Raw genomic sequence first — 116,245 nt, 5'->3', positions numbered from 1 at the left:
CAATTTCCAGGTTCTTAAAAACTTGTCTGGAGTCTTTCCCTTGTTGTTGATTCCTTTGCAGCAGCTTGTGAGGTGGCTCTGGTGGCAAGGAGCTTTCTGCACAAGCCCTAGTGACCTGCACTTAATCCCCAGAATGCAGAGAAGCTGGAGGAAAGAGCATCCTTTGCAAAACTGTTCTCTGACCTACACGAGCATGGTGTGACATGTATGCTCTTCTCTCTCTCTCTTTCTCTCTTACACACACACACAAATAAATAAATAAATAAAGATAATGTCCTAGTATCTCAAATTTATTGAAATATATATTATAGCCCAATATACCATCTGTGTTTTATTAACATTTTTTTTCAAACTTGAAAAAAAAAAAAAAAAAAGCCCAAGTATTCTCTACTTGTTCAGTGTAATTTTGGGATAAATTTTAATTAGATCAATGTGGCTGATGGTGTGGCTGAAATGCTTTATATTACTATCGATCTTTTTTGAAGCTCAAGGACAATTTTATTAGTGTCTAAAGGAAAACCCTCCAGGGCAGGCAGGCTGTAAATCTTGGCAGCTGCTGGTAGAAGAATGGAAAAGAGAAGGGAAAAGATCCATGCAGTTTAAACTAGCATGGATGTCAGACGGTAAGGCAAGGGGCAGGGTGCTAGAGAGAGCGAGGAAACCCAGAAAGCTGTGTTAGGGAAAGCCTGCTTATAGAAGAGGCAGGAGAGAGAGAGAGAGAGAGAGAGAGAGAGAGAGAGAGAGAGAGGGAGGGAGGGAGGGAGGGAGGGAGGGAGAGAGTTACATTGTTCTGAGTAACTTAGAGAAGTGGCTGAGCCTGGAAAGAGACACAAGAGAAGGATAAAGGCAAGAGTTTATCATTACAAGCCCTAGGCAGAGACTCAGCAAAACCCCACACTAGTGTTTTGAAAGTGCCCAAATCTAAGTCCATTAGTCCAGTGGGCTAATGTGAGCATCCATCCACTGGGCTTCTCCCTTTGACATTCAAGTCTAGACTGGAGAAAGGTGACCCCAGGACACTTTCAGGGTCTTGGATTGTTTTTGGAATGACAAAAATTACAGTATGAGGTCCCTCCTAGATGGCTTTTAGAGAGAGAGAAGCTATAAAGCATCATGAATTTCTTAGGTTAAGTCACTAGTGGGCATGTCTCTCTTGGCTCTAGAGCAGTGCTGTTGTGTTGAATTGAACCAACATCTGATGCTTTTATCTGGGCCAATGATTTTCTTCTTAGGGAGGAAAATTCTGCCAACTCAGTGACTTCTGACGCACTGAGAAGACACACACCACCTTGTGGCTCTTAAGTGTGTCATAGGTCATTTGCCATTTCAGGCTTCTTTTGTTTACCGTTCATTGACTTGTGTGAGTGTGTGTAGTATGTGCACAAGGGTGCATGCACACGGAGGCCAGAGGAGGATGCTGAGTGTCCTGCTGCATCACTCTTCACTTTATTCCTTGGAGAGGTCTCTCTGAATCTGGAGCTTGGCAGGCCGCCAACAAGCTCCAGCAAGTCTTATGTCTCTACTCAGTATAATACTGGGTTTGTAGGTTCATGCTGCTTTTGCTCAACATTTTACATGAATGATTAGGATTTGAATTTGTGTGCTTATGCTTGCATGACAAGTGCTCTTACCATTTAACAAACTTCTCAGCCCTGTACAGTAAATATTTTATAATCTATTTTGTCACCTAGTGACATTCATTACATATTACCCAGGCTCCCCCCATCCCTATGAATGTGTGTGTGTGTGTGTGTGTGTGTGTGTGTGTATGTGTGCATGTAGAGGCCAAAGGTTGATGTTATGTGTCTTCTGAAATCATCATCATTATCATAATAATAAATTATTAATAAATGATTGTGAGACCAAGTCTCTCCCAGTACCTGTAGCTCATCAGTTTAGCTAGGCTGGTTGGCCCTAAGAGCCCTGGGGACCCTTCTGTCTCTACTGTCCTAGTGCAGGATTGCAGATGCATGCCACCATGACTGGCTTTTTATGTGGGTGCTGGGGATCTGAACTCAGGCCCTTACACTTGTATGCACTTTACTGACGAAGCCATCTCCCCAACCTTGGTATTATACACAGGTTCTTCATGTTCATTGATCTTTCCTTCTGAATGTTCCAATTTGCTATTAACTATATCTAATTATTTTTTAAAGATTATTAATATTATTCCCCAGAACATTTGATTTATTCTTTTTTGATGAGATTCTTCAGCTTTTTATTCATTCTGACCCTACCTTTTTTCTAAACATTTGAAAATATTTCTATAATTATTACAGTTCTTTTTTGCTGATTCTGGTCTCCTCAGATAATGGTTTATAAGTGTTATGCCAGAGTGTCAACTTGTCAAAGGGCAGGTCTGTGATGGTTAACGATTGTCAACTTGACAGGATCTAGAACAGTAGTTCTTAACCTGTGGGTGTGACACCACAGAGTTCACATATCAGATATTTACATTACAATTCATAATAACAGAAAAATTGCAATTACAGCATGATAAACTGGATTAAAGAGCTCAGCTTTTGGAAGGTTGGGAACCACTGCTGATTTTCCCCTAGAAGACAAACATCCTGTAATGTCTGTGAGCGAGTTCCTAAATTGAGTTACTGAGGTGGGAGGATCCACTCAAAATGTGGGCAGCACTGTCAACAAAATGTGGTCCTCAACTCCAAAAGAAAAACACAGCTCGTGACTATCTTAGATTTCTATTGCTGTGATAAACCATCACGACCAAAAGCTGCTTGGGGAGGAAAGGGTTTATTCCATCTCACTTCCTGTAACAGTCCATCCCTGGAGGGAGTCAGGGTGGGAATCCCAACAGGTCAGGAAGCTGCCTGGATGCAGGAGCTGAGGTACAGGAGTGCTGCTTTCTATCTTGCCTCTCCTACCTTGCTCAGCCTGCCTTGTTTGTTTGTTTCTGTTTTTTGTTTTGTTTTTTTTTTGAGACAGAGTTTCTCCATGTAGCCCTGGATGTCCCGGAACTCACTCTGTAGACCAGGCTGGCCTCAAACTCAGAGATCCATTGGCCTCTGCCTGGATTAAAAGTCGTGCACCACCACCTTCCAGCTAAGAAACCTGCTTTCTTATACACCCCAGGACCACCCATTCACAATGGGCTGGGTCCTCCCATATCCATCACTAATTAAGAAAACACCAATGAACTTGTCTATAGGCCAATCTTATGGAGGCAGTTTCTCAGTTGAGAATCCCCTTTCCCAAGTGACTCTGGCCTGTGTCAAGTTGACAATAAACTAAGCAGGACAATGACCTCATCTGTTTTTCAATTCCTATGTTTTCCTTACTTGAGTTTTTATTAGTTTTTTAAAAGTTATTTTTATTTTCTCGTACTAGAAATCAATTGCTGACACTTCATTAGTGTTTGCTTTTCTTTGTAATTGTCTTTGCAAAGAAGGAAAAACAATGAGGAAAGGTCATGGTGTATTTGCCACTGTGAGGCATTAATGTGAGCACATGCCTGGAGGGATGCTCTGAGCACACTTGAAAAGACATGGGAATCAGTTTCTTCCACGATCCAGACCCAGGTGGCCAGCAGCCCATCACACAAGCATTCTCCCGACTCAGAAGGCCTTCGAGATGATGACGTCAGCTTTAGCTGGTGTCTGTCTCTTTTAGAAGGTAAGGACACTCTGGGATGAGGTCCAGGAACCCCTTGCTTTTATCACAGCAGAGCAGGGTGAGCACCCGGAGTCACCGAGGGCCTGATGAGCACCCAAGGAGTGTGCTCCAGTTACACTTAAAGAGCCATCTGAATATTTAGCTCTACGACAGCCCTAGAACTTCAACCGTTTCCTGAGAAACTTGCTTCTGCTTCTGTCAAGTTTCCTGCTGCTGTTTTACAGGATGGGCTGTTTCCTCGCTGATGCTGCTTCTCACTCTGCTCTCTCTCACTCAACCCTCCCCACTGCGTGTGAAAGGCGTTTGGTAGAGATGGCTGACGGCGATATTTATTGCACATTAGAGCTGCCTGCTACACCTCAAGTCCAAGAAGACTCCAGATCGAAGCTCAGAGGTGAGTTAACCACACCAGCACCAAACACTGGGCCAACAGTGAGTTGAGAGAACTATTGGACTTTCGAGTGCAGAAAACTGAGGGCAACTTGAGGCAATACTTTTGGGCTCAGTTTGCAGTGCTGATGTAGGATATGGACTTCTGGCATGGAGTGCATCTGTGGTCTGGGGCTCAGATAAGTCTTTTCTAGGCTCCTCTGAGATCAAAGCTAATGCCAAGCAATGGCAATGACATCTTTTTGTTGCTGTTGTTAAGTTTTCTTTATTCGTAAGGATTTTATACATGTAGACAAGCATGCTATTCTTTGTTGATCCCGACCTAAAGGAAGAGCTGTACAAGAGAATTTTGTTTGCAGCAAGGCTTCGAGCAGTTAGTTGACTTTAACTGTTGAAATCTTGCCATCTCTGCTTCTCTAGCCATGGCATAAAGAAAGCAACAGCTTTATTGAGGGGTAATGATAAGACTTTTTGAGATGAGAAATGGATCCATATATGGAGATTTGTTTCCTGTTCTCCACCTCCTTCTCATATTGCAACTGAATGGTGATGGGGGATAAAAATGCTGAACTGTATAGACTGCTGGCCCTGTGATCTAGGGGGTCAGGGGACACCAACAGTAACACCAATAAAAACCATTTTCTGTGCAGATTCCCATCTGAGACAGGGAACAATGTAAATGCCAAAATTAATACTTGATTTCATATCTCAAGCAGGTAACTCCCAGAAGATACACCCTCTTCTGTAGTTCTGTTTGTTATGTAATCCTGCCATCATGTTTTCCTTTTTTGGTTGCAATGTTTAATGCTGTCTTTGGACAACATTGCCATGTTTTCTAAATCATGGGTATTTCTGTTTCTATAAACTATATAGAACTATGCATCTTTGTATGTGAACTATGCATCTTTATATGTGAACTATGCATCTTTATATGTGTGATGCTTTTCTTTATTACATCTACTCTAATTTGTAAGGAATAGAAAAATATTAAATCAAAAGGAATGTATATTTGAAGTATAGCACTTAATATTGTATGTTATATACAATACTATATACTAAGTAAAGAACCTAAGCCGGGCAGTGGTGGTTCACACCTTTCATCACTTAGGAGGCAGAGGATCTCTATGAGTTTGGGGCCATCCTGGTCTAAGAGCAAGTTCCAGTGTAGCCAGGGCCACACAGAGAAACCCTGTCTCAGGGTTGGGGTGAGGGGTGAGATAACCATTTTTTTTTTTAAAAAATTCATCTGTGCCACAAATCTGGTGTACTTGTTATTTTTTATATTTATTTATTTATTTGAGACAGGGTCTCACTATATAACCCTGGCTGTTCTAGAACTTACTATATAGACCAAGCTGTCCTTGAACTCATAGAGATTCACCTGCCCCTGCCTCCTGAGTGCTGGGATTAAAGGTGAAATCTATTTGTTGTAGATTGTTTCATAGAGTGCTAGTGATTTGGGATTTACGAGTCAAAATATTTGCCATGCTGAACTCTTACGATACCTCTTCATTACAAAATTGCTTTAAAGAAATTGAGACTTTTCCATAGGTACAAATGTATAAGAGTAATTTATCTAAAATTTGAATAGGTACATGAGACTAAATTAGGAAAATTAAATTCTCTTTCTTTCTTTATTCCTTTCTCTATCTTTCTCCCTTCCTCTCTCTCTCTCTTTCTTTCTCCCTTTCTCTCCCTCTTTCTGAGACAGAGTCTCATGTGGACCAAAGTGACCTCAAATTTTCTGCGTAGCAAGGATGACCTTGAACTACTGGTTATAGTCTCGGGCCACCATATTCAGATTCAAACTAATTGTTTCATTTAAAAATAACTAAAGAGATAAAACACTTCGCAATTTTTCTTTACACATACTTTCCATACCATCAGACTGTAAGATACCTGTGATTTTTAAACAAAAATCTGAGAAAATCCATTCATTTTCAAACAGAAACACAGTGTTCTTAGAGGGTATGTGCCACATAGTATGACACAATGCTCCATCCTTAAACACAAGGCCAACCTAGACTATACTTCCAATAGTTACACGCAAAAAAAAAAAAAAAAAAAAAAAAAAAAGTGGATTTTATCATCTACTTCTGAGATGAAGGTTATTTTGGTTCAGTTTAAATTTTACATTCATTTAAAATTTGGAGGATACATAAGGAAACATGAGGAAGAATCTCGCTTTTGTTTCTTCTCTTAGACACGTATTTCCTCTTGAAAGAGGAAACACTGTGGAATGCCGGGATGGACTTCCACGCTTGATGGTAGAAAAAAGGCAGAGAAGTGATCTTGGATAGACTTCAGTGATATTAACTGTTCCCTGTTCTGAGGAATATGTCTTTCTCTTAGTTATGTATGTAAAAATCACTTCATATTGGCTTAAAAAAATCCTTCAGAAGCTACACATTTCTTTTTTTCTTTCTTTTTTTTTTTTTTTTGACTTAAATAATTTATTTTAAAAAAGAAAAGGGTGGTTATTTTAGTAGTTGCCATGGTTGTAGCATAAAGGGACAGCATCATCTCCTTTCCTTAAAACCATGTTTGGTTTTTCTTTTGCACAAAGGAAGCTACCTATTTCATGGATATAAATTGTGGTGATGTATTGTTTGTCTGAATATCAGAAAAGCAAAGCAGCCAGCCACTAGCTCTTACCTCTTCCTTAGTCTGAAAGGGTGACCCTGGCTCCATGAATCCTCAGCATGGCTGGAGACTGAATGCCTTCCTGTCCTCAACATGACTGGAGACTATATCTCCCCCGGAACCCTTTGCTTCTTCCTTATATACCTCTGTAGTGCTGGGATTAAAGGTGTGAGCTCTGTTTGACTTTTAGACTGTTTCACTTTAATGTAGCACTGGGTGGCCTTGAACTCACAGAGATCCATCTGCTTCTGTCTCCTGAGTCCTGGGATTAAAGGTGTGTACCACCACTGCCCAGCTTCTATGGTTGTCTAGTGTGGTTGCCTTTGTATTCTGATCTTCAATGGCTTTATTAAATCATAAACAATATTATCACAGTTCCCCTTTTTGTCTAATACAAAAAAAAGAAGGCATAACTAATTATCTTCAGGCTAGCTTTATTAAATCATAAACAATATATTACCACAATAAGTAGATTTGGCTGGTCTTTTGCTGATAAAAATTTAGATTTTTTAGCTGATAAATTTAGACTTTCAGCTTTTTCTTCCTGTAGATGTTGCTGTCTTATAAGTATGATATTTTACACATGTATGAATATCTATAGAAAAATGTTTTTTGAGGAGAAATTGCAGGGCCAAAAGGCAAATGCTTTGCAATTCTGGTAAATAATGCAAAATTGTCCTTCAGTGCCCAAAAGGCAGGGGCTGTCTATCCACTATCTCACTGTCCAAGTGTGTGAGCATACAAATCACAGCCGCAAAGGCAAGAGTTTCCTTTAACGTGAGAGTCAGTGCCATACCGAACCAGGAAAGGAACCTGTGTGGCCTGAGTCTCTGGCCCTCCGGGCAGAGTTGCTTTAGGATACCAGAGTTTCTTGCCTGAGCTTCTATGTGTGCCTCAGGATTTTGCTTTGGGTTGTGCCTCTGCAGCTGACTTCCGCAGGCTCCGTCCTTCCTGCCTTGTGACAGTGGCTTTGGGGCTTTTGACTGTGATTCTCGTGGGTTCATTGATGTGCCAACGGACCCTGTGCTGTGGTAAGTGCTGACTTCATTCCAGATCAACCTTTCGTTTTATGTTATAAAACAAGATGACTGTCTGTGGCCACGGTTTTACAGACTTTAGTAGAGAATTCTAAGGATTCAGCCCCACTCCCCACGTTGTGTACAAGCCCCAGCTTTCTTCAGAGGAACTCCCAGGGAGCTGGGACTTTCTGATCCAAGCTGATTATGCCACAGTTGTCTGGAAAAGGTGCAAGTCCACAAAATGAAATTAACACCTCAGTCTGCAGACCCCTGGCACCACATGCAGCCGTCCCACAGGAAGCTATCTAATCCTTATGCGATGAGGAAAACTTTCTCCACTTTCTAGTTCCCAATCTGGAATGTGTAGTCTGTCTGTCTGTGCTCCTGTGGTCCTGTGATGGAATGGCTTGTGGTGATTTTATGCACATGTGCCTCACGGAAGGAGAAAACCCACTAGCCTGTGAAACCTTATTTGAAACTGCGATGTTTCCACAGTACCCAATCATTTCAAATACTTTAAAGAAGCGAGAATTTTATCTTCTAGAAGAACCCAGCAAGGAGAATTCTAGCACTTTTCACTTTAGTGTCTGATGTGCTTTTCTGTTAAAAAAAAAAATATTATATTCAGGTAGGTCAATCTTGCTGAGTATAAAAATCCTTTCCAATTTCTATTGGCTTCAGATGACCACATCTGTTGGTTCTTTCTGGCTTGTTTCCTTTTCCAGTACACATCATGGCATGTCATCTTGAGGCTGGACATCGTGCATGATTCTGCCCATGTAGCTAGCTTTACATTGGAGATGTACAGGTAGTTCTTAGATATGTGCCATGCAGATGCACACATCCTTTATGCAGTGTGTGTATATCACATGCATATAGATGATATTCAGTGTTATGTGCACTCCACAGTCCTCAGGCAGATCAGATTTTGGTCAGAGTCCAAGCTTGCCTAGTGCTGTGTACACCGGAAGTGATGAATTGGGTATTGTAGACCATTCATTCCGAGGCCATGTGCTTAGGTTAGGATTTCCCAAAAACTTAGTTTGAGAAAGAGTAGGACAAGATAGACACTGGAGATGCCATGTTTTCTTATTCCTCCCTTTTACTTCCCAGGACCATTTGGTCCACAAAGATGTGAATTGTGTCCTCTTCCTTCTAGGCTCCAAGCAGTGTACCCACTGCCCCAGCTGCCCCAACCTCTGGATGAGGAATGGTAGCCACTGTTACTTCTTCTCAATAGAGAAAAAGGATTGGAATTCTAGTCTGGAATTCTGTGCAGACAAAGGGTCACATCTCCTTACGTTTCTGGACAACGAGGAAGTGGTAAGTAAAAATGCGTAGAAGACATCAAACTCTTTTCCCCTCCCCCTTCTTTCCTCTCCCCTCCCCCATTCCTTCCCTCCTTCTAGATGAGATCTTGTTATGCAGTTCAGGCTTTGAACCCCTGGTCTTCCTGCCTCAGCCTTCTAGCTCTTGTGTGTATGTTTATGCATTTAAACATTTATTTATTGGCATTTGTATGTATGTGTGTGTATGTTTTTATAAACATTTATTTATTTGTGTGTATATTCAAATGTGTGTGTGTGTGTGTGTGTGTGTGTGTGTTTGTGTGTGTGTATTGGAGGTGAGAAGGTGGTGGGCATTGCAGTGAAGGACTAGGCCCTGAGTTAGTTAAAGGCCTTAGGCCCTGAAACATACAGGCCAAGAAAGAAGCAGTGGTTTCTATGGTGACAGTGGAACTCGGGAGGGAGGGAAAGGAGAAGGACCCCAAGGACAAAAGGGCCACACATAGGGACTTAATGTCTTCGGTGAGTGCCTTCCTTTTATTCATTGGAATTCAGTAGGCTATAACTTGGGACAATGTCCAGAGCTTGAGTTAAGAAGGAGAGAAAACTGTGGGAGTTCTGTTTCCTAAGTTCCCTCTCCATGCCTCTGCTGATCCTAGAGGAGGTCAGCATTGTGACAGGTTGACATGCTGGCACAAACTTACCCAAACTCAATTACAGTTCACATATAAAAATAAAGTAAGGAATCTTGTTGGTTTTTACTGTTAATTTCTTGTTTTTTTTTTTGTTTTTGTTTTGACATTGCTGTTTGTTTTAATTTGGGGGGATAAAATTAAATCACAGAGAATAGTTTATTAACAATTGAGAGATGGGGGTTTTGTAGCCCAGGCTGGTTTCAAATTCATGATTTTCTGGACTCAGCCTTCTACTCATATTAATCTATTGGGATTGAAGGACTCCACTACACACCTGGTTTGCCAATTCCTATTCTGAGAAAAGATGAGGTATTAGCTTATTTTCTCTCAAAAGAACACTTAGACACTTGAAATTCTGGAAGGATCTGAACTCTAAACCATTCCTCAGAAATTTGATTTTTCCTTCATCCCTTCTCTGAGCCAAGGTGGAAGAAATACATGGGATCTCTTCACAGCACAGGGAAAGAATAACCTTGGCTTCCGGAACTTTTGTAGCAGCTAGCTTCATTTTGCTATAGCTGTTTTGAGGTTCTCACTGAAGTCAATAGTAAAAGTAAGCAATTAGCTTGCAAAGTTTGCCCCCAGGTCTGTAGACACAGCAGCATCAGTGAGTCATAACACAGACAATTGGCAGCTGGCCACAGAGAATTAGTTCTAGCAGCAACATAAATTACACATGAGCCACGGAGTTCAGAAATAGATATGATGCGGAGTATTTGGGAGTTGGCACTATCTCTGTTTCTGCCCAGAGGAAGAGGGGGTTCTAGAGGGATTTTGTCTTTCTCTCCTTATGTTTCCTGGATCTTGTACCCACTGTGGAGAACACTCAATAGAGTTAAGTTAGCTGCATTTCCAAAATGAGACTGTTTTCTCTTAACCCCAGAGCCCTGGGCTCCAGTCAGCACTGGAGGGTATAGAGTGCCTCTGATGGATTAGTAACAGCTACCGATAAGTTACTTTCCACATTCTTGTGCATTCTTGCTTGATTTTTCCCCCTTTCTCCACCTTTTGTCAAAGTCTATAACAAAATGATCTGTATGGATCGGTAGAATGCTTTTGTTTTCAAGGCAAGACTTGCTTACTACATTATGGTATGAGCAATATTCCCATGGTCATACACGGGTCTGGGAAACTACCAAAAGGCCATATTTAAAAATAAAAACCTGGGCCTGGTGCCACATGCCTGTAATTCCACCACTCAGTGGGCTCAGGCAGGAGAAGTCTGTGCTCTGGGCCATCCTGGGCTACAGAGGGGAGACTCTACGCAGCTATACAAAACTGAAGACTTCCAGGGCAGCCAAATGGTTCAGTGAGTAACGGTGTTTGCCACCAAACCTGACAACCCGAGTTCGCTCCCTGCAACCCATACGGTAGAGGGACAGGACGGACACCTGCATGCTGTCCTCTGATCTCCACGTGTGCTTCGTCTTACCCCACTCCCCTAACATACAAGAGTAGATAAACGTAATAAAAAAACTTGGAAGCTTTAAACTGGCATTCCCTTGGTGTAAAATACAACTTCAGAATTAATTTGCTGAAAACAAAGGCTATATGGTTACTATTAAAAACAAACTTAGTTAACGCTTTTCCGCTGTGTCCTGAGCCTGGTTACAATTATTTCAGATCATGTGACTAAGGCAGGTTTTCTTTTTTTGACCCCTTAATGTCCTTTTGAATTTATTTAAGGATCCCCTAAAGCAGCAAATCCAGTTGTTGTTAGACCTCGGGAAACAATGTCTTTCAGGTTAATACTTCTATGCATTGTTTTAAGTGCTTTACATGTTTTTCTTCATCTCAAATGAAGAAGAAATTCTTACATTTTTGAAAACAGGAGACCTTCAGTTTAAAAACACACATTTGTATGTCTAGGGTGTGTTGTTACCTTGTGTTTTATGCTGTGTTGTTAGCATATAACACTATTTCATTTATTTTCTTCCATTAATTGTTCAAATTTGTGAAATACTTTATTTTTAGACATTATTTAAGATTCTGATTTATTCTAATATTGCTTAAATCTTTCCAAATTCTTAAGATAAGATTCTGCCTATGTTTAATTATTATGAGCCATGGCATCAGTTAGTTTTTCTTCGGGTAACTTGATTATGTTTTAGTCATTAAAACTGTGTTGATTCATCAGAACAACTAACTGTATTTAATAGTTCTGATGCATGACTTTCCTCCATATGTATTAAAAAGCTCAGATGCCTTCCATTGAACACAGTAATTTGGAAATTTAAAAAGTATACTTTTGTGCCTTAGTGATGTTTTATTTTAATTAAAAATATTACCTATATGTACATATATTTACATACAGTATAGAATAGATTATATATGTAATATACATGGGTTTTTTTTAAAGTTCGTTTGTTTGGTTTTGAGATAGGATTTCTCTTTGGGGGGTGCAAGTCGTGAGTATGATTCTTGGGTGTATTTTCATGCTGCTTCTTCAGTTAGACATGTGTACAAATGTCTGCACACCCCAATCAACCAACCAGAGGACAGAAGAATTTTATCTGTGTTTGAAGGCGTTTTCCACATGGGATGTCCTTCATCTACCCCGAGTGGCATGGTGAAAATTTTAATTATCTGGGTTCATCTTGAGTAGAAAGGGCTGGCCAAGTGGCTTAGCTTCATGTGGGTCTTGAGCACACTAAACCAGCACAAGTAGGGATTTACTGAAAGTGCCCTTTACTACCCATCTTTGTGCCTTATCAACTCTAGTTCGTCCTTTGGAAATGATGAGAAAATGCAGTGAATATTTTTCTTCTCTCTGGTGCTGAGGGAGACTGATCCAGAGCCTTGTATATACTAGATAATCGCTTTACCACTGAACCCCAGCCCCAGCCCGAGAAATGTAAGGTTGTCTTAGAAAGTCAGGGCAGGAAGCAGACAACACACGTTTCTCTTTTAATTTAAGCAATCTTTTTAGCCAGTGGGCTTAGAAACGCATGAAATTCCAAACCACCCTGAATACTGTCATGTCACTTCCTCCCAGTCTTTTTCTTCTTCCTTCTTCCTTGCTACCCCAGAATGCACACTCAGGACTCTGGTGAGGCGAAAGGGGTGGAGACTTATATTTAGGAAGCTCTTGCTCCTCGTAGCACGATACCCGACTCCACAAGTGTCCTGCTCCAGAAATATCTCCTGGATAGAGTTTCCTATATTTCCTCAAGGTATTGGGAAGATTGTAAGCAAGAGTTCTTGCCAATACAGTATTTTAGTGAGAAGAGACAAAGTCATGAAGAAATATGTTAATTCGAGCGTTGGAGACAACGCACAGTTTGATTTAACAGTGACCGTGGGCTCTGTTTTACATGGACCCCTCAGACAAGGGACTGAGGCCTGCACGGTGACAGCCATGTGAAATTCTCAGGGAAAGGTGTCACAGGGAGATGTAGAAGCTGTGCAAAGAGCTAAAGAAAGAATGTCCTTGGCCCTGTCACAAAAACCAGAAAGGAGGTTGATGAGGCTGGAAGTTGGTGGAGAGGTGGTTGGCAGGGTCCAGATCATGCAAGTCTTCGTGTGTGTAGCAACAATTTTAGGTTTTAAAACTTGAAACCCAGTGAAGAGAAACTAGAGGTGATTTTGGCCTGGTAAACAACACAGAAGCGTTTTCAGAGGTCTGCCATCCCTGGGCATGCAGAGTTTATTCTTCATTCGACTCTGAGTGGAGCACTTTCTTCTCGCCCGCCAGGCTGCAGTCAGGCAAAGGAAGGCCATCAAAGCCAAGCCCACACATTCCTTCTCTTCAGCCATCATCTTCCAGGAATAGGACAAAAATGACAGCCAAACGGGACATTTAGTAGCATCGAGAGACATAACAATCGAGTTGGAATTTCACTGGGCTTTCTTGACTCCTATAAAAGACTATTTTCTCCAAAAGCTGTCACTGGAAATTATTGAAAATGCATTTATTCATTATGTGAATGCCCAACCTTCCAGCAAGATGAATCTTCTTGGATTTATTCTTTGTTCTGTTTAATGTATTGGGCAGTTCCTTAGGGCACAAACATCTTCACTTGATTGTACCCCTGTATATAGCAAAGCATCATTTATCTTGGTCCCAGTGGGTAGCACAGCATACAGACCTGGTATATTTAGTTTAACTCTACTTTTAAAGCCCATTGCCTTACCGTACTTCCACCCCCCCCCTTGTTAAATGCAAGATTAAGGATTTGGAAAAAAGAGTCTAGAGCGGGAACACACAAGCATATGGCATTGAGTTTGATCACAGTGGAGCATTGGATGAGTAAGACAGCACTTGTGCAGGAGGGTTGAGCTTTTTTTTCTGTTGGATACTATCAGGCTCCATCTAATCAGAAAGGAAGTAGCGATGGGAGGCGGGGCTTCGACAGTATCTTATCTGCTGCACTGTAAGAATGTGCTTATAAACTAAAGGTCAGTGCTGGGAAGTGGCTCCTTGCAGTAGGCAGATTTCTGTTAGCACTGAGAGTCCCATTTGAATTAGAAGCTAAAAGAGGGAACCAGTTGTCCCATAGGGAGGATGGCTTAGTCACCAGACTCAGCTTTGGAGACCAGCATGGCTCCAAAACTCAAGGCCCCTGCTGAGAGCCCCTTTCAGCTCATCCAAAGGTGTCTTTATTTGGTCCCTTCTTCTTTTAAGGCCACAGAACCCTGTCATGGGAGCACCTCACATAAGTGTAATTAACTCGGATGCCATCACACTGGAAGTTAGGGTTTCAACACTTGAATTTCAGGGTACACAGGCACCCCGTCCTCACCCACTTCTGAGAGGGTGGATGATGGTATGGTTCACTCCGGGGGGTCTCTGGTGTTCTGTGTCTTTGTCATCTTTATTCACCATCTTCAATCTCTCGCTCAGATCCCCTTCCGAGAGTACTTGGGCACTGACTTTTACTGGATCGGCTTGAGGAAAAGTGATATGTGGAGGTGGGAAGATGGCCCCGTTCTAAGCTTAAGGTAAAATCTTTGAAGGGTGAGGGCAGTGAAGAAAGAGGAAGGAAGGAAAAACCTGGGGCTTAGGACACAGGAGGGAAACACCACAGACAGCAGAGTGTGGAAATGCAGACTGGGATGAGCAGAGGCGATCACATGAAGGCAGATAAAAACCGGATAAAGCCATTTATTCTCCCGCTGTTTTGGGACCTAAAGGATCAGAGAAGAAAACAGATTCACTACCCCCCCCCCCATGCCTTCCAAGTCTTTACTGTGCCTGTTACCCAAAGTGACTGACACCTCTGATTTCTTACAGGATTTTTTCTAACAGCTTGATACAGAGATGCGGTACCATCCACAGTAGTGGCCTTCAAGCCTCTAGTTGTGAAGTTCCTTTGCGGTGGATCTGTAAGAAGGCCATAAACTGATGGATGCCACCGTGTCCCGAGCCTCGGCTCTACCACGTGTCTTTAAAAAGAGGGAACTGGCCCTGGAAATCTTTGTTCACAAATGTATGTTTAACAAACGCCAAACCTGCTATGCTACGCCATCAGGCAGAGGATTAGCATAGCCTCCTGGGGGTTGGCATTTTCCTGCTGGTCTTTCTTGGATACTATTTAAGAAAGTATGTTAGCCCTTTAAAGCCTAGCTCTGGGCAAATGAAATGACAGAGTTTGTTTTAATGGCTCTCACTGTTCCCTCATTCCCATCTCTGCCATTTCTGTCAAAGATATGTCAAAACTATTACTCCACAAGGAAGAATGAAGCCCTGCCATGTTCAGTGCCTGTTACATGGAGATGAGCTAGACAGAAAAGCATACACCTCATGTTCGCTCGTGGTTGAAGCTAAACGAGTTTGTGCCAGAGTTTCAGGGAGAAGTGTGGTGGGCACAGAGTCCACGGAGGAATGGGGGAAGAGGTGGGCTGATGGCGTGCCTGCCGTGCCCTGTAGCCGTGCGGTGACAATAATGACCAATAATTCTTGTATGGCTGCCAACTTATTGTGAATTTCAAAACAGATAAATGAAAGGACTATGGGGTTTCCAAGTGCCTGAGAGGATGGATGTACTGACCCCTCTGACTGGGCATTGACCTCTTTTACCTGCATTGAAATATCATGCTGTATCCCACAAATGTGCACGGTTATTATGTATCGTTTAAAAACTGAAATCAAATAAGTCACAATTAAAATGAAGAAAAAAAACCATTCTGTTACATTTCTATTTTATATTCTGATCCAATGTGAAGAACCATTTGCACGTATTTCGGTGAGGTGCTTTTCTGTGTCCTGGCACGAAACATACAGAATACACGAGATAACGTGTGTCCTGCCACTGTGCATTCTGTCTTACTGGTGGCTCTTGGTACATGAAGTTTTCGTTTAAAACACTGCTTGCTGCAAGAGTACATGACTGCAAGGCGTGGGAAGTGGCCGAGGCCAGCCTGCCGCCTTCTGCTGCCTAGCTCTTCACACTTACAATGACCTGTGCTTAATTTGCCTTTTCAAATAAGCTTGCATGAGTGTGGTTGAAGGGACCAATGTGTGACAGTTTCTATTCTGTGTGGTGAATGTGTGCTTTGCATGTTAGCTCAGTGATGGCCCTTAATCTCACAGTGGGTTTTTACAGAGAAAACTTGACAGAAGTCATTCATGTGGTTGAGTCCTGTCCTGACGCCTTGAAAGTGAGAAGACTTCATTTTTTCTTCTTGGGAGAGTTTGGGCATAGGTGAGGCGGGAAGGTACCCATACACCACCAAACTGAAGTAAATCTTTGTCTTTTGATGATGCTGGGTTGCCATTTTTGTTTTCTTGGTTCACTCTTCTACCACTTTGTTTTAGCATCTGAGCTAGTACTGATATTCAGAAAATATTTAATAAGCAAACTGGTGAATAAAATAAGAGAAGTTAAAAATATTTCTTCGGGTTGTTTCTGTTAGGCCATGAGTTAGAGGGATTAAAGTCAAGAAAAAGAGTGTATTCTGCCCCTTCTAGCCCACCCAAGTGAGTAGTAAGTAGCTAACACCCCAAAGCTAATTTAATTCGGATTTTCTGTTTATAGAAGGAAGTGGTGGAGACATGTGCCCATCTTCCTACAATCTCTCAACTTTGCTCCTGGATGAGGACTCTCATAACTTATGGGCATGGTGGCATTTTCTCCCACTTTGTTGGGGTAATAATGATGGCACCATTTGGACCATGGCTTGACTGCTAGAAGATGTGCAATTTCAGTTGTATTCAAAGATAAATGAAGGGGGGGGGCAGCAGGCAGGATGTGTACCGTTTCCATCACAAAGAGTTTAGTTGATGCGTAAGGATTTCTCATGGTTACCAGTACTGGGTGTCATCTTGTGCTCCAGAAGTGTTAGTATAGAAATTGCTCATTTAGTCTCTCTCGTGACATCCCCTCCCCTACTAAATCTGAACACGATTTATTTGGCATTATAGACTGCATCTTTTTGGGGAGCAGAGTCTCATTTTGTGGATCAGTCTTGCCTTGAACTCATGATCTTCATGAGTAAATGTCTCAGCCTTCTGAGTACTGGACTACAGGCTGTGCGTGTTACCAGATTTGGCCTGATGGGAAATGTCACCCTGTAAATATGTTTCTCTTATTGGTTAATGAATAAATCACTGTTGGCAAATAGGAAAGCAAGATAGGTGGGACTAGGAGACAAGGAGGATTCTGGGAGATGTAGTAGGAGAGTAAACATGTAGGGACTTGAGAAGAAGGTCTGGACCATCTCTCTTGTAAGATGAGACCATGTAGAAATACTTAGATTGATAGAAATGGGTTAATATTTAGACAGAGCTAGCCAATAAGAAATGCTAGTAACTGGCCAACATCGTGGCTGTGTGTTATTTGGGGCTGACGTAGCACTGGGACCAGGCTAGCGGGAAAAACTGCTAGTAACAAAATGGTGCCTACAACATGGGGCCTGGGAACTTTCACTTAAAACTTAACCAAAGCTTAAAAAGGGGTTTTAGAAACAAAAGAACAGAGTCGAGCAAGGCTTCATGGTAGTGGCATTTTTCTCAGTTGGGCTGTTTTTCTAGAGACAAGCAGAGATTTGCATGGCTCCTCTAAGGGAGGTTTCCTGACTCAGCATAAGAGGCAACCCCCCCCCCCCAACAACTTAATGGTGTGTATGAGAGCTGGCAGTGGCAGCATGCTGCTGCATGGTAGCATGCTGCTGGATGGTAGCATAGACCAAGATGGTGAGCACAGCTCTCAGTGCTGGTGCTAAATGTACCCCCGCCATCTTGGCTTTCATTTTAGCAATGTTGTCTAGCAGATAAAAAACTCGTGGCCAGAGGGAGATAAAGACTTCACATTAAGGAAAAACCTCTAAAGGTTTACAATGTGTTTAAAAATATATGTAGACTTGGGTGAGAGAAAGAAATAGGATAAAATGGTTTAAAAAATAAATAAAAAGAAAGAGAGTAGCTGGGTGTGGTGGCACACGCCTTTAATTCCAGCACTTGGGAGACGGAGGCAAGAAGATCTCTGTGATTTCAAAGTAAACCTGATATACAGAGTTAATTCCAGGACAGGCAAAGTTACACAGAGAAACCCTGTCTCAATAAATGAAAAAATAGAAGTAAAAGAGATAGACTAATAAAAAAAGCCACGTAAAAATGGAAAATATATAGAGTCTGGGTACTGTATGCTATTGTGTTGTCTTTGAATTGCTCAATTGCTAAGGAAGGACAACAATTGCTACAATATACTTGATTATCAATTCTGCTGAACTAATCCAATTAATATATTTTTAAAAATGCTTGACTTCAAAACTTAAGTCTAAGGACAGGTTACTGGGGAAAAGAATTTCTATTTTTGTTTCCACAGAAAATAAAAAGCTATGGATTCCTTCCAGACTAACATGGTTTGATCAAGTAAGACACCCTGAAGCAGTATCCCAGGTAATCCAACATTCAAAACAGCTGGGACAAGGCAGCCTTGCAGACCACTAACTATAGCCACGATTTCTGCTTCTGTTCAAATCTTTTGTCTGTCGTTGGAGATTTTGTTATTTCTTTTTGTTGTTGTTGTTTGTTTTTTCTTCATCCTCTTGAGCTAGAGTATCCTGTGGCTCAGGTTGTCCTTGAAGTCACTATGCAGCAGAATGTGACCGTGAACTCCTAATGGCTTTTCTGTACAGCCCTTCTCAGACAGACTTTGTAAATGCACTCTGTCTGGGTCTTGCCCTTTTATTCTCCTAACTGGTTCAAAAACAATGTTGTCTGCTTTTAATCCCAGCACTTGGGAGGCAGAGGCATTGCAGATCCTTGTGAGTTTGAGGACAGTCTGGTCTACAGAGTTCCAGGGAGGCCATGGCTGTTACATAGGGAAACCCTGTCTTGAAAAACCAAATAAAACCCATAAAGTGGAAACAAAAAACTTTATGGATGTCTGTGTTCCATATGTGTGCAGGACCCATGGAGGCAGGAAGAGGGCATTGGATTCCCAGGAACAGAAGCTCCAGACTATTGGGAGCAGCCATGTGAATGCTGGGAACTAGACATGGGTCCTCTGGAAAAGCAGTCAATGCTCTTAACTGCTGAGCCATATCTCCAGCTTATCTCTCACTTATCAATGTATTTTAGAAAATGTATTTGATCACGTTTTTTTTTTTTTTTTTCTTCTTCTTATAATTTTGTCATCTCTGGGGTGATGTCATTTGTGTAGCAATTTGATTACTGGTGGCTCCTAGGTAGCTTTAGGCTTCAGGGTTTCTGCTTTGGTCTGTTCTCCAAAACAATGGGGTTGGGACCTTGAACTCCACTGTCCCACCTCTGGAGGGGCTGGAGATTGATTTGATTACCACAGGCCAATTATTTAATAATTGTGTAAAGGAAGCAGAAGGCCACAGTTCTGAAGAGTACACACCCTGTGTGGGTATGAGTGCTCACCACTCCTTTCTACACGACTTTCCACCTGGGGGTTCATCTGTATCCTTTATAGCATCCTTTATAACCAATGAGCACATGTAAGGAAGTGTTTTCCTAAGTTCTGTAGGTCAGTAACAGATTGGAAGCTGCCTGAGGAGGGGATCCTGGGACCCTGCACTTAAAGTCAGCTAATCAGAAGTTTAGGGCACAAACTGCTTGTAACTGTCAACTGTGACATCATCCGAAGTTGGTAACTGTCATGGGACTGGGACATCAACCTGTGATGCTGTTTTTGGGTGGGTAATATCAGAATTAAGTTAGATAATACACAGCTAGTCTCTACCAAAGAATCTTCTACAAGACCAATTCCTTGCTTGGTTCATGGGTGTCTGAATTAAAGTCACAGAACATTGTACACGTTTTGGCTTTGTTCTTTTTCTCTTTCTTTCTTTCTTTCTTTCTTTCTTTCTTTCTTTCTTCCTATTGCCCTTTCTTTCTTTCTTCCTTTCTTTTTTGCAGTTGGCCTTTTTTATTGTAGCTTGTGGTTTTGCCTAGTCCAGTATCACAAAGATCACATTGATGTTTTCTTCTAACTTCTAAAAATCATTTTAGGTTTTGTATTTAAGAATGGGTTGAATTACTTTTTTTTTTTCTTATAGATGCCTAATTATTTCAGTGTCATTTTAGTTTTCACGTGCTATCCTGTGTATTTGATATATCTACCCATGTGTGTAGGTGTGGTAGTTTAAATAGGAATAGTCCCCATATATTCATATATTGGAATAGTTGGTCTCCAGTTTGTGGAACTGTTTAGGAAGGATTAGGAGGTGTGGCCTTGTTGGAGGAGATGTGTCACTGGGGATGGGCTTTGAGATTTCAGAAGCTCATGCCATTCTCTGGTAGCTCTTTCTGCCTCATGGCTGTGTCTTAGGATGTGACATCTCAGCTACCATTCCAGCGTCATGTCTGTTTGCCATGCTCCCCATCTATAAAGATGGGTTCTGACTTTTTGAAGCTATAAGCCCCAAATTAAATAGTTTCTTTTTAATAAATAGATAGAGAAATAAACAAATAAATAAGTTTTGAGGCAGGGTGTCTCTGTGTAGCCCAGGCTATTCTGGAACTCACTATGTAGACTAGGCTGGTCTCAAACTCACAGAAATATACCTGTTTTTGTCTCCCAAGTGCTGCAATTAAAGGCATGTTTTCTTGTATAAGTTGCCTTGGTCATGATGTTTTATCACAGCAATATAAAGCCATGACAGTAGGGATGTGCATGTGTGTAGTGTATGTGGTTGCATATGTACATATGTGTATATATGTATAGAGGCCAGAGGTAGGCATTAGGTTTTTTTTTTTTTTTTTTTCTCAATTGTTCTCCATCTTTCTTTTCAAAACACAGTATCTTATTGAATGTGTGGTTGGTCCATCAGTTCACTAGGCTACCTGGCCAATGAGATCCAGAGATCTTCCTGTCTCTGCCCACCTCTCTCCATTGATGGAGTTACAGGCATTCACTACTGTGCTGGCTTTTCCCATGGGTTCTAGGGATGAGCTCAGGCTCTCTTGCTTGTGCATCAGATATTTTACCAACTGAGCTGTCTCTTCAGCCCTCAGCACTGTTTGTTGAAGTAACTATTCTTTTTTTGGTGACTTAGTGCTTTGTTCAAAATCAGTGAAAACACACACACACACACACACACACACACACACACACACACACACGTCAGTTTCTGTATTTCTCAGTTGCATTTGACTGTTCCTTTTACACTTATTCATAATAGCTTTAGCAATCTTGAAATCAGGTCCTCTGTCACTTTCTTAAAAAAAAAAATGTTTTGGCTGTTGTAGGCCCTATTCTCCTTCCTGTAGATTTTAGGTAACTATCCTTTAAATTTTATTGTTTTTCATATGAATATTTCAGAGAATATGTACTTGAAGTTTGGTTATAGAGTCTTCCAAATGTCCTACCAACTCCAACTTCCCAGCACTGTGAATCAAAGTACCTGTTTTTATTCTCACAAGGCAAAGGGAATGCAGACCACAGACTCCTCAAGCTCACCTGGCTCTGTCTTGAAGGGCAGTGGTGAGTTTTTGCTAGATGGAGATGCTCTGGATCTTTTGCATCAGAACCGCGATATGTTCTGAGCTGGCAGTCATCCCTCTGAGAGCACAGCTTTGATGATGATCAAGTCTTTTGTTTCCATGTTAGTACTGAGGCATAGAAAGAAATGAAGAGGAGGGGAGAGCACTTTAGTTCTGGCATACAGGCGAGTATTGAAGGCAAGTCTGGGAAGCCAAGGACGGAGTCACTTTCAAAGCAAGAGAGAAACCATTAGTATGAAGTGTTAATGAGCCGTAACATGGATTAATGAAAGAGAACTCAGTGAATTTGACAATAGGGAGGCTATTGTTCATTATTCTTTATTGGTGGGTTGGTGACAGATGTACAATTTCAGTGAGTTGGCAGATGAAAGGTAGGTAAGTGAGTGGAAACAGCTCATGAAATAGCTGGTGACAGGAAGGAAGGAGATAATATCTAAGTAGTCACAAGTGAGGTCAATCGTGGATAAGAAAGAACAGCACACATTCACCACTGGAGGTGAAAAATTCAGTTAAAAGGAGGAGATTAAAAGTGCACACAAGAGGAAGAATGCCTCATGCTTGGGCTTTTGAGGCATTGAAATAATGTGAATCCCAACAGATAACTGAAGAATTGAACTATGTAGAAAAACAACAACAAAACCCACCCATTTTCCCATTGAGGGAGAAGACCAAATGACTGGAAAAAGAGAATACACTCATCTCCTAGCGAATTTATCTTCTCCATGAAATGGATGATGAAATCATGTTCCGAGAACAAGGGAGGAAATGGTAGGCTTGGAATAATTAGATCAGGAGAAGATAGACATTTGCTCAGAGGCAGCATCGCTGAGTGGTGGTGACAGCCAGAAGAAGCAGGGGCCTGTGCCTTCTAGTGTCACCAGCTTGCTCTATGGCATAGTTTGGGCAGTGGCCACCATCACTGGGTTGTGGTAACTGACAAGTTTGATGACAGTAGTATTGGTGGACTGTGGAGAGCTTACAGGGTGGTTTAGAGGGAGGAAAAGAAGTCTAAGAAATCTAAAGAGACAGAGGTGGACAAGAAACCCAAACAGTAGGAGGCTGGGAGGGAGGGATGTGCTGGGTAGGAAAAGGTTTGTGTGTAGGACATGAAGCAAAACCACTTCCTACACATGTCCTATTTCTCTATAAGATATTTCTTTTATTTTTTATCCCTTTAAAATTATATTTTAAGGTTAGTACACAAAGTAATGATTTCACCATAGTTTTTTTTTTTGTTGTTGTTGTTGTTGTTGCTTTGAGACAGAATTTTTTTGTATAACCCTGGCTGTCCTGGAACTTGCTATGTAGATCAAGCTGGCCTTGAACTCAAAGATCACCTGCCTCTGCCTCCTGAGTGCTGGGATTAAAAGCCTGTGCTGCCTACACATGTCATTAACCTTTATTCGTTCTCCTCTCTGCTTCTCTCCCCTCCCCCTTTCCAGCTGGTTCTTTCTCTTCCCCCAACATTCCCTCTAGTCCCCTTCCTTGCTTTATCATCACATGCACCTCATCTGTAATGTTTCTTTGAAGTTTTTCACTCTCTCTCTCTCTCTCTCTCTCTCTCTCTCTCTCTGTGTGTGTGTGTGTGTGTGTGTGTGTGTGTGCATGCCACAGCACACATGTGAAAGTCAGAGGACAACTTGTGTTGCACATTTCTCTCCTTCCACCATGTAGATCCCATGAGTCAAACTCAAGTCATCAGGCTTGGAGATGGCGATGGCCTTTAACCGCCAAATCATCTTGTGGGCCTGTAATATGTTTTTAAAAGTGGAACTGAAGATTGAAAATACACTGAATTAAAAATGTTAATAGATACTACTAGCCCTTTCTGAAAAGCTTGTTCTCTCACTAGGGTCCTCCCCAACTCTCAGCTCCATAAATGTTTCACATTTAAAATTTTAGACATTTGTTCTTTTTTTAATTCTTATAGTCCTAGAAATTGAACCAAGCGCCTTGTATATGCTTGGCAATGATCTAACACTGAGATATATCCCCCACCAAATTTTGGCTTCTTATTATTATGATTTCTGCATTGAGGGCAATGGTACATGATGTATTTGTGTCACAGTTTGTGTTGTTCTGACTGTCTTGAGTTATTTATATTTTCTCTGAGTTATGTGTTCATATCCTTTCTTTGGTATTAGTTACTTTTCTTATTGCTGTGACCAAATACCTGGCAGGAGATAACTTATGGAAGAAAAGATTTATCACAGCTTATGGTTTTGGAAGGCATGGTCCATTACAGTACGCTACCTAAGTCTCCCCAAACAGAGCTCCAACTGGGGATATTTCATTTAAACCACTACCGTTAGGAAAGGGATGCTCTCATGGTTTCATGCCCATTGCTGTATAAAATATCCCCATAAAAAGTAACAGGGAGGAGAAGGCTTGCTTTATCATAGTTCCAGGGCACAGTCCATTACCTGGGGGAAGTCAGAGCAGCTGGAGGCTGAGATGTCACATTGTACCCACACTCAAGAGCAGCCAGAAATGAATGTGTGCATCCTTGGCCCTCAGCTAACTTTCTCTACTCTTATCCAGTCTAGGACCCCAAACTGGGGAATGGTGCTGAGGTTCAGGCTGGGGCTTCCCATAGCAGTTAGTAATCAAGATAATGGCACATAGACATTCCCATAGCCAACCTGATCTAGAGAGTTCCTTCCTGGGACTCCCTTACCACTTGACTCTAGGTTGTGTCAAGTTGACAATTAGAACTATCATAGATGTCAACAGGCATAAGAGGTATTTAGGACAACAAATAGACAAGAACCAAACCAGAAAGGGACATTAAACATTCATAAGAAAGTATATTGAAAATGGCAAGAGATAAATACTAAGTCACAAACCCCCCAAAATAATGACAGATCAAAACTTTAAAATCCATGAGGGCATAGAAAGATATATTTAAAGTTCTGAAAGATACTGGCAACCCAGACTACTATACTCAGCAAAACTTTCATATTGGAGGAAAAGCAAACATTTTCCATCATAAAAATAGGCTAAGAGTATTCATGACCACAAAACTAGTTCTGTAGAAGGCATTTGAAGGAATCCATCCATGAGGCTACAGGAAAGAATAAATCACTCTAGAATAATTGTTGAGCATGAGAGGAAGAGAAAAAAACAAACACTATCAAATTAACAAAATGACAGGAAGCAATAAATACCTTTCAGCAATAACTCAAAATAGTAATTGTCTCCACTTGTCTATCACAAGATGCATACTGGATTAAAAACAAACCAAAACAGTAACCACCTATTTGTTGACTGAGAAATAGACACTACCTTAAGATGAAAGGATGGAAAAGGCTACTGAAGGCAAATGGACCTAGGTCACCTACTGCTATGCAATAGAATAGAATTCAAATAAAAACTAGTGAGAGGAGAAGAAGAATGTCACATGATACTGATTAAAAGAACAATCTACCAAGAGGGCATTATAGTTCTACCCATTTGCCCCAAACACGGTGCATAAAAAAATAGCATTAGATGTAAAGTCGCCAATTAAGCCAAAGCACGAAGCATTAGGTGATTTCAATACCCTATGCTCAGCAAGTGGGTTGTTTCACAACACAAAAGAAACAGGGATAGAAGTTGGTCCAGCAGGTAAATGTCCTTGCTGTGCTGAGTAACCTGACTTTGATCTCTGGTACACAGGGTTCCAGATAAAGGTGGAAGGAAAGAAGTGACTCCACAAAATTGTCCTCTAGATTCCTTCCACTCATGTCATGGCATGTATGTATCCACACATATTACACATGCTTTCACACACACTATTAACAAGTAAAAATAAAGTTAAACAAATAACTCTCTCCAAATGAACAGAGAGATATACAAATTAAATTATATCATAGAGCAAATGAACTCAACTGACATCTATAAAACATTTTATGTAAGCCCTGCAGGATGCACAGCTTTTGCATTTCATGCACTTTGTCATGTACTAGGACATAAAACAAATCTCAACAAATACAGGCAACTTGAAACAAGTCCTAAGTTCTGTCTGATCACAATACAATCATTCAACAAGTTAACAGCAAGAGAAACACTAGATCATACACAGTACTAGATGAGGAATATGCTCTTTAAGACATCAAGAAGGAATTAAGACTTTTTTTTTTATAACCAAGTGAAAATGAAAGAACAGCATGTTAAAACCATGGGGTGAATGAAAGCTGACCTAAGAGAAAGGCCTTTGTATCGAATGAATCTGGGAGGTATCAAATCAATAACTTCACGATTAACTTAGAGTCCTTTAAAGAGAAGAACATGCCAAATCTCAGCTCACAATGGAAAGAAATTCAGACCAGAAAACAACAAAAAAGAAACAAAACAAGAATAAAAAGAAATATAAAGAATCAGTGAAAGAAAGAGTTGGCTCTTTGAAAAGGTAAATGAGATTAACAAACCCTCAGCCATAACAGAGAGAAAGCGGTGGAGGGAAATCACAAAATAAAGATGGAGAAACAGCAACAACAGATACCAATGGAATTCAGAAAAAAAAAAAAAAAAAAAAAAAAAAACATGAGATAGCTTTAAAGTTCATATTCCCCAAATTGGAAAAATCTAAAAGACGTGACCAAAATGAGAGAAATAAACATATCTATAGCAAGAAGTAAGATTGAAACAATAATTTAAAACCTCACAATTAAAACAAGCCCAGGCTAGCTGTTTACACAGTGAATTCTATCAGCCCCTTTAAGAAGAACTAAAAACACTTCCCAAACTAGTTCATAAAATAGAAAAGGAAGGGACATTCCCAAACTCTTTAAATGAAGCTATTGTTATTCTAATTCCAAAGCCAAAGATGTTAAAAGGGGGTGGGGGGAAAGGAAATTACAGACTAGACTCCTTGATAAATACAGATGCAAAAATTACCCACAAAAGATCTGCAAATCAAATTCAACAGTACATCAAAAGGATCATTGATGGTGATCAAAATGTCTTTAATTCAAAGATAGGAGGATGGCTCAATGCATGTTAATTAATAAAAGTTGCATATTACACAAAAGAACTCAAGGGCAGAAGAAAAGAATCAAACATACTTTATGTTAAAAGTCCTGAAGAACATACTAGAAGGAACGTATCTCAGTAAAAGCTGTACATGACAAGCCTGTAGTTAGCATGATGTTAGGTGGAGGAAAACTCAGAGCATTTCCACTAAAATCAGGAGGAAGGCAAGGCTGTCAGCCTCCCCATCCTTCTTCAGTACAGTGCTAGCATTCTTACCTATAGCAATAAGACAAGAGAAGCAAGTAAAATTAGTACGAATAGGAAAGAAATCAAGATGTATCTACTTTCAGTTGATCTGATCCTGAAGACTCCAGCAGAAAACACTTAGACCTGGAAAGCACATTCAGCAAGATATAAAATTAACACACAAAGATCAGCAGCCTTCCCATATTCTAATGACAAATACATAGAGAAAATAGGGAAATAATTTCATTCATGAGAACCTTAAAAACAACCACAAAAATAACAACAGTCAAAACCAACTTTGGAATAAACCTAACCAAAGGGGTGAGAACTCTCCATGATGAAAACTTCAAAACACGGAAGAAGCTGAGGAAGATACTAGAATACGGAAAGATCCCCACGCCCCATGAGCATAGATTAGAGGAATTACTATTGTGAAAATAGTCTTTTTACCAAAACCAACCAACCAAACAACCAACCAACCAACCAAACCAAATAAAACAAAAACCTCTAAAGATTCAATGCAATTTCAACCATAGTCCTAGGGAGACATTAAAAAAAAAAATATATATATGATTCTTAGGGAAACACAGAAGACCTGGAAAACCAAAGCAATCCTGAGCAAAAAATAATACTGCTGAAGGTATCACATCATTGATTTGCTATACTTTGGAGCCAAGTAATAATAACAGACATGTAGCCAGGTGATGGTGGTGGTGCACACCTTTAATCCTACCGGGGAGGCAGAGGTAGGCGGATCTCTATAAGTTTGAGACCAGCCTGGTCTACAGAGCAAGTTCCAGGACAGCTTCCAAAGCTACAGAGAAACCCTGTCTTGAAAAACCAAAAGGAAAAAAAAAGAAAAAAAAAAAAAACAAACCAAACCCAAAACCCCAAAACAAAACAAAACAAAACACAGGCATATAGATCAGTGAATTACAACAGAGGATCTAGATACAAGGTCACACAACTATAGCCACCTGGTTTGAACAAAAATACACACTGGAAAAAAAGGTAGTGGTTCTCAACAAATATCTTTGGACAAAAGAATGAAACTAGATTATTATTATTATTTTTTTTTGACAGGATTTCTCTGTGTAGCCCAGGCTGGAACTCACTCTCTAGAACAAGCTGGCCTAGAGCTAGGACATCCACCTGCCTCTGCCACCAGAGTGCTGGGATTAAAGGCCTGTACCACCACTGCCTGGCTGAAGCTAGAGTCTTATCTCTCATTCTACACAAAAATAAACTCCAAGTGGATAAGGACTTCAGTCCTTTGAGAGTGCTCTAGGAAAAAGGCACTTGGGACTGATGAGATGGCTCAGTAGGTAGAGATGCATGCTTCCAAGCCTGACAACCTGTGTTTGACCCCTGGGTCCCACACAGTGGAAGGGAAAAACTGACTTCTGCAAGCTGTCCTCTGACTTCCTCATGCAGGCTGGGGCACCTGTACACACACACACACACACACACACACACACACACACACAGGAGAGAATGGACAATGGCATGGGACTGTATAAAATATCTGTACTTCATCATCAAGGATGAAGACACACTCCATCCTGCTTCTATAAACAGCCCTAATGAAACCCATTGGGACACACACACATACACACACCAAAGGGAATTGACAATAACTGATTGGAAAGAAGGGATTAATGGGAGTGGGATGGGGACAGGAAAGGGTAACAGGGCTGTGTGACTATGGTTGGAATACAGTATATACACTTATAAAAATGTCATAATGAAACCTATTATTATGTAAAGTTAATGTATACTAGTAAGACATTAAAAAGAAGAGAAAGTGCATGAAAACAGAGAGATGATGGTTATATATTGTAGTTGTTATGGTTCAGAAGGATGCTGACAATGTTTTGAACATATTATCATTTATATACATTAAAACTGTCAATTTGTAAAAGAAGATTTGCTAGTTTGTAAATATGCTGTCTTATAAAGTGTACTCCTAGGCATGAAAAGCTTATTGTAAAGTAGCACAGTTTTATTTTCTTTTTGCCAGGAGCAGTCTAAAACACCTGTTTACCGTGTTTGAAAACACTTCAGTAGGGCAAGATGGTGGAAGAGAGACACCGAGAGCTCGTCACCTTTTTAGTAAGGCAGAGCAGGTGTGTGGAAGCATGTAAATGTGGTCACTGGTGGTGAGCCCTGAAACTGTACCACAGAAAGGTAGACATGTGGTCAAGGACTGGCCATATTTACATAGTGAGAGTATTTCAACAGTCCCAGCACCTGTCACCTAGCCATGGCTGTGACTGAAGGAGAGACTTCTCACTGACGGTATAAGGATGAAAGAGGAAGCATCCCAGATTGTCACAGAAGCCTGGGTGTTACTTAGAGTCATACAGCCCAAATAATGGGATCTAGAGTTCACAGGAAGTTAGCACTTTACTGCATCTCCCACCAGAGCCTGGGGACTTCCTGTGGACAGTTCTGTTGCCTGAGTCCTCACAGCTCTAGGTGCTTCCATCTTGGGGACCCATGGATATTCCACTGGGGCCTCGTAGGATAATCTTTGCATGGGGAGTGGCTTTGACAAAAATCTTCTGAGAGTTTGTTGACATGGGGAGTGGAGGACACCACGCCCTGGAACTGGTGGAGAGAGAGAACGCCCTCCAGAGGTGTAGGGAGGAAGTGGTGAGGTAAAGGTAGGATTTGAGGCCATTTGCCCGTGGTTTTATGGCACAATGCTGAGGAGGATCTGGCCCTCTCGACACCACAGTTCCTTGTGGTTCGATTGCACTCCTCAGCAGAATTTAGAAGACGCCTGTCCTGTGCTCCATAAAAGTTCTGGAGAGATATGTCTGGAGTGAGTGGACCTTCTGTCTGTGCTCTCTTGCCCGGGTCAGAAACCTAGCTGAGAGGAATTTCATGTAGCTGCCGCCCGGTCAGTCCTGAAATACTCAATGGGCACAAGAGCTGGAAGAATTTAGTGTTCAAAACTCTTGAATGACTCACAGCCTTGGAGGAACATAATCCAGGAGGATCCAGGGAGAGGTATTGAGGTTTAATAAGGATCAGGAGAAACAAATAGGCTGAATAGATGTTTATTCATGGAGAAATAACTTACAACGTAGATGAACATCAGCAGGTTCCTGGTTCCAAGGATGCCTCCGGATGCTTTTCTGTCCCCGTGCTGCAAGCAAGAGAGCTCCTGGAGCCCCTTTCTCAGACTTAGTTCCCCCAAGTAACATCTGCCCCTGTCCCCACCCAATGGACGTGGTCTGTGCCACAGGTGCGGACAAAGTGAATATCTCACTACAGAGAGGCTTCACTTAATAGAGCTTGAGGTTATCCCACCTCCCTCTTCTGAGAACCTTCCTTTGCTGGGAGAAAACTCTATTTATTTGTATTGTTAAACGTTCATTCTATTTTTATTTATGCATGCTTTGTTATGGAACTATATTTGTTAGGTCTCAGATAGCCCATATATCCAGAAATGAGCTCAAGCTGGACTATAGGATTTCTGGTGGTTAGATAAAAGCCAGCATCCCTTGGGGAAAATAGTGAAACAGGTTTCCATTCCCCCAAAGGAGTCATTTCCCTTATTTGTGGCAGAAGGGACATATGGCTTTCTAGTTGATATATACCTATGGTGCCTGTTAATGTGTTACAGCCCACACTGGTCCCCAGGCTCCCTCAGTATCACAAGACTGGTTATACAAGTCAACGTCTGTGCTTATATCCTAGCCCTTCTTACCTCCTCCTTTACCCTAAACTCCCTCCAGCTCAAGGCTTCCTTCCTCACAGCTGCGCATCCTCCTTATAACCCAGCTGCTGGCACTATTCTGTGTCTTGCTCTCCCTGTATCTTCTCACTATGCTCTGTTCTCTCTCATTATCTCGCCAACTACACTATTCTCTCCTTCTATGTCCTCTCCCCTCTCCTGCTTCCTCAGCCCTGGCAATGTCCAGTATGTTTTCTTTTCTCTCTGCGCTAGACTTTTCTAGATGCACACACATCTACCACAAAAACCTTCCTCTAGTACTGGAGTGGTTAAGTTGGCAGTTTCTTTACTGAGCCCTCTTGAATACAATATTCCCTTAATTTTTTTTTTTTTTTTTGAGGTCTAGTTGATGAAACCCAGGCTTGCGTGGAACTTGTGATTATACTCCCTGCTTTATGCACGATGGTGCTATAGTCATGTACCATGACACCTTTTCCAGCCCATCTGATAGACTTCATCTGGCTGTATCACAGTTAGGACTGTGTGTGTCTCTGGATAGGTACTGGTGGCTTTGGCCATGGTACAGGAGGTCCAGAGGCATGACTCTTCCATCAGACAGACATCCCTCTCAGCTCTCTTATGGACTCAACAAGCCTGCCTCATCACGTTCAGCTCTGCAAACAGGGGAGAAATATTGCCAATAAACCCGGAGATCTTGTCAGGATTTCTTTCTTTTCTTTTCAAATAAAGTAGCTGAAATCTCTATTCTTGAGATATGTTTGGAATCCTTTTACAAGACTTTGAAGATGAAAATAAAATCTTCATGGCATACAGAAAATGAAAAGATGTGGATTCCTTCCAGACTAATGTGGTTTGATCATGCCAGACTGCCTGAAACAGAGTACAAGGTGATCCTACATTCAAAACAGCTGGACAAAGCAGCCCTACAGACTACAGCCAGGATTTCTGAATCTTCTTCGAATCCCCCATGACAGCGCCCCTTACCAGCAGGAAGTAGTTTGGAAAGAACGACGCCCAAATTCCCAAATATTGTGTATAAATGTTTGTTTTCATTTAATTGGACTTTGTTATATAAAATAAAATAATAAAAAAAAAATCTTCATGGCATGCAGCTCAGAACGAGGCCTCCCTCCCTACCCCCTTTGCTAGTTCTGTAGCTGCTGTGCCTAGGAACCAGATGTCTGACTTCTGGTCTTAACCACCTCGGGGTACCACCCAGAAGGATGTACCCAAGAAAGTTCTCCTTTCTATCTGGGTATCTGTCACCTGACCAGCCATTCCCAATTCTCCAGCTTCACTTTAGTGTTGAGACAGCAGAATATTGGCCTCTTTAATACCTCTATGGATTTTCTTTGGTAAAGGTAGCCATGTCCTTTAGGTATTTCTCTTAATGTGGTAGTGATATATATGGTCTAGGGACTAGTTTCTGTAGATCCTCCGCCAGATATTTAATTATGCACTACAAATTAGTGTCCTTCAGATGGAACTACATATAGACCACTATGCTGATAGCCAGTGATTTCTCGGGCGGTGTCTCCCTGTCTCACCTCTAGCTTCTTTTGGTCAATATTGCTTTAGACTCCTGTCATCAGTGTTTTTGAACACTTTGCTGGAAGTCTTTTTCAGTTTTCCTCTAGCCTGGTGAGAAGTTCCTTGGTGTCTACTTCTAGGTTCTGTTATGACCTGCCCCGGGAAGGAAACTACCGAGTTCAGAATAACCACTTCCTGGTCACAGATGGCCAGGTCACAGCAGATGGAAATCTACACAGCTGTTCATAGTTCTGGAGTAGTGGTGTCAGATGATGTCTGAGGTCATCACATACCAGGAACCCTGGCCAGCAGTGGTCTGTGGTGGTGGTGGGTGTCTGGGTCTCTACATACCAGGCTAGGGGGAAGAGCAGAGATCTGGGGCCTTGTGTGCACACCAGAACTGCTGTGCTCTGCTAGAGTCAGGTGCTTCTGCTTGTTCTGACCACCTGGAACTGGACTTGGCATGCAGAGCTGACCAAACTGCTGATTCTTACTACAGATCTGATACAAACATCCAGGAAGATGCCACCACCTGAATGATGTGCAACTGTGACGTTTTGCACTGTTGCTTTCATTCAATGCAGTAGTAGAAACTTTATTCAGAACAATTAAATAATAAAAAATGAATGGAAGGAGCTGAATGGCCCCTGTTTGCAGATCTAATGCTTCTACAGATATAAAAGCCGTAGAAGTCTATTGAGTCTATTAGAACCAATAGCTTAGTCCAGCTGGATACAGAATCCATCTATCAAATTAAGTATACTCCTAAATCACCAAGACAGAAAAGGAAAGTAAGTCACGCTCATAATACAACAATTAATTCCTAGGAATAAACATCTCTAAGAATGTAGAAGTCCTCTGCAATGAGAACAGCGTGACACTGAAGAGAGAAATTGAAGGAGATACTAATAGAGGACAGACTTCTCACATTCCTGGGTTGGGAGCACTAACAGTTGTACATAGCGTCAGTAGGAGGGAGGCTAATTTTTCTTCAGTAGCCACTGGTGAGTTACTATGCTCCACACTCTACACCCCTGCTCAGTAACCTTAATTAAATTAAATAGATCATTAAAAAAGGGGGGCACAGAAGTAGGAGGGTATTTGTTAGGAAGGGGAGGGGGTCTAGGAATGAATGGGAGAGGATAAGAGAGGGTAATGGAGTGTAGCAGTCTCTCTCCCTTTGTGGGACTGCCAGCTCCCCAATAATGACAAAGAGACTTATTATTGTGAACGCCTGGCCTTTAGCTTAGGCTTGTTTACAATTAGCTCCTATAACTTAATTAACCCATATTTTTAATCTACATTCTGCCACATGGCTTGGTTGCCTCTCCTCAGTGTGACATATCTGACTTGCTCTGAGTTTGCTAGTGAAATCCATGTACCTAGTTTCCTCCTCCTCTCTCCCTCCCCAGAAGTCCCATCTATCTTCTGCCTACTTACTGGCCATGCAGTTCTTTATTCAACCAACTAGAAGGGGCCTTGGCAAAGACACATCTTTACAGTGTACAAAAAGACTTTCCCATAATGATGGGAGGCTTTGGTATGATTAAAAAACTATATACACATATGATATGGTTAAAGAAAAATTAAAAATATTAAAAAATTCATACTACCCAGCAGGATTACAGATCATAATTGCTGTATTGAAAATATTGATATACTAATACGCTCTTCAAAGAACTAGACAAAACAATCCCTGAAACTCATACAAAAGCACAAAGACCTCCAATATGCAAATATGTTTTGCTCAAAAGTAGTAAATCTAATGGCATTATAATGCTGACTTCATTATAATACTGACCTCAGGACAATACAGAATCACAGAAACAAAACCAGAACGATAAAAACAGACCCAAGGACCAATGGAACTGAAGACTCAGACATAATGCCAACAGCTTTCAACAAACTTATTTTAATAGAATTTTCAAAAGTATGCTTTGCATCAAGGACAGTTTGTTCACTAAATGCATACTGGTAGGAAAGCTGGATATCCACATGCTAAAGTGACTTCTCTCATCCTGCAAAGAAACCAAACAAAATGTATCAAAGATTTGAATGTAGGACCTGAAAATTTGGATCTGCTGGAGGAAAACATTGAAGGGAACACTTCCAGTCAACGAGTTCCTGGACTCCAAGAGCAGAGGAAACAAAAACAGTCAACAAATGGGAGTGTATCAGATGACTAGCTGCACAGAAAGGAGGCAGCCAGCCAGCAGAGTCCTCGAAGACAGCCTACGGGTGGCAGAAAGTCTTTGCCAGTTGTTCATTCCAGAGAAGAGGAGCATCCTTGATAGGAGATGTCATTCTGTAAATATGTTTCTCATACTGGTTAATTGGCCAATAGGAAAGGAAGATAGGAGGAGACAAGGAGGAAAGAGGATGTAGTAAGGAGGAGTCAGCATGTAGAGACTGGGAGAGCACAACACCAGCTCCTCTCCGGTAAGGTGAGACCACGGGGAAATACTCAGATTAATAGAAATAGGTTAATACTTAAGACAGAGCTAGCAAATAAGAAACAAATACCTGGCCAACAGCATTATATCTAATACAGAGTCTCGGTGTGTTAATTGAGGCTGGCTGGCGCGGCGGTGGGACAAGATCTTACATATGGCGCCGCAACGTGGCTAATAAGAACTTCCACTTCAAATTTAACAAAAGCTTAAAAAAGGGTTTTAGAAACAAAAGAACAGAGACAAGTAAGGTTTCTTGCTAACAACATTTTTTTGGGTTGGACTGTTTTGTGAGAGACAAGCAAAGATTTACGCGGCTCCTTTAAGGGAGGTTTCCTGCCTCAGCATAAGCAGCAAAAAACCGCACGACTTTTAAGAAACTCTGCTAACAATTTATTGGTGTGTATCAGAGCTGGCAATGGCAGTGACCACATCTCCAAGCCGGCAACATACTGCTGGATGGCAGCACAGACCAAGGCAGTGAGCGCAGCTCTCAGTTCTGGCGGTGAAGGTACCCGCCGCCATCTTGGATAGACCGTGGCTAACACAGCCATGATTTTCATTTTAGCAATGTTGTTTGCCAGACAAAGACTGTGACCAGAAAAAGATAAAGATTTCCAGTAAAGACAGATTCACATTAAGAAAAAGCACTAAAGGCTTACAGTGTGTTCTAAAATATATGTAGGCTTGGGAGAGAAAAGGAATAAAATGGTTTTAAAAATACAGTGAGGAGCTGGGTAGGGTGGCACATGCCTTTAATCCCAGCACTCGGGAGACAGAGGCAAGCAGATCTCTGTGATTGCAATGTAAACCTGGTTTGCAGAGTAAATTCCAGGACAGATAAAAGTTACACAGAGAAACCCTGTCTCAATAAATGAGAAAATAAAAAGTAAAAGAAACAGAGTAATAAAAAAGCCACGTAAAGATGGAAAGCACAGAAAAACTGTGGATACTATAAACTATTCTATTGTTTGACTGCTGAGGAAATAACAACCACTGATAAAAGAAATGCTGCTGGATTAATTCAATTTATATATTTTAAAAATGCTTTGACTCCAAAATTTAAGTTCAAGGACAAGTTACTGGGGAAAAGGATTTCTATTTTTGTTTCCACAGAAAATGAAAAGCTGTGAATTCCTTCCAGACTAACATGATTTGATCAAGCCAGACCCCCTGAAACAGTGTTCCTGGTGATCCAACATTCAAACAGCTTGAACAAGGCAGTCTTGCAGACTACAGCCAGGATTTCTGCATCTTCTTAGGATCCCCATGACAGCGCCCCCTTATCAGCAGGAAGCAGTTTGGAAAGAACGACACCCAAATTCCCAAATATTGTTTATAAATGTTTATTTTCATTTAAATGGGGCTGGTTATAAATGGTTAATGACAACAACCAATCTCTTTTTAAAGGTAAAAAGGGAATTATGGTATAGATATGAATACTTTGTGTTGGAATGGATTTTCATTTATTGATACAATTTAAGGTCAATTTTGTGATGTGTATATTTCTCCTTTTGTTTAGGTGTTTATATAGCTCAGTTAGAAATGTAATGCAGATTATAGATAATTATCTATAATAGTCAAAACTTATAGTTAGATGAGTTAGTCCTTCTAGATATATAGAGATGTATTTGAAATGAATAGGCATTCTTCAAACCTTTCAAAGACCTACAGAGTATGGCATTTAAAATGGTTTAGGGTTTTTCTTGACAGTGAGACATAAATGCTCCTGGCAACACCACCTGTGTCAGAAAGGAAGATGGATATTAAAGAAACGTGTTATGAAGTTTATTTCCAATATGGCAAGACTAGCCATTTGGACAAGATACTGCTCTTGTCTGGACTGTTTGACTTTGTGCTGTATAAACTGGACATGCAGGACCCACAGAAAAGTGACTGCTGATTCAAGATGGACATTGCTACAGAGTTCCTGCTTCATGGAAGAGTCTGCCAGATAGTCTGCAGGACACAAAGAAAAGTGACTGACAAACTGCCAATACATGAAGACAGTTTAAAGTTTCTTGCTTTGCTGAAGAGTCTGCCAGACACACTATGGCCTGTGGGCTGAAGATGGAAGATTACAGAAGAACTTCGGGTGACTGACCAGGAAGTGAATTGTCTCTGTCATTTCTAGAGTTTACATATTATCCTTCTGTGGTCTTTGAAGGAGTTAAAGACAAATAGTTATGGTTATAGTTTTCCTTAGTTAGGATTAAAGATAAGGTACATATAGGACTTTAGACTCAAAAAGATAGGATAGATGATGAAATATTTTCTTTAAATCTTGTTAAATGTTAATGGACTAAATATTGTTAACTGTGATTTTTATTTGATAACTGTTGTGTGATATATTTTGCTATGCTAAGGTTAAAACCCTTCTTTTTATTTAGACAGAAAAGAGGAGATGATGGGAGATGTCATTCTGTAAATATGTTTCTCATACTGGTTAATGAATAAGCACTGTTGGCCAATAGGAAAGCAAGATAGGCAGGGCTAGGAGACAAGGAGGATTCGAGGAAGTAGTAGGGAGGAGTCAGCATGTAGAGAGTGGGGAGAACAGAGGTCTGGGCCCACTCTCTGGTAAGATGAGACCATGTGGAAATACTTAGATTAATAGAAATGGGTTAATACTTAAGACAGAGCTAGCCGATAAGAAACAAGTAACTGGCCAAAAGCATTATATTAAATGCAGAGTCTCTCTGTGTTATTTGAGGCTGGTGCGGCTGTGGGACCTGTGGCGGGGGGAAAATCCTTACTTCTTACACATCCTAAATATGCAAAGGAACAAACAGTAGCAACAATAAACCAACCAGTGTAATCCAACCAAAAAAAAAAAAAAAAATGGATGAATGAGCTGAATAGATAACTTCTCAGGAGAACAAATACAAGTGGCCAAAAGTACCTGAAAATATTTTCAGTACCTCTTAGCTGCCTGGGAATTGCAAAACTATTGCCTGTATAGTATGTATGTATATCTTATGCATGCCTGGTGTCAACAGAGGCCAGAAGATTGTGTTGGAGTCCCTCAAATTGGAGTTACAGATGATTGTGAACCTCCATGTGGGCGCTGGGAATGAACTTGAGTCCTTGACAAGAGGAACAAATGATCTTAGTTGCTGAGCCATCTCTCAAGCCCATATTGTTGCATTGTTAATAATGACCAAATAATAAGGCATCTGCCTAGATGCTATAACACATAAATAAAGAAAATACAACACACACACACACACACACATACACACACACACACACACACCCAGTGCTGTTCTGCTGTGAAGAGGAATGAAATCCTGTGCCTTGTAGGAAAATGGGTAAAACTGAATGTCATGACGGAAAGCACAGTAAGCCAGATGCAGAAGAAACACAACTGTGATGTGTTTCTTTTCATATGTGGAAGATAAAGAAAAATCATGGTGGGCTGGAAGTGGAAGAGAGTCTAAGAACCAGAAGAGGAGGCTATGCAGAGGGGATAGAGAAGGAAGGAAGAGGGGGAGGGAGGGAGGGAGTAAGGGAAGGAGAGAGGGAGGGAGGGAGGGAAGGAGGGAAGGAGGTGGAAACAGCATGGGTGGGTATAATCAACTGAATCCTACTAATTTTTACAATTAGCATGCATTAACAATTACAATTACAGAGGCCACAGAGAGTGTTTGACCTGTAACATGGGCATTTGCCTAAGTATACACTGTAATGCTTGGTTAAGGATGAAATCAAAACCCTTCAACGAAGGAGTTCTCATAATGTGTCCCCTTCTCTAAGTGACATATGACTATATTTGTTTATATTTATATATGAATTTGTTTATTTGTTGAGTTTTCTTTAGAAAATGCCTTGTTGCTTTTTTGAGAGCAGCTGAGACAGTGCAGTCAGCACCATATTGGGTTCAATAAGGGAGTTTCTGGGGAGGGGCTGGCAATGTAGCTCAGTGATAGCATGTGGAGGTCATGGGATCAGTACCCACACTGCAAAACAAACTAAAAACCTCAAACCAAAAGGCAAAACCACAAGCCTTAAAAAAACAACAACAAACTCTTCTCCCCCACCCAAACAACCAAACCTGTTGTTTGTAACTAAGCAAAATGGTTAACATCTTTAAGACTATCTGTGGGCATGCATCGCCTAGTTCCTTGAACATTTGTCAGGGTATTTTCTATGCTCATAACTATTAAAATAGCTTTATTTCATTTTGTTTTGTCACTTTGCTGTGGAGTCTTGCTATATTCCCCAAGCTGGTCTCTTGGCCTCAAGATATCCCCCTACCTCAGCCTCCCACATAAGTGAGATTATAATACTATGCCTTGCTAATTCTTTTATGTGGCTGGATTGAAGTATATTGTATGGGTTTACCAATCTCTTCATCTCTCAGCAGAGGCTTAGATCCCTTCCTCTTTCACGTTATAGAGAGGCTTGTTAGGACTCCATTTCCCAGCATGTGCTTTTGTAGAGTTTTAGTGCTTGTATACGTTGCTAAGTTGTTCTCTGTAAATCAAGCTTACACCAACAATGAATGAGAACTCATTTTTATCCACCTTCTTATACACAGTGTAAAATTATTTCATTTTTAACCCCACCCCACATTTACGTTGCAAAATTTTCCCTCTGGAAGGGACTAAGCAACACCTTTTTCCCTCTTCCTTTGATTCATGACTGAGAATCAAACTTTCCTTCCATCAAGTTTCTCCTGGGAATTGATGACTTTTGGGGCTTATGGAGCCTGAGTAAAGGGTTACTGAGAGGACCATGATGAGCCTAGTGCGGCGGCAGTGGCGGCATCATCATCATCAGCAGCAGCACAGGAAAGCTTGTGCTCAGCATGATGATGGCTTACACATGGCTGTGCAGATGAAGTCTCTTCCCCTGGTCATTCCCAGCCTACATCCTCTTCCTGGCCACTAATACCCTGAAACCGTGTACAGTTAGGGCAGAACTGGAAACAACTGGTTGGAATGAGTGGCTGAATGTTCAAGTGAGGATCCCACGATCATCCTTGTCCTCTCTTTCTATGAGGAAACTTTAACACTCAAGAAGGCCTGCTGAAATCGTCTATTGCAAGCAGGCACAGCTGAACTCCTGAAGATGGTGATTGTTTGGCTGGGAAGAGAGTTCTGTACATCAGTGTGTGTGTGTGTGTGTGTGTGTGTGTGTGTGTGTGTGATGTGCACATGTGTGTGGGGTATCTGATGTAGGTATTGTTTGTGTGGTGTGGTTTGTGATATGTGTGTGGTGTGTATGTGGTATGGTTTGTGATGTATGTGTATGGTATGTGTGGGGTGTGTGTGTGTGTGTGTGGTGGCTTGTGATCTGTATATGTGGTATGTGGGGGGTGGGTGTGTGCACAGGAGTGCCGTGCCTGCAGAAGGCAGAAAAGGGCATCAGAGCCCCTGAGCCAGAATTACAGGCAGTATGAGCTGCCTAAGGTGGGTGCTTGGAACCAAACTTAAGTTCTGTGTAAGAGCTGCCCCAGCTCTTAATGATTGGCTCACTTCTCCAGCCCTCCAGCAGTTTTTCTTTAAAAACAGATTTTTATTAATTAAGCTTGTCTGTAGACAATACATACTGACCTCACCTTGCTTCTTCCTATGGCCTCTTAATATATTCATTTTGTTAGTTTTGCTCTGTGACTCACAGAGGATAACTAGGGCCAGTTGTGACTATGGGACTATCTGTTGGAACCTGGTGGGCTTAGCACAGAAACTAACAGTGCTAACACCCCTCCCAGACTCTGTCAATGGGCTGAGCTCGCCCCATGTCCTCTCCCCTTCCTCGACTGATTTTTGGTGGAGCTTTTTGCAGGAAGCTAAGGCCTGCAAGACAGAGATGAGCCAACCTGGAGTCTGCCTGGCGCTGTCAGAGGGGAACCACTGAGGGAGGCCATGAGATGTCAGTGGATCAGAGGCATCTGGGTGCTGGGAGGGTATGTAAGGTTCCCACCATTGCTAAACAAAAGAATGCTCTTTCCCTGTCACGACGTCCAGTGTTTGTGCCATTAACCCTGTGCCTTCTCTCTCCCTCCTGTTTGGATGCTGCCACAGGGCTTGTCTCATGTAGGCCCAAACAGAATAGTTTTTAGTCAAATATTCAATCTTTGCTAAAGAGGCTAAAAAATGGTTTCTCAGGCTGGGTGTTAGTGGCTCATACCTTTCATCCCAGTACTCGGGAGGCAGAAACAGACACCCACAGCTAAACACTGAGCCAAACTGGAATCCAGATGCAGAGAGGGAGGACAAGACCAGGCTACAGAAACTCACAGAGACAGCTGACCTGAACAAGGAGGAGCTAACGGGCCCCCAGATTGATAGCTGGGAATCCAGAATGGGACTGACTCAGACCCCCTGAACGTGGGTCTCAGTTAGAAGGCTTGGGCAGTCTAAGGGACCTCAGACAGTGGAGCCGGGATGGATCCCTGGTGCATGGAAGGACACATTCCCCATGGAGGGATACTCCCTTAGCCTAAAGACACAAGGGAAGGCCTAGACCCTACCCCTAATGACTTGATAGATTTTGATGATACCTCCTGGAAGGCCTCACCCTCTCTGGGGAGTGGATTGGGGGGGGGAACGCAGAGGGTGGGAGGGAGAGGGAACTGGGATAGATACATAAAATAAGAAAAAATTTTTTCCTAAAGACAAACAAACAAACAAAACTGTCCATCATGTTTCCTTATTAGAATTCACCTGTTTCTTCTTTGCTCATTTTTTCCTACTTGTGTGTTAGAATCGTACTGGCAGACTTGAGTTTTCATACTGACTTGCTATTTCTTATGTGAAAGTGAGTAGCACTCATTGTGGCTTTCAGTAGTGTTTTATTCGGTTATTTCCTTAAGGCATGTAGTTTATGATCATATTTCCCTTCTGTTTCCCTGCCTCACACCCACTTCCTTCTCTTTCCTTTTCCTTTCCATGCTCCTATTGGTCCTCTTTTTTCTTTCATGGCCCCCCTTCCCCCTAAACTCTATGCTTGAGAAAAAATATGTGATACTTGCGTTTGCAAGGCTGACTTGTTTTGCTTATATGATGACAGAATTCCATGCAATTGCGGGCAAATGACATAATTTCATTTTTATAACGGATGAACAAAGGTCCATTGTGTACATGCACTACACTTGTAAAGACTCCTCCATCCATCCATGGGCATTTGGGGGGTGATTCTGTGCTTGGCTGTGGGGAGCAGTGCTGTGATGAACATGGGTGCAGTTATTTCGACACAGTAAGTCGACTACGAATCTTTTGGATTAAAGAAGTAATGTGCTGGAGTTATCTGAAAGGAGGAAACCTCAATTGAGAAAATGCCTCTATACGATCCAGCTGTAGGTAGGCCTATAGGACCCCTTGTGGGTGGTGCCGTCCCTGGGCTGGTGGTCTTGGGTTCTATAGGAAAGCAGGCTGAGCAAGCCAGTAGGCAGCACCCCTCCATGGCCTCTGCATCAGCTCCTGCCTCCAGGTTCCTGCCCTGCTTGAGTTCTGTCCTGACTTCCTTCAGAGATGGACTAGGATGTGGAAATGTGAGCCAATTAAACCCTTTTCTACCCAACTTGCTTTCAGGTCTTCTTACGGTGAAGAAACACCAGATTTTGTCAAACGCTTTTAGTGTATTAACATAATCACGTGCTTCAGTGCACTAAAGTTGTCAAGCCATCCTTGCATCCGAGAACAAGGGACAACTTAATCTTAGTGCATGATATTTGAAAAGTGAAACTAAATTTGTGAAGTTTTGAGAAATTGGGTTTTAGCATCGTTACCTTTTGTGTGTGTCTTTGTCTGGTTTTGGTGTCAGGGTAATGCTGATTGTAGAAGCATTTTATCTGAGCTTTTCCTTCCATTCACAGGAGTTAAGAAACACTGTGGTATGGAATAGTGTGAGAAATATTTGTTAGTTTTTTTTTTTCTTTTTTGTTTTTCTTTTTTTCTTTTTTTTAGAATTCAGAAGTGGATCCAATTGGTCTCTAGCTATTCTTATTAGGAGATTATTACAACTTCAGTTTCATTGCTCACTATAGTGAAATGGCTAAGGTGACGCCATTTTGTCCTGTTTTGTTTCTGCCTCCACACTCCTCTCAGCCTTCCATACCCCACCCCCATGGCCACATCCTCCTTGGCAATGCTTTTGAGAATGTGACCCTGACCACAGTCCAGACCTATTAACCAAAATAATTGATGACTGAGCAGGCTAAAACATAAAACTAAAATAACTAAGAGGAAGTATAAGTCAAAAATAATTGTCATGTGGTGTCTGGAAAATACCACTAAGCCCTACAAGAAGACAGATGTTGCTCCAACACCCTTCAAACACTGATGTAATTGTGGTTTTTGCTGTGCCCCGAGCTTTGGCACCAAGAGACTTTGAGGCATGAGTTTGCTCTTGGTCACCCACTAATAAAAGGATTCATAAGTTTTAATCAGCGTAATTAGCATGGCTGTCAATAACTATCTCCTGTGGATCATTTCATTAGATCTGTTTACATTGTTGATGTCTTGGTAAGTCATGTGTATTCCTAGAAATGTATATACTTTATCAGTCGTGTACATACTTAGAAATTTATTGTTTCCTCTAGACTTTCCGATTTACCGGAGTTTAATCTTTTAAAATAATTCCTAACTACCGTCCCCCAGCCATATACCCCCTCCTTTGGCTGGAGGGCTACAGTGATAGTTTATGTTTCCTGGAATAATGTCATGTTATAGTCTGTGTTCAGCTGTTCCTTATGGACCTATGGACTTCTCCTCAATGGACACTAACACTGATAAAGGTCCTTTCAGAGAAGGAGCCATTGGCTGTGTGCCTGTTTGGTGTCACCAGGGTGTTTCCTCGAGGAAGTCAACTTCCCTTCTCTGTAAACTGGCTGTCTGGGAATTGGCTTTGATGGTTTTTATATACTTGACCTGAAACTTTTCTGTTTATAAAAATCAAGTGAAGAGTCGTGAGGATTGTTTATATTATTTGTAGACATCAACATTAATTAGACAATCCAGTGGGTCTATGGGAGTCACATTCTTCTGCCACTTTGACTCTGCTGTTGATTATGATAACTGCATTGTCATAGATTCAGTGGTTCTGATCCTTCAATATTGGAAGTCTTAATTCCAAACATAGTGCTATTGAGGACCTTTGGGAAATTATTAGGTCATGAGGGTGGAGCTTTCACTCCCATAACTGGTGTTCTTTTACTAAGCCCAGAGACCTAGTTTGAAAACTATGTCTACATTTCAGAAGATCAACTCGTCAACAAAAGTCATGGAGCGAGGAGGCATTTTCTGAAGCTCTGGGGCCTGACTCCTGTCCAGCAATGCCATGGGCTGGACCACAGTTCCAGTGTGGAATTGAACCCTCTGTCCACACGGGTCTGCCCTGGAAGGCAGGACTGCAGCTTTGGTAGCTTAAATAGAATTGAATATAATGCTAGATACTTTATTGCTGTATTTTGTCATTTTATATTCCCATAGTTATTTTCCTTTCCTTGTCTTGCTTCCTTTTGGCCATTTTATTTTATTCATTCTTTGAGAATTTCATGTATTTATACAATATGTAACTATATTTGTACAATGGTACTTTGATGTCACCCATGTCATGTTCCTCTCCCAACTTCATCTTCTCCTTCCCCTCTTCCTCCTCTTCATCTTGATTTTCCTCTTCTATAACCTACTGAGTCCAGTTAGAGCTGTTTGTTTGCATGTGGGTGTAGGGCCATCCCCTGGAGCCTGTTCTCCAGTTTCTTACTTTTCGCATGGTGTTAATAAAAGAGCAGCACTTATATTTTTAACAGTTGCTGCCACCATGTGGTAATCTTTCATTACTGTACTGGGGGGGGGGAATGATTCAACTACTGATCCCAACAGTAGCAAAACAGGGAACACACACTAAACTACAAACAAGGATGCAGAGACTCTGAGATATGCATCCAGCATAGCTCATATGTGTCTTATAATAGCATTTATTCTTTAAAATCTCATTCATCTACACGTAATCTAATTTCAGTAGTTTCCTATTCCTGATTCCACCTCAAAGTGAGACACATAACAACTCTGGGAACATTGCTGACCCTGTCTCTTTACTGAAGTGGATTCCAGAAAAAAAAAAAAAAAAAAAAAAAATTGCACAGGAAGCTGAGCCTAATCTCCAAAAAAAGTTCCATTGTAAAAATTTCCCAGGAGACTTTAATTTTGTTCTAGAACCTCCTGTATTGGCCCAAACAGTTTTGGCTTTCCCTAAAAATCAAATAAAAAACATTTTAAGAAGTGGAAGTTTGTTTGAGACAGACCTGTTGTAACGTTCCCACCATATCTCTGTTCCCATTTGTTGCCATTCTATCCCACACCTGCTTACACTACCACTGTTTTTGTTGTTGTCTGTTTGTTTGTTTGTTTTTTGAGACTGTGTTTCTCTGTGTAGCCCTGGCTGTCCTGGAACTCAGTCTGTAGACCAGGTTGCCTCAAACATAAGAGATCCACCTGCCTCTGCCTCTGAGAGATGGGACTAAAAGCATGGGCCACCATGCCTGCATCACCACCACTGTTTTTTATACGACCCCACCAGCTTCTACAATAAAATAAGACCCTTGATAAATTAATCTCAACTCGTATCTCCAGTCTCACAGTGGCATAAATAAACACTGCCATCATGTTTTTTTTGTTTTTGTTTTTGTTTTTTATTAAGACAGCCCTTTGTTTACTGCAGCAATTATCTGCCACAATCAACTTAGATGGGGATACAGCCTATTGTGGTCACTTGGCCATCATCTGGTGGTTCCCAGGTTGAGGGGATACAGCCCATTGTGGCAGAGAAAGCATAGTGGCTAGGAATGTTTAGGTCCAAGGATGCAAGAACTTGTGAAATGGATTCCTCATATTTCATGGATCAAGAAGCAGAGATAACTTGGCTGGGTTAGAGTTCTCAGGCTTCACCCCTACTACCATCTAGGACCCATATCCAAAACATTTCAAAGCCTCGAAGAACAATACCAGCTTGGGACTGACCAGTTGCTCAAACACCAGAGCCTGTGGGGGAGATTTTACATTAAAAACCACAATACCTTCCTTAACATAACTTAACAGATTTATCATTACTGTTGTCAACAAGGAAATCCTGTCAGTCAGGATAGCCATTTTAATGATACTAAAGGCTCCTTTTTTTTTTTTTTTCCTTTTCAAAAAGGTGGAGAATGGGAACCACTGGATTTTCTACCGTAAGCTATGATCTACCCAGATGCATTATATCTTTTTGTTTTTTTTTTTCCTATGTTGGGAATTGAATCCACAGACTTGAAAATGCAGGTCACAATGCACATATGACTTCTTAGACTGTGGCAGCGTGTGCAGGGCCTGTGTGGGTCTGAACCAGTCACTGTGGTGTCCTAGGGATGAAAGCAGAAGTGTGGACTCATGCCTCTGACCCTAACCCAGAAGCGATTTCAGATTAAAAACTACCTGCAAATGAAAACGTAGTCACTGGGGAAGCAGACCACTCTAAAGAGTTGGCTGCACATCCAGCAGTAGGTAGACAGCCACTAGGAAGTGGACACAATAGCATCCTTGGTGTTTCCTTATCACAAGGTCATGTCGGGACTCTCCCTTTTTTCTCTTTTAAATTTTCTCTTATTTTTACTTTTTGTTTTTTTGAGGGAGGGTTTCTCTGTGTAGCCCTGGATGTTCTGGAACTTTCTTTGTAAGGAACCAGGCTGGTCTCAAATTCACAGAGATCCACCTCCCTCTCTGCTGGGATTAAAGGCGTGCACCACCACTGCCAGGATGCTGCTTGCTTTCTCCTGAGAGACAAGAAATGAGGTGGATCTAGATAGGAGAGGAGGTGGGAAGGGGACCTGGGAAGAGTGGAGAGGGGAGAAACTCTAACAGCACATATTATGTGAGGCAAAAAAAAAAAAAAAAAAAAAAAAAAAAAAAAATTCTGGTCAAGTATTCTACTATGAGTCATAATTCTTGCCTTTTGATTTTTTTAGACAGCCTGGTTATGAAGCCCAGGCTCACCTAAGTTGTTCTTGAATGTACAATCCTCCTGCCTCACCCTCCAGAAATGCACTTCCTGATTGCTTCATAGTGGTTTCGCTAATACAGCCATTGTGATTTTTGGTATGGAGGAAAGGCTGCCATGTGTTTCTCTTCATGTTCTGAGGGTCTGTGTTATTGAGACAGTTGTGCAGTGTCCCCATTTCCACAGTGCACATTCTTCTGTTTGAGTACCATGTCTGTTCATTGCAAATGTGGGGTAGGGTACAAGGCACTGAATGAGCATGGAGTAAATTGGATTAAGTGAAGAAAGGACCAAAGGCAGAGACTCTCTAGAAGTGTGCGTTTATTCATCATGCTTGTTCAGCATTAGTTTTGCAGAGACATTCAAAAATCTCCATCTTGAAGGGGTTTGGGGATCCTAGCAATGGCTTGTCCTCAGATATGAGCTTCAAAAATTTTGTTTCTCTGTGTGTGGAGAGAAGAAACAACACATCAGATAATTCTAACTGGGTATGGACAGCAGGGTTTTCTGCGGGGAAGCAAATTGGTCATGGTGGAGAATGGGAACCATTGGATTTTCTACCGTAAGCTATGATATACTTTGGTTAGTGTGCCAATCCCAAGGTGTACATTTCTGTGTTTTCACACAGTGAGAGTGCTCTGAGCTCATCTACCAAAAGTTCTGGGTAGTTTTGTAGGGAAGGAAGTCAGAGGAAGGCTTGTAGCAAGGAATGCTAGGCACTCACCTGAGCTGCAGGGGGCGCTGTATTGGGCAAAGACCACTTCATCTGAAAGGCATGAAGAAAAAATTGAGAATGAGAGTTTTGTTGCAAGAGGGTTTTTTGGGGCGCAGTTGATGTCTTAGGACTGACCAATTCCCTCAGGACCTGGGTGATTGCTGAAAAATCATCTCTCTGGGGATATCAGACAAACCAAGCATAGGAATCTTTCCCCTTGAAGCCACTGGTTGACACCTTTGTCCTGGGCCGGCAAGATGGCTCAGTGGGGAAAAGTGTTGGTTGCTATGCCTGAGCGCCATAGTGAGTTCAGTCCTCGGGAACCACACACAAAAGGCAAGAGCCCATTCCCCCAAATTGCCCTCTGACCTCCAGGGGCACCATGGCATGCCTTCTTCTCACAAAATAGACAAATGTGCAACACCACAGAATAATTCACCCTCTTGAGAAAATCAGAGTGTGTTTATCCTACAGTGTTTGAGCCGAGTACTAGGAGTGGTCTGTGTAGAAGTGTACCCCATCAGGCACCTTTCTCTAGTTATGATTTTCTCCTTCAATATTCCCCGAACTCTTCCATTCTGAAACATTTGGCACAGAAAACTCCCATTTAATTCTCCAGCTCTGGCTTTGCCCCCTTTCTTTGGTCATCAATGACCACTCAGGCTACATTTCCCTCTCATTTTTTTTATTCCTACTGTAATTATTTGTATAATTCTTCATCTTTGCATTACTAGATTCAGAAGAAGATTTGTGTGTCTTCCAGCCTATAGATACTTCTTTGTAAAACGTTTGGTCCCCTAGGTTATTTGGACATGTTCAGTCCCACATGACTGTTTGGACAAACAGGTAGAAACAAGACATCAGTGGCTGAATAAATTGGAAGGAAATCTTATGTTTGTTACATTCATATTATTTTATTAACTGATGTGGCCAGTCTGGCCTATGTAATGTGTCACTGTCTCAAAAATAATTATTTTAAAAACTGGGTGTGATGGTATATGCCTAGAATAGCATTTGGGAGGCTGAGTCAGGAGGATTGAGAGTTTGAGGCCAGCCTGGGCTGCATATTGAGAAGCTGTCTTTAGAAAAGAAAAGAAGAAAAAAGGAAAGAAAAAAATCAAGTTGCTCTAGGGTCTTTCCTAATCTCTTGCTGACCTGTCTCATAGTAGTCATAGACTTTCACAATGGCAGGCTGCAGGTTCCTTACTGGGATGTCTTGTTCAATGACGAAGGAGAAGGTCAGTATCTGATTGGTTACCTGCAAAGAGAGAAAAATAAGTTCAGAATTACAGAGGTGGCCACGGTTTTTCTTCAGCATCACTCAGTCCTTGGCATTTGAGAAAGAGTTATACATTGGATAGCATTTAACCCTCACAGTGCTTGTAATTGCTCACATATGTGGATGATGATATGGATTTTAGAGCAGTGGCCCAGTGAACTGAATTAGAGGCTCCTGGGAGTACATGAAACTTTTCTAGTCTATTGAACTATTCCCAAAATCCATACTTCTCCTTGATGTGTGACCTAGTATTTTGTCCATTGAGTTAAGTCCTTTGACCTGCTGACTTGGGACCCAATGGTAAGTCCCAGGATATCCAGCAAAGAGAAAAGGGAATTTAAAGATTATCATCATCATTATCATTATTTGTGTGTGTGTGCTTACATACTAGTGAGGGCCAAACAAGGGCATCAGATCCCTTGGAACTGGAGTTACAGGCAGTTGTGAGGTTGTGTGGGTTCTGGGAATTGAACTGTGGTCTTTTGTAAGAGTAGTACGTGCTCTTAACTGCTTAGCTGTGTCTCCAGGCCAGTGAAAGAGAATATAAACATCATCTAGTATGAACAGAGGGAAGGTGTCTCTCCAAAACACTTTAGAATTGCTTTTCTCCTCTCTTATGTGTAGGGAGTCAGGAAGGACCTTCTCCTGACCACCATAGATCAAGGACTGTCCACCTAGACATGTTTGGGGAGGCAGGAAGGACCCTCACCTGATCCACATATAACAAGACCTTGTTGTTGCTCACTTCTGTTCTGCTCACATGCTGTGATCGCTCAAGCTGAAGAAGAGATAAAACACCTGTGTTACTGAAAAAGCAAAGGCCTTGGGGCTGAAGAAGGCAAATGAACTGTGCAATTGAAGGTGTCAAAAAAGGAGCTGTCACCAACTCATTTAAATGAATTGGAAGAAACTTTCCTGATAAAAGCAAATATATTCAGAAAATTGTGAATGCCACTCTACTAGAGGCCTGACTTAGTAATTGGTGGTTTTGACTTTTGTTTGAAGATGAAATAGTTCTGCATTTGATAGTACTAACTTATCTCATACTCTCTGTGCAATTATCTTTCTCTTACTATGTTATTGACCTTAGCTTATTCTTAATTTTCATAGTTCTTAAAACACCACATTTACAATTTTGGTACTTAATATTTTCCCCTGAATTCCTTACACTTTAAAAACTATTGTTAACTAGATTGTGTACTTATATTTATTCTGCTGGCTGTTATCACAGCATTACATAAATTCAATTTTGTGAAATTAATACTGATGTTGCTTTGATACAGGTTGGCATTATCATGATGGTGTTGGCGTGCTTCTAGTCTGAGGATACAGAAAATCCAAACATCTTGTCTACCTACCTTTTTCACTGTTGGTTTCAATGGAATGAAACCAGATACCATCTTCACATCAACAATCACCATGTTGGAGGCTGGACGGCTCCCTATGTAACTGCAGACCAGAGAAGTGGATGGAAGGAGTAATGTAATTTTAATACTTTGAATCTTGCCGCCTTTGAGGTCCAGCAGTAATTCCTGATATGCCCTGAATGTTTTTTCCCCTGTATCTTAAAATATATAGCCTTTACTGTCAATATAAATAGTTATGAAAATAGGCTGTATAACAATATCATCTGCAGAGTTCATCAAAAATAGATGAATCAATGAGGCATGCTGGCCAGCCAGCATAGTCTGCTTAGCAAGCCCCCAGGCAGTAAGAGACCTTATCTCAAAACCCCAGTATGTATAGAACCTGAGGACTGATGGCGAGGTCTCTCTCTCTCTCTCTCTCTCTCTCTCTTCTTCTCTTTCTCTCTCTCACACACACACTACTATTGTGGAATATTAGTTTAATGATACAAAATGTGTTGCATTCCTTTATGTTGCATTTGTTTAACTCTGTAAGACTGTTGCTTTGCCTGTCTAAAACACATGATTGGTCTAATAAAGTGCTGAATGGCCAATAGCTAGACAGGAGAGAGGGATAGGCGGGGCTGCTGGGCAGAGAGAATAAACGGGAGGAGAAATCTAGGCTTGAGAAGAAGCATGAGGAACAAGAAAAGGAGAGGACACCAGGGACCAGCTATTGGCCAGTCATGGATTAAGAAGGAAAGCAAGATATGTAGAACAAAGAAAGATAAAAAGCCTAAAGGCAAAACATAGTTAAAGAGATTTAACTATAAAGATTTAAGTTAAGTTAGAAAAGCTGGCTTGAAATAAGCCAAGCTAAGGCCAGGCATTCATAAAGTAAGAATAAGTCTCTATGTATTTATTTGGGAGCTGGGTGGCAGGCCCCCAAAGAGTAAACAGTCCAACCACACCCCATACCACTGTGGGAAACAAGATGATAGGTCACACTGTGCATGTCTTCTTTCCATCCAAGAGTCCTCCAGTTTTTGAAGTTAGACACCATTACTGGTTATATTTTATATGAAGCTTTTGACAAGTGTCAGAAGAACAGAATATCTTTTTCCCCCCTCTAGAAAAATGGAATCTTAAAAGACAAGGAAGGCTTGCCTTGGTAGGTGAAGAAGAATAGCTTACATTAAGGTGTCATGGAAAAGAATAATCTATATTTTACTATGGTAGTTATTGAGAAAGGACACCCCAAAGTAGACTAATTTGAGATTATAATTCTACAATCCTTCATTGTTCACTTTGTTGAAGCCAAGTGTTTTTTTTTTTTTTTAATTTTTGTTTAATAGACAAAGCAAAAACTTTTTTTTTTTTTTTTTTTTTTTTTTTGAGACAGGGTTTCTCTGTAGCTTTGGAGCCTGTCCTGGAACTCACTCTGTAGACCAGGCTGTCCTCAAACTCACAGAGTGCTGGGATTAAAGCTGTGTAACACCACTACCAGGCAGACAAAGCAAAATCTTCATGAAGAGACTTGCGTTAGAACCTATTCTGTGAAGAGTTCTAGGAAGACAACACTGTAGTATGCAATAGAGACAGAGGTGCATACCTGATTTCTAGTGAGATCTGGAAGCTGTTGTGGCCTTTGGGGTTATCACAAGTCAGAGGTGCTGTCTGCACCCGGAGAGCAAACGCAGACTCCTGTTTCTCCAAGTGCACACTGTATCTCAGCGTTGTCTGATAAGTAGTGGATAGAAATACTTCACCTCCATTGCTCTGGGTCCTTGGATTGAATTCTCCCATTTTGAGCATAACGTGGGCAGGTAGGCAAAGGGAGACTTTCCGTCTTGGGGAAGGAGGCCCACAGATGTATACCTACAACTTCCCCAGAATCTTACCTGAGCATACACACATCCTTCCCCTGTCAAACTGATGTCATAGCTCCCAGGGAGGTCTGGTAGTGAGACCTGCTGCAGTAACAGCCGATTACTGTCTTCTATTTGGAACTTTCTGGAAAATGTCCCTGAAGATCGGATGGTCACTGAAGGGGTTTTCTGACTTTTGGCAAAAGTAACTGCCCCATACTTGGACAGAGCATGGAGAGCCACCACAGTGTCCTGCGAGAAATGAGTGTAAAAGTTCAGGGTGATATCGGTGTGGAAGGGCTTGGGCTCTTCCTGAAGCTGGGACAAAAGTGTCATGAGGTTTTTGTTTCTAGTTATTTGATCTCTAAACTTTAATTTAGAAAATATTTTGAGAATCAAGAACATTCACATGATTTCCCTCCTTACACAGAGTGCCCTAGCAAATGCAGATTCCTTTTTGGCCAGTGAAAAGTATAAATACAAATTAGATTTTTCTCCTAGCATTTGCTGGTTTCCTTCTTTTGTCCCTGATTCCCATGATGATGTCCCACCATCTTCCAATAAAATTGCATTCCTGCTCTCATCATCAAACTTTCTTCTGCATTTGAACAGTCAAGAGACATCAACATCAGGGCCAAGTGCTAGTCACAGTTCAGTCTTGTCAAATAGAAAGGAGAACTATGATCTAGTGTCATCCTTTGTCGCCTTGCTCCTGGGTGGCATACTCTATGGGGTCGAACTTTATGCTCTAGAGAGGATCTCTCCCACAGGATCCCTCCTCATCCCAAGACAGTTCTAGAGGCTGTCCTGGCTGCAAAGTCCATCAAAAGAACAGAAAGTTTTAGTGAGGGTTTTACTATTAAAATGCAGACTGCCTATTGAAATGAAAGCATAAGAATCAGATTGCAAAGCAGGATGGCTAGTGTCATGGGAGATTCCTCTTGTACATTTTATTTCTTCTTTAGAGGAACTGACCATCTTACTACACTTCTCTGGAGAGAAATTCTGCCACCTATGCCCAGGATACCCAGAGTATAATTTATAGATATTATGGTAGATGTGTATTTTTTTGGAAAATATTACCCCATGAGAATTATGCTGTCTAGATGATAAAATGGTTTACAGTCTTGATTGTTTCCAACTATCGAGAGGTTAAGGTGGGCAGCAGGAGCTCCTACTTGTAGTGACGTAGTCCTTCTGTAGCACTGACCACGCCCATTGGGGGGTGGAGCGATGGGCGGAGGTGACCTGAGGAAGGAGGTCGGAGGGGGCCAGGAAGGCGCTCTTTTTTCTGGCGTGACTCGGACAGGAGAGGATCGGGTTGAATTTCCTGGTGTTCATCTGTCTAGGTTGTAAGTTATTTCTCCCTGAATAAACATCTATTCGGCCTATTTGTTTATCCTGATCCTTATTTACCGCAATACTTACTAGCTTGGAGAAAACCTGAGGGCAATCTCTCTATACATAAGATTAGGCGAGTCTGTTAGGAGAAGGGAAATGGCCACACCTAAGGGCATCAGGATGATAAAGATGTCAGTTTGGTTCAAGTAGCATCTTTTAAGTACTCCACATGCTATTCTAGGGTGAGAGATTATGTCTAGGATTCTGGACAAGCCAGGGTTTTTGCCATTGTTTTCTATCAAGGTTTGGGTCTGGGTTAGAAGTTCTCAGCAACGTAGGTCTGTCTGTTTCAGGGAATGTGGTATGAATAGATCTCTATGTCTGAACACAGGAACTAGAAAAAATTATTATGAGATGTATCATCCCCCACCCTCTATGTCCTTGTTTTTTCTCTCCTCTTCCCCTGTTTATTGTTCCTGCATCTCTTGTTCAAATCCCCTCAGTGCATGGGGACTCTGAGGAAAGTCACTGACCTGTGTGGAGGAGAAGCCACCATGGGAATTCTGCTGCTTTGTGAGCCACTTCACAATGTGCATGGCCAAAGTCAGGTCCTCAGAGGTTGGCGCTGGCTGGGCAGTGAGGAGGGTGAGGAGGATGTAGGCATTCATCTCCACTTCAGCAGAGGGAGCCTGTGGTTTGTACAGAGACCTCTCTGATTTCTTGGGTTCCTGAGATCTTTCCCAGTGGATGGAGTTTTCTTAGGGTAAAAATAAAGAAATAATTAAAAGTATGAGTAGTCAATGTATGTCTTACATCTACATCTAGAAGAAGGAAATATAAAAGGTTGTATGTAGTAGGTTTTAAGTTTTTCACTCACAATATCCCCAGATTTATTAATCTTTCATAAAATTCTGCAGTTGGTATGATAGGGTGTGTTTGAAAAAGATATCAAGGTATTAACTAAACTACATCTTCAACAATGCTCTAGCAGAGTTGATGAGAAGACCACAGCAGACAAGATTCTTTCACTCATTAACTCCCTCACACCCAACAAAACATCACTTGTTCAGGGTTCAATCCAAATGACTTAGGAACGTTTCCCATGGGTTTCAGAGTTGCAGCTGAAACAGCAAAACCTCGAGCAAAGTTTCTTTTTTTTCTTTTTTTGGTGTGTGTTCTTCATAGTCTTTGTTCTTCCTGATTGGGTATATGTGTATCAGAGAGCAAAGTTAAGTTTTAACTACATTTACCTTTGCAATGATAGTTGGGACTGTATACATTCTACTGTGATATTACATTTGTTGATTTGGGTAACACTATGAGAAAATACTGAAGAGAAGTTGTTTGTGTATAGAAGACTAATTTCCTAATGCATCAGTCCAAGGAGAAACTGTAGTGTGTCATAGAAACAGAACCAACATATACTATTTTGACACTGTATACTCTCCTGTTTCCCTTCACTGGAGCTGGATGGAGACAAATACGATAACACACGTCTTTTACCTTCTTTTATAGCTTCATTATCAAGTGATTTCAGGATTTCATTTCTTTTATCCTGGTTCCCTGCCAGAGCAAAAGCATAGGCTAGCAGTGCCTTGGTGTACACAAAGTTGCCATTTCCCCCTTGCTGTATTGTCTTCCAGGATGACTCTAGGCAGGTCAGGGCTTTGGAGACAACAGCATGCTGTTGAAGAAACATAAAACCTGAGCAATGTGAAAAAAGGTCCTAGCAGGCCCTGGAGCAAACATGGAGGATATAGACATGTATGCTCTTCAAATCCCTCCCTCTCTGCCCCCTTCCCTCCCTCCGTCCCTCCCTCCCTCTGTCCCTCCTTCCGCCCCTCCCTTCCTTCGTCTCTCCCTCCCTCTTTTTGGGACCCATTCCTTTTTATAAACTATATTCTATTTAAATACAGACAGATAGGGACAGGGTTAGAGGTCGGGTTTTCGGTTTGACTTTTGGAACACAACCAGGATTTAATTGAGCAGGTGGATGCTCATTAATGTAATCTGACAAATGCAAAAGTTTTGTAAAAGAAAAAAAAAAAAAAGAAGCTGTCACTTGGCTTTGGAGAGGGTAGGAAGCCATAGGCTTTACACCAGTTTGGGAAGCTGGAGAGGCAATGTTGGCACCTACTGTGTCTGGGAGTGAACTCTCCAGAAGGGCGATGGTTATATAGGCAGAGAGGGTCACTTTATCTTCTACTCCACCCTGAAAACCAAAAGGAATGAAATAGATGAAATATACAGCAAGCAACCCATCAAAGATGTCTTCCTCACTCATGGCCAATCCTCTGTATTCAATGGAAGTTTTCATTTACATCCCCATTTGGAAAAAGTACATTCCCAACCTAGTGGCTTATCTGTCACCATGGTAAATAGTATGGCCTGACTTTCAAACGCTATCATTAGGTCACCATTCTTATACGTAGTTCAGAACAGGTCACCTTCATGGCATTGTTGAACAGCAATCCAGAGCTCCTAAAACAGCCATTGCCCCGCTGCTGCCTGGAGAGCCAGGTGAAGGCATGGGTGATGTGCATTGCATCGATGAAGATGAAGTCTCGAGCTTGGGCAAAAGACTTGAGCACAAAGGCTGTGAGCCTGATAAAGAAGGGAGAGTGGAGAGATGAAGACTTGTTCTGATGCTTCGCCTTCACACACAGGTTTTCAGGGGGCTGAACAACACTCATATGCAGTTAGTCTAAGGCTCTTAGTGTATAAAGCTGGACAGTGTCTCTAGCAATTCCAGAGCAGTCTCCCATCCCTTGGTCCTCTTGGATGTGGACACTACAGTGTGGTCCAGCTGCTTCCTGCTTTCCTTTCTCATTGCGTCTCCCCTGCTCACTCTGGTGTTTCCCCAACACCTGCATCCTCATCTCAACCTTTCCCCAATTCAGATGATTTTCTTTTGTAGATAAGGAACATCTTCTAAAACCCCTGACATGTGTTTTCTGCCTCAAAAATCCCACCTCTCTCTTTGACTTACTTCCTGTTTCTATCAGTTTTTATGTCATTTGTCACTTGTTATTTGTCTGTGTGATTTATGTCAGAACACGTCCTTATGCAATGCAAGGTCTCATGAAGAATGGTAACAACTTTTCAAGTCTCATTTGGATGCTCAGCAATATTTGGATGCTCAGCCAGGTATTTACTGATGAAAGATCTTGGGGAGAAATGAAAAGCCCAGCTTATTAAATTGAGTGAAACAGGTGGTACGAAGTAAAAGCAGATGAGCCTTGAGACAATTTCAATTCTGTAATTAAGTTTCCTACAACTTCAAACATGTCCCCCTCAGGCCCAGGCATCTATTATATTCCCATAAAACAAGATGCGTGTATAGTTGTCACAAGGAACAACAGTCGAACAAAGCCTGGCACAGAGTGGACTTTTCTTACCAAGTGTTTCCTTGGCTCTGGCCACCTTGATCCCCGAAGGCACTGTAGGAACCATCCTTGTGTTTATAGTTCAGCTCCCTCTGGTAGCCTGGAATGGAAGACTTTGGGTGTGTTTGGAAGAAACTGATGCACCAGAGAACGACAGGATGTAAGTCTGAAGCCAGAGGGGCCCTCCTGGTTTGCCTGGTTTGTAGGACTGGCCAATGAGAGCACTGCTCAGCGACCCCCCCTCCCCCACCATGCTAAGCCCATTTCTAGAGATACCATGCACAAGAACAAAGTGGAGTTTCTAAGCCTTACTGACTGAATGGTCCAGAAATAGGAATATGGAAATGAAGAACCCAGGAGTAGGGATATAAAGTATAGGAATGTGAATTTGTAGCTTAAAAAAGAAGTAGGAGCTGACAATCTCCAGCCCCGTCAGCAGTTAGGGATTAACTTTTAGCAATGGAGTTCCTTGCTTAATGACCAGGAGCTGTCTGTGATCAAAGGTTAGCGTTTTTTTTTGACTTTCGGTTGCATTGTTCCATATTCTTCCCTGTCTTGGGAAACTGGCAGGGAAGTCACTGTTTTGGTAAACACCATTAGAAGAGCGTGGGAGAAGCAAAATTAAATATAAACACTAACTTAGCCCAAGGCCTAATTAACGGAAATCGTGAAAACAATCTGTACTTAAGTTTTGCCGCAAGGTTGTGAAAATTCTTTTGTCCATGCCTAATGCTTACTTCTTACTATAAAAGGGGAGCTGGGGAGGGGGGATCCCACTCTAGTAGGAGGAACTCTGGCCGTCCTCAGTTAACTGATAAGGTGATATAGAATAAAATTTGCTTCTGCTTCAGACTTTGGTGGTCTGTTCCCCAATCCTTTACACCCCCCACCCCAAACCCAACACTGACCCTCACTGAGATAACCAATGGCCTTCGACTTGATGTTCTGAGTCAGCTGTTGGGTCTCATTCAGATATTTCAGTACATAGATGTTGGGGGCAAAAAGCACCATGTTCTGCTCCCCACAGCCAAAGGGCATATGGAGAAGGTTTTGTGTGTTTTTTATGGCCGAACTCAAGATGTCACCTGGAATGGAGAGAAGGAACATCAGACAGAATAGCCATTATCTCTAAGAACAAAGCAACATCTTTAGCGGGATCATTTCTCAATGACAGGGTGAGGCATGCTGGGAACCCAGTGAGTGCTGAGGGGGTAGAGATGGAAGAAGGGTGTCACAGGGTTCAAGTGCAGTAGTTCAGAAGTTACAATTGGACTTGCGGTGGGGACAGGATGGTGGTAATGACTATTGCCCCAAGTCCTCCAGGGATGGAGTGACTCACCCAACACAGAGAAATGGGCTCTGGCTGAATCATCCACTACTGTTGGTGGGAGCATCAGGGACACTTTTTCAGATATCCTGGCATCTTAATAAGCAAAACAAAACAAGACAAAACAACAACAACAACAAAAAACACGTGTAGATGGTTATCTCCGGGTTTCTAAAGTGTCCTAAGGTCAGTCACTTTAGAACCGTGTCTTAAGCTTTGACTTCTGACCTCCCTAGAAAAAAACGATCTTGTCGTAAATCTCATAAATCCACATTTCCTGGTACTATCCCTTCTGCTTTTATTACCTGTTGTATTGAAGCAAAGAATCTCCAAGAGAAATTTCTGAGTCTCCTATTAGTTATTACCCAGTTATTTAATAAACACATAAAATGTGTTTATTGATTTTGGCTTAGGTATATCTGCTTAGGGTTTTTTTTTTTTTGTCTTTTGTATGTGAACTTTGACATTAGGTAGTGTTTTCTGGCTATAGGGAACCTAAATTGAGAAGATGCTGCCATAAAATTGGCCTATAGGCAAGTCTTGGGGCATTTTCTTTTTTAATGATTAATGTGTCAGGGCCCAGCCCACTGTGGGTGGTGCCTCATCTGAGCAGGTGGTTCTGACAGGTATATAAGAAAGCAGACTGAGCAAGCCAGGGAAAGCAAGCCAGAAAGCTGCGCTCTCCACAGTCTCTGCATCAGCCCTGCCTTCCCTCCACCACGGACCATGATCGTGTGAGATGAAACAAACCGCTCCTCTCCAAGCTGCTTTTGGTCATGGTGTTTTATTGCAATGATGGAAGCCTAAAATAAGGCAATGTATGAATAAACATCCAGTATGTCAGAATAAGAAAATGGGTGAATTCTGAACTGGCCTTTGTTATTCCTGGGTTCCCCCTGAGTTGTATTAGGAGGTCTCGCTGACCACCCCCATAGAGGACTTTCCTGTGGAGGGGTGATGGTCAGATTGCCTTGTAATAAATAATTATCAGGAGAACCAAAACTGACTGATGGAAAGAATGAGGTTCTTTTTATCCTGTCCTTGGATTTTAAAAAAAAAATAATACGCTTCCTTCCATTAAAAACATTTAAAGGATTTTTAGCATTGTATGAGTTTTCTCCTCACAGCGTATTAGTAACTGCTACATTATTTTATCCTTTTTACAGAGAAATATGCTTAACTTCATCTCTTTTGCTACCTTTCACATAATAATGGATTTTACATTAAATGAAAACTGTTATCCCAGTTTCTTTATTCTTTTGACAAGCACATTTTGAGCAGGCACTATACCACTATACCACTCACTAGTGTAGGTGCTGGCGATGTAGTCATTATCGTGAGCGGACAGGCTCTGCCTTTATGCTTGTCCCTCATAGGGGGCACTGAGCTTCCCTTGTGTGATACGTTGCTGCATTTCCTCTCAGTCATGCATCCAGTGAGGAGCATGAGTGAAAGAACAAGCCATAAAAGCAACCATTAAAGAAAAATATTATGTTTAGTACTCATCATAATTTAGCTTGGTTTATGTGTGGAATTTATTCTGCTATAAAACCTATGTTTTCCTCTGGGACCTAATACAAAACAAATAGAGTCCTGTCCAAGATACTTCCGTATCTTTCCTTTCTTTAAGGAAAGTTTTGATTGTGACCTTTTCTTAGCTATTCCCTAGCTATAACTTTCCAAGTACTGAGCTGGACTGGAGGAAAAGGTTTCTGTGCTCTAAAGAAAAGTGCTGCAATGAACTCTGAAGCCAGAAAGAACTATGGCTGTACTCTTGATAACCGTATCTGGCCAGTAACGATCTTGATAATTTATTTTTTAGTGGTAATAAGATATATAGTGTCCTGGTTTCCTTCCTTCCTTCCTTCCTTCCTTTCTCCCTCCCTCCCTTCCTCCCTCCTGCCCTTCTTTCCTTTCTTTTTCCACTAAATTTTTCATGTATTTTGCATACCAACCACAGTTTCCCATCACTCCTCTCCTCCCATTGCCCCCTCCTCTAGCCCACTGCCCCCTCTTCTCCTCTTCTACTCGAAAGGAGCAGGCCTCCCATGGGAGTCAACAAAGCATGGCATATCAAGTCGAGGCAGGACCCTGCCACCCAGCATCAAGGCTGGGTGAGGCACCCCAGCATGGGGAATAGGTTCCAAAAAGCCAGCTTGTGGGCCAGGGACAGGTCCTGATCCCACTGCTAGGGGCCCCCACAAACAGACCAAGCTGCTCAGCTTTCCTGGTTTTCTTACAGGGAAATTGTGAGAGATCTAAGTAGATGCTTAAGTTATTATCTTACTGTTGTTTTGAAGGATTCTCACCTGATGCACAGAGCAGTGAACTGAAGGTATGTTCTTTCTTAACTCCTTCGGGCTTGGCAAAAGATGGGAAATTCAGACATGAGAAACTATTGCATGTGTAAGCACAAAGATACTGGAGACATTTTGGGAGGCGGGGGGGGGGATAGCTTCTTTACTTTTGGGGCCAGGGCTGGAATTAAATGGTCTACTTTTCCATCATAGTAGGAATGGCATTTGAGCCAAAATGAAGGTAATAAGGAAAGATAATAAAGACAAAAGAGGGGGTCATAATAGGATCAGGAGAAAGAGATGGTGCTTAAGAAGACAAACTGGCATAGCCCATGCCCTCCAGGCTCCAGAACAGAAAGGGAAAGAATACAGAACACACTGATGGAAAAGCACGAGCTTGCCTATGCTATGAAGCGTCTCAAGACCACGCGTCATTATCTTCTACTTTTCAAGAAACATAGTCAACAGCGCTTCATTCTCAGCTCACTGTCAATCAAGAGAGGGTACTCACCTCAACTATCAGGACTTTGATAACTGTGTCCTTTTTCCCGGTTTCAGGAACTGTGGCCACCTCAGAACCACAAGGCTCTGGGGACTGTTGTGCCTCTGCAGTCACGGAGAAGTTCACATTCCCTGAAACACACATAGAGCTGAGTTCAGATGTGCCAGGAACTTCGCCTCCTCCAAACCCCAGGATCTGCAAAGCATCCTCAGGTCTATAAGCAGTTCAAGGGCTTGTCCTGTATTTAAGAATGTGGTGAGCATGGGCGAGAAGCAGCAGTGACTGAGAGCTTGGGGACCCAATGAGAAGGAAGTAACTTAAGAAACCTTCCTACCTTCACCCTCTCTGCATAGAGTCCCCTCACAGAATTTTCACTCACCTAATGATTTAGGAGATACCAACCAGGATGTGGTGTGCCTCCCATTGGCACAGAGGCAGTAAGAATGTTGGCCTTTTGCCACTGGGACAGCTGTGAAATCAGGGGAGTCTTCCAGCAGCACGCCCACCTGTGGTCCCAAGGGCAAAGAAATAGCAAAGATGTCACCACAGAATGACAAGATATCATGTGTGGGTGGATGTTGGTGAAAGGGTGTGGAGAGTAGGAGCAGAACACATGTGCCTAAAATGTCACATAAGCTGGCACAGAAGGCTTTCATAGTTTTCATATGCACATATGTCTAGAATTTTATTTAGCTGTCATTTATGTATTAGCTACACAAATAGAGAGATAATTATATATTTATTTATATTTGTTTTATCTTGATGGCAAAGATATATTTACTGTACTAGATTTTTTTAAACTACTATATTTAAGTATACATCTATCTCTAACAAAAGAAAATCCATTGTAGGACAATATGCCATTTTATCCTGCCATTAGCTTACCATATCTTTGTGGGACATATCTTTTGATTGTATCCAGAGGCCACACAGAATATCCCGTGTCTTCAGTACAGTACGTTTTATTTAAAAAGTGGCAAAATCACCTATGCATTTTATGTAGTATCCATATTATTAAACAACTCTTTGCTGTTGTATATGTAGTTGGATTCTGGGGATTTTTTTTAAGCATTTGAAATCAATGCTGAGAGGTCAATACAATTTCTTCCTCCATTTACTTCTTCTTTTCATTTAATTCTTAGTTAAAATTTTTTAAAATAATTTTTTATTGATTTATTTTTTATATTCCCATCTCAGTTCCCCCTCCCTCCTCTCCTCCCACTCCCTTCACTTCCCCCCGTCCTCCATCTGCTCCATGGAGAGGGTAAGGCCTCTCCCATTATCTGTCCCATTATCTCACTGAGGCAGGACCAAGGCTCCTCTCCACCCCCCACACTCCTGTGTCTAGGATGGGCAAGTTATCTCTCCATATAGAATTGTTTCCACTAAGTCAGTTTGTGCATTAGAGTTAGCTCTTGGACCCACTGTCATTGACCTCATACATTGTCTCAGTCACCCCATTGTCACCTATATTAAGGGAGTCTAGTTCAGTCTTATGCAGGTTCCCCATTTGTCAGATTGGAGTCAGTGATCTCTCACTAGCTCAAGTCAGCTGATTCTGTGGATTTTCCTATCATGATCTTGACTCCTTTGTTCATATTTTCTCTCTTCCCTCACTTGGACTGTACTCCAGGAGCTTGGCCCATTGGTTAGTTGTGGATATCTGCATCTGTTTCCATCTATTTCTGGAAGAGGGTTCAAGCTTCTCTGAGGTTATGGATTGTAGGCTGAGTATCTTTTACTTTATGTCTGGTATCTACTTATGAGTGAGTACATACTATATTTGCCTTTCTGGTTTTGGGTTATCTCACTTAGGATGGCTCTTAGTTAAAATTTACACACACTACTTTCCCTCTTGCCCTCTGGTCATGCTTATTGGGAAAGGTTCTTCACCCGGATGCATGTAGGGAGGTAGTTCAGCACAGTGGCCTTGAGCGTGAAGGCTTCTCCACGGATCACAGAGTAGGGCATCGTGAGCTCTACGAAGAAAGGTTGGAAGGCTTGGAGAGATACCACAGGAGAGAGGCCAAGTCCAGTGTCATTGGACAGGCAGAGGGCTCCAGCCTTCCACTCAGTGATGGTGTCAGGGACTGTCACTTCCATTTCAGTCACTCCAGATGAGCTGGGAGAGGGCGAGTATCAAGAAAGTTAGAGTGTGAATTATTTATTTCTGATATGGTAACGAAAGAGTGTGACCTAAAACCATCCCCTTGACTCCTTCAAAGGAGTGTAAACAGGACTCCAGATGGAAAAATAAAAGGTCTTTCTGTAGTCTTGGTTTCCTAGCTCAAATAATGTTAGTGGAAATTGGAACATAGATTTGAAGTTGTGTGGTGATATCATTTATGATTTAATAAAGATTGCCTGAAGTATCAGAAAGCAAAGCTAGCCACACTAGTTAGCTGTAGAAACTAGACAGTGGTGGCACAAACCTTTAACCCCAGTACTCAGGAGACAGGCAGATGGATCTCTCTGAGTTCAAGGTCACCCTGTGTAGTGAGATAGTCCTTCTCTGGCACTGACCACACCCATTGGGGGGTGGAGCCATGGGCAGAAGTGACCTGTGGAAGGAGGTCGGAGGGGGCCAGGAAAGGCTCTCTCTTTCTGGCGTGACTCGGACAGGAGAGGATCGGGTTGAATTTCCTGGTGTTCATCTGTCTAGGTTGTAAGTTATTTCTCCCTGAATAAACATCTATTCGGCCTATTTGTTTATCCTGATTCTTATTTACCGCGATATCCCTTTAATCCCAGCACTAGGGAGGTGGAGACAGGAGGATCTGACTGGGTGGAGAAAGAAATGTAAGGAGGAGGAGACAGGAACTGAGAGATTTTGTCTCTGAGGATTCATGGAGACAGGAATGCCTTTTCAGCCTGAGGTAGAGTTAAGATCTACTGGCTTGGCTGCTTTGCTACTCCGCTCTTTATCTTGAAGCTTGAACCCCAATATCAGTCTCTGTGTCTTTTATTTTTCATGTTACATATTGGTGCCTCATTTTTATTTATTTATGCTACAAAGTTGTCTTTAAACTTCCATCTCCAAAATACTATATGACAATTTTATGTTGTATATGGTCCACATGTAGGACTGCCTACTTTATTACTCAATATGGTATTCCTGAATGGTTTTAAGCATTGGAGAGGTATATGATAATCTTTATGTAAATTTTCTGGGAGTGATGGAAATACATATATTTTATAATTGATAGGTTCCTATGCTATGGTCTTCTGAATTAGCCATTTCTATTGTTTATGATGCAAATTAGAGAAGTACTAGAAACAAAAAATAAAATTTTTATACCCAGCCCGAATCCTACAAATGGAAATTACTTACTTTACTGTGACTAAATCCCAGATCCAGGTTTCAGGAAAATATTTTCGAATGGTCTCAGTGGGTATATCTACCCGTGGTGGATCTTCATACTCAACTGAGCTCAGGTGTCTTAGGGTGTCTTCTGTGTTGATCGAAGCAATATATGCCAGGTCAGGCTCTATGAAGTGGAAGATATGAACAAAAGTACTGAGTGCAGTGGTTCACAATATGTAGCGTAAATGTAGCTTAATTTCCACTTTCTTCCTGGCTGTTAAATGCTATTATGACAACACTGGAAATGATACATTGAACCTCTCATTTTGATGGAAAGTCTGTCACACCTTTGTCAAAAATGGAAATTATGAAATCCTACAGAAAACATCACCTTGTAGTTGGAGTTGGAAGGAAGCATGGTGAATATTTTCTTGGGCTGGGTAGTCAGGGAATGCTTATAAAGGTATTGTTACCCTGGAAAGAATGAAGATCCATAATACTACACCTCCCAGGCAACTGATCCTGTGGCTACAATGAGAATCACTTCAGACTAGATCTGAATGATGGCTACATCATCAGCAGAGACATTATTGGAATGCCTTGTCTTTCTCTAGATCTTTAGAGCTATAGGATTAGTCCAATATTTTAACAGGTTTCAATTATATAAAAACTGAAAGAGGTATAGGTACAAACTCTTGGATCAGAAATCCACACAATGGAAAAGTCAGTATCGAGGTTGTGTTTTTTGTTTGCTTTTGTTTTTTGTTGATGATGCAAAGGAAGTTTATTACTCAAGAATCATAGCATTGGCTTGGGTTTATACTGGCAAGAAATACAAGGTTTCAAGTTGGGGACAGAGGGTCTGTGCTCTGCTTCTTCCAAGAACAAGTGATGGGAGGTGTCATTTTGTAAATATGTTTCTCTTACGGGTTAATGAATAAAGCCCTGTTGGCCAATAGGAAAGCAAAATAGGCAGGACTATGAGACAAGGAAGATTTGGGGAGAGGTAGGAAGAGATTTAAGATGTAGGGATTTGAGAAGACTGTTTGGACCCTCTCTCCAGTATGATAAGACCATATGGAAACACTTAGATTGATAGGAAATGGTTAATATTTAAGACAGATCTAGCCAATAAGAAATGCTAGTAACAGGCCAACAGCTTTATATCTAATACAGCATCTCTGTGTGTTATTTGGGGCTGACCAGCTGTGGGACCAGGCTGGTAGGAAAACTGCTTGTAACAAACAAGTATACATGCTGATTCAGTTAGGGCTTCACCTAAATATTTCCCAACTGAAGCTCTCCCCTTTTAAAAATACATATATACACAGACAGCTTCACTTGTATAGGCCCTTCTCTGTGATGGGCACAACCTTTAACTTGTCTTTCTATTTGCCTTTAATTACTCAGTGATTCCTAGTGACTAAGTTCTTTACTCTTTACCTTAAGCATCTATAGGGATAGTTGCCTCATTTATCCACGGTCTAGAGTAATCACAGTGCCTTAGGTCCTGTTGGTTTTAGAAATTTGTGGTGATCTTTTAATTTCTTTTCAAATCGGTATGAGGAAAATTAACACAGCCCAGTAAAAATTATGTTTTATTTTATGTTAGCACACATGTAAAAGTAAGTTTTAGTATTTAGGATAAATACTAAATAATAATAATAGAATAACAAATATAATAAAATAACAATGAAGACAGGGATTCATGTTTTCAAGTTATATTGCAGAAGTATAGCAATAAAACCAGCATGGTACTGGCACAAAAATAGACATGTAGGTCAATGGAACAAAATACAAGATCTAGAAACAAGCTTGGGTAATTACAGCCATCTGATAGTTGACACAGATGGCAAAACACAAACTAGAGGAGAGTCAGCATTTTCAACAATGGTGCTGTGAAAACTGGATGCCTCCATAAAGAGGAATGGAAATAGACCCACCTCAATGACCCTGAACAAAAATTAACTCTAAATGGGTCAAGGACCTCAACATGCAATCTGAAACTGCTAGAGAAGAAACACAAAAGAAGCATAAGCAGTAACCCTATGAAATAAAGGTGCAGGAAAAGTCTTTTTTAAATAAGACCTATTCACTTAAAAATTAAGGTCAATAATTGACAACTGGAACCTCGCAAAACTAAAATATTTCTGTGCAGCCAAGGAAACAGTCAATGGAGTGAAATGGAAGCCCACAGAGTGGGGGGAAGAGTCTTTGCTGGCTATACATCTGATAGAGGGTAAATATCCAGACTATGTAAGAACTCAAAGGAAAAAAAAAAAAAAAAAAAAAAAAAAAAAGAGTCAAAAAAACCAAACAGCCCTATTTAAAAATGAGCCGTGGATCTATACACAGTTTTCAAAAGGAATTAAAAGTGGCTAAGAAATATCTTTTAAAAATGCTCATCATGCTAGCAATTAAGGAAATGTGAATTAAAACAATTTGAGATTTCATCTCATCCCAGTCAGAATAGTCAACCAAACAACTGGCAACCACATGGGAGAGGATGTGGGGGAAGGGAAACTCATTTGCTGAGGGTGGGATTGCAAACTGGTACAGCCGCTCTAGAAAGACTGGCATGAGAAGAAGAGGGAAAGGTTTTACATTGTTAGTGCTGGTTGAAGACAGAGTGAGTACATACCTTTTGACTCTTTTACCGTCCTCACCTCTATCTGCAATGCCTGTTTTTTCCTTCTCGTCTTCGTCTAGAATACTTAGGAAATTCTCTTCACTTCTTAGGACATGTCTACAGAAGTTCTTCTTACTTCACACAATGATTCTCTATTGCAGTAATAGTTGTATTTTGTCTTATCTGTCTAACATTGAAGGAAGAGCCTCCAATCCTTAATTTCCTTGTAATACCATACATTTGGGCACATTTTGCTCAGGTAAGTTTGGGTTCTTTCTCTCTTATTTGGATACTATACATGCTCTAAAATTTTATTTTATTACCTTTGACAAATAATTCACATTTATTTTATTCTGAAAAATGCATGCTGATTTGTCATTTTACCTATTGGAGAAATAATGCCATATAAATTACATATTTTATGATGTTTGATCTTCAAGTTGGTGAATGCCGTTAAGCCCACGTCCTGGAAAGAAAATAATCAAATCAAGCAAAATATCTCAAAATTCTAAGAAAACTTAATGTGTATAAAAATTATAATAACTAATTCAGATATAGCTTCACATGTTCAAGTAGGATACCTATTCAAATTGTGTTTTTCATACTATTTAGAGAGTGTGGTGAGGAACACAAATTCATAGTGAGGCACATGTGTTGGCCTTCTTTATGATACAATGCCTTGCTGTTTTAAAAAGCCACTCACAGCCATGCACAGTGGCACACACACTTGGGAGGCAGGAACAGGTGGATTTCTGTTCCGAGATATTTGATTACGCTGTGTGAAGATATGTCACTGTGATTGGTTTAATTAAAAGTGGAACAGCCAATAGCCAGGCAGGGAGTAAGTAGGAAGAGGAATTTAGGTAAGGAGAATGGGGGTGGGGATGGGAGAAAGAGAAAGAGATGCCAGGGCCTGGCTAGCTAGGCAGCTAGCCAGAGGAAGCAGAAAATCAGGACATATAAAATGAAAGAAAGGTAAAAAGTCCCGAAGCAAATTGTAGATGAATAGAAACAGGTTAAGTGAAATTATAAGAACTAGTGGAACAAGCCTAAGTTAAGGCTGGACATTCATAATTAATAACAAGTTTCTGTGTCTTTATTTGGGAACTGGCTGGTGGGACAGAGAAAGACTTGTTACAGATCTCTGTGAGTTCGAGGCCAGACTGCTCTACAGAGTGAGTTCTAGGACAGCCAGGGCTACATAATGACAGCCTATTTAAAAAAAAAAAAATCAGGGCGTGGGGGGGTGGGTGTCCCTCATCCATTCTGTGCCTAGACTGGGCACTTTCCGAGATGCAGTTTTTGGAATGCTTAGGATTGAATTCATGAACCACCACACATAAGGTGGCTGGTCTGCTGGTGATTCATATCCTTGGTCTGACTCTGAAATTCTTTACCGATACAACACTTCATTAAACCTAAATAATTCACAGAGCAGCATGTTAATGGGTAGTAGAACTTACCTCCATGTAATTGTAGATGTCCTTCTCATTTGGGTCTAAGTATATTTCTCCGTCACTGGGCTTATGGCCATACCACATACATAGTTCATGGTCTTCAAGTTGGTGTGAACTTGGGATGAAGTTGTTATGCTGCATTTCTGGCAGATTGTATATCTGTAAGAACAGGAGACAAGGAAGCCTCTTTCTTGGGCTTTTGTAGAAGATACTCATGGAAAGAAATGTGCTAGTGTGATCACTGCAAATCATTTCTAGATTTTCTAAACAAGGTTTTTAAAATATTTCCTGTTGAAAAGTGCTTCATTCTGAAGGTATTCACAAGATGTAGAAAAAGACTAAACATACTCCACATATTAAAAATAGAGGTATGAATGTAAATTCTGCATATTATATTTGTGAATGATGTATTTTTAATGTAATTTAATATGAAACATTAAATATTTAGAAATATGCTTACACCACATAAACCAATCAATAAATACAAAATACCAAGGTTGTACATTTCAGGACATATGAATACAAGTGAGAGCAAATGTGATCACAGCACACTATCTGACTTAAGGATGAGCCCTATTTTCTGGTTATAGAAATAAAACTCTCTAAGGATTTTACACAGTAATCATTTAGATTTGAAGGCAAGATGAAGACATGGAAGGTCTGTCGAATCAGCTTGAACATGCTACTTTCTAATAAGAAGATGAAAAGATGATGTTAAAAACGAAGGACTAATAGAGAATATGGGATAAAATATTAAAGATATAGCTGTAATCATTGAAAGCACAAGCAGCCAAAGCATGGGTAGGTCAGGGTGGCAGGAGCAAGGGAATTCTGTCCATGTTTTTAGTTATAACCCTTTGGGAAGTACATGTGTGGAGTTTTTTGTTGTTGTTGTTTGTTTTTACTTTTTAAAAACTAATTGCCTGCATTTGTTAGCTAAAAAAATTCATTCAAAAAAAAAAAAAAAAAAAAAAAAACCTCTTACTGAATGGATTTGGGAAAAATTAAAATCTAAAAGAAAAACATCCTAGTCAAATATTTTCCTAAGCATTTTCTGCATGTGCCTCATAAAATTTCATCACTAAAATGAAATGAAATGCTGATTTAACCTACACATTATGAAGACCATCAAGCCCCCAGGATTATCTGAACTAAAGATTACTGTTTTTAAATTTATGTGCGCACCTTACAAACATCTTAAAATATGCTATCAGCCAGTGTCAAGAATAATTTTGTAAACAATTACAGTGATATGTAAGTTTTTCTTAATAAATCCCATTCTAATTTCAATATAAAGAAGAGTTTTCCTATGGTTAACTTGGGTGAGACTCTTGTAAATAGATTATGGTTTCAGTTGCACATCTGAGAATTAATTTTCAAAGCAAGTTGAGAGCCTCCTTATACTCTGTTTTTAAAATTTAAAGCAGTCTGTCTTTTTCTTATTTGGGGACCTCTTGAGAGGTACAAGATTCCATTTGTATAAACTGTTTCTTTTGTATCCCACAGACAGTGTCTTTCCGAAAAACTCCGTCATGAGTGTGTTAGGGGGCCAGCCACTCCTGGGGCAGGAGGGGCGCGGTAATGACACCTGGGTCACACACAAGCTTTACAACTCATGGAGTGCTTGACTTCAGGCTTTGTCTTGAGTTTATTGGCTGAAGTTTTCGAGCTGTTCTTTGGCATTGTATAAGGAAGAGCTCCCTTAGCGATGCCTTTTGCATTAAATGCAGTATTTTTACGTTAAGGAAACCTGGTGTCCGAATGATCCGATTTATGAGAACCAGCATCTCAGAGTCTCGCCACTGGCCTTTCTTGGACAGAGGATGATGGGGACTCACCCAGGAAGGGGAGAGCTCAGCTTCAGGTTTCAGGAGCAGCACGCTTTGGTCCACAGCCCTTAGGCCACAGAGGGACTGAGGAGAAGCTGTGACACGCAGATGGGCCTGTGAGGTGGGAAGACTTGGGGCTGGCGTGAAGCTCAGGTCCACCTGTGGGAAAGGAAACCAAGCTTAGCCAGCTTCCTGCTGTTGCAGCCTGGAAGCCTGCCATGTGAGTCACCTTGTAGCTCTCTGCTCGAATATCTGTTTGCCAGATTATGACTGTCGGAAGCTTGGCGGAGGATTTTCGCTTCCCCTTTCAGCACTGGGATTGATTTAGGAAAACAGGCCATGTGTCAGTCAAACTCTGAAGCAAAAAAAAACAACTATTCCGTCTCCCTGAAATTCTTGCATTTTTGGTATGTGTGCACATGTATGTGAGTGTGTGCCAGTGCATGTACCCACGCACCCAGCAGAGGCCAGAGGAGGGTGTGGGTGCTCTGCTCTTACTGTCTTACCCCTCGAGACTGTCTCTCATGAACCTGGAGCTGGCCACTGGCAAGTTCCAGTAATTCTCCTGCCTTGAGTGCTTTCCTTGAGTGCTGGGGGTCCATGATGCAGTACACATTTAATAGTGTTGTATCATAAAATTTAAGAAGAACAGCAAGGCTCTATGTCCCTATCACACACATAGAAAAGTCATAATGAAAAATTGGAGGGAAAATAAATATACTAACAATTTGTAAGCCTGGATTCTATTACTGGTCTTGCATAAGGTTATGTGACATTAAGGGTCTATGAGATGGCTCACTGGGTAAAGGCACCTGCTGTTAAACCTGATGGCCTGAACTCATGCGGAAGGAGATAGACATCTAAAAATTGTCCCCTTTCCCCCACACGTGTGCACTTATGTGTACACGTGCACATGCAGGGAAGTATAATACGTTTTTTGAGTTATATGACTTTAACTGGTTAGTAAATTATTAAGCATTCAGATTCCCTCTCTTCCTTCCTTCCTTCCTTTCAACTTCCAGTCGTCTGAGGGTTTGTGAATTAAAATCTGGCACCCCAGTGCTATCTGTATCTTTGCCACCGAGGCACACCCATTACTGGGTCTAGTTGATCTTAATTCTGTATCCTTAAGAAATTGTTTTCCTGTTTTTTTTCATTTTGCTTTTTTGCTTTTTTTGTTTTTTGAGACAGGGTTTCTCTGTGGCTTTGGAGGCTGTCCTGGAACTACCTCTTGTAGACCAGGTTGGCCTCGAACTCACAGAGATCCACCTGCCTCTGCCTCCCTAGTGCTGGGGCTAAAGGTATGCCACCAAAGCTCGTTTTGCTTTGTTTTTTTTTTCTTTCTTTTTTTTAAATAGAATTTTTAAGAAACAAATCATCACTCACTCTGTTGAGAAGACATTTTTCAACTTCAAATTTTGCAGAATCTGCAATCATTTCTCCATCGGGGAAGATGGCATACATGAATATACTAGCCATGGGAGCCATTCTCATCTCCACAGGGATCTGCAGGTCAAAGTCACCTTTCACTGGAGCTGGAGGGAATGGGAAGTGGGAGTTATGGGTCAGAATATTGACAGGAAAACCCAAATAACTAAACACATGGATCTGGAGGACTGTCAGTCTGTTGTACACATTCTTACATCTGGTCTGTTCTGTGGTTAATTGTTTGTATGCTAATGATCTCAGGAGGTATGGGACACTTATAGCAAGATGTCATCCATCAAGATGTATCCATGGTAAGTTATATTGGTTATTTATAGCTAGTCATATACTAACCTCTTATCTCTTTTACACCCTAACATCCCAAACAGCATTTGTTAGATACTCCTGTTATAAAAGGGAATGAAACAACCTTGACTGATGTTTCATTTATTGTTCTGACAAAAGGGAGGATAATACAGATGGCAGCCTGGTACTCAGGAACTGACAGGTCATGATGATCTCAGAGGAGCAAGCTTCATTTGAAAATACTAAGCATCTTTGAAGTTAAACTCTTTTTCTCAACTAAATGTTCACAGTATTTACATTTCTTCAGAGAAAAATTATGCCATTTAGAAGTCTCTGTTATTGTTTCTGGTGAACCCGAGGAGATCCACAAACCTTCTCAAGGTGGGTGCTATGATTTCCATTTAGTGTCTGTAGAAGAACTAACTGGATATTTCATTAAATAGCTAAATAGTTTTTATAATTGGTCAGTGATAAGGACACTTTCTTCCAGTGAGTTTGCTGGACATCTACCAAATACCTACCATTTCTAAATATCACTTGGAAGATCTCTGTGAAACTTCATATGTAAATTTATGTGCTTCATGCCGTTGATATTGCAATGATAGCTAGGTAAATTATAAAAAGTACATTTGCCTGTGGTAAGTGCTATTTGGGAAGGAAAGGATGTCAAGAAGATGAATATTGAGAATACCAGGATTCAGTGGTAACTTGGGATTTTAATAGGAACAGATGGAAGAGGCCCAATTAAGAGAGTGACAGTTGATCCAAGTAGAACTGAGCAAATGTCAGGATTTGACAGAGTGATTTCATTCATCAAGTCATAGCAGCTATGATTACAAGTCATAGCAGCCCAAGACCTTTACAACATCAAATGAGTCAACATTCCAGTGTGGATGGGGAGGGTTCATGGAGACACATTCTTAGCTGAGGAGCTGTGGACAGTTGATGGCTGCTAAGGGGAGGGTGCATCAGATTTTTTCAGGAATGCAGCTCCTGTTACATCGCCAAAGTTTCAATGGATGGCCACATGCCACATGCACATATGGGTAGCACTAACTGAACCCAATAGGTAAAACAAACAAACAAACAAAACCCACTATGAAGTAGGGAAGGGGCCTGGCAGAGGTAGTCAGGGAGGGGTTGGAAGAAATTATTGAGGAGTAGGAATGACTGAAATACTTTGTATATGGAAAAAACAAAGCATCTTCAACAAATGATGCTGACACATGTTGGCATGTAGAAGAACGCAAATAGACTCGTATCTATCACAAAATTCAAATCCAAGTGGATGAAAGACCTCAGCATAAATCCAGTTAACTGAACCTGATAGAAGAGAAAGTGGAAAATAGCCTTGAACACATTGGCGCAGGAGGCAACTTCCTGAATAGAGCACCAGTAGCACAGACATTAAGATAAATTAACAAACCTCATGAAACTGAAAAGCTTCTGCAAGGGAAAGAACACTGGCCATGGGACAAAACAGCCATCTACAAAATGGGAAAGATCTTCATCAACTTCACATCCAACAGAGGGTGATTTTCAAAATATGTAAAGAACTCAAGAAACGAGACATCAAAGAACCAAACAATTCAATTAAAAAAATGGAGTACAGATCTACACAGAATTCACAACAAAAGAATCTTAAGTGGATGGGAAACATTTAAAGAATTGTTCAACATTCTTAGTCATCAGGGAAATGCAAATCAAAACAACTTTGAGATTTCATTTTATTCCTGTCAGAACAGCTAAGATAAAAACCACCAATGACAGTTTATGCTGGAGAGGATGTGGGGCAAGAGGAACATTCTCCCATTGCTTGTTGGAGTGCAAACTTGTACAGCCACTTCGGAAATCAAAATGATGGTTTTCCTGAAAACTAGGAATTGATCTACCTCAAGACCAAGCTATATCACTCTTGGGCATATACCCAAAGGATGTTTAATCATAACACAAGGACCCTTGCTCAACTAATGTTCATAACAACTTTATTCATAATAGCCAGGACCCAGAAACAATCTAGATGTCCTCAATTGAAGAATGGATAAAGACAATGTGGTACATTTACATAATGGGGTATTACTTAGCTGTTAAAAACAACGACATCAGGAAATTTGAAGGTAATGGATGGAACTAGAAAAAATTATCCTGAGTAAAGTAACCCAGAAAGTAACCTGAGTAAAGTAACCCAGACCCAGAAAGACAAACATGATGCATACTCACTCATAAGTGGATATTAGGTGTAAAGTAAAGGGTAACCAGGCCACAATCCACAGCCCCAGAGACACTAGGTAACAAGGAGGGCCCAGAGGGGGACAGGAAGTATAGAGAAATAAGAGCTCTCCTGGGTGGACTGGGGATGGGTGGGGAACTTGAGAGATAGTGTTGGGAGTGGATGGAGTGGGAGAGGACTGGAAGAGATGACTGGAAAGTGACACATTTTGGGTCAGGTAGAAGTCTTGTGCAAGGGAAACTCCCAGGAATCTAGAAGCATGACCCCAGCTAAGACTCCTAGCAATAGTGGACAGGTAGCATGAACTGGCCACCTCCTGTAATCAGACTGGTGACTACCCCAGTTGCCATCAGAGAGTCTTCATCCAGCAACTGACAGAAATAGATGCAGAGGCCCACAACTGAACATTAGGCTGAGCTTGGGGAATTCCACAGAATCAACTAACCTGGCTCATAGGAACTCACAGAGTATGGACCAATAGACAGAGAGCCTGCGTTGGACCAACCTAGGCCCTCTACGTATATGTGACAGTTGTATAGATTGGTCTATTCATGGGACTTGTAACAATGGGAACAGAGACTGTCACTAATGTTTTGGCTGGCTCTTGGGAACCTATTCCTCATGAGTTGCCTTGCCCAGCCTTAATACAAGGGAGGTGCTTAGTCTTACCACAATTTGGTACGCTATGCTTTCTTGATACCCAGGAGAGGCCTGTTGAACAGAAACAGAGGAGGATCAGTGGGAGGCCTGAACTCAGAAGCAGCCTCAGGCCCAGGAGTTGGTGACTGCCAGGTGAGACAACAACAGCAGTTTCCAGCAGTATCTTCAGAAACTATCACAAGAAGTTCCTCTGGGAAAAAGCACCTGTGTCCCAGTCAGCATCTACTGCCATTTCTGGATTGGAGATAACCCATAGCTACATCAACCACTGGACCCTCAGCCCCACCTACACCTAGAGGAGCAATCACTGGAGCCATGGTCTCACCTCCAATGGGAGAAATGTCCACTGGAGCTGTAGTCCCACCTGCACCTCAAGGAGCAATCACCTGAGCCTTGGGCCCACTTCCAAGTGGAGGCTCTGCTCTATTTGTGCCTGAAGGAGCAGTCAGAGGGGCCATAGCTCTCAACTATACCAATTGGAGAAAGAGAGACCCCCCTGAAGCATAAGCTCTGCATGTACCAATTAGAGAAAGAAATGGATAGGCACCAAGGTAAGAACACACTCAACAATATAAAGAGCAATATGGCACCACTAGAAACCAGTGGTGCTACACCAGCAAGACCTGAAAATAACTTGATGAGGATGATTGATGTCCTTCAAGAGGAAATGAAAAATTCCCTTAAAGAAATGGAGGAAAAGACAACCAAAAATCTGGAAGAAATTGACAAAGAAAATCAAGACTTAAAATCTGAAAAAGAGGCAATAAAGAAAACACAAACCAAAGGAGTTCTGGAAATGGAAAATGTGGGTAAAATATCAGGAACAACAAAATGCAAGCATAAACAACAGAATACAAGATATGGAAGAGAGCATTTCAGGTGTTGAAGATACAATAGAAGAAAGAGATTCATCAGTAAATAAAAAATTTAACTCCAACAAATCCTTAACATAAAACATGCAGAAAATCTGGGATGCCATGGAAAGACCAAACCTAAGAATAATAAGGATAATAAGGAGAAGTCTAACTCAAAGGCACAGAAAAATATATTCAACAAAATCACAGAAGAAAATTTTCCCAACCTAAAGAAGGACATGACTATGAAAATACAAGAGGCTTAGAGAACACCAAAGAGACTGGACAAAAAAAAAAAAAAAAAAAAGTCAAGTTCCCTTGACAGATAATTATCAAAACAACATACAGAAGAAAGGCAAGGTAACAAATAAAAGTGGACTTATCAGAGTTACACCTGACTTCTCAACAGAAATGATGAAAGCCAGAAGGTGTGGACAGATGTCATGCAGACACCAAGGGATCACGTATGCCAACCCAACTACTTTACCCAGCAAAGTTTTCAATAACTATAGATGGACAAAACAAGATATTCCATGATAAAGCCAAATTTAAACAATACCTATCCACAAACCCAGCCCTTCAGAAATAACTAGAAAGAAAATGCCAACTCAAGGAAGTCAAGTACATCCTGAAGAACACAGGCAATAGATGGGCTTACAGCAGTGAATTCCAAAGAAGGGAATTGAACATACAATGCCATCACAACAACAAAAACAAAAATAATAGGAACTAGCAATCACTGATCATTAATATTCATTAATATAAAAGGTCTAAATTCACCTATAAAAAGACACAGGTTAATAGATTGGATGTGGAGACAGAATCCATCCTTCTGCTGCATACAAGAAACACACCTCAACCTCACAGGCAGACATTACCTCAGAGTGAATGGTTGGGGAAAATTTTTTTCCAATCAAATGGACCTCAGAAACAAGCTGGTGTAGTTATCCTAATATCTAACAAAATAGACTTCAAACTAAAATTAATCAAAGAAGATAAAGAGGACATTTCATATTCATCACAGGAGCCATCCATCAAGAGGAAATCTCAATTCTGAACATCTTTGCCCGAACACAAAGGGCATTTGTTAAAAAAAAAAAAATTACTAAAGCTTAAATCACAAGTCAAGTCTCACACATAGAGACTTCAACACCCCACTCTCACCACTGGACAGGCCTGCCAGATAGAATCTTAACAGAGGTTATGACTCAAATGGACTTAACAGACATAATGAAACATTTCACCAAAACACAAAAGAATATACTTTCTTTTCAGCATCTCATGGAACCTCCTCAAAAAATAGACCACATACTTGGTAACAAAGCAAACCTCAACAGATACAAAAATTGGAATACTCCCCTATATCCTAATGGATCTCTACAGTGTAAAGTTAGAATTCAACAGCAACATTAATTTCAGAAAGCCCATAAATATATGGAAATTGAACAATGATCAACTGAACCACCACCAGGTCAAGGAACTAAAAAAGAAAGAAATTAAAGACCTCCTAAAATTTAATGAAAACAACTGCACAACTTACCCAAACTTATGGGACATAACGAAAGAAGAGCTAAGAGGAAAGTTCATAGCACTAACTGCTTACATAAAGAAGCTGGGATAATCCCACACCAGTGAATTAACAGAACAACTTAAAGCACTAGAACAAAAAGAAGCAAACTCACCCAGAAGGAGTAAAGGTCAAGAAATAGTCAAATCGAGGGCTGAAATACCAGAGAACTCCTGCAACTGATTAATACCTTCAGTAATGTAGCAGGATACAAGATTAACAACAACAACAACACACACACACACACACACACACACACACAAAAAACCCAAAAAACAAAACAGTAGCCCTTCTATATACAGATGATAAATGGGCTGAGAAAGAAATCAGAGAAACATCACCTTTTACATTAGCCACAAATAACATAAAATATTTTGGGGTAACTCTAACCAAACAAGTGAAAGACCTGTGTGACAAGAACATTAAGTCTTTACATAAAGAAGTTAAAGAAGATATCAGAAAATGGAAAGATCTCCCATGCTCTTGGATAGAAGGATCAACTTTTGGCAATTTTACCAAAGGCTATCCACAGATTCAATGCAATTCCCATCAAACCCCCAGCACAATTCTTCACAGACCTTGAAATAACAATACTCAACTTCATATGAAAAAACAAAAAAATCCAGGGCAGCCAAAACAACCCTGTATAATAAAGGATCACTGAGGGCATTACTGTCCCTGACTTCAAGCTCTATTATAGAGCTACAGTAATGAAAAAAGCTTGGTACTGGTATAAAAACAAAACAGGTGGAAGAATGAAGTCAAGTCAAAGACCCTGTTATCAACCTATGAACACCTAATTTTTGACAAAGAAGCTAAAAATATAAAATGGAATAAAGAAAGCATATCCAACAAATGGTGCTGGTGTAACTGGCCATCAACATGTAGAATAATACAAATAGATCCATATGTATTGTCATGCACAAAACTAAAATTGAAATGGATTAAAGACCTCAATATAAGTCCATCACTCTGAACCTCATAGAAGAGAAAGTGGGAAATAAACTTGAACACATAGGCACAGGAGACCACTCCATAAGTAGAACATTAGTGGCACAGACACTGAGAGCAACAATTAATAAATGAGATTTTCTGAAACTGAGAAGCTTCTGTAGAGCAAAGAACACAGTTGACAAGGCAAAATGTCTCCTTACAGAATGGGAAAGAATCTTCACCAGCCCCACATCTGACAGAGGACTGATCTCTAAACTATACAAAGAACTTAAGATACTAGACATCACACTACCAAATAATCCAATTAAAAATGGGGTACAGATCTAAACTAAGAATTCTTAACAGAACAATCTCAAATAGTGGAAAGACACATAAGGAAATGCTCAACATCCATAGTCATCAGAGAAATTCAAATCAAAACAACTCTGAGATTCCATCCTACATCAATCAGAGTAGCTAAGATAAAAAACATTGATGACAGCTTATGCTGGAGAGGATGTGGAGAAAGAGGAACACTTCTCTGATGGGAGATGCCATTCTGTAAATATGTTTCTCTTATTGGTTAATGAATAAAGCATTGTTGGCAAATAGGAAGGAAAGATAGGTTGGACTAGGAGACAAGGAGGATTCTAGGAGATGTAGCAGGGAGTCAAGATATAGAGACTTGAGAGAGAAGAGGTCTGAACCCTCTCTCCGGTAAGATAAGACCACATGGGAACACTTAGATTAATAGAAATAGGTTAATATTTAGGACAGTGCTAGCCAATAAGAAACACTGGTAATAGGCCAACAGCTTTATATCTAATACAGTGTTTCAGTGTGTTATTTGGGGTTGATGTGGCTCTGGGACTAAACTGCTAGTAACAAAATGCTGCCTGCATTTTAACTTTCACTTAAAACTTAACAATAGCTTAAGTAAGGATTTTAAAAATAAAATAACAGAGACAAACAAGTCACATTTTTATTGGTTGGGCTCTGTTTTCCTAGAGACAAGCAGAGACTTGTGTGGCTCCTTTAAGAGAGGTTTCCTGACTCAGCATAAGTGGCAAACCCTGCTAACAATTGAATGGTATGAGAGCCGGCAGTGGCAGTGACCGGTAACATGCTGCTGTATGGTAGCATAGACCGAAGCAGTGAGCACAGCTCTCAGTGCTGACAGTAAATGTACCCCAGCCATCTTGGATAAACGGAGCTAATACAGCTGTGGCTTTCATTTTAGCAATATTGTTACCAGATAAAAGACTCATGGCCAGAAAAAGATAAAGATATACAGTAAAGAGAGATTCAGATTAAGAAAAAAACCTCTAAACATTTACAGTGTGTTCAAAATATATGTAGGCTTGGGAGAGAAAAAGAAACAGGATAAAGTGGTTTAAAAAAAAATAGAAAGAAAGTAGCTGGGTGTGGTGGCACATGCCTTTAATTCCAGCACTCAGGAGGCAGAGGCAAGCAGATCTCTGTGATTTCAAAGCTAACCTGGTATACAGAGTTAATTCCAGGACAGGCAAAATGTACACAGAGAAACCTTGTTTCAAAAAGTGAAAAAATAGAAGTAGAAAAAATAGAGTAATAAAAACGCCATGGAAAACACACAGTCTGGCTACTGTATGCTATTGTGTTGTCTTTGAATTGCTCAATTGCTAAGGAAGGAACAACAACTGCTAAAATGCACTTGATTATCAATTCTGCTGAACTAATCCAATGTATATATTTTAAAAATGCTTTGACTTCAAAGTTTAAGTCTAAGGACAGGTTACTGCGGAAAAGAATTTCTATTTTTGTCTACACAGAAAATGAAAAGCTATGGATTCCTTCCAGACTAACATGGTTTGATCAAGTAAGACCCCCTGAAGTAGTATCCCAGGTGATCCAACATTCAAAACAGCTGGGACAAGGCAGCCTTGCAGACAACAGCCAGGATTTCTGAGGCTTCTTAGGATCCCCAAGACAGCGCCCCCTACCAGCAGGAAGCAGTTTGGAAAGAATGATGCCCAAATTCCCAAATATTGTTTATAAATGTTTGTTTTCATTTAAATGGGTTTGGTTATAAATGTATAATGATCACAACCAGTCTCTTTTTAAAGGTAAAAAGGGGATTATGGTATAGAAATGAATAATTTGTTTTGGAATGGATTTTCATTTATTGATACAAATTTAAGGTCAATTTTGTGATAAGTATATTTTTCCTCTTCTTTAGGTATTGTGTTTATATAGCTCATTTAGAAATGTAATGTATAATTAAGTACAGATTGTAGATGGTTACCTATGATAGTCAAAATGTATAGTTAACTTAGGTCTTTTAGATATACAGAGATATATTTCAAATAGATAGGCATTCTTCAAACCTTTCAAAGACCTACAGAATATGGCATTTAAAATGGTTTAGGGTTTTTCTTGACAGTGAGGCACAACTACTTCTGGCTACACCACTTGAGTAAGAAAGGAAGATGGACATCAAAGAAACTCATTATGGAGTTTGCTTCCAATATGGCAGGACTGGCCATTTGGGCAAGATACTGATCTTATCTGGACTGTTTGACTTCATGCTGCATAAACTGGTCATGCAGGATCCACAGGAAAGTGACTGCTGAAATAAGATGGACATTGCTACAGGGTTCCTACTTCGTGGAAGAGTCTGCCAGACAGTCTGCAGGACATAGAGAAAAGAGACTGACAAACTGCCAACACAGGTGGGACAGTTTGAATTTTCCTGCTTTGCTGAGGAGTCTGCCAGACACACTATGGCCTATGGGCTGAAGATGGAACATTACAGAAGAACTTCAGGTGACTGACCAGGCAGCAAGTTGTCTCTGTCATTTCTAGAGTTTATATATTATCCTTCTGTGGTTTTTGAAGGAGTTGAAGACAGATAGTTAAGGTTATAGTTTTCCTTAGTTAGGATCAAAGATAAGGTACACATAAGATTTTAGACTCACAAAGATAGGATAGATGATGGAATATTTTCTTTAAATCTTGCTAAATGTTAATGGACTAAATATTGTTAACTGTGATTTTTATTTGATAACTGTTTTGTTATATATTTTACTATGTTAAAGTTAAAACCCTTCTTTTTATTTTAGATAGAAAGAAGGAGATGATGGGAGATGTCATTCTGTAAATATGTTTCTCTTATTGGTTAATGAATAAAGCACTGTTGGCAAATAGGAAGGCAAGATAGGCGGGACTAGGAGACAAAGAGGATTCTGGGAGATGCAGTAGAGGAGAGTCAAGATGTAGAGACCTGAGAAAAAAGAGGTCTGGATCCTCTCTTCAGCATGATAAGACCATGTGAAAACACTTAGATTAATAGAAATGGGTTAATATTTAAGATAGAGCTAGCCAATAAGAAATACTAGTAACAGGCCAACAGCTTTATATCTAATTCAGCTTCTCAGTGTATTATTTGGAGCTGACACGGCTGTGGGACCAGGCTGGCAGGAAAAACTGCCATTGCTGGTGGAAGTGTAAACTTGAACAGCCACTGTGGAAATCAGTATGGCAATTTCTCAGAAAATTAGGGATCAACTTACCTCAAGACCCTGCAATACCACTTTGGGGCATATACCCAAAGGAGGCACATCCATACCACAAGGATATTTGCTCAACTATGTTCATAGCAACATTATTGTAATAGCCAGATGTTGGAAACAGCCTAGATGCTCCTTAACTGAATAATGGATAGAGAAAATGTGATACAATGGTGTGCATGGGACAATATATGAAGCCAAACCAAGATTTAACACTTATGCGCAAATGGACTTAGTGGAGCCCATTCTATGTGGAGAGATACCTTGCCCAGCCTAGACACAAGGGTATTGGGGGAATACCTTGGTCCTGCCTTGATGAGATGATGGGACAGACTTAGTAGACTTCCTAGGGGAGGCCTTAGCCTCTCTGAGGAGTAGATGGGAGGTAGAGTGGGGGAGAAGTGAGGGGAGTGGGAAGAGAAGAGGGAGGGGGAACTGGGATTGGAATGTAAAAAATAAATTAGCAGAAAATGTAAAAAAAAAAAAAAAAAGAAACAAAGGAGTGGATTGGGAGTGAGGGCAGGGAACGAGAGGAGAGGAGGGAGGGAAAACTTCAGTCAGGATGTAAAATAAATAAATTAAAAAATACATTGTATTAACAAATGTAACTTTCAAAAAATAAATAAAATGACTTTAAAAATAAAATCAAAGTACGGGAGAGATAGCTCTTCCAGAGGACCCAAGTTTGATTCTCAGTATCCACATCGGGCTGCTCAGATCTCCAACTCCAGCTTCAGGGGATCTAATGCTCCTGACTTTGGGGGCACCTGTACCCCCTTCACACACCCACCCACCCTGCCACCCCCCACAATTTAAAGCAATAAAAATGAATCAAATGAGTAAAAATTGGTGTACCTAGAATGGTTTAAAGACCAAGGCTGGAACCCTCAGATTTTTTTTTTTTTTTTTTTTTTTTGGATGATCTCTAAGAGCACATTTTGCCTTGATGGTGACAATCTGTGTGTAAATGCATAGATTCCTCACTTGGGGTGTATCTTATAGTACTTTGTATTTTCAGGTGTTGCACTTTCAGAACAGATATTTCACCATGTTGAATGATACCCAGTTTGGGAGTCTGAGACTTTTCCATCCTGAGGGTCATGGTGTAAGTGATAACCTATATTAGATGGCAGAACCTTGGCTTCCTGCTGCAGAGACACAGCAGCTTGGGTGACACACAGGCATCATGGCATCCTTAGCTGCTCAGAGGTGTGTGTGGGGGGGACTCAGCTGGAGACTTGTTACTGGGCAGGAATCACTCACATTCTGCTGGCTCCATATGGTGAGTGTGGCTTCCAGTCTGGATAATGTTGCCCTTGGCCATGACCTAAAATAAAAAGTGTTTTCCAAGCTTACATCCATATTTTACAAAGCTTTCTTCTAGTTGGCAAATCTAATGTTTGAGACCCAGACAGAAATACCAAGCCTGCAACCCAATGTGTCAGGAAGAGAGGCATGGTCAGGAGATGGAAGGATTCTTTGTATTTCTCAATGTGGGGCTAGGACTCACCAGGTAGTAAAAAGTAAGCTCCCTCAGCACCCTCAGGACCGGCCCCTTCAGAATAAAATGTGTCCGAACTGTGTGAGTCTGACTGCAGGGTAAGACACTGGCCTCCGTCTCCAGGTAGATGTAGCTCCAGCTGTGGGAGTAAACACTGTGAGCCACATGGTGTAACTCTTCGGGTTCTGTTTGGCAACGGCCATGGGAACATGAACTTTCCATCTTGTGGTAGACCTGGGGAAGCAGCACATTTTGTCATTAATCATTTCAGAAGATTAGATTTATAAAATTATTTATATAACATTCATGTGCTTTAATAGCTTTGAGTTCAGGTACTGGAAAATTAGGAGACTTGGGGTAAGTTGCGTTGTTTCGTTTTTCGTATTTCTTTTATTTTGGTGTCACAATTTGTACATCTGTGAGGATAGATAAAAGACATCTGCTATTATAAGAAAAATTTCTTAACGAATAGCCTTACTTGAAAGGCTTGATCTCCAATAAACCTCAGGAACACAGAGGAAGTTTCAAAAAGTTCATCAAACACCAAAGCAAAGTAAATGTGTGAATATTACACAAAACAATTAAAAATACACAGCATGCCCCTGATTCTAATGAATAGAAAGGGGAAAATAAAATGTAAGTTAAACACTTGAGCTAAAAAGTAGAGAAAAGAGCCTCTTGGCACTTCTAGGCCTGGCTGGTGCACTGGGACAGCTATAGCTCCACCCCAGACCTCTAGACCTGCGGCTGGAGGAAATCAACCATGAGCCTGCCTGGTACCACCTTCATGGTGTGTGAATACAGGATGAGAGAGAGAGAGAGAGAGAGAGAGAGAGAGAGAGAGAGAGAGAGAGAGAGAGAGAGAGGCAGAATGAGTCATGTGCTAGGGAGAGAGGCAGATCTGAAGAGGGTGGTGAGGAACGGGCTGATGTAGATGGCCATGGTGTTGTCTGGGCCTGGGCTGCTGCCAAGGGCCATGACTTGACACAACCTTGGGGGTCTGTGCTGATTTCTGTGGCTCCTGTTACCACTGAGGGCCCTGTGGACAGCCCAAGCCTGGGCCACTGCCTGTGAGCATGTCCGTGTCTGAGGGATGTGCCAATCTAAGAGGTCTGTGCTACCATCCAGGACTATGGTGATGTCTGAGCCGGACTGCTGCTAGGTACCATGTCTGGGTCTATGTCCCTGCTGTGGCCCAACTCTAAGTTGATGGCTGTGGCTCCTGTTGCCACTGAGGGCTGTGCAGAACCCTGAAGCCTCAGCCAACAACTGAGGTCATGTTGGTTTTTTAAGGTCAAGCTGTTGCTGGGAGCCTTACAGACCTGGGTGACCTGTGCTGCCACCCAAGGCCATGGTATTGTCTGGACCCATACTGCAGCCATGGGTCATGTCTGTGTCTGTGGTCCTACCATAGCCAGGGTCTGTGTTGATGTTCATGGTTCCTGTTACCATGGAAGGCTGAATTGATGCCAGGGGTCTGGGCTGCCACCTGGGAACATGGTGTTTGGGGGGCCGCGCTACCACAGGGGCCATGCCAATCTGAGTGATCTGCAATGCCAACCAAGGCTGGATAACACCCGGGCTAGGCTATTGCCAAGGACCATGTCTGGGTTCATGGTCCTACTGCAGCCTAAGTCTGTGCTGATGTCCATGGCCCATGTTGCCAACAAAGACCACACTGATGCCCAGGATCTGGGCCTCTACCTGTGTCCATGTTGGTGTTGGAGGTTGTGTTGATGCTGTGCCCATACAGACCTATGCCCAGCAGCACAATAGAGCTGACCCTCTTTGTAGGGGTGCAGATGAGCTGGCTTGTGGGCATGAGAGCAGGCGAGCTGCCCCTGCCTCCTGTCATGGGTTAGAAAGGATGAGGGAAACATTCCCTATCCCCCCACGTCCTGCCACATATGGCAGGCGGGAAAGCCAACCTGGGGGGCATGTGAATCGAAGGGCTAGCCCTGCCCCTCACCAAGTGCAGCAATCTGGAGAGTGGGCCCCGCACCTTGCCTGGGTAAAACAGTAGAGTTGGCCTTGGTGGTGTGAATGCAGGTGAACTAGAGTCAAGGGCATGGGAGCAGAAGAATTGGCCCTGCTCTTTGCTGTCTCCTGTACTGGGTGAGCTAGCTGAGGCCATACTGCAGAGCTCACCTGGGTAGTGATGATGAAGGAAAACCCATGGCTATGAGTTAGCCCTCCCCAACACCCACCTCATCTATGAAGTGCTGGAGCATGTGAAGGGGCCAGACCTGCAGGATCTCTGTGACCCAAGACAACAATAGGATATCCCAGAGGAGTCTCGGTGAGGGCCCAGCATTGATGGTATAGCAGCAACCAGAGGCATTGAACCAGAACCAATGACTCATCGCAGTGAGCACGCATGAGTAAAAGATGTGTGGACTAAAGGGGTGTGTCACTCACTGAGCTACATTACAGCCTTTTTTTTTTTTTTCTGTTTTGTTTTTTGTTTGTTTGTTTTGGTTTGGTTTTACTTAAATTTTGGGTTTTTCTTGGAGGGGGGGTTTCAAGGATAGAAGGTAAAATCGAGGAGACAGGGAGATCAGTGAGATTGAGATACATGATATAAAATCCACAATCAATGAAAAGTTTTAAAAAAATATGCCAAAAGGAGCTAGCCCCAGCTAGTGAGAGATCGCTGACTCCAGTCTGACAAATGGGGAACCTGCATAAGACCAAACTAAACTCCTTTAATATAGGTGACAATGGTTTGACTGGGACAATATATGAGGTTACTGGCAGGGGTCCAAGATCTAACATTAAAGCACAAACTGATTTAGTGGAGCCCATTCTATGTGGAGAGATACCTTGCCCAGCCTAGACACAGGGGTGCTGGGGAGTACCTTGGTCCTGCCTCGATGAGATGATGGGACAGATTTAGTAGAATTCCTAGGGGAGGCCTTACCCTCTCTGAGGAGCAGATGGGAGGTGATGGGGGAATGGAGGGAACAGGAGGAGACAAGGGAGGGGGAATTGGGATTAGAATGTAAAAAATAAATAAAAAAAATGAACAAAAACATGCAAAAAGAAATAGAGATAAATTTTACTACTAAAGTATCAAAAAGGGAGTCCAGGACAAGAATAAAGAAAGCAAGATCGGAGAGAAAGGAAACAAGGCCGAGTTGAGAAGGAAAATCAAGGAACAGCACTAGAGATCTGAAGCGTTTGACTCGAATGTGGAAGGAAGACTGTTCGGGGAGTTCGGGGGATGGAGAGGTAAGGAGAGGGGGACCAAGCTACAAAATGTATGGAAATGCCACAATGAAACCTGCTATTTCTATGCTAATTAGAAAACAAGCAAAAGTAACAGAGGAGGAGGGGGAAAGGAGAAGTGGGGTGGGCAGGAGGATGAGAAGGAAGAAAAACCTGAAGTGAAACCATGAAAGACAAAAGGAAAACTAATTCTTGTGATCTAGGAAGAGATGAATCTTTCCCAGTGCTTCATTTCGAGGATCCACCAGGAATCCAAGAAGAGAGTACAGTGGTGTGACTTGTTGCATCTGGGACCCTACTCAAGAAGATCCAGGTAGTCAGGCTACCCAAAGAGGAAGGTAGACAGGCCTTCAGAAGAGGAAGGTAGACAGGCCTTCAGAAGAGGAAGGTAGATGGGCCATCAGGAGAATGAGTCCTAGCCTAAGCCACTAGCTGAGCTAAGATGATGTCTGAATCACTGCAGAGATGACTTCAGGTCACTGAGTCTATGTATGTGTTTATATGTGTGTGTGTGTGTGTGTGGTATTAAGTAATGACATTATGAGCATCCGTGTGATCTCAACCAGTTAAACTTATCTTCTGACTGGCTGAGTTTCTCAAACTAGAGGAACCTTCTCTCTCTCTCTCTCTCTCTCTCTCTCTCTCTCTCTCTCTCTCTCTCTGTGTGTGTGTGTGTGTGTGTGTGTGTGTGTGTGTGTGGCATGTATATCTGCATGCATGCATGCCTGCCTGCCTTCCTAAAGCAAGAACTAGTGTAGCATCAAACATATTCAGTTACACAATAACTAGCCCTTGTTTGAGAAAATGAGCACAGCATATCTGGACAATGAATTTGAGGATGCACAGCATGTATCCTTCACTAGATAATGACATACTTTCAATCATTTTTGTATAAAGGTACTGACTTGCAATATATAGAAGACAAACAAAATAGGAGATACTATGAAAAATATTGTATTAAAAGAAATGCATTTATAGTTCATGTACTTATTTCTATAGCCCTTTGCTCAGACTTTTATTACCCATCAGAACCTTTTGTGTTTTTCCCTAAAATAAGAAAATTTGGCATGGGAATATTTTTTCTAAGCTGCTACACATTATTGAGTTCAAGCAGTTACAAAGCATCATCATGTGTCTAATGCCCTCATTTCTGACTTACTTTGATAGTGAGGGAATGTATATCGAAGTTGGTGGTGTTTATAGAGAACTCTGCCAGGCCATGCCGATCAGTGGTAGTAACATTGGTGTAGCCCAGTTCCTGTGGTTTGATGAAGACTTGTTCATTTGGGACAGGAGCTCCTTTGATATCCACTAGGCGGACCTAAATTGAACAAGGAAAAAAATATAATCTACTTATAAAGATACTACATAGAATATAAGAGAAAAACCTGTTTTAATATTATATAAAGATCTCAAAAGATGCACCAATTCAGCATGCAAAAAGAAAAAAAAATGTATTTTATAAACACTGCACTCTTTAAGGTCTACACCAGTAGAACTGGATGTGCTTTGAAAGGCAGAGTCTGAAGGTGTCATATTCTTAATATGATTCAATAATAGATGCTTCCTACTTGCCTGTTATTCACAAGAAAGCATCAATGAGTTCATTGTATGGACAAAGGAAGGTAGATTCACTGACAATCAAAATAAAATCTAGTTAGGGCCCTGAGGCTAATGGAGAGCATGGATTTATTATGAATATGTAGCATATTGTAGCATTTGCTTCATTGTTGAAACACAGTGACACTTTGGGGTTTAAGGTTTTCAAGGACAGTAGTTATAAATAAAGCTTTTGCTACATATGTGTTAGACTTGGGACTTCTTGATAATTTTTCTAAGTGTTCAGGTTAATTCTAGGAATTGAATTCATGCACTTGAGCATGTGAGGTACAAACTCTACCAGCAAACTAAATTCTTGCATTGCAACCAGTGATGTTAGACAAGTTTAACACTGAGCAGAAATGGCCTAGGTTGAGGCCTCTTAATACAGCCCAACCATCTATGAATCAAAAAGTTCTTTACTTTCATAATGAATGGAATCCCTCTTTTAAAGTGTGAATCTGCTTTCACGAGTGTGAGTTTGGTTACGGTTCTTTCGATTTTAGTTGTCCCAGATCCACTGAACTCCAAACCTGAAAAAGAAATTAGCAACAACATTGAAAGCCCAAGTCAGTTAGAGAAGAATCATTTGCTTTCTACATCCTTTTCCTGTACCGTTCAAACCACCATTGGCGTGAGCAGGTGTGACCTTCCACAGCTTCGTTTTCCATATTCTCAGGTTACTCACATACCTGTCCCTTCTTCTGTAACCTTTGCATTCACATGGAGATGCTGGACTTCATATGCTCTTTGCTTCAATGGAAACACAGTGATTCTTTCTTGTTGTGTGCTGCAGCCACTGTTGTCTAACTGATGTGCAAGAGAAAAACAAGGTAACATGGTGCACTGTTCAGATTGATGGTCAACTCAAACCCACATGTGAGGGCTCCCTTGAGAAAACTGAGTGCTTAGGCCTTCACAGTGTGGCATTGTGGTCATAAGCATGGGACTCAGCTCACACACGGAGCTGCTGTGTGCCATGATTGTGAGCCAACCACAGAGTTGCCTTGGCTTTGTCATCTATAAAAACAATTATTACCTTGATAGGCAATAAGAAATATTGGGTAACCTCACAATTATAATATAATCATAACACTTACTTGTATGTCATTAGGACTTAATAATCACTTCGTATTATTTAAAATAGCAACCACAGGTTTGGATGTAGCTCAATGGTACATTTTACTAGAAGGCACGAAACTGTTGGCTTGATACTGAGTACCAGTAAATAAATGAAGTGAAATCTATTTCCAGAGTGTAACAGGGGCTTAGAAGCTGCGTCTGTATGGTTCTGTGAGAAGTGTCTTCCTAAGAAAGAACTGACATTCTCAAATGTGAGAGAAGTCACAAGAACCATATTACTTTGTTCTTAATTCAATTCAAATTCACAGGCCACTTTACATTTACTGCCATTTTCATTTCTAAAGTGACTTCTGGCATAGTAGTGTACTTTATTTAGTTTAAATTGTATCACTCTATCATCTTTGATTTCCTGGTGTTTGGCAGTTTGTTTTCTCGTCTCTGAATGATGGTGGGGATTGAGCTGTTAAGTGAAAACTGTTTACCAAAAAGACCCCCAAATAAAACTGGAGGAGAGATCTGTTATAAGAGATATGTAGATCACAATGTAGAAATACAGGAAACATGAAGCAAGGCAGTTTGACAACTACAAAAAGGCACAACTCCTCACTAACTAAATCCCAGAGTACAGAAACTGTCATAATGCTGACAAATAACCTAATTGTCTAGTTTTGGAAATGGCTAGTGATCTCAAAGAGGATTCAAACAAGCAGATGAAGATATTAATGTTATCAATTCAGGACAAAAAAAAATGAGAAATTCAACAACAGATGTGATGATCAATAAAAGATAAATAGCATGTGAACCAATCAGAACATCCAATTAAATTATAGGAAATAAATAAATAATTGCCAACAAATAGACATACATTATTTTAACTACTCTCCAATTAAGAGACACAGGGTAACTAATTAGAATAATATATGAAAGGATAGTGTAGTAGTTTGAATGCAAACTACCATAAGTTCATAGGGAATGGCACTATTGGGAAGTGTGGCATTGTTAGAGTAGCTATGGCTTTGTTGGAGGAAATGTGTCACTGTGGAGGCAGACTTTGAGGTCTCATTTATGCTTACGCCACACTCAGTTTTGTAGCTACAAGGTACCTCTTGTATCTACACACATACTGACAGGTCCCACCATGATGAAAATGGACTGAATCTCTGAACTGTAAGCCACCCAATTAAACATTTTCCTTTATAAGAGTTGCTGTGGTCAGCAATGAGAAAAAATGGAAGCTTCTTTAGCTAATAGTATTGTCATAACTGAATGTTGATATGCAGAAGAATGCAAATAGATCCATATCTATCCCCATGCACAATACTTAAGTCCAATTGGATCAAAAACCTCAACATAAATCTAGTTACACTTAACCTAATAGAAGGGAAGGTGGGAAGTAGACTTGAATGCTTGGGCACAGGGGGGTCACTTCCTAAATATATCTCCAGTGGCACAGACACTGAGAACAATAATCAATAAATGGGATTTCCTGAAACTGAGAAGCTTCTGTAAGGCAAAGGTTACTGTCAATAAGACAAAACAGCAGCCCACAGAATGGGAAAAGATATTCGCAAACCCCACATCTGACAGAGGGCCAAACTCCAAAATATATAAAGAACTTGAGAAAATAGAAAAAAAAAATCTACTACCACCACCACCAACAGCAAAAACCCAAATAATTCAATAAAAAATGGGGTGCAGATCTAAACAGAGAATTCTCAACAGAAGAAATTCAAATGGCCAAAAGACATTTAAGGAATTGTTCAACATCCTTAGCCATCAGAGAAATGCAAATCAAAATGCAAAATGACTTTGAGATACTATCTTATACCTATCAAAAATGGCTAAGATCAGAAACACTAATGACAGCTTATGTTCATTGCTGGTGGGGGTGCAAACTTGTACAGCCACTTTGGAAATCAATAGAATTGTTTCTCAGAAAACTAGGAACTGAGTTACCTCAAGAAGCTATATCACTCTTGCATATACCCAAAGGATGACTAATCATACCACAAGGACATTAGCTCAACTATGTTCATAGTAGCATAATTTGTAATAGCTAGAATCTGGAAACAACCTAGATGTCTCTCAACAGAAGAACGGATAAAGTATGGTACTTTTACACAATGGCATATTACTCAGTGGTAAAAAACAAACAAAAAACATGACATCTTGAAATTTGCAGGTAAATGGATTGAATTAAAACAAACAAACAAAACAAAAACAGAAATAAAAATAAAACATCCTGAGTAAGACCAAGAAAGACAAACATGATATGTATTCTGTGGTGATATATTATTTATGACTTAATAAAACCACTGGAGATCAAAATTTAAACTAGTCACAGCCATAGAACCAGGCAGTGGTGATATACACCTTTAACCCCTGCAATCATACTAGCTAGGTATAGAGGCCGGGCAGTGGTGGTACATTTCTTTAATCCCAGGATTCAGAAGACAGAGACTGATGGATCTCTGTTAGTTCAAGGCCATACTGTGCTACAGGAAATTGATCCAGTCTAAAAGAAAAACAGCTCACACAAATGTGATCCTCATACTGAAAGGTTATCCTGGCTCCACCAAACCTTAGACTGCAATCCCAGACTGCTATGCTCTCTTCAACATAGCTGAAGAATCCTGTGACTGACTGTCTTCCTATCCTCAAAGTGTCTGGAAAATGATGCCTCTACCTTTTATACCTCTCAAATCCTGGTATTAAAAGTGTGAGTTCTGATTCACTCTCCAGTATCCCAGGGTGGTCTTGGACTCAGGGATCCATCTGCCTCTTAATCTCGAGTCCTGGAATTTAAGGGTGTGTGCCACCACTGCCTGATCTGCATAGCTTGAGGCTGATTTTACTTTTTGAATCCTCAGGCAAGCTTTAATAAATCATAAATACTTTGAACTTTGAACTTTTTGACATTGTTGAAATTGTTTCTAGACTATGGGGACTTTTGAAATTGGACTGAATGTGGTTTGCAGTATAATATTGTTGTAAGTCTGTAGGGGCCAGGGAGTGGAATGTGGTAGTTTGAATGTAATTAGAAAGCTCATAAGCTCATAGGGAATGGCAGTATTGGGAAGTGTGGCTTTGTTGGAGTAGGTATGGCCTTGTTGGAGGAAATGAGTCACCAAGGAGGCAGACTTTGAGTTCTCATATATGCTCAAGCCACACTAGTATTGTTGACCATTTCCTGTTGCCTGCACAAGATGTAGAACTGTCATCTACCTCTCCAGCACCATGTCTGCCTGTACACTGCCAGGTCCCACCATGGTGATAATGGACCAAACCTCTGAACTGTAAACAGCTCAAGTAAATGTTTTCTTTTACAAGAGTTGCTGTGGTCATGGTGTCTCTTCACAGCAAAGGAAACCTTAACTAAGACAGATAGAAAAGGGTAGATAAGAAAATCTAAAGCTGATAAGAAGCAGGGGCATTAAAATCATAATTGATAAAACAGACCAATCCAAAATCAGTTACATGAAATAGAAACTCACTACCTACTGGTAAAAGGAATAAAACAAAAGAATACGGAATAAACATGCCAGTGCATCCAATCTCATAAAAGAAATACTACTAAAGAAAGGATAGATAGGTCCAGATGCAATCATGATGGGTGGCTTTTGTTCTACACATTTATTAATTGAACATCTGGATAAAATAATATTTTCCAGAGTGTTGCATAGCAATTTCATCTGAATTTAAACATTCCATCTGAAAGAAAACTCACTAAGACTCAGGACATATACAAGACTTACAAGCTCAAGAAGTAAACAACTTGCAAGTCTCAAGAAGTTCCTGAAATTGACAAGATTGCAAAGCAATAAGCAGGTTAAAAGAATTCATGTCTACTAAAGCAGCCATACAGAAAATACTAGAAACAATACTTTGGACTGAGGAGAGGAATAAACAAAGATAAGAGGCCACAGAAGGAAAAAAAAAATGAAGCTACAATTATTGAAACTTGAAATAGAATTAAACACAAATAGTAACAAAATAATAAAGTGACAGTAGTCACCACACACCTTTCAGAGACAACTTTAAATATTAACAAATACAGTTGTTGAAAATTGAAATAACCTAGTACATCCTATCTGACCACAATGCAATAAGACTTAGAGCCAAGAGCAAAATAATTTCTGGAAATTACACAAACTATTGGAAATAAAACAGTCTGCTACTGAATAATGAACAAATCAAGAAATCAAGAAAGGAAACTTTAAAAATCCTAAAATGAAGTGAAAATGAAAACACAACACAACAAAACCTTTGGAACACATTCATTGCAGTCCTAAGAGGGACATTTACAGGTCTGAGTACTTACATCAAAAAAGAAGAAAAGAAACCAAACAAATAAGTGGCTCAATGATACAAGTCAAGGATTTAGAAAAAGAAAAATCAAATCAAACTCAGTATTAGTAGATGGGAAGAAACAATAAAGACCGGGACAGAAATGATTGGAACAGAAATAAAGAGCAAGAAGAATCAATGAGTATAAGATATGGCTATTTAAGAATATAAGGTCAACAGACCTTTGGCATAATTAACCAAAGACAGAAAGAAATTACCCAAATTAACAGAATCAGATGTTTGTTAGGAAACATTACACAGAGGAGATCAGGAATATTATAAACTAATACTTTAAAATCCTGTACTGCATTAATTATTTAGAAAACAAAACAAATGGACAAATTTCTACATTCATCCAAAACATAAATGTTAAACCAGTAAGAAATGGACAACTTCAACAGTCACATAGACTCTAGGGGGGAAAGCCACTCCTGCCATTTCTTAAACCAATATAGTTCCTTATTATACTCCAAAGACTTATCCTTATACTTATAGATATGTGTAGATCAAACAAACTTATTTTTCAGTGCTAGAGACCATTATAGAGACACACAACTTAAGAAAATGCAGAAAATAAGTGCCTATGATGTGCTCAACTCCACCTGAAATATCTCCAACATAACCACTGCATCAACGGATCAGGGAAAATCTTGGAACAAGGATCAGAAAGATTGCAAAGGACCAGAATATCTGTTGAAAATAGTGTCATCCAGACATAACAGGGAAAACACATTCATAAAAAAATCTCAACACTGTGGTTGCCTAAACAAGACTCACATAATGGTAACACCAGTCAACATGCCAATGTGGTGGATGGAGAAGCTTCTTAAAACCCCACTCTGAGATCAAGAGCTGCAGGTAGTCAATGGCTGCTGAGAGAGAGAAACCATTCTTCTCAAGGAGTCCCCAGGTAGGCTGTATAATCTCACGTGGTCATCCTTAAGTATATGTTCATAGGAGCAATACTTAATGTACTTAGCAGGATGAGTATGCTCTCTCTCTCTCTCTCTCTCTCTCTCACACACACACACACACACAATTTATTTATATGTGTAACAATAATCATTCCAAAAGAAGAGGCAATGGATTTGAGAGAGAGTTGGGGGAGACATGGGAGGCATTGGAGAGGGATAAAGGGGCATAAATGACATAAACACATTTTTCATGAAGCTCTCAAAAAAGTTAAAATTAAGAATTATGTATATAAAAACTTAAAACATGTAAAACCAATAAAAACAATTCATTTCATGGACAACTGATGTGACTTGAAGAAACAATTTGCAAAAGAAGCATAAACCTCTAAAAATATATGAAAAATAAACTTGATATTTTTAGACATAGAAAAATGCATCCCCCAAACTACAGATATCCTTCTCATCACAGGCAGAGTAGGTGCTGTAAAGAAAGCAAATACAATGCTGGTGAGGTTGTGAGGAAAATACACTCATTGTGGGAGTCTATGTAAACATAGACTAGCAGAATAACAATTCACATGAGGCAAGAAGGAAATCCAGTTTAACATGACGGAGTAGCGCAGACTGCTAGAGTCCGACACTGGGCCGTTTATTTTAGGCATATTTAAACATAGAAAAATTTTGGAAAGAAGTTTCCTGATAAAATTAACTCAATCCCATGTGCATGCCACAAAGCTTAAAACATGGTTACAGAGAGACTCTTTACAAAGTACAGATGACCTCTTCCATAAAGATGGTTTCTAGTGACTGAGAAACAGTGCTCAACACTAGGATGGATAACTGAGATAAACATGAGTCTGTGGGAGTCAGGAGTGGACTAGTCCTACAGATAGGACAGAGTCATCTAAGCTGCTGTAAAGTATGCATGGCATCTTCCATAAGGATGGTTCTGTTGACTGAGAAACAGTGCTCAAGATAAAGGTCTAGAAAGGAAGAGTCTGGGATAAACATGGTAGACTGGAAGATTCAGGTGTGTCCTGGCCCTACAGACAACACAGATCACCAGAATGTTAACTACATCCATTGGCAGGTTTTTGGGTGGAAAACATGATCTCTGTTAGGGAGACAACCCTGTGTGTTTAACATCCCTGGTTTCCCTAACGCTTTATCTGTGAGGACACAGAATGTGCTCTCCTCACTGAACACACTGTGGTCTCATGAGACTACAACTTCGTACAGCCACTTCCCAAGTCAGTATAGAAGCGCCTCAGAAAATGTAAGGTCGAAGAACCATATGATCATCTATCAGGAATATATAAAAGGATCTGTATCCATACTCCAAAACACGTGTTCACATGCATGCTTGTCATGCATGTGATTCACAAATAAAATGAGTCCATTAGCTGATGAATGAATAATCAAAACTGGATCAGAGAATGTTACAGGCATGGGGATTGTCACCTTTCACAATAACTGACTCAGACACACATACCGTCAAATGTTATGGTAAAACAAAAAAGACAGTGAAGTAGGTGTTGTTCCATTTGGGAAGAGGAAGGGTCTGATGGAGGACAGATGGAGAGAATAGTGTAGGTAACGAAGGAGATAATTAAGAACGTGATACACGTGTGTGGACATATTGTAAAGAAGCCTACTGTTTTGTACAATTTGCTTACATTCTATATGTGCCAATTAAAATCTATTTTCATAGAATAGTCAGTAAGGCATCAAAGTAGTGACAGCCATACAAGAAGAGGACAGAGGAAGGAGGACACGAGAGAGCGGGGGTGACGATGGGACTAGGAATATGGCTAAAATGCATGCTATTAGTGTATGAAAATGTCATACGCCTATTATTTTGTTCAATGAATATATACTAAAAAAATAAATTTGGTGGCCCAGTTTAGCTGTAAAGTGGTTGAAATATCCCTTTAGCAATAGTGGGTCCTAGGATTATCACTAGCGTCAGTGGTGGGGGTGCTGAGGATTGCACACATGCCTGGCTAGTGTTCCATCACAGAGCTACACCCTGAGGTCCCGAGGTCCGAAACAACTTCTTTCAATATCTGGGTGTGCATTTCCTCTAGGCTTTGCTGTCTGTATTTCTGTATCAGTTAACCCTGGATACTGAACAGTTTTACTCACCTGGTAACGGGCCTCTTTGCATAGAGTCTCTGTCTCACTGCCATACTGCTGGTATTTATGGCACATACGTATCTCTACATGTCCTGGTACAGGCTTCCCATAGGTGTATCTGTCACAAGATAATTTCAGAGACGGGGCTGGGATGAATGAGAAACATGGCAAAATGACTCAGAACTATTCTAACAGACTTCCTCAAGCTTTTTCCTTCTTTCTATCAATTTTCTCTTGAGCATGTTTACTTTAGAGACAGGCAAATATTCTTCTCAGGCACCTTTGCAAATTCCTTCTAGTGTGATTCGACTTACTGTGGTTCCAGACTTAAAGAGCAGTTTCACACAGGGCCCTCATTTTTCAGGTACAGAAAGGCAAACAGAACAGTGAGATGTTTGAAAGTTAAACTTGGGCTCAGTGGCTGCAACCGGAGCCAAACTGGGAGTCCTTGTTCCCCTGTTCTTTCTGTCAACCCATAATAGGTCAGCAGAGTTCCCTGTTTAGCGCCTGTGTTCTCTTCCCATGGGCCAGGGGATCTTTTTAGGTACCTTCCTGTCTCCAAAGGTAGGGGCTCTCCACAGACACATAAACTGATCCTATCATTGGTGTCATCAGAATTAATATTAGTAACATATGCAACGAATGGCCAAGAAGTAATGGATGCAGAGCAGGCAGGGACTCGAAGAAGAAATTAACACCATGGGGGAAACACGCTAGGAGGGAAGTACACAGCCTTAGCATTTCTACAGAGTCTACAGTGAGACATTATCCTGGCTATTTTGTGTCCAAGTACTTCCTAAGGATAGAAGGTTCAATACAGGTAACTCACATTCCACACACAGTCACATTTATTTTTTTATCTTTCATGAAAATGGCCTTTGGGACCTTTACTTGAACTTCAAATCTGGGAAGCACTGTTGGGAGAGAGAGGAGAAATTCAGGTGGGAAATGACTTTTCTAGTTGTCTTAATGATCAGTTTCTGCTGAGAAACGCTGACTTCATACCATTAAGGTACCCACCTCCCCGCATAAAGCTAGAATGCTGAATGGTCATAGATTATATCAGGTTTTGCAAATCACAGAGATATCTACTTAAATAAGATATCTACTTAAATCAAATAATTTGCTTCTGAAAATCCCAGAACTTTCAGGAAGTCTCATGTTGCTAGATAGATAGCCTAGATGGAGTCAGATGAAGCTGAGCCTTATCCATCAGAACAATGTGTTCAAAAGAATTCTTCCTATGATAACCAGAAACATGACATCTACTTTCCCTTTTCAATATTCTAAGCCATACCGAATTCTTCCACAGTGAAGGAGTGCTCTTTCTTCGCCCCCGATTGTTTTAGTACCACTATCTTGTAGGAGCCTAGAATGGGCTCAGATGACAGGCTGAAGGACAGTTGCTTAAGCCCAGTCTCTGTGTTAATATCCTGCCACTGCATAATCCGATTTTCTTTTGGATCCTAGGAAACAGGTTGTAAATTTTCTAACTAAATAAAGTATTAGTTACAACAACACATCTAAGACCACGGTGTTCGAGATGGAAGCATTTGGAAACTTGCCAGTAATAATATTCTTTTTGGGTAGGGAGGAATAAAGGTCAAGTGGACACAATGAACCAATTATCTAGAATGGCGAAAGGCTGCTGACCCACAGTACTGTTATAACATTCCAGCGTCCACTTCCTTTCAGCCGATTGATTTCTCTCTGAATGTGCAACAGTTTCTTACCTCAATGTAAGCCAGAGGAAACTGAAACAAAAGGGAAAAGTATGTTAGTTTAGAACACCAAGTCCCAACCTATGGGTTATGATCCCTTTGGCAAACTTCTATCTCCAAAAATATTTCCATTATGATTCATAACAGTGCCACCAGGTACTACACCGGTTGCTGCAGGAGAGGAGGTGTCAATGTTTTCATCCAGGTGAGAACCCTAGGATCTGTAACACCAACCTGCCAGGCAAGATGTGCACATTGGTGTATTAGTGGCATAACTTTTATGGTGGAAACCAGCTGATCTCTGATTGGATCTGAATCTTGTTTTGTAAGACGGAACCCATACCAGGTACTGAAAAGCCAGTCGATAACCCATGACTTAGGAAGACTTGGGCCCAAGTGGAGAGACGACACTTTTGTTTAGCTAAATTGTCACAGTGCCAAGTTGCCTTCTTAATAATTTATGCTTGTACTCATGGAGCAATACCATGAGCAGCTTGAATGAGAGAAGCTTCTCTTTGCTGTGTGACCTGTCTTCAGGACACTAGGCTCTCTCCATGTTCCTCTGATCTGCCTTATTTCCTTACCTTCTGAAGTAAGTGGTACTTGGGACAGAAACCTTCTTTTCTTTTCTCTTCTTTTCAAATGCCATGTCTTTGTGCATCACCCACTTCCACCTTTAAATACCTAAGACGAGGGTGCAAGCTGTTCTTTTGGAAACAACGACTGTGTTGTGAGTTTTGTAAGATCAGGATGAGCCAAGAAAAGAAAGAGGCACTGTTGACTTAGCAGACTTTAAACACATCAGTTGAGCCAGGAAGGTTGCACATCTGGCAGAGATAGGTGGATCTCTGTGAGTTCAAGGCCAGCCTGGTCTACATAGAGAGTTCCAGGCCAGCCAAAATTACACAAGAAAGTCAATTGACACTGCAAAGTAAGCAAAGTTGTGAAGAAAGAAAAATTTTCACAAAAGCTCTAGATATGACTTTTTTAAAATACCATTCTGGATGACCTACATGACCATCAAAGAAAACAAAGCCATAAAAACTGTGAGTGAAGGAATAAAATTGTTTCTATCAGATTGAAGGACTAAAGCTTAGACCGGCCTCTGGTAGGTAGTCAGGAAGAGGAGCCACAGACAGATAATAAAAACAGTGAGATCCTGGCTCCCTCCTCATACTCGTCACCTATGCCAAAGGCCTAAAGGCCCTCCATAGGGCTCTACCTCTAATACCAAGGGCGCCTCTGTGATGAACCACCCCAACATGTTCAAGGGCAAGACCAGGATGAGTTCACCCTACAGTTGTATCCGTTTCTCTGTCTTTATTCAAACTGATCAACCCTAAAGTAGGGAAGGGAGATCTTCAAAGACACCAGCCCTCAGGGAGAGACAGGACTTCCCAATGCCCTCTGCAGAGGGCCTTCCCACCCACATGCCTGCTGTGTGTGTGTTTCCTCACATCTAATAAAAGCCTCTGTTCACTGACCGATTTGACCTACTGTGCTCAAGATTTTTCTGGTATTGTAATTCCTTAACTGGCAGAGAAAATGAACCATACATAGTAGTAGCAAGATCACTTTATAACTGGCACACAAAACCTATTGGAATCCAAGCTAAGTCATTTTGACTAATGATTTCAGCAAGATTAACATAATAAATAGTAATGGGGTACATAGAAAAAAAACTTAATTGCATTGATAATGAAGGCAACAAATTATTAATTTTATAAACACCATTCATTAATGAAAACTATGATTTGTGGAATAAGTTAATTAAATTCAGTAGGCCTAAGAAGAATATTGCCAACCATTAGGACATACATAAAAGCAAATCTGAAATAATGGGTAGATATATGTATACTAGACAGAAAAATTTGTTATTAAATGATTTACACTCTTTCCAAATCAACATATACATGTTATTAACATTTTAATCACAGCTCCAAGTCTTACCATAGAACTGCAACCTGATAATAAAATTTATAGAGTAGTTGATAAAATTCTAAAGAAAGGATTAATTCAAAGGAAAATGAAAGTACTGTAACCCTTATGAAACCAGGAGGTAAAAGATGGGAGGGAGAGGCAGTTGATAAATGCTAGCTGCTCAGAGGGACCTGGGTTCCATCTACAGAATCTACATAAAAGGAGGGACAAGTGCTTGTTGTAGTCTTAGATGGGGAATCAGAGTCAGCCAACTCTCACAGGGTCATTAGCTAGGACACATAGCCTGATCATCGAGTCCCAGGCCAGTCAGAGACCCTGACTCAAAACCACAGTGTTCAGCACCCAAGAAATGAAATCTAAGATTGTCTTCTGGGTAGCACATGCATGTGTACACACACACACACACACACACACACACACACACACACACACACACTAAGCATGAATAACACAGAGACACACAAAGTACTAGAAAGTGAGTCAACAGCCTACACTGGAAATTCTACAGTGCCTTAAGCCTACAGCAATAGGTAAAGGGATTGAGAGATTGTCTAGCAGAACCATATACATGCATATAATGAATGATGGAACTAGAAAAAAATCATCCTGAGTGAGGCAATCCAGACCCAGAAAGACAAACATGGTATGTATTCACTTATAAGTGAGTAGTAGTTGCTAAGTAAAAGATTATCATACTATAGTCCACAAACTCAGAGAGGCTAAGTAATAAGGAGGGATCTACAGGGGATGCATGGATCTCCCTTGGAAGGGGAAATAGAACAGGTTTTGCAGGTGGAATGGGGACCAGTGGGGATGGAAAACCTAATTCAATGGAAACTTCCTGGAACCTATGAGGGTGATCATACTGAGAACTCCTAGTAATGGAGGCTATGGAGCCTGAACTGTCCATCTTCTGTAATGAGGCAAGGCTCCCCATGCTTGGGCTGGGACACCAACCCAGTCACAAAGCCTTCAACCCACAACCTGTCCCACCTGAAAGATGTGCTGGGGCAACTGTGGCTCAGAGCTTGTAGGAGTGGCCAACAAATGGCTCCTCTAACTTGAGGCCCGAGCTACTGCCTGGATGGCCAGTAACTGGAAGCTGGATGGCTCAGAGACCCAGGGTAGAACTAAACATGACCAACCCTCCCTCACCAAAAGTAAATGAAATAATTCCCAATGATATTCTGCTATACTCACAAGTCTGGTGCCTAGTTCAATTGTCCTCTGGCAGCTGATGGGAGCAGATGCAGAGATCCATAGCCAAACATTAGGCAGAGCTTAGGGAATCCCACAAAAGAGGGAAGGAAGGATTGTAGGAGCCAGAGAGGTCAAGGACACCAGGAGAACATGGGCCACAGAATCAACTAAGCAGGGCTCATAGAGACTGAAGGAGAAATCACAGAGCCTGCATGTGTCTGTGCTAAGTCCTCTGTATGCATGCTGTGGTTGTTTAGCTTAGGAGTTTTGTGGGACTCCTAACAGTGGGAATGGGGGTGTCTTCAACTCTTTTGCCTGCTTTTGGGACCCTTTTTTCTCATACGGGTCTCATTGCATTTTATTATGCCATGCATGGTTGATATCATTGGGATACCTACTCCTTTCTGAAGGGACATGAATCTAGGTGAGGGAGGGAGACTGGGAGGAGTGAAGGAATGAGAAGTCATGGTCAGGATGTATTGTATGAGAGGAGAGTAAATAAAAAGAAAAAATATCCTTGATAGAATTATACAACAGATTATTGTGATAAGATAGAATCTATAGACTCTCCAACAAATAGTGTCTATTGTACTTTGTTATCTGTAAAGAACAAATTAAATAAAACCAGATCACTATTTTATTTTTTGTTTTAATTTTTGTTTTGTTTTTGTTTTTTTGATACAGGGTTTCTCTCTGTAGCCTTGGTTCTCCTGGATCTCACTCTATAGACAGGCTGGCCTCAAACTTATAGAGATCCACCTGCCTCTGCCTCCTGAGTACTGGGATTAATATTATCACAGTGTTTTCTGATAATATTTACTCCTTCCCCTAACTCATCACAGTCTACCTCCCTTCCCCATCCACCTGACTTAGTGTTCTCTCTCTCTCTCTCTCTCTCTCTCTCTCTCTCTCTCTCTCTCTCTAACTCCAATTTCTGCTGCCTATATATTCTTGGATATATTCTTGGAGTATAATCAACTTACCTGCATCTCTACTCTTAAAGAAAACTGACCTTCTCCCAGTAGCTATCAGCTAGCAATAGTGCCTCAACTAAGGTTTGGTCTGGCTTGATCTTGCATGTACTTGTGCATGCTAACATAACTCTAAGTTCATGTGTCTGGGTGCCATGCTGCGTCTAGAGGACTGTTTCCTTGTATTCATTCACTACCTCTGGTTCTTTTCATCTCTCCTTCCTCTCTGACACAGTAATCTCTGTTCCTTGGGAGGAGAGGATGTTATTTAGATGTCTAATTTGGCCATTCACATTCCACAGTCAAGCTGGATGCTGACTGGAGCCATCATCCCTACTGGCTAACTGTCATAGAGCTGGAAAGTGCCATGTATACCACTGGGGGGTGGCTCATCAATCTCATCCAGCTGTGAACTCTATAAACTTGAGAACCTCTGACAAGCCACTCTGACTGGATTTAAGTCCCACTATGCAAGATGAAACCCATATTTAGCATAATTGCAGGGCCAAGAACCTATGGATAGACATATCATAGGCCTTAGAGGAGTACCCATTATTATGCTGCTAAAAGACATAGTATTAGACCAACTGCTACTGATTGATCTTTATACTTACAGACTATAGCATATCTCAGTCCTTGTCAGAGAAGCTTCTATTTATAGTAGAGGGTGATTAACATTGACACCCACAACTTGCTGAAGTGTAGAGGACAAGAGACTGTGAAATGCTGTTTTATGCTTAAGAAAGTCCATTTAGGGAAGGACTTAAATGTTAAATACAGAGTTATATGTGAGAAATACCCCTGTTGGACTAGAAATAAATTTCTTAAGGTTGACATGAAGTAACAGAAACTATATAAGAAATGATTGAAAAGCATGATTAAACCAAAAAGTTCTGTACAGTAAGTCTCCATGAAGTATAAAGAAGATACAGAGGCACTTAATCAGTAATGGGCTGCGAAATATAAGGAAGACTTAGAATGTCCAATGGTAACTGAGCAAGGGGTATAAGTAGGCAAATGAGTGGAATAGAAAACAAGGTAAACTCATACCTTAGCAAGGGGCTAGAAAAGAGACTATTTCAGTAACATGTCTTCATGAACCCACCAATACCCACGTGTAAGAGACTCACCAACTCGTTCAGGGGGTGTAGATTTGTATCCATAGAGACAACCCGAAATTTGACTGGAGAAAGAAAAAATTTCCTAGTGAGTCCAGAGACCCAGACCTTCTCTGTGCCATGTTGATGATGGCTTCTTAATTCCATTGCCCATGATGGCTTCATACCTGACTGCCCTGGTTTGTACATGGGTTTGTCTGTCTGGACAAAAACAACACTTTCTTGATTCTTCACTATCACCGCATTCTTTTTGATGAATTCATGTTTTGGTCCTTTGATGTGGACAGAGAGGGACACCTGCTCATCAGAAGATGCGACTCTGGGGAGCTGAGGATAAGAGGAACACAAGACCCTTCATCATCTGACCCTTTGGAGTTCTTAGATTTTATTTTTACCTCCTCTCTTTCCATATCCCAGGAAGGAGGAGGGGGGAGACCAGTTTCTATTTACATATTATCTGGTGGAGGGTACATCAAAAAAAAGGTATGAAAAGAAAACAAACTTTCATATCAGTTAATGGAAACATCAAAGATGCAGCCACTTTTTGGGGTAAATATAATCTTGACTGAAAAATTAGATCTAACTCTGAAACTGAGGTAGAGTGAAAACTAATACATCAATGGTGGTAGGAACTGTGTCTTTTGTGTCTTGAGGATCAGTCTAGAAGAAGCCCAGCACTTGTTCAGGATATCAATCACATAAATAGGTGTGGTCCTGATTGAAAGCTTATAACTTAAGAGCAGGAAGTATTTCAAAGTGGCAAAACCCTGCTTTCTCTGGGTGGTAGGATTTTTGAGGGACTTCCGTGGGAAAGGGGCATATGTTCTTCCCATTTGGGGATGGAATAATTTATGCTATTTGTTTACTGGATAAATGTTCTAGGTTTCTATTCTTTTGAAGTAGTAGATGTGTTTCTAGATTAATCTGTTTTAGAAATATGTCAGTATGTATGCATATACACACACATATGTACATAAATGTAAAAAACACATTGGGACAGGTATCTAGTACTCACCGTGAAGGAGACACAGTGGAACAAGTCCTTGTCAACCACAAGCTCATTGAACAGACTTCTGTTTCCCCAGCTAAACTGCAAGGAGGCTTTAACAGTCACTGTCTCATTCAGATGGTATAGATGGAGGCAGATTTTCTCCAGGGTCTCAGTGCGGAGCTGGGAAGGGACTAGTGCCATGAACTTCCTGGAAAGGACAGGTATCCGTGACTGTGGTTTCATCACCATCCACTTTTCTACAGCTTGAGGTGGCAGGTTGACAGCATGATACAGCAGAGAGGTCAGACAATTACCAGTTTTTATAATAACTCAGCTTCAGTGATGATATCTGTCATGGCAGGTTTAAATGGCCTGTACTCCCTTTGCTTAAGCATTTAGCATTCTAGTTCTAGAAGGTTTAAAAAAATTTTAAAAATGAAAACATGGGAGGAATAGTTATCATTTTAATAAAAACTTACCAAGATTGTTCTTAATTGCCATTTTTAATTCTTGAAAAATAACTCAGTACTCTGTTTTTTATTTTCAGGTACTCTTAAACCTAAGATTTATAATGTGACTGTGCAATTCAGAGATGCACGATTCAAACATGTTACACTTGAGCAAGTGCCAAAGACTGTAGGAATCATTGTCTACTTTTTTCTGGCACTCGAGTTTTTCTACCCAAATTAGCCCAAAATCTATCCTGTCACTACTACATTACACAATGCAAAAAAGAAAAAGAAAAAAAGAAAAAAAATCAACAGGTTGCTTTTATTTTTACCACTTTAAATATATTTTTCTGATCAAAAAATGATGAGAAAAGTCACTCAATATAATTCTGATAATGTGATTATTTGGGCACCAAATAACGAGTTCTACTCATAGTTAAATACAAGGTCTTTGATCCTAACAAGAGTGTTGCTTTAGGACATAAACATCCATAGAGTTCTGGTGGGCCTGAAGTCTTACCTGTCCCAATGTGTAGGCTACACATTTCCAACCAAGAATACCAACAATGTAAATACTTATCTTCAAAGTGATTAAATGATTTCAACAGGTAAGAATGTCTCTGACCACTGGGATATTAGATATTACCAGTATAGTCATAAGAGAAATGCTATTCTAAATCATATTAAAGCTCAGTGTAGTAACACTGATTGCCTTAGAATTGGAAAAAAATGTTACATAGAATCATGGAACTCATACATACAATTATTATTTGTTAATTAAACAGCAAAAAAGGATATAGAGAGGCTTGTGAGAGAAGGGACTATGGAAGGAAATTGGTGGTTTTGGATTGGAAGAGGAACACTACGGAAGAGCCTTGGTAGTACTCACGGTTGTTCATTGAGTGAAGAAGCAGACGGCAGGAAGGCAAGAAGTGAAATAAGACATTGCAGAGCCTGTCTGCCCTTCCACATGGTGTAGGAAGAGAGGACAAGAGGATGAGGCCTATGGTGTCCTCTTCCCTAATACTGTTTCCAATACCGACACACAGCGGTTTATTTATGAGTGCTCTGTGTAATCAGGAAGCTTCACCCTATGTCCAAACATACAAGAAGAGTTTTGCAAGAGGGTTTTTTTTTTTTTTTTTTTTTTTTTGGGTTGGTGTCACTGTATTCAGTGGCAGCCTCAGCACAACTCAAATAAATTACAACAGTCTCAGGAAAGGTGCCAGAGTAGTTGTGGTTGGTATTGGTAGAAGGCCAAGGCCATAGAATCTGCTCAGTTTGAATCAGAGCAGACCTTCTTAGTCTGAATACTACTGACCAGTGAATCTTTGCAGCAGGTGACTGTGCTATGATTGTGTGACATTTGCTACCTCACTGCTTCTAGTCACCTGGAATCTAGCAGCACTGCTTGGGATGTGACACCTCAGTTTCTCTTTCCTCATTCGAGAGTCACTAGAGTAGTTCAGGTTAGAGTTTTTCAGTTCTCCTGTTTCTGGTCATTCAAGTGTCTGCCTTGATGGCTCTTATGTATAAAGAGGGGACTGTGGATACTGGGAAAGCTCGCAAACTCACCTACTACAAGTCACTGTGCCTAACGCTTCTTTGTTAGAAGTTTACAAACCTCATCTAGAGGTACAGTTGAGAAATCTTAACTCTATGATCTCCCAAAGAAGCCAAATATAATCTGTGCAACTAAGGTGATGGCTTTGAATGTTAAGGTGATAACATGCTAAAAGGGGATGTAGGGTGAGCATGTAAAAATTGAAAGAGAAATAAAACTTCAGATTGATATCTGAGCCCCAATTAATTATCAATACGAAGCCTTATCAAGTCCTGAACTGGTCCTTTTCCCCCAAATCCCACTGAAACAATAATTACACTCACGCTCTGCTCTTTATGTTTGGGCATGACAATGGATGGCTTTAAGTTCCTGTAAGATGATCCTGAAAACAATACATATAAAACTACTAACATGCTAATAGTACAGGGTGTCATCAGATGGCAGAGCATGTCTGTGACAGGCTCAGAACTCACAGATGACTTTTTGTTAGAGAACAGACATGCTACAATGAGTTACTTGAGCTTTTCAAGTTAGAGGAAAAAGTGGGGTTCAGATTTCTCTAAAAAGACATATGAAAAGTCCTGGAGACCAGAAAAGCATTGGCACATCTGAAGTGGAAGAATTTCACTAGAATAATAATGCTGCAATAAAGCTAAGCTTAGCTATAAGAGGGCCTATGGAAGGGACTTGGAGTATAAACTAAAATTATTTAAATAATGAAAAGATATAAGATCTTTTCTGTTTAGCATGATAGCTAGTGTGGTTGTTTGAGATGATTACTAAAAGCCTAGATATCCCACTTGATGCTGGTCTAGTTACCTAGATATCCTGTGATGGTGTTCCAAACTGAGAGACTAGGAGTTATGCAGACTCCCTGGTAGGCAGACAGATAGGGAGATGGGTTATGCCTAGATAATAAAGGTGGCAAACCCTCAAGACGACTGGCATTTTCTTTACTATGGTGGTTGAATAAGAATGGGCCCTAGGCTCATATATTGGAGTGCTTAGTCACAAGGAAGCAGAACTGTTTGAAAAGATTAGGAAGTGTGACCTTGTTGGGGAAAATGTGACACGGTGGTGGGTTTGGGTTTTTAAAAGCTCATGCTGCCAGAATATCTCTCTCTCTCTCTCTCTCTCTCTCTCTCTCTCTCTCTCTCTCTCTCTCTCTCTTTCTGCCTATGGATCAGGATGTAGTTCTCAGATACTTCTCTAACACCATGCTTCATGCATGTGGCCATGTTCCCTGCCATGATGAACTAAACCTCTGAAACTGTAAGAAAAAAAAAAAAAAAAAAAAAAAAACAAATTGTGGCACTAGAGATTGAGATATTGCTGTGATGAGCCTGGCATAATGTGAACATTGAGACTTTGGACTAGAGAAGTGGTTGAACACTTTAAGTGAAATTTACTGGGCTATCCAAGTGGGAACATGGACAGTGGTGTTGAGGGCAATGTAAATTGTGGCAGCCTGGCTCAAGAAGTTTCAGAGGGGAAGAATATTAATAAGTGGCCTAGAGGATATTCTTGTGATATTTTAGAAACAAATAAGGCTGCTTTTTGCTCCCCTCCTCATCTCAGAAATCTGCCTGAGGCTAAATGGAAGAGTTTTGAATTAATGGATTAATGGTGTTGGTAGAGGATATTTCAAGACAGCCTAGTATTGACATTGTCATGTGGTTCTTAGTAACCACTCTTATGCAGACCTATCATGAAAAGGAGAAAGCTGGACGAAGAGAAGCACAAAATGTACACTTTGAGGAGAAAAGGAGTATCAGGAAATGTAATGGAACAAAGTCCAGTGCTCAAGGAGATAAAAAAATTTAAATACTAAATGGAGTTAAGCTTCCAACTTGTGAAAAGGAATTAAAGAAAACCATAAGCAGTGAAAGAATCTATCAACAACAGAAAGCTGATCCAAACATAACTGAAAGAAGGAACTCATGTTCCAGCCCCACCAAGCAGCAGAATTTGGCAGTATCAGTCACATGACTTGATCTTTAGAATCAAGAATACAAGAAGGGTTGTCGAATCTTCCTCCATGGCTAAGGAGAGCCACTAAGGCCAGACATGTGTCCGGGGTGTCCCATTGTGTGAAGCTGTGAAGGTGAAGCCTGGATTACTTTGGAGACACTTGTTACAGAGTTAAAATACACAGAGAAAAGACCACAGACTTGATTCAAATTATCATTACACGAATTTATTATTTACTGCTAGTAGTAAACTGCCAACAGTCTTAAATCCAAATCTAAGGAGTGTTATGCAGATCTGACTAGAGGAAAGGGTTTTAAAGATGGATACCACAACTATCTCAGTTGTGTGAAGCTGAGTGAGAAACTGCTTTCACTCCCCTCAATTTTAAAAAGCTGTCTCTATCCCCATGTATACATGGATAAAAGACCTGAATCACTCCATGGTACACATCCAAACGGGTTTTTAAAAACCAGCACAATTGATGATCTCATAGCAGTTTTATAAGATCGGAGAGAGGGCAAAGAGTCAGAGTTGCTGGAAGCTCATATTTTAGAAATTTGGAATGGGTACCTAGCACAAAATGGAGTTTTCTTTTTTCAGGAGTTTAAAATGTGTTCCTAGTGCAAAAGCAGTTTTCCTTAGCCATCACAAACCAGGATGTTGGAGATTTCAGAGCCTTGGAATAGCCAGCAAGGGGAGTTGCATACCTGATGTGGAACCAGCCCAAGAGAGAGAAGTGGTTGTAGTCAAGAAAGCCGAAAGTAGGTGGAGACCTGAAGAGCATTTTGACATTAGACATTGAGATGCAGAATTCAGTTTTAGGTTTTGCTTTGGTTGAGTATTTCCTCATTATGCTCCTTTCCTCCCTTTTGGAATGGTAATGTATATTCTGTGCCATTGTGTGTTGCAAGTATGTGATCTGCTTTTTGATTTTGATTTTCTGAGGATAACAGTCATGAGATTGCCTTTGCTCTCAGAAGACTTTGGACATCTAAATGGTATTGAGACAGTGATAGATTATGGGGACTTTTAAAATTGCACTGAATACATTTTTGCATTATGATATGGCTACAAGTCTATGCAGGCCAAGGAGTGGAATGTGGTGGTTTAATAAGAATGGCCCCTATATTCCCATATATTGAATGATTAGTCACCAGGCACTATTTGAAAGAATAAAAAGAATTAGGAGGTGTGGCTTTATTGGAGAAAGTCTGTTACTAGGGTGGGCTTTGAGGTTTCAAAACCGCATACCAGGTCCACTTCTCTGTCTCTCTGTGCATCTCTCTCTCTTTCCCTGCGTATCAGGATGTAGCAATCACCTATTGCTCCAGCACCTGGCTGTGTGCTGTCATGCTTCTCACCACAATGACAAGGGACTAAGCCTCTGAAACTGTGAGAGAGCTCCTAATGAAATGCTTTCATTGATAAAAGTTGCCTTGGTCATTGTGTTTCTTCACAGTAATAAAACAGTGATTAAGACACTAACCTTTGACTTTCAACCTTGCTGTCTGAGCTAACATCTTACTGTAGAAGGAAGTTTTTGCCTGCCCAGTTCTATAGCCCTATTGCTCAGGCTTCTTCCTAATAAACTCTTACAACTTAGATTAACCCATCATTCTTACCTATGTTTAGCCATGTAGCTTGGTAGCTTTTCTCAGTGAGGCATTCTCATCCTGCTTCCCCTGTGTCTGGCTGGGGACTCACCCTCTGCCTTCCTCTTCCCAGAATTCTCCCAGTCTGGTAGCCCCACCGATACTTCCTGCCTAGGTACTGTCCAATCAGCATTTTATTAAACCAATATGAGTGACAAATCCTTACAGTGTACAGGAGCATTATCCCACATCATCCTACTGCTGGAAAAAAAAAACCCAGTCAAAGAGGGTATCTCAGAATCAGATAGCATCCTCTGCCCTCCTGAAGCTAAGGATGCTGCTGTACATCTAACACCCACAAGTGTGAAGTCCCCACCTTGCTATAGCCGCCTACGGATACTATATTTCAATCACTTTTCCCATGATGTGACACAATACCCAACAAAAGCAACATAAGTAGGATTCATTTTGACTCACCGTGAGTGCCACAGGTATCACCAGGCTGTTTATGAGTCTCTAGCCAATAGATATCCAAGAGCCATGGTTTTTACCTGGGATGTGAGGTTTACAACAAAGAAGGTGTTGCTGACTGCACTGCCTTCTCCCCAACCCTTCCCCGAATCCTGTCTCGGAATCAAAGATAAGAAGGGAGCCAGGCTCTGCCATGGAAGCTTGGATCCCTTTCTTCAGACCTCTCACCATGCTCTTTGTCTCTGGCGTTGAACTTTAATTTTCCTCAGAGCCTCTCCTGTGCTGTTTGCTATCTGTCTGTCTGTCCATGGTATCAATAACTCTTTTACTAAACTTCTAACTGCCCCCACAATCTATTTTAGTGAACTCTTCAAGTCTGCATCTGAGAGTTTTCAGTTTTTCATGGAGGGGGAGGCCTAGTGGCAGGAGCGCAGGGTAACTTATCACATTGTATCTGTAGCCAGAGTAGGCAGAGAGTTAATGGAGGCTGGCGTTCAGCTGGCTTTCTCTTTATTACTGGAATTACTTGATTCCAGCCCATGGATTGGTGCCACAGCACATTAGCGTGAGTCTTTTCACCTCAGTCAAGCCAAATAAAAAACTTCTATATGGCGAGTCCAGGTTCTAAAAGCAGACAGTGTCAAATGTATTGATCTGTGATGGCAAAACTGCTAGCAATCCCCTTCCAGAGCCATGCTGCAATCCAGAGAAATTAGTCCATATCATCAAGATTCCCCGTGTTTGACGTTTTGACTAGAGACAAATTCTTGGAGTTTTAAGGCCCATAACTGTTGATGTTTCTAGGCTCTAAGAGTCTCCAATATGCAATGACATAAAGGACCCTGGAACTTGTCATGGACCTGCCAATCACATAATGCAAGTTCTATTGCTGATTAAAACAAAACAAAACAAAACCCAGACAAGAGCAACTTAGGGGAAAATTGGCTTTTTCTGGCTCAAAGTTAAAGGGTGTAGTCCATCATGGTGGAGAAGTCAAGGCGGCAGGAGCTAGAAGCAGCTGGTTACATGACAGCCACCATCGGGAAACAGGATGAATGCATGCCTGCCTGCCCAACATGAAGAAGCAATGTGTGCGATATATGCATGTGTGGACTCTCATGAGGTAAGATCAAAAGGAATGTGTTGTGTTAGCACACATGTTACAGGTATTAATTTCTACACCCACAGGGTCGAACGAAGCGGCAATTAAGTTCAGGGAGGGATTGTCACCAACAGGCACCAGCTGGACATGGCCACAGATAAAAATGCAAGGAGGATGCAGAAGAGGGCAGCTTCAGGCTTCATTGCTATTTTGAGTCAGAGAAATCCAAACTTTAATGAATAGGCTTTCTATCTGACGGAGACAGGCTCACCCAGACCATCTCTTTCTGGGCTAGTCTTTAGGGAGATGATCTGTAAATTTACTTTGCAAGTTCCCTTCACAGTACCACTTAGATTTGTGTTTAATGATGTGGCTCCTGAGATGTGGCTTCTGCTTCCCATTAGGGAGCAATCCTTGAGGCATTTCCTAGTGAGAAACAAACTAGGAAGGAAATTCTACCGTTCAGCAGAGCCATGGTGGCATGCCAAGCACTATCTAATGTAGAATGTGCAGCTTTGACCAAATGTGGTCTTCTTCCCTTTTGGTTTTGTTTTTTTTTACATTTATTTGTGGAGTCACACCATGGCATATATGTGGAGGTCAGAGGACAACTTGAAGGAGTGAGTTCTCTCCCTTCTTGTGGGTCCCAGATATTGAATTTGGGTCATCAGGCTTGCTAGCTAGCACTATATCACTGTTAGGTTCAATGTGGGGCCAAAATGACAGTCTGGGTTCAGGGCAGGCTGGACTCTGGCCTGGTAAACACATGGCTTGCTAGCAGATAAGCAAAAGTCTAAAATTCAACATTTCTTGGAAACATGTGCAGAGAGTTTCTGTATTCGGGAAGAGCCATCATTTCTCTTATCTTCACACATAAGAGCGGATGTCAAGTCTAGAACTTGAAGCCATGTCCACTACATAGCTGGACACCCTGGTTCCTCGGCTCTTTATTTTCTAAGGCTCTCACTGGGGTATCCAGGGGAAAGAGCATATAATGAAGCCTTCAGACTCTCGAAGCAGATGAGCACTGCCTTGGGATCCTCAAACAAGACACAGCCTGTGTGTAGACAAGAAAGTTAAGAGACGAAGTGAATGTCAACTTGAGTCTTCTCAGTTCCCAGAAATGTTTTCCTACAATTTATTCTCAAGTATTCATACAAAAACATAGGTGTCACCTAGTTAAATGTTTGAGATCTAAGCATGATAGGCAGCCAATCAAAATGGATGCATGTAAAACAGGGTGGCAATATGGTCATACAAGATGAAGTAAATCAAGGTGTTGACTGTCAGTCACAAGTGAATGAATGAATCAAAGAAACAGAGGGATACAGTAGCATGCCACAAACATTTGATTGCCTCCTTGAGAACAAAATGTATTTCTGGGACCAAGAGCAGCTTTTCTGTGTTAAAATGTTGCAGCACATATATCATAGGGACCCAAACCACAGAGACATAAAATACGGTTCAGTTTTCACAGATTCTTCTGGTGATATGAGTCATTTGCAAATCCGATGGAGATACAAGGAAGTTTGGGCTTCATTTGCATTTCATAATAGGGCCCAGGCTGGATGCAGAGAGCACAGCTTTAGACATACTGCCTCCATTTGTTCCTTGTGTCCTCCTGGGTATTTTCAAAAATGGATTAGTAGAATAGTAACTAGAGTCTCCAGATAAGCTGTCTGTATCTCCTCAACCCCCAGAAAAAGGCCAAAGTCTAAAGCTCTTGCATTATTTCTTTGTTTGCTTCAAAGTGTCCTTTGCCCATGAGATGGTATCACCCTGTCAGAGTCAGCCTATGTCCTGCTCTACACTTAATCCATTTTGTATAAAATAATTTTTAGGATTATTTTGTTTGGTTTTCTTGCCCTGAAAGACTCCATTTTGCCAGCAGGTTTTGACATCATCTTGAGAATGGAGGATGAATGTATCCTGGGTAGACACATAAGCAAGGCCATCTGTAGAGCAACACCCTTAGGGACTGATGGTGCTGGTGCTTATCCCTGGAAGTTGAAAGTGTTCCACCCAGTGAGGTGCTCAGGGTCAGCTGAAAATGTCAGGGAACATTGTGAATTAAAGGTCTTCCGGGGTAAGGCCTGTGTGGTTTGAATGAGAATGTTCAGTCCTCAGTTGGTGGTACTGTTAGAAGAGGTTGGGTAGATGTGGCCTTGTTGGAGGAAGAGTGTTACTGGAGGCAGGCTTTGGGAATTTAGCATCCTGCCACACCCATGCCACACCCTTTCTGCTCTGGGTTCTGAACTCTTAGCTGCTATTCCATCATCTCTGCTCCACTCTGATGAACTTCTTTTGCTCTGGAGCCGAAAACACCAACATTTTCTTCTCAACAGTGTCTTTATTACCGTACTTTATGAGAACAGAAAAATAATGACAGAATCGCCTCAAGATGCATGGTTTCCAGCAGTTGAAAGAAGTCAAGGGAGTGAAGAACAGCTATTTGACAAGCAGAAAATTGATGAGCAAATACCTCATTGAAAATACTGATAAGCATAGCAAACTTGCCATCAGCAAACAGGCAAGCTTAATTTAATGGCCGTGTGTAAACTTTTGTGATGGGCAAGAAAACACTTGACACGTGGGACTGTCTACAAGAACTGATTCCATGTTGAGTTGCAGGGCAAATCTTGTCTGCCTCAGAGATTCATCACCATGTAAACATGTTTAAAGTTTGTAATATTTACGTGTGTGTGTGTGTGTGTGTGTGTGTGTGTGTGTATTCGCACAAGTGCATGTGGAAAACAGAAGACAACTGTGGGAATCATTTCTCTGATTCTATCATGAGTTTCCAATGATCAAACTAAGGTTTTCAGCTATGGCAGCAAGCACCTTTAACCATAGAAAAGTGTGTCAGAGAAGATTCACCTAGCTATCAGCCTCAAGGCTGTGGCCAGGGCACTAAGGGACTAATCCAGCCATATGTATTCAATCAGGTGTTTTCAAACAAGACTCATGCCAGCAGAGAGGAGGCTGAGGCAGGAGGATTGTTGTGAGTTGGAGACCAGCCAGAGCTACATACTAATATGTTCAGCTTGGGCTACAAAGTGTCAGAAAGACAAACCAAAACAGAAAACAAAACCCTGAAACACACACAAAAGAGCCATGTGTGCTAACTGGCTGTCAAAAGGCGAGCAGAGACTCTCAACTCAGACTATGCCTCCCCAGGGTCGCAGCCCTAATCAGTAACCCAGCATGCCCTACGGTTTTGTAGAACATACTGTTGAGCTCTATGTGTTAGTTTTTATTTGATGCAGTCAGGAGTCACCTGGGGAGATAGAGTCCCAGGTGAAGGAATGCCCAGATCAGAATAGCCTGTGCTTAAGGCATCAAGACCTTTGGGAGTGGTCTTGATGGTTAATGTGGGCAGGCCCAGGCACTGTGGGCATGGCTAAACAGCCTCTTGTAGATGCTACTGGGAAGGAAGCACAGTCTATAAATTTGTAGGGACACAGAATCAGTGAATAGGAGCCCTGGCTCTTGGGGTAGCATGTGGTCCAGTTTGGATGCCTTGGGTCATCCAGTTACTACAGGACTGTTGGGGTATGTCATGTTGTTTAATTTTTTTTTTCCCTAACACAATGTCTCACTCCGTAGCCCAAGCTGACCTAGATCTATGGAGCTCAGTCAGGTCTCTGCTTCTAGTGAGGCTTCTAGATGGACTCTGCTTAGGTACCATCCTGAGGTCAGAAAAGGTTTCTGCCTCAGTCTGGCCTCCCCTCACTCAATAAATCAGCCTTCTGGGACATTCTTGTCAGGATGGAGCCGTATCACCTTGGGACAGAGGAAACAGAGGACAGTCTTTCCCTCCCTTCCTGGTTCACTCTGTCTGCTTCTACCTCCTCCATCCAAATCACTCAACCACAGGCGGAAGCTAAATGGAAGCTAAACTGGCACAAAGCTGATGTCCCTGGGAGCTGTCACTTCTGTTGTTGGATTACATTGCTGTCCAGATTTGCAGTTTAAGGAGTTCGGAAAAGCAGTTTGGCTGGATGCATGCAGTTTGACTTCCTGGAAGAAGTGAACCTGCATTTATTTACCCCGAATAAGGCACTGTTGCCAGACAAGAGAGTCAGGGCCATCCAAGTCTAGCTTATGAGCCAATGAGGTTATTGGGGGTGGATTACAGGAGCTCAGCTCAGGGGTCACCAACAGGGGCATGAACTCTGTGACATCAGGAGGTCTAGGCACACACAGCAGGCAGCTTCCCTGAAGAGTTCCCCTCTCCCCAAAGCTGTTGTTTACTGACTGATAACTTTGTGAACTTCCTAAGCCCAGTCAGTTTCAATGCCCTCCTTGATCCTCCCACCTCAGTCCTCCTTCCAGGAGGAAAGGCTGCAGTGTGGAGGAGATAGCTACATGGTAGTGCCACACAGCACAACTGCAGTCCCAACGCTCAGGAGGCTGAGTCAGAAGGATCATGAATTTAAGGACAGCCGGGCAATGTAACAGGATTCTCTTCAAGAAAAGTTTTAAAAGGAAAGAAAATAGTAAAGCACTATGGATTTCAATCCTAAATTGGTGAAATTTGATAGGAGGAGTGGCTTTGTTGGAGAGGTATGGTCTTGGAGGAAGTGTGTCATTGTGGAGGCGGGCTTTGAGGTCACATATATGCTCAAGATGCTGTCCAGTGTATCAGTTCACTTCCTGTTGTCTGCGGATCAAGATGTAGGACTCTCAGCTCCAGCACCATGTGTGCCTATACACTGCTGTGTCCCGCTATGATGATAATGGTGGCTGTAAGCCACCATGAAATGTTTTCTTTATAAGAGTTGTCATGGTCATGGTGTCTCTTCACAGCAATAGAAACCCTAACTAAGACAGTCTTAACAAATAATCCTGGGACTGGAGAGGTGGTTAACCATATAAGAGCATCTGCTACATACATGAGGACCTGAGTTTGGATTCCAGGATCTTTATAAAATATACAATGAGACCATCACTGGGCACACACCATGATATCTGTGTGAGGTGCTCAGTCAACATAAAGAAACCAATGAAGAGATGATAGATTTGGGACTGTACATCAGGAGGACTGTCCATTGGGAGTCCAGCCTCTGATATGAGCCATGCTTCTTGCATCTGCA

The 116,245-nt window shown here is 41.1% G+C and overlaps 2 protein-coding genes across 2 annotated transcripts; one reads left to right on the top strand and one right to left on the bottom strand.

Annotated features, from left to right (window-relative positions):
* The first annotated feature begins 3,824 nt into the window (after positions 1-3,824).
* Klrg1 (killer cell lectin like receptor G1) lies at positions 3,825-15,755 on the top strand. Its single transcript, XM_051203634.1, has 5 exons — positions 3,825-4,030; positions 7,596-7,700; positions 8,848-9,011; positions 14,513-14,610; positions 14,903-15,755. Exons 1-5 carry the CDS (start codon positions 3,862-3,864, stop codon positions 15,012-15,014), a joined length of 648 nt encoding a protein of 215 aa, XP_051059591.1. The 5' UTR covers positions 3,825-3,861; the 3' UTR covers positions 15,015-15,755.
* Positions 15,756-46,757: 31,002 nt separating this feature from the next.
* Positions 46,758-105,433, bottom strand: LOC127236168 (murinoglobulin-1). Its single transcript, XM_051203684.1, has 36 exons — positions 105,339-105,433; positions 104,025-104,208; positions 103,177-103,336; positions 103,022-103,074; positions 97,792-97,812; positions 97,356-97,524; positions 96,888-96,972; positions 96,068-96,176; positions 88,271-88,388; positions 88,002-88,111; positions 87,139-87,300; positions 82,761-82,985; positions 82,514-82,577; positions 71,114-71,262; positions 69,737-69,886; positions 67,905-68,057; positions 66,826-66,907; positions 63,840-63,996; positions 62,402-62,630; positions 60,888-61,014; positions 60,518-60,639; positions 60,019-60,070; positions 57,722-57,805; positions 57,291-57,467; positions 56,395-56,482; positions 55,444-55,600; positions 55,134-55,208; positions 54,500-54,680; positions 53,530-53,753; positions 51,689-51,907; positions 51,400-51,527; positions 49,800-49,890; positions 49,151-49,219; positions 48,318-48,420; positions 47,172-47,213; positions 46,758-46,890 (listed from the first exon to the last, which is right to left on the bottom strand). Exons 1-36 carry the CDS (start codon positions 105,419-105,421, stop codon positions 46,874-46,876), a joined length of 4,419 nt encoding a protein of 1,472 aa, XP_051059641.1. The 5' UTR covers positions 105,422-105,433; the 3' UTR covers positions 46,758-46,873.
* Between the last annotated feature and the right edge of the window lie 10,812 nt (positions 105,434-116,245).

This window comes from Phodopus roborovskii, unplaced genomic scaffold (genome assembly GCF_943737965.1).
Source record: "Phodopus roborovskii unplaced genomic scaffold, PHOROB, whole genome shotgun sequence".
NCBI lineage: Eukaryota > Metazoa > Chordata > Mammalia > Rodentia > Cricetidae > Phodopus > Phodopus roborovskii.
This window is presented reverse-complemented; position numbering and strand designations above follow the sequence as displayed.

Coding starts and splice junctions, on each gene's coding strand:
- Klrg1 (XM_051203634.1), top strand. CDS start 3,862: ATGGGCTGTTTCCTCGCTGATGCTGCTTCTCACTCTGCTCTCTCTCAC. Junction 4,031..7,595: donor CTCCAGATCGAAGCTCAGAG/GTGAGTTAACCA, acceptor GTGCCTCTGCAG/CTGACTTCCGCAGGCTCCGT. Junction 7,701..8,847: donor CCAACGGACCCTGTGCTGTG/GTAAGTGCTGAC, acceptor TCTTCCTTCTAG/GCTCCAAGCAGTGTACCCAC.
- LOC127236168 (XM_051203684.1), bottom strand. CDS start 105,421: ATGTGGAAGGGCAGACAGGCTCTGCAATGTCTTATTTCACTTCTTGCC. Junction 88,112..88,270: donor GGTTACAGAAGAAGGGACAG/GTATGTGAGTAA, acceptor TTTCTTTTTCAG/GTTTGGAGTTCAGTGGATCT. Junction 55,601..56,394: donor CAGAGCCAAGGAAACACTTG/GTAAGAAAAGTC, acceptor CTTCTTTATCAG/GCTCACAGCCTTTGTGCTCA.